Genomic DNA, 121,896 nt, shown 5'->3' on the forward strand with positions numbered 1-121,896 from the left:
ACCCAGGCGCCCCTGTGGCTAGGCACTGTTAAGTGTTTTATGTGTCTTATTGAAACTTCACACAACACTTAAGAGAATTTTTAAAACATTCTAAGGTCTTTATGCTAATACTCATAACCTTCTTAACATCAGGTCATTTATTCATTCAACATGTTTTACTGAGTGCCCACCATATTAGGTTGGGATTAAAGAAGGAGAGCAAGATAAGAAGGTTCCAGGTCTCCTGGAGCCTACATTCTAGTGGGAAGAGACAGACAAGAAAAAAACAACTAAGTAGATTAGCCTGGGAACAAGTGCTATATTATATATAGTGCTCGGGGATGGCCTTCTTGAGAAGATGCTATTTGAACTGCCAAGGATAGGAAAATCTGGGAAGGTGGGGTGGAGAGTTCCAGATCAGGCGAGAATGCTAAGCACAAAGGCGTGAATGGGGGTAGGAGTATGGGTACAGAGAAAACAAGCTGAAATGGCTAGAGCTTTGTAAGTCAGGGAAAAACTATTAGGAGCTGAGATTGCAGATGTAAGCAGACTTGGATTATGGAGCCAGGGGTTTGGATTTTATATGTTGGGAAGCTATTTGGAGGTTTTAAGTAAGAAAGAAATAAGATCTGATTTGTGTTTTAAACAGGTCATTCTGGCTACAGTGTAGAAAACTGGAGTTAGGTGGGAGGGGAAACTGAGATGAAAAAGGGAAGTGGAGAGAACAGTTAGGAGATTGCAAAAGTTCACACAAACATGGCTTGGACTAGAGCAAGGGTCAACAAACTTTCTGTGAAGGGTCAGAGAATATGTCAGGCTTTGTGGGTTATATATGTTCTCTGTCACATATTTTTAGTCTTTTTTTTTAACCCCTTAAAAAGGTAAAGCTATTTTTAACTAGACTGCAGGCACAGTCTGCTTGTACCTGGACTAGAATGATAACTGTAGGGGAAGAAAAATTTTTCCTTTACCCTTCTAGATTCTTTTGGCTGGCCTATTAATTAACATAAGAGAGATTAACAAGAGAAAAACAAACTTAATTACATATGTACGGAAGCCCCATAAGAATATGAGCTCCACAGGGGGCAGGGCGCTGGCTGGCTCAGTTAGTAGAGCATGCACTCTTGATCTCAGGGTCATGAGTTCAAACCACCACATTGGGCACAGAACCAATTAAAAAAAAAAATTAGACCCACAATCAGGCAATTCAGGCTTATATGCCATCCTGAACTAAGGAGAAGACACCTCACCAGTGCTGATCAGGTGATTCTGATGGACTGGTTAAAGGGTCACATTCCTGGGAAAGGCTGAAATTGCAATTAGTTTAGATAGTAAGTCTTGGTTTGCTGGGGTCTGGGACTTTTTTTTTTTTTTAAGATTTTATTTATTTATTTCAGAGAGAGAGAGTGAGCACAAGTAGGGGGAGGAGCAGGCAGAGGGAGAGGGAGAAGCAGGCTCCCTGCTGAGTGGGGAGCCTGATGCGGGGCTCAATGCAGGGCTCGATCCCAGGACCCTGGGATCATGACCTGAGCCGAAGGCAGATGCTTAACGACTGAGCCACCCAGATGCCCGGGTCTGGGACTTCTAAGGGGAGGAAGACAATTTATGGGAAAATGGGTACAGCAAATATTTGTTTACAACAAATATTTGCCATGCTTTGTAGAGACAGTGGGATGCAGAGGAATTTGATCTCCAGGCCCTGCCAGCTTCCCCCCCCCCCCCCAGTTTACCATGCCTACCCCATATTCTTTGTAGTTATCTCTGGTGATAGTCCTCTTCCTGAACCACGCCCTCTATCTGAATTATTTCAGGCAGTTATGGGAGAGGTAAAAAGCTCTTCTTGAGTCTTTTGGGCCTTGATTGACTTCAGCCCAAAGTAATCTACATGCTAAAGTGGCACATTTTGGGGAAGCTTATTCTGAACCTCTTCAGAGCACTGGAGTTATGTGGTCAGATTTGTAATTTATTTTGAAGATTGAGCCATGTTATTCCATTTACCAAAGAAGAAAGTGAAACTCAGAAAAATCAATATTATGCAGTCAGTAAATAAGAGAGATAAAATGTAAACTCCGGAAAAGATTTGAACACAGACTTCTGTGGTTAATGGGAATCCTGGTGATAGAAAAGTATTTAGGACACAAAATGGGATGAGGTTTTAATAGAGGCATTTGCATATGCCCAAAGTCAAGGACAAACCCTGGAATGGGGACTGAGGTTGCTGAATTTAGTCCTTTTTTTTTTTTTTTTATTTGTCAGAGAGAGAGAGAGAGAACACAAGCGGGGGGTGGGGGGGTGGCAGGCAGAGGGAGAAGCAGGCTCCCTGCTGAGCAAGGAGCCTGACGCAGGACTTCATCCCAGGACCCTGGGATCATGACCTCAACCTAAGGCAGATGCTTAACTGACTGGACCACCTGGGTGTCCCTGAATTTAGTTCTAAAATTCTATAACAAGCATTTTTGAAAAAACAAAATTTAACTTAGTAAATTTAAAGACCAAATTGGCTTTATTCATGACTGATGAATCAGGCAGCATCCCATCTAGCAAACAGAATGGAGCTCTGAGGAGCTGAACAAAATGGAAGGCTTTTATGAGCAAAAGGGAATAGAAAAAAGTAAGTTTCTAGAAAAGAGGGGGTTGTTTCAGGCAAGGTCATCTTCCTTTGCAGGAAGAGCAGGGATCTGTTATGTAGATGACCTCACCAGTGCTGATCAGGTAATTCTGATGGACTGGTTAAAGGGTCACATTCCTGGGAAAGGCTGAAATTGCAATTAGTTTAGATAGTAAGTCTTGGTTTGCTGATATGGGGCTTAGCACAAGCAACTCCATTTTTGGTCTGTTGTCTCTTTTTTTTAACACAGCAGTGGAGACAATAGAAGCCAACACCAGTTCACTGGGTGGTAGAATCAACACTCTGATTCAGGCCTATTGATATGAGGTCCAGTGTTCTTCTCCCCTGGCATGCTATAGGCCAAATCTGTAGTTGTGTATGTGGTATTCTAACATGAATTTTCCTCAAAGCATTAGAACTGTATATTTAAATAAACTATATGCGTTACTTTCTTTGGTCTTTTAATTCAGACACTTTAGTTGGGTAGAGAGATTACTTAAATTAATAAATAAACTTAAAAAAAAAAAAAAAGAACATATGGTGATGGTGATTGCAGCATTATTTGTATTAGCAGAAGTGCCTGGCTGGCTGAGTTAGAAGAGCAGGCAACTGTTGATCTCGGGGTCAGGAGTTTGAGCCCCATGTTGGGGGTAGAAATTACTTAATAAATAAACTTAAAAAATAAATAAAAAAAGTAATCTAAGTGCTATTAGTATAGCACTCATCAAATAAATTAAATAAATAAATTGTTCAGCCATACAACAGAAAACCAAGAAGCTATTAAAAGGATGAAGGCTATATCTGTATGTGAACTGAGAAGGAAAAGAGTCAAGATATATTGCCACAGGAGAAGCAAGATAAGTTTGTATAGTATCCTATTTGTGTAGGAGAAGAAATCTTGCGTACAGTATTTTCATACATGTGTCTTCGCAAAGGTACACTCTTTGGTAAGAGTGGCTGCCTCTAGAGAGGTGTTAGGGTGTGAGAGTGATCATCTTTTCACTGTTTTCCCCTTCATATATTTAATTTGGTGCCATTTGCATGTATTAATCCCCCCAAAATAATGAGGCAATTATTCAACCTTCTATTTTATTTTTTATTCTTTTAAATATTTTTTTCTATTTATTTGAGAGAGAGAGAGCACGAGAGCACCAGAGCACGAGCAAGGGGGAGGGTCTGAGGGAGAGGGAGAAGCAGACTCCCCGCTGAGCAGGGAGCCCAACTCAGGGCTCCATCCCAGGACCCTGGGATCATGACCTGAGCCAAAGGCAGATGCTTAACCAACTGGGCCACCCAGGCACCCCTAAACCTTTTATTAAAGACAATTTCAGGGTGTCTGGGTGGCTCAGTTGGTTAAGTGTCCAACTCTTGATTTTGGCGCAGGTCATGATCTCAGAGTCATGAGATCAAGCCCTGTGTCGGGCTTTGAGCTCAGTATGGAGTCTGCTTGGGATTCTGTCTCTCCCTCTCCCTCTGCCCCTCTCTTCCCCACCCCAGCTCACGTGCTCTCTCTAAATAAATAAAATCTTTCTAAAAACAGGAATAAAGAAAATTTCAAATACACACAAAAATAGAATAGCATAATGAATTCTCATTACCTGTCACCTTGCGAAGTTGTGTCATCTATCTCCGTCTTTCCTCCCTTTCCCCCTTAAGGATATTCAGCCATTAAAAAAAAAAAAAGCATTCCTCAGATTGTTGCAAACCCTTAGTTAATTTCCCCAATTCTGAAAAACTGCAAGGTTGATTTTGAGAAATTTTTGCCAATGTGTTGTTTTACGGAGGAGAGTCTTTTTGGATGTTCCTACTAACCATTTCTGCTGATATCCTTAGAATGTTTTAAAGCAAATACCATCATATCGTTTTATATATTGTTTAACTTACAAATACTTCAGAATGTAACTAATAGGAAAATATTTTTAAAAATTTAATCAGGGGGACTTGGGTGGCTCAGTTAAGTGTCTGACTCTTGATTTTGGCTTGGGTCATGATGTCAGGGTCAAGAGATCGAGCCCTGAGTTGATCCTGCTTAAGATTCTCTCTTTCTCCCTCTCCCTCTGCCCCTCCCACCCTGCTCACACATGCTCTCTCTCTCAAAAAATTAATAAAAAATGTAATCAAATATCATTGTTACATGTAAAAAACTGAACAGTTCTTTTTTTTTAAGTATTTTTTTATTTATTCATTTGAGAGAGAGACACACACAGAGAGGCAGACTCTGCTGAGCTGGGAGCCCGATGTGGGGCTTGATCCCAGGACCTGGAGATCACAACCCGAAGGCACTTAACCATCTGAGCCACCCAGGTGCCCCAAAAAATTGAACAAATTTTTAATGTCATGTAATATCCACCCAATCCATGTTCAAATGTCCTCATTTTATCAAAAATTTCTTTTTTCTTTTTCTTTTTTTCCTGAAGTCAGTTTGTTCAATTCAGGTTCCAAACAAGAGCACACATTGCATTTGGGTGGTATGTCTCTGGTTAAAAAGAAAATCACAGGGGCACCTGGGTGGCTCAGTCGGTTAAGCATCTGCCTTCAGCTCAGGTCATGATCCCAGGGTCCTGGGTTCGAGCCCCGCATCGAGCTCCCTGCTCAGCGGGGAGCCTGCTTCTCCCTCTCCCTCTGTCTGCCACTCTGCCTACTTGTGCTCTCTATCTCTCTGTCAAATAAATAAATAAAATCTTAAAAAAAAAAAAAAAAAAAGAAAATCATAGGCCCCAAATGGAGTCACTTATGCTAGACCACATCACCAATCTGGGGTTTAATCCCTAACCTAATTGCAGTTTCAACTTCCTTCAAATGTAGTCTTAACTGGTCAGTCAGGGATTTTTTGGTCAGTACCAGTGAGGTAATCTGTTGGGGGGCCAAAGTTAAGCCAACCCAAAATGTGCTTTCTTTTTTTTTTGGCCACAATATCACCATTTGTCACACTGAGTCTGAAATGCAATTCATGACATAATGACAAGTTTTTCACAAGTACTGGCTGAAAGGATGGTGGGTATATTAAGAGAGATCAAATAAATTGACAATCATATGGAACTTTTTAGATAAAATGGAGTTGTTCTGAAATGTAGATATTTTTTATTCTCTAACAAGACCTTATTTTGTCTTTTTAAAATAAATCAGGTTATCTTCTTGTTCCCCAGAGATGATGTCCTTTGTATCCTACCAGATGATCCAAATCTTCTTTAAATGGATTGTAGCCTTGTTCCTTTAAACAAGGCAGAGCCCAGAAAAGCTGGTCCAGAGGAGGAAATTCTTCCCAGGGAATCCACTCCCAACTTTCATTTTTTTCAGGCTCTGCATTCTTTGGTTCCGGGTCATGAGTCACATTCACCTCTCCTTTCATTAGTATGGTCACATAATGGTAATTTTCTTTCTCAACAGAGGAATTCACAACTAAGGCAAAGTGAATATTTTTCAGGTGAAGAGCTGCTTCTTCCCAGGTTTCCCTTTGGGCACATTCTTCCCACATTTCACTGAACACCAAATGGCCCCCAGGAAGTTGAAAACTGCTGGCTCCAACTGACCCTTTCCTCTTGCCCAGGAGGACACAACGAGGATGCCGGCTGCTAGTCACCATTACTCCTACCGTGATTCCAGGATGCCACCTGGGAGGCTCCATGGAGGCCATCATAGCTCAGGAGGACCTGGCAGAGGCCAGCCAAAATGCGCTACTTTGGCATACTGTTTATTTATTTTTAATATTTTATTTATTTATTTATTTATTTATTTATTTATTTGAGTGAGCGAGCAGGGGAAGGGGCAGAGGGAGAAGGAGAGAGAGAATCCCAAGTAGACTCTGTGCTGAGTGCAGAGCACAGTGCATGGCTCAATCTCACAACCCTGAGATCATGACCTGAGCCCAAATGAAGAGTTGGACACTTAACCTATTGAGCCACCCAGGCCCCCTATTTACTTATTTTTAGATTTTATTTATGTATGCATTGGGGTGGGGAGGAGCAGAGGGAGAGGGACAAGCAGACTCCCAGCTGAGCGCGGAGCCCGATGTGGGGCTCCATATCATGACCCTGAGATCGTGACCTGAGCCAAAATCAAGAGTCGGATGCTTAACTGACTGGGCCATCCAGATGCCCCTACTTATTTTTTAAGTAGGCTTCATGCCCGGAGTGGAGTCCAAGGTGGGGCGTGAACTCACTACCCTCAGATCAAGACCTGAGCTGAGATCAAGAGTCAGATGCTTAATGCACTGAGCCACCCAGGTGCCCTGGTATACTGATTATTTTAAATAAAAGTTACTTAAACAGCCAATGCAAAAAGAACTCTGATGCCCCTCTGTCTCCAGGAAACAGGAAATAAATCTCCCATGTGAAAGGCATCCTCTCTATACCAGGAGGTAAATATACATCCTTATTTCCAGAGATATGGCATTTAGACCTGAGAAGGCTATATAAATAATGCTATTACTTTTTACTAATTTACTACCCCAACATTAATTGTTTAAAATTCCTTGCTAATTGAAGCTCATGAACATGAATTTTCTTTGTCCTGTTAATTCCTCATAGATTTATTGTCTCTTTGTCTAAAAACTATAAAAACTGCCTGCCCTGGTCATTTCTTTGGGTCTGAATTTTGTTATTGGGCTTCCCTGCACATGTAATTAACTTGGCTTTTTTCTCCTGTTAATCTGTCTCATGTCAAATTTATTCTTAGACTAGCTTAGAAGAATCTTAAATGGTATAGGAAATTTTTCCTCCCCAACACTGTCACATGGGCCCTCTCCATTCTCCAAAGGAAGTTGAGGTATTCCACCTAATAAGATTGCCCTCCCCCCTCAGGGAAGGTGACCTTACCTGAAACAATCCTTACTTTTCTTTTGTTAATTGTCCCACCCCATTTCTGTTTATAAAACTCTTCTTTTTGTGTAGCTCCTTGGAGATTCTTTCTTTTTGCTGGATGGGATGCTGCAGGATTTATGAATCACGTAACAAAGCCAATTAGATCTTTAATTTTGCTCAGTTGATTTTTTTCCCCTAAGTTTCTAATCCATAATAGTTAGTCTATAACAGCTTTATGCCTCCTTTTTTTTTTTTTTTTTAAGATTTTATTTATTGGGGCGCCTGGATGGGTCAGTCGGTTAAGTGTCTGCCTTCCACTCAGGTCATGATCCCAGGGTCCTGGGATGGAGCCATGTCTTGGGCTCCCTGCTCAGCGGGGAGTCACTTCTCCCTCTCCCTCTTGTCTGCCGTTCCCCCTGCTTGTACTCTCTCTGTCAAATAAATAAATGAATGAAACTTAAAAAAAAAAAGGGGGGGTGCCTGGATGGCTCAGTCGGTTAAGTGGTTAAGCATCTGCCTTCCACTCAGGTCATAATCCCAGGGTCCTAGTATCAGGCTCCTCATCGGGCTCCCTGCTCAACGAGAAGCCTGCTTCTCTCTCTGCCTGCTGCTCCCCCTACTTGTGCTCTCTCTCTTTCTGTCAAATAAATAAATAAAATTAAAATAAATAAATAAAAAGTAAATAATTAAAAAATATATTATTTATTTATTTGAGAGAGAGAGAGAACATGAGCAGGGAGAGGGGTAGAGTGAGAAGCAGGCTCCCCACTGAGCAGGGAGCCTGATGCAGATGAATTGATCCCAGGACTCTGGGATCATGACCGGAGCTGAATGCAGCCACTTAACCGACTGAGCCACCCGCCCCCCTCCCCCCTTTTTAAAGTAAGCTCTATTCCTAATGTGGAGCTCCAACTCACAACCCCTAGATCAAGAGTTGTGTGTTCTACCGACAGAGCTAGCCAAGTGCCTTGAATAGAGATTCCTTAACTTTTTTTGGAGACAGAAGGTCACTTGTATAGAATTCTATAGAATACAGAATATAACTGTTTGCATACTTGTAGTCTATCTCCTAGTCAATTTAAAAAAACAATTTTCCCAGCAGGACTTGCAAGATTAGAGGTATGAATAGCTTTTACTTATTATTACTTTGATCCTCTAATGTAGCACATCTTGAGAATATTCAAGGATCAGGACACTTTAATATGCTTGAATGCCTTCCCTACCACTTGTTGCTGTAGTATCTAGGAATGGACCACTTGCTTGTCACTTTTCTTTTCTACCTTTAGAACCCTACTTAAGGGTGGACTCCTTAGGGTCACTTTCCTGACTCCATTCTCCCACTTCAGCCTGTGAGAATCCCACTTTCCTTCAGAGTTCCTGCCATCATATCCTACACTTAACCACATGAAACTGGAATTGTCTGTCTCTTACACTGTAAGGAACCCTTTGAGAACTGGTTTATTCTGTGCCTGGAAGTTAGAGGGAATGGAGGGCAGCACTGTTTAATACTTAAATAGTGGTCTGTTGATTGAGTTGAGTTCCTCCATACCACCCATCCCTGCTCCTCCCACTCCCACCTCTACATATTCGTTTAGAGGTATATATACCCCCACATATCCTAGTGTTAAAAACAAGACCACCATAAAATGGAGCCACTTATGTTTAGCCCCACATCACCGAAACAAGACTTAACATAACTATAGTTTGGGCTCTCCCAGAAATGGGATCTTAAGCCAGTCAATCAGTGAATCACCTAATCAGCACTAGTTAGGTAATTTGCCTGATAGACCCCTGCCATCCTCTAAAGCAAGGTGACTTTGCCATAACAATCTACCTTTTTGTCTAGTATAACTTCCTTATTCTCACTCCCATTTGCCTATAATAGTCTTTCATTTTGAAACTTTATTTTTTAAGTCATCTCTCTGCCCAACCTGGGGCTCAAACTCATGACCCAGAGATCAAGAGTTGCATGCTCTACCAACTGAGCCTGCCAGGAGACCCAATATTTTAAAATTCTTGATTCATATTGCCATATTATTTCCCAAAAGTTAGAAGACAACTTGTTTGGAAGTTGTATTCTGAAGCTCATATAAATGGAATCATTCAGGGATGCCTGGATGGCTCAGTCGCTTAAGCGTCTGCCTTCGGTTGGGTTCTGGGATTGAGTCTGTGGGCTCCGTGCTCAGCGGGGAGCCTGCTTCTCCCTCTGTCTGCTCAGCCTGCCGCTCCCCCTGCTTGTGCTCTCTGACAAATAAATAAAATCTTTAAAAAATTAAAAAAAAAAAAAAAGGAATCATTCAGTGTCTCTTTTGAGCTGACTTAACAGTGCCTGTGATATGCTTTCAAGTTGTTGTGTTTATCAGTAATTATTTCCCCTGGCTGGGCAGTAGTTCACTGTAGAACCACAATACAATTCATTTAGGGGCACAACTACCGATGGATATTTGTGTTACCAGTGGTTGATTACTCCGATCAAAGCTGCTATGAACACTCTTGTACAAGCCACAGGTAGATGTATGCACTCATTCCAATTGGAGTGGAACTGCTGGGTCGCAGGGTGACTATAAACTTAGCTCTAACAGACACTGTTCAAACAGTTTTCCAAAGTGGTTGTACCATAGGGCTGTTTTTACAACTTGGTCTGACTGTGAGGAAGAGAGATAACCTACAGGAACGATTTGCATCGGGTAATGTAAACTCCAACTTCGTGCTTGACTAAGCTAGATACTTTCATTTAAATGCTCAAAACACGGTCAGGCAGGAGCCCCAATTTCACCCATGCATAGACTTGGTAAGGCCAAGTGCCTTGCCCCCAGTTTCACTGTGGGTGGGCTTGGCCACACACTGTAACTGCCACACCGCCCCCGAACAAATTTCTTATTCAAATTTTGGAAAAACGGGGTGTTTTTGAGAGCATTAAGTTTAGCTCACAGTATGAAGAAAGTACGGCAAATCGCACGGGCCTCAACCCTCCTCCGGAGGCAGCGTCGACTTCCTCTCAGCGGGAACAAAGCAAGCACTCACTGAAGCCGCGTGAGGATCTGGTCGGGTCCCGCCCCTCACCTAGGCACCTGCGCACATTGAGGCCGACGGAGCTAGGCGCCCCAGGCGCGCGTGACGTAGAAACGCTCGACGGTGCGTGATGACGCCAGGGCGTGCGCTCGGTGGCTCGTAGGGGAAGATGGCGGCTGCTCCTTTGGAGGAGAGGGATTGAGAGGGGTGGAAGGAAGAGGCCGGGCGGGAGAGACATTCCCGACAGTGAAGACGAACCCTTCGCTCACCATTCCTTAGGAGCTCTGCTCAGCGCTGGAGGGTGAGTGCAGCGGCGGCACGGGACCCCTCGCCTGCAGCAGGCGGCGGCACTTTCCGCCATTTTCAAGCTCGGCCGTTGCGTGCTTTGGGGGCCTGGAGGGGCGCCTGAGGACAGGTTGGGAGAGCAGTGAGGATCGTTGTCGGGAGGGCACTTTGAGGCTAGTTCGAGCTTTAGGGGAGGGAGCTAAAGGCTTGAGGCAGACTGGGGAAGGAGGGCATGGTAGGACTCCCTCCTGACTGGGAACCGGTGGCGACAAGAAGACGTAGGTAGGGTAGGCCACGAATAAGACGTGAAGTTTAGAGAAGGGAAACGCATTAAACTGAGATTTGGGGCGGGAGTGGAAGGGGTTGAGCCGAGAGTTGAATGGAATGTGGCTTTGAGTGGTTGGTTCAAGGGGTCTCGGGAAGTTAATGCGAAACCTGTAAAACAGTGGCAGGCTTCGCCTCGATATTATCGTGTCTTGAAATTGGTGTTTCTAACAGGGATAAATCCACAGTTTGACAAGCAAAAACCCTCCTCCTTTGGAAAAGTTACATTCCTATTTTGTTTGCTTTAGATCATGCTACCTGCCAGTGTCCCTTCAATAACTCCCTCCACAGCTCCGGTTTTAAGTTGCTTTCTGACAACCAGATATTTTAGGATCTTAGAAAACTTTATTTTTTAGAAAAGAAAATAAATACTGATACTAGGTTGTTGTAACCCTTGTGGTTAGTGGCCCTTCCGTTGAAAGAGGAAGGTGGGTCGATAGGGAATTCCGTAATTGGATCTGTTTAAATCAGATCAGAAAAGTTACTTGTAGAAAGCCTGTCAATATTTTTTTTTTTTTTTAAGATTTTTCATTTATTTATTTGACAGAGAGACACAGCGAGAGAGGGAACACAGGCAGGGGGAGTGGGAGAGGGAGAAGCAGGCTTCCCGCTGAGCAGGGAGCCCGATGCGGGGCTCGATCCCAGGACCCCGGGATCATGACCCGAGCCGAAGGCAGACGCCTAACGACTGAGCCACCCAGGCGCCCCGAAAGCCTGTCAATATTTTGAAGTAATTTCTGCACAGATGACATTAAGTTCACTGTTCAGGAACTTTGGAAGACATTCGAGTATGAACAAAAAAGCCAGTGTTAAAGGAATACCTCTTGGGAGCGCTGAGTTGACTTTTAAGTACACTCTGGAGATCTAGTGCACGCAGTATTTTTTGCCTGTGAACGTGAAGCAGTGGTAGATCTATTTAATTCAAACAAAACTTTTAGAGACTGTTAGTTAAAAGAAAGCATGTTACTTGTTCCCATGGTGGCATTTTTCTTTTCCTAATCTTAATTGCATTTGACACCCATTTTTAATCACCATAAGATACTTTTGCACTTTTTAATTGGTCTTCCTGCCTAGAAGATAAAATACTGTAAAGATCTGAGTTTGTGCAGAGGCTTGAAGTTACATATTTAGCCTATTTTATTGAAATTTACAGAAAAATTTTATCTTTCTATTCTCGTGTTAAGAGTATTGGTAGAAAGTTGGCCTTGTATCACAATGATTTAGTTACAAATTCTTATCTATGATGTTGATGACTTAACTTGCGTTCTTTGGTTGGTGAAAAATACTAAAAGGTCAGATTTTGCCATCACAGTTGTATCTTGATCTATGGCTTTAGTTACACTTTTACTAGCCACTTAAGGTGCTTATATAGTTCTCTCTGCTAAGTAGTAAGTCCATATTTTTCACATTACTTTGGGAAAAACATGTTATTTATTGCCCAAGTTCAGACTGTTTCATATTTCTGAATAAGGAAGTAAGGTCATAGTAAAGCTTGTTTTCTTTCATTCTGAAGATTTTATTTGAGAGAGAGAGCATGAGGTCGTGGGTGGGAGGGAGAGGGAGAGGGAGAAGCAGACTCCCAGCTGAGCTGAGAGCAGAAGGCAGATGCTTAACTGACTGAGCCACCCAGGCACCCCCATATTAAAGCTTTAAAACTACAGCAAATACATTGACAGAAATACTAGTGAAAGTCTTTCACTCACAGGCATACATATGGAATCCTTTTGAGAGTGCTTAGCAAAAAATTAGGACCTTTATGACTGTTTTTAGATAAAAGTGGTATTTGTAGTCTGCAGATTAGAAATCTTCATCATCAAAGTATATTTACTTAAATGTCAAACTTAACACTTGTTTAAGCATTGCAGATTTGTTGTTTTAAGATTCCAGATTTTCCTACTTTTCTGTCCAAATTATTCCAAGATTTCATTTGTGTTGAAACTTTTGCTTGTAAGAGGTGTTATATCTGGATATATATATATATATATATATATATATATGGTGGAATGGTGAAAGTTTCTCTGTTGCTGTAATGTGTTGTGTGATGAGTAAGTTGCCAGACCATAGTTTTAATGCTGAAAGATATTTGATCTTTGTCTTTTACATTGACGTAGGTTAAAAACTTTTCTCCTTGAACTCACTCTGTGGTTGATGTCATTTCTGTCCCCATTGCAAAGGACTTATATTATTCCTAGGCACAGAAGCTCTTAAGTATGTTGGAAAATCTTACCCACATTACTCTCCTCCTTTCTGGTCCTTGAACATTTTATGTAGTATTTTCTGGTGGAGGACTGACTTCATAATGTTTGTATTGTACCTTATATTCATAATTTGAGTGCTTATAAATTCTCAGAGCTGGTTAGTATTGGAAAGGGCATGGCTTTCAGCAGCAGACAGACCTAGGTTTGAATGACAGGCTCACCACTAGCCAGCTTTTTTTTTTTTTTTTTTTTATTTGACAGAGAGAAAGAGCCCATGTGAGCACAAGCAGGGGGAGCAGCAGAGGGAGAGGGAGAAGCAGGCTCCCCACTGAGCAGGGAGCCCGACATGGGGCTCGGTCCCAGGACCCTGGGATTATGACCTGAGCCGAAGGCAGCCGCTTAACTGAGCCACCCAGGCGCCCCTAGCCAGCATTTTTATATTGGGTCAGTTAATTAAACTCTGAACGTCAGTTTTCTTACATATAAAAATGTTAATTATTGTAGTAGTTATTTCAGAGGTGAAAGAAAGTGATACGTAGTAAGCATTTAGTAAATTTTGGCATTTTTCTTTCTGTGACTTGAATTTAATTGGCTGTCATTTTCAGGGTTTTTTTTTTTTGAGGTATAATTGACATGTAACATGATATTAGTTCGAGGTATACAACATAATGATTTAGTATTTGTATATATTGTAAAATGGTCACTTCAATAAGTGTAGTTAACATCTGTCACCACAGTCACAATTTTTTTTTCTTATGATAACTTTTAAGATCTACTCTTAGCAACTTTCATATATGCAATAAAGTATTATTAACTATAGTCACAATGTTGTATATTACGTCCCCATGACTTACTTATTTTTTAATAACTGGAAGTTTGTACCTTTGACCCCCTTTGCCTATTTTGCCTCCTCTCCCCCTTTTCAGTTTTTAAAGTTTAACTCAAATATCTTTGTTAAAGATTTACAGTCTCATTCTTCTGTTAAACTGTTCCTTTCTCTGTGTTATTAATAGATTTTTATTTTATTTTATTTATTTTTAAAGATTTTCTTTATTTGACAGAGAGAGAGAGCACAAGTAGGCAGAGCGGCAGGCAGAGGGAAAGAGAAACAGGCTCCTTGCTGAGCTGAGAGCCCGATGTGGGGCTTGATCCCAGGATGCTGGGATCATGACCTGAGCTGAAGCCAGATGCTTAACCGACCAAGCCACCCAGGCGCCCCTCTCTGTGTTAGTAAAGCATTTTGTGCATATGTCTACTTAATATATTTTGATTGTGTATCTTCTTCTCTCCTTTGTGAACTCTTTGAAGGCAGATACTTTATTGCCTTATATTTTTGTATTCATAAAGACTAGGCATTATAAAAATTGAGAAATGATAGAGTGAGTTTTCTACAAAAACTTTCCTCGGGGCACCTGGGTGGCTCAGTAGTTTAAGTGTCTGCCTTCGGCTTGGGTCACGATCCCAGTCATGATCCCAAGGTCCTGGGATCAAGCCCCGCGTGTGGCTACCTGCTCCCGTCAGGCTACCTGCTCGGCGGGAAGCCTGCTTCTCCCTCTCCTGCTCACCCTGTTTATGCTCTCTGTCTCTCTCTCTCTCAAATAAATAAATAAAAATCCTTAAAAAAACCAAAATACTTTCCTCATGACTGCTGGGATCCGTTTTCACATAGATCTGGTTTATTTCTGCTCCTTACCTTTACTTAAGACCTCTTTGCCTGCCTCCCTCCTCTCAGACCATTCATGTCCTATCCATTCCTCAAAATCCAGTTAAATCTCATCCCATTAATGAGGTCTTTAGTGACTTTATTTATAACTCCTCTCTCCAGTTAGCCTAGGGTCTGTGTGACTGCCTTTTGTTACTTTGTGTCCTGTAGTACTTGGCACTATGCCTTACCCATTTTGAATAGGTCCTTGGATGATAAGTGCAAGACTGTGCTGAGGCCGAGTTTGTTATAGGCACCTGCTGTATTCACTGTCGCACTTAGTAAGATACTTTTAAGGAACAATTTGCCCTTTTTTGTATGTGGAATATTCTGGTAACTTTTCCCCCATCTTTATATGTTATGAGAAATTGCAAACATCCAGAAGAGTTGAAAGAATGAACACCTATTGGGGCGCCTGGGTGGCTCAGTCATTAAGCGTCTGCCTTTGGCTCAGGTCATGATCCCAGGGTCCTGGGATTGAGCCCTGCATCGGGCTCCTGCTCTGCGGGAAGCCTGCTTCTCCCTCTCCCACTCCCCCTGCTTGTGTTTCCTCTCTCACTGTGTCTCTCTCTGTCAAAAAATAAATAAAATCTTAAAAAAAAAAAAAGAACTCCTGTTACCTTCCATTTAGATTTACCTGTTACTAACATTTAACCATTTGCTTTAGCCCTCTACCTCCCTGTTCAACAATCAATTGAAATTAAATTGCGTATATCATGCTGTTTGTCCCCTAAATACCTCAGGATGCATCTCTTTAAAATAATGTCATTCTTCCACACTACACATTTTTATTTCAAACCGGACTGTACCTAAGGCAATATTAAAAACACAGTACCATTATTATGCCTAACGCAATTAGCATTAAGTCTCTGGCATTCACTTTTAATTTTTTAATTTTAGTTTTTATTATTTTTTTAAGATGATTTTATTTATTTGGAGAGAGAGAGAGAGCGCGAGAGAGAGCACAAGCCGGGGGAGAGGGTGAAGCAGGCTCCCCTCCCTGCTGAGCAGGAAGCCTGAGGCGGGGCTCAATCCCAGGACCATGGGATCATGACCTGAGCCGAATGCAGATACTTAAACCGACTAAGCCACCCAGGCGTCCCCATAACTGACATTTTTTAAGAGTAGAGGCTTTTGTTTTGTTTTCTTTTATTTTGGGGGATATTATTACATACTCAACAGATTTTAATTTTTTTAGTATGTTAGTCAATTAGAGTCATTAGTGGACAAAGCTAGGAAATGTTCGTTTTCAAAAATCATCAGTTTATATTGGTATTTTATTTTAATTTAATTTAACTTATTTTTAAAAAAGATTTATTGAACGATTGATTTATTGAGAGAGAAAGAGCCTGTGCGAGGTGGGGAGGAGGAGAGGGAGAGAGAGAAACTTAAGCAGACTCCATGCTTTGCATGGAGCCCAATATGGGGCTTGATCCCATGACTCTGATGAGATCACAATCTGAGCTGAAACCAAGAGTTGGACGCTTAACCAACTGCACCACACAGGCACCCCTTTTTTTATTTTTATTTTTTTAAGATTTTAGTTTTAAGTAATTTCTTTTTATTTTTTTTTTATTTTTTTTTTAAAGATTTTATTTATTTATTTGACAGAGAGAGCGAGAGAGCACAAGCAGGGAGAACAGTAGAGGGAGAGGGAGAAGCAGGCTCCCCGCCAAGCAGGGAGCCCGATGTGGGGCTCGATCCCAGGATCCTGAGATCATGACCTGAGCCGAAGGCAGACGCTTAACCATCTGAGCCACCCAGGCGCCCCAGTTTTAAGTAATTTCTACACCTAATGTGGGGCTTGAGCTTACAACCTGGAAATTAAGAATCGCACGCACCATTGACTGAGCCAGTCCGGTGCCCCTATATTGGTATTTTATTTTTATTTTTCTTATTTAAGAGAGAGGGAGGGGGGAGAGAGAGCGCACACGTGCGTGCATGCACGGGAGCAAGGGGCAGAGGGAGAGAGAGGGAATCTTTTTCTTTTTTTTAAGATTTTTTATTTATTAGAGAGAGCGCTTGCATGTGTGCAGAGGGAGAGGGAGCAGAGAGTTCTCTGCTGAGCAGAGAGCCCAAAGTGGGGCTGGATCCCAGGACTTTGAGATCACAACCTGAGCCGAAGGCAGACACTTAACCAACCGACTGAGCCACCCAGGCACGCTGAGAGAATCTTAAGCTGGGTGTGGAGTGCAATGTGGGCCTTGATCTCATTACCCTGAGATCATGACCTGAGCTGAAATCAACACCTAGAGGCTTAACTGACTGAGCCACCCAGGTGCACCCCCCCCCCCCCCCGCCAATATTGGTATTTTTTTCCATCTTGGTATTTTAAATTCAAATCACAGTTAACATTATTATTGGGATTTCCAACAAAAAAAGAGTCAAATTTACAGTGCCAGTATTACTAACAATCCTACTGAGTATGGGTGATTTCAATCCTTATTTTCCTTAGAATGTATCCCACTGAAGATGAACAGTTAGAGAACTGTGTTCAGAGTTACTTGAAATAACACTTTTTAAAAAAGATTATTTATTTATTTATTTATTTGAGAGAGTGAGCGAGAGAGAGAGAGAGAGAGAGAGAGAGAGCAGGAGCAGGGGGAGGGGTAGAGGAAAAGGGAGGAGCAGACTCCCTTCTGAGCAGGGAGCCCGATGTGGGATTCTGGGATCTTAACCAGCTGAGGCACCCAGGCGCCATATAACACTTTTTTTTCCTACTTGGTTGGTTTGATTAGTTTTTCTTTTTTTTAGAGATTTTATTTATTCATTTGACAGAGAGAGAAGAAGCAGGGGGAGCAGGAGAGGGAGAAGCAGGCTCTCCGCTGAGCAGGGAGTCTGATGTGGGGCTCTATCCCAGGACCCCGGGATCATGACCCGAGCTAAAGGCAGACACTTAACTGACTGAGCCACTCAGGCGCCCCTAGTTTTTTTTTTTTTTTTAATATTTTATTTTTTTGAGAGGGAGAGCACATGAGCGGGGGTGGGGGGGGCAGAGGGAGAGGGACAAGCACACTCTCCGCTGAGTGCAGAGCCCTATGTAGGGCTCAATCCCAGGATCCTGAGATCATGACCTCAGCTGAAGTCAGATGCTTAAATCACTAAGCCACCAGGCGCCCCCAGTTTGATTAGTTTTGATTAATTTGACTTTGCATTCATTATTGGGGTGTCTTTATTCTTCTTGATTTAATTTTTAATTTATATGTATTTTTTGAAAGATTTTATTTATTTGAGAGAGAGAGTGAGTGAGAGAAGGAGCAAGGGGAGGGGCAGAGGGAGAGGGAGACGCAGACTCCCCGCTGAGCAGGAATCCTGAGGTGGGGACGTGGGGCTTGATCCCAGGACTCCGGGATCATGACCTGAGGCGAAGGCAGATGCTTAACTGACTAAGCCACCCAGGCTTGATTTAATTTTTTATATATCAGATATTTACATGGTTTAAAATATAAGACTGTATTGAAAGAATATTCAGTCTGTAGGCCTTCCACCCCCATTCTCACTCACCCATTGTATGTATGTGTGTATTCTTATTTTTCCTTTGTAAAAACTTGTGACCTTTTTCTTAATTGTAAAAAAATTTATCATCTTTGGGCGCCTGGGTGGCTCAGTCGTTAAGCGTCTGCCTTCGGCTCAGGTCATGATCCCAGGGTCCTGGGATCGAGCCCTGCATCGGGCTCCCTGCTCCGCGGGAAGCCTGCTTCTCCCTCTCCCACTCCCCCTGCTTGTGTTCCCTCTTTCACTGTGTCTCTGTCAAATAAATAAATAAAATCTTTAAAAAAAAAATTTATCATCTTAACCATTTTTTAAGTGTACAGTTCAGTAGTGTTAAGTACATTCACTTGTGCCACAGATTGAGAATTTTTTTATCTTGCAAAACTGAAACTCTGTACTCATGGAACAACTCCGCATTTCTGCCCCCTCCAGCTCCTCGCAGTCACTGTTCTACTTTGTTTCTATAAACATAAACATATATACATATAAACATACCTCATATGATTGAAATCATGCATTATTTCTTTTAGTGGCAGGCTTATTGCACTTACCATAACGTCCGCAAGGTTCATCCATGTTGTAGCATGTGACAGGATTTCCTTCCTTTGACAGCTGAACAATAATCCATTGTATGTATATGCCACATTATGTGTATCCATTCATCCATGGGGCATCCATGGCTATTGTGAATAGTGCTGCTGTGAGCATGGGTGTCCAATCTGTTCAAGATCCTGTTTTCAGTTCTTTTGGATATATACTAAGAAGTTGGATTGCTGGATCATATGGTAGTCTGTTTTTAATTTTTTGAGGAGCCTCCATCCTGTTTTCCATAGTGATAATACCATTTTACAATCCTACTAATAGTATAAAAGGGTTCCAATTTCTCCACATTCTCACCAACACTTATTTCCTGTTTCTTTCATAGTAGTCATTCAAATAGGTGTGAGGTGATACCTCATTCTGTGTTTTTCTTTTTAAAGATTTTACTTGAGAGAGAGTGCGAGCGCATGAGCAGGGGGAGGGGCGGAGGGAGAAGCAGCAGACTCCCTGCTGAGCAGGGAGCCCATGTGGGGATCAATCCTAGGACCCTGATATAATAACCTGAGCTGAGGGGCATCTGGGTGGCTCAGTTGGTTAAGCGTCTGCCTTCAGCTCAGGTCATGTTCCTGGGGTCCTGGGATTGAGCCCCGCATTGGGCTCCCTACTCCGCGGGGTGTCTGCTTCTCCCTTTCCCTCTGCTCTTCTCTGCTTGTGCTGGTGCAGGCAAGCTCTCTCTCTCTCTCTCTCAAATAAATAAAATCTTTATTTTTTTATTTTTTTAAAGATTTTATTTATTTGACAGAGACAGTGAGAGAGGGAACACAAGCAGGGGGAGTGGGAGAGGGAGAAGCAGGCTTCCCACGGAGCAGGGAGCCCAATGCGGGGCTCAATCCCAGGACCCTGAGATCATGACCTGAGCCGAAGGCAGTCGCTTAACCAACTGAGCCACCCAGGCGCCCCGGGTTGTCTTTTTTATTATTGAGTTGTAAGAGTTCTCTGTATATTCTAAATGCTACAAGTCCCTTATCAGATTTATGATTTGCAGAAATTTTCTCTCATTCCGTGAATTGTCTTTTCACTTTCTTTCTTTTTTTTTTAAAAATCTTTGCATTCCTACCCACTTTGAGAAACAACATCTAGACCAGGGGTAGGCAGATTTTTTTTTTTTTAAGATTTTATTTATTCATTTGACAGAGACAGAGCGAGAGAGGGAACACAAGCAGGGGGAGTGGGAAAGGAAGAAGCAGGCTTTCCTCAGAGCAGAGAGCCTGATGTGGGGCTCAATCCCAGGACCCTGGGATCATGACCTGAGCCGAAGGCAGATGCTTAACAACTGAGCCACCCAGGCCTCCCGTCTTTCACTTTCTTGATGGTGTTATTGAAGCACAAAAGTAATTTTACAAGACAGGAGCTTTAACCAGCTAAGCCATGGAGCCCACTCACAAAAGTAATTTTGATGATGTCCACTTTATCTATTTTTTCTTCTGTTGGTTGTGCTTTTGGTGTCCTTTTTTTTTTTTTTTTTTTTAAGATTTTATTTTTAAGTAATCTACACCGAACGTGGGGCTTGAACTCACAACCTGGAGATCAAGAGTTGCACGCTCCGCCGACTGGAGCCAGCCAGGCACCCTTTGGTGTCATATCTAAAGAAGGCTTTGTCTAACCCATAGTCATGAATATATATATTTGCTGTATTTAATGCAATTAGCAATTGGTCAAGCTTTCGATTTACCCAACCAAGAATGTGGATTGTTGTCCATGGTTGTAAATATGAATATGACTTTGACTTTTTGGTTAGAAAGTTATAGAGAGTTTTACTTTTGTGGTTAGAAATCTATAAGCTTTCGGGGCACCTGGGTGGCTCAGTCGGTTAAGCATTTGCCGTAGGCTCAGGTCATGATCCCAAGGTCCTGGGATTGAGCCCCACATTGGGCTCCCGGCTCAGCAGGGAGCCTGCTTCTCCCTCTCCTGTCCACTCCTGCTCTCTCTTGCTAGTGCGCTCTCTCTCTAAAATAAATCTTATAAAAAAAAAAACAGAAAAATCTATAAGCTTTAGTTTTGGTTCTAATAAAAGTAGTTTTACATAACTATTGAACCTTCAATTTTATTTATTTATTTATTTAAGATTTTATTTATTTGACACAGAGAGACACAGTGAGAGAGGGAACACAAGCAGGGGGAGTGGGAGAGAGAGAAGCAGGCTTCCCACGGAGCAGGGACCCTGATGCGGGGCTCGATCCCAGGACGCTGGGATCATGACCTGAGCCGAAGGCAGATGCTTAACGACTGAGCCACCCAGGCACCCCTATTTTATTTATTTTTTATTATTTATTTATTTATTTTTAATTTTTTTTAAAGATTTTATTTATTTATTTGACAGAGAGAGACACAGTGAGAGAGGGAACACAAACAGAGGGAGTGGGAGATGGAGAAGCAGGCTTCCCGTGGAGCAGGGAGCCCGATGCGGGGCTTGATCCCAGGACCCTGGGATCATGACCCGAGCCAAAGGCAGACGCTTAACGACTGAGCCACCCAGGCACCCCTTTTATTTATTTTTTAAAGATTTTATTTATTTATTTGAGAGAGAGAGATCATGGGCAGGGGGGATGGGCAGAAGGAGAAACAGGCTCCCCACTGAACAGGAGCCCAATGTGGAGGACTCGATCCCAGGACCCTGGGATCATGACCTGAGCCAAAGGCAGACGCTTAACTGACTGAGCCACCCAGGTACCCTGAACCTTTATTTCATAAAGGAGAGGTTCATGTCAAATAATGAAGGACATATATTTTATTGGTGAAATTTTTTTAACTTCATTTTTAATATTTGATTAAGTCTCAGTTTATTGTATCCTTAATAACCACTGTATTTTTGACATCCAGACTGGTTTGGAGGGAAATACCAAATTACGACGGTGTGTGTCATAGGGTAATTGAAGACACTGCATATGCTAAATACTGAGGAACTTGTTAGGCTTTAGGCCAATATGGGTAATAGAACTAGAAACTGAGAACTACTGTTCCCCAATCAAGAGGCACTCAAAGCCTTAAGCTTGTCATTTCATCTTGCTATTGACAAACTTGAAATATACAGGACCATCTCTTTAGGATGGTTGCTTTGGGAATAATTTTGTGTGTTCTGTTAAGTGCTTTTACCTTCAATTTAGGTGTTTGTTTTTAACCTTCAGTTTAGTTGTTAAACTAGGTTAAAAATGAGCTAAAAGAAACTTTGGAAAATTCTTACCTGCTCCCTGTGTAATCTTGAAATTATAGGATTATTTTATTACTGTAGGTCATCACATCTAGACCTTTTAATTTGAATATAAACAGGATTGAAGAGATTAAATATGTTTGTAGTCACATGGTGATAGAATCCAGGGTATCTGAATACCAGTTTAGTGTTCTTTTTTCCACCTTTACAAAAAAACCCAGAGCATTTCGTGGTATAACTTGTAAGGGCTTTTTGGTTCATTGTCTTTGGGAGAGAGCTAAAGTTACAACAGTTACATACCTAGAAGAGCCTAAAATAGGAAGATCTTCCATCAGGAATTAAGAGATTACAGAATTGCTTACCAGTAAGGACTTTGGTGTACTTTTGTTTTAGTAATGCAGTGATTTTTAGCTTTTAAATCTGCATTTAGCAGACTATTTCTTGGTAGATTTTATAAACACACCCACCCACCAACCCACCCACACATCCCAAATGTGTTGCTCAGTGCCTCCTTCATGTTTCATGTACTCAAATTATAGTTGATATTAATAAAGAGTATTTTTTACCCACATTTTCTACCCACTGTGCTCATTTCCAGTTATATTTTTTACATCAGTTTTGTGCCCCAGAGTAGACATTTCCAGTTTCGTGTCTGACCATGTTCCTAACACTATAGTTAGGTAGCATTACTTTTATAAGTTATTTTGTTTTTATGCATTCACTGTTCATTTACATACTATATGCATGTGTTAAAGTAAAAGGTACAAGAAGATGTACAGTGATCTGTCTTCTTCCTGCAGTTGTCTTCTCCTTTTATCTATCTAGTAGCTATCCCTGTTAACAGTTTGTTACAAAATCTTCCAAAGTAATTTTGAGGTATATGTAGCAAGTTTATATACGGTAGATGTGCATATGTTCCTATTTTTGTTACTTTTCACATACACAGTAATATTTTACACATTGTTTTGTACTTTGCTTTTTTTGACTTGACAATGTATCTTGGAGATCCTAAATAATAGTTGCATAATACGCATTGTATGTATATTTCATGGTTTACTTTAACTAGTCCTCTACTTAATAGATGTGTGGTTTCCAGATTTTGTCTATTGCAAAAGGTGCTTCATTGAATAACCTTATGCACATGTGTTCACATATGTGTAGGGATAAATTCATGGAAGTGGAATTGCTTGGTCAAAGTATGTGCACTATTACTGTATGAATATGGTTGTTTTACTCACATCAACACTTGTATTATGGTTTTTGCTTTTGTTTTTAAGATTTTATTTTTTAGAGAGAGTGAGTGCACAAGTGGGGGTGGGGCATGGGGAGAGGGACAAGCAGACTCCTTGTGGTGTGGGGAGCCCAATGAGGGGCTCCATCCCAGGACCCTGAGATCATGACCTGAGACGAAGTCACACACACAACTGAGTGAGCCACCCAGGCACCCCTGCCTTTTTTTTTTTTTTAAAGATTTTATTTTAAGTAATCTCTATACCCAACTTTGGGCTTGAACTAACAACCTAAGAGATCAAGAGTCGCTTCTCCACTGACTGAGCCAGCCAGGTGCCCCTGGATTCTGCTTTTTTTTTTTTTTTTAAGATTTTATTTATTTATTTGAAAGAGAGAGCACGAGAGGGAAGAGGGTCAGAGGGAGAAGCAGACTCCCTGCTGAGCAGGGAGCCCGATGTGGGACTTGATCCCGGGACTCCAGGATCATGACCTGAGCCGAAGGCAGTCGCTTAACCAACTGAGTCACCCAGGTGCCCTGGATTTTGCTTTTTTGAGTGATGTTGCTTCTCAGTAAGTGGTGAGGAGTCATTCTGGTTTTTTTTTTTTTTAGGATTTTATTTATTTATTTTAGAGAGAGAATGAGAGCTCATGGGGGAAGGGCAGAGGGAGAGAGAGAGGGAGAGAGGGACAAGCAGACTCCATGCTGAGTGTGCAGCCGGGTGTGGGGCTTGATCCTAGGACCCTGAGACCATGATCTGAGCTGAAACCAAGAGTCAGATGCTCAACTGACTGAGCCACCCAGGCACTTAGAGGAGTCATTCTTCAGCATGAGTAATGAGGGGAATTTAAAATCACTAATTTGTCCCTTTTTGATAATTTTTATGGGATATATTTTTGCAGAGTAAAATGTTATGCAGCTCATTGAATACCTTATGTAAGGTAGATCCTGAAAGGCAGTTCATTAGAATCTTGTTTTGTATAGGTAAAAAATTCAGGTTTTAGTAAAAATTTATGAAGAATGTAAAAAATTTAGCAAAAGATTTTAGTAAAAACATATACTCATTTTCCCCTGGATTATTATAGTTGATTAAATTGTTTTCTGGCCTCTTATCCCTGTGTTACCTTTCATAGGATAATTTATTTTTCTAAAATTCAGACTTCCTTACTTACATTTCTGGGATGATTCATCATTGTCTCCAATGCTAGTGTTATACTTTTTGGACCCCATGGCGTATCTGATGAAAGTTGTATACTCTTTTCCCAGAAAAAAATGTAAATATTCATATTAGAATTCTTGCAACTTGAGGTAGGGGGTGTCATTGAAATCCCTTTGCCTGTTTACGTATCCATAGACCCCAGGTAAGTCTCACTGCATTATTTGATAGATTTAGCATGTCTTTAGCATGTCTAGGTTGGCATAACATGAATTTCAGAATCTATCTCCACTATATGAACTTAGGTTTTCAGCTTTTTCCTCTGCTGCTCCCTCTTAACACTTACCCTGTCCATGAACCACTTTTAAAAACTCAAGTGCACCTAAAACGAATACAGTGTTATATGTCCGTCGTGTCTCAATTAATACAAAAACCTTTTACTCTTATTGCTGTTTCCTTTGCTTGGAATCCCTCTTCTTCCCCTTTTCCAGTTGGTATATTCCTTCTTTTATCACTGCATAAATTAATTTACCTGAAACTTTTCTGTTTTACATCTGTGCTTCCCCATTCATTAATTCTTGTTTCTTCCCATAGCATTCCCTCATAGCATTTTAAAAATAATCCTTCAGTATGCATTTAATAAGGCCACTAGATTATCACATACTTACTGAGTACCTACTGGGTTCCAGGTCTAGTTTTGTTTGTTTGTTTTGGTGTTAAAATATGCTTAACATAAAATTGACCATTTTAACTTTTTTTTTCTTCCAGTGTAGTTAACATTTTTAAGTATACACTTGTTTGATATTAAATACATTAACAGTGTTGTAGAACCATCTATCTCCAGAACCCTTTCAGCTTTTCTAACTGAAACTCTGTACCCATTAAACACTAACTCCCTATTCTTCCCTCACCCTGTGACAAGCACCATTCTACTTTCTGTCTCTATGAATTTGACTACTCTAGAAACCTCATATAGCAAATATTTCCTAATCCATTCTGTGAAGCCAGCATTACCCTAATACCCAAACCACATAAAGATCATAAGGAGGAATACTGTGGATCAGTATTTTTCATGAATCTAAATGCAGACATTGTCAACAGAATAGTCAGTTGAATCTAATGGTGAATAAAAAGAATTATATACATTATGACAAAGTGGGGTTTATTCCAGGTATGCAAGCCTGGTTTATTACTCAAAAATGAACTAATGTACTTCATTACATCATATGAGTTTATGAAGAAAATTTATGTTAATGGATTAATAAATCATGCATTATATTAATACATGCAGGAAAGCATCTGACAACATTCAATATCTATTCATGATAAAAATGTTCAACAAAGCAGACATAGAGGGGGACTTCCTCAGGTTGATATGGCACATCTACAAAACCCCCACACTCACTTAATAGTGAGAAATTATGGGGTGCCTGGGTGGCTCAGTCGGTTAAGCGTCTGACTGTGGCTCAGGTCATGATCTTGGAGTCCTGGGATCAAGCCCTGTGTCTGGCTCCCTGCTCAGCGGGCAGTCTGCTTGTCCCTCTCTCTCTGCCCCTCCATCTGCTCATGCTCACTCCCTTTCTTGCTCTCTCAAATAAATAAATAAAATTTTAAAAAACATAGTGAGAAATTAGACCCTAATATCTGGAACAAGGCAAAGATGTCCACGCTTGCCACTTCCTTTTCAGCATTGTCCTGGAAGTCCTAGAGAATGCAGTAATACAAGAAAAGGAAATAAAAGATATACAGATTGGGAAGGAAGAACTAAAATTGTTTTTGTTCATAGATGATGTGATTGTCTATGTAGAAAATTTCATGAATCAACAAAAATCTTCTGTAACTAATAAGTGATTATAGCAGGGTTTCAGAATACAAGGTAAATATACAAAAGCCAGTTGCTTTCTTATATACCAGCAGTGAACAGTTCAAATCTGGAATTAAAGCAGTACCATCTATATTAGCACCCCCCCCCCCCAAAAAAAAAACACAACGACTTAGGTTTCATCCAAAAAAAGTACAAGATCTACATGAGGAAAACTCTTTGGAGTTTCCTGTAAAACTCTTTGAAGGAAATCAGAGAATACCTAAATAAATGGAAAAATATCTCCATGTGCATGGACAGGAAGATTCAATATTGTCAAGATGTCAGTTCTTTTCAATTTGATTTGTAGATTCAGTGTGAGCCCAGTCAAAATCCCAGCAAGTTATTTTATGAATATTGATAAAGTTCCTTTTACTCAGGTAAATATTATCAGTGGCTACTAAAGGGTTGATTGCTGGAAAACAGAATATTCACACATTTCTAAGGCATTACCTAAGGTATTAAACATTTTAGATATACACAAAAGTTGAAAGAAGTTAATAAATACCATATACTTGCCTCTTAGATTCAACATTTGTTACAATTTTACGGTATTTTGTTTTTCTATTAGTTTGCTAGGGCTGCCATAACACAACTGAGTGGCTTAAACAGTAGTCACTTACTGTCTTACAGTTCTAAAGATTAGGTGACTGAGATCAAGGTGTCAGTAGGGCCTTGTTCCCTCTGATGGTGTTAGGGAAGGATCTGTTCCAGACCTCTCTCCTAGTTTCTGGTAGTTCCTTAGCTTGTGCCAATGTAACTCCATTCTTTATGTGTGTCCAAATTTCTCATTTTTGTGAGGGGACACCAATCCTATTGAATTATAGACTCATCCTATTCCATATGACTTCATCTTAACTAACGACATCTGCAATGTCCCTATTCCCCAATAAGGTACTGAGGGTTAGGACTTCAGCATAGGGATTTTGAGGAGGGGAGGTAATTAAACCCGTAACATTGTGTCTCTGCGTTCATACATACGTATATACATATTTTTTAACTATTTGAGAGTAATTGCAGGCATCATTACATCATACTTCATTCAGCATGCAGTAGTAACATGCAGTATCACATCTAAGAAAATTTGCCGTAATTCCCTGTTATTACATAATAGCTGGTCTACATTCAAATGGTCTTTGATAGATTTTGTTTTCAAACCCCAGGACCTAATAATAAAGGTTTATGTGTTCCATTTGGTTGTTTCCTTGATCTTGTTTATTTAGAGCAGTCATCCTGCTTTTTAATTTTTCATACACACACTTTTTATTTTTTATTTATAAAATAAAATTGCTTTTTTAAAGATTTTTTTTTTAAAGATTTTATTTATTTATTTAACAGAGAGATCGAAAGAGAGTACAAGTAGGCAGAGTAGCAGGGAGAGGGAGAAGCAGGCTCTCCGCCGAGCAAGGAGCCTGAGGTGGGGCTCGATCATGACCCGAGCCGAAGGCAGCGGCTTAACCGACTGAGCCACCCAGGCGCCCCAAGATTTCTTTTTTTTTTATTTATTTGAGAGGGAGAGAGAGTGCACAAGCAGGGGGAAGGGGCAGAAGGAGAAGCAGACTCCCTGCTGAGCAGGGAGCCCTAAGTCAGGCTGGATCCGATGCCAGGCTGGATCCGAGGACCCTGGGATCATGACCAGAGCCGAAAGCAGACGCTTAACTGAGTCACCCAGGAGCCCCTCTTTTTTTTCTTTTTTTAAGATTTATTTATTTGAGAGAGAGACTCGCGCGAGAGAGACTCACGACTCGTGCGTGTTGCGTGTGCACGCGCACACGTGTGTTAATGGGGGGAGGGGCAGAGAGAGAGGGAGACAAGCAGACTCCCTGCCCAATACAGAGTCTAGCACTGGGGCTTCATCTCACAACTCTGAGATCATGACCTGAGCCAAAATCAAGAGTCGGAAGTTTAACGGACAGAGCCCCCCAGGTATCCTCATACACTCTTTTTAAGACGTTCTCAGAGAAGTATTTCGATAGCAGATCAAGTCTCTATGCTCTGCCAACCTGTTGAGCGGTAGTTGAAACCACCATTTGCTTTCTCTGTCCAAGAGTCTTAACAAAGAAGACATTTCTCTTGATGATAGTTAAGAGGGCTATTAACATTAATTAATTGTCTCTGTTACAGTTATTCCGGCAAGTGAACTTTATCTCTTTGTGTATCTCAAGGATTGTCTTCCCCACCCCCCCAAAAGGTTTATTTTGTATGTGCAACAGGTATTCTGTATTTTAAGTTTAGACTATCTGGAACATACCCTTTCTTTCTTCTTCTTCTTCTTTTTTTTTAAGATTTTTATTTTTATTTATTTATTTTTTAAAGATTCTATTTATTTATTTGACGAGAGAGACAGCGAGAGAGGGAACACAAGCAGGGAGAGTGGGAGAGGGAGAAGCAGGCTTCCCGCCGAGCAGGGAGCCCGATGCGGGGCTTGATCCCAGGACGGTGGGATCATGACCTGAGCCAAAGGCAGACGCTTAACGACTGAGCCATCCAGGCCCCCCTGGAACATACCCTTTCAATTTGGTGAAAATTCTCTTAGCTCATTCCTTGTAATATACAAACAGAAAAATTAATGTTCTGTGAGCAAATACTTTGCTGATCCTCCGTACTGCATAGTTAATGTTTTTTCCTTTGTAACTAATAAGTATCTTGGAGGTGATACTTTGAAATTATGTAAACATACTGCTTTCAAACTTTTGTCCACTAATTTTAGCATCCATTGGTGGAACCTGTATACAGCAAATATTATTGGGTGTTCCAATGGTGATTTTCTGTTAGTATATATTTTAATGTATATCTTTGACAATTTTTATATGTGCCAGGCGGCATGCAGGACATTGGAAATTCAGAGATTAAAAACATTCAGTCCTGCGGCGCCAGGTGGCTCAGTTAAGCATCTTCCTTTGGCTCTGGTCCTGATCCCAGCGGGGAGCCTGGTTCTCCCTTTCCCCCTGCCCCTCCCCCACTGCGCACGTGTGTGCCCGCGCGCATGCGCGCACGCTCGGGCATGCATGCTCTCTTTCAAATAAAATCTTGAAGAAAAAATAAAAACATTCAGTCCTTGCTTACATGGAAACTGTGATTTAGGCAGAAAGATAGACATGTGGCTTTTTACCAGTGAGATACATGTTTTCTAGGATTATGCATAGTATATTTTGGGAGTGCAAAGACTGCTGAATAAATTGAGCATAATAAATAAGCATAAATTAACAAAAATAATTTAGAACATCAGTATAGGACTCTACTAATAATGGTTGTGAGAGTATCTGGCAAAGTTGGAGATTTCAGAAGAGTATTTTAAAAAGAAAAACATCAGGGGCGCCTGGGTGGCTCAGTCGTTGAGCGTCTGCTTTCAGCTCAGGTCATGATCCCAGGGTCCTGGGATCGAGCCCCACATCGGGCTCCCTGCTCCACGGGAAGCCTGCTTCTCCCTCTCCCACTCCCCCTGCTTGTGTTCCCTCTCTCGCTGTCTCTCTCTGTCAAATAAATAAATAAATAAAATAAAATACCTGAAAGAACAAAAAAAAAAAAAAAGAAAGAAAAACATCACTCCTACCTTCTTATAAAAGTAATCCATATCTGTCGTGGATAGCTTGGAAAAGCTGAAGGTATAAGGAAGACAGCCAAATATTACTGTAACTCCCATGCTTTGTTACTTTTTTTTTAATGTTCCTTTCCATTTTGGGGAGCTTTTTTTGTTGTTTTGTGGAACGTTTCATGAATTTGCATGTCATCCTTGTGCAGGGACCATGCCAATCTTCTCTGTATTGTTCCAGTTTTAGTATATGTACTGCTGAAGCAAGCACCTATTTTTTGGCTTTTGCACAAAAGTATACGGTTCTTTTAAAGTAACTAATTGTTTACAATCTGATTTTTCCACTTAACATTGGATCATGTAGTTTAAAATATTTCAAGATTTTTAGTGATTATATAAAATTTCATGTTATAGATAGGCAGAAGTTATTAGTTATTTCTCTCTGGTTGCTTATGCCTGTGAACTTGACTGAAAGACTTTTTGCAAAACAAAACATTTTATTTGTTTATATTGATCTCTCTTAAATCATAGAATGGTTTTCTGAAATTTATTTATTTTTTAAAAAGATTTATTTATCTGAGAGAGAGCGCACAAGCAGTGGGGAGGGGCAGAGGGAGAGGGAGAAGCAGCCTCCCTATTAAGCAGGGAGCTCGATGTGGGTTTGATCCCAGGACCCCGAGATCATGACTCAGTCAAAGGCAGACGCTTAACCGACTGAGCCACCCAGGCACCCTTAGTGGTCCTTAATCTTATTCCTTCCTTTAGAGATCAAAGTGTCAAAAATTTCTCCAGCATAGGCAAGGAAGTTATCAGAGCCTTAAATAGAGGCCAACTTAGCTTTCCTAGTTTCTTGTTCTTTGTGCTCTAGTGATACCATATCCCCTACCCCCAAGATTTAGGTGTTCTGTGGAGGCATTGCAAATAGGTGTTACAAATAGTATTAGAGTGGTGCAACTTTGCTGTATATCTTTTTTCCCCCCAAAGATTTTTTAAATTTATTTCAGAGAGAGAGAGCGCGAGCATAAGCAGGGGGAGTGGCAGAGGGAGAGGTAGAAGTAGGCTCCCCACTGAGCAGGTAGCCCGACTCTATCCCAGGACCCTGGGATCATGACCTGAGCCGAAGGCAGATGCTTAACCGACTGAGCCACCCAGGTGCCCCCAGTATTTAACCTTTTATTAATAATCAAGAAAACTAAAATAGAGCCTAGAAGAAGTGTTTTTTTTTTCCCCCTAAGGCAGCAAAGATTCTTTTTACTTAAAGCTTTATGTACAATGATGATCAGTGTGATTTGAGTTTTAGTAGGATATGTTTTAAAACACTTCAAATATATGGGGCACCTGGGTGGCTCAGTCGGTTAAGCATCTGTCTTCGGCTCAGGTCATGATCCCAGGGTCCTGGGATAGAGCCCCGTCGTATCGGGGCTCTCTGCTCAGCAGGGAGTCTGCTTCTCCCCCTCCCTCTGCCCTTCCCCCCTGCTTGTGTGCTTGCTCTTTCTTTCAAATTAAATAAATAAAATCTTAAAAAAAAAACCAACAATCAAAAAAACCAATTCAGATATCCAGCAACGAGACATGTTTTAAAGGTAAACCGTCCAAGCAGTTTTTATTCATTAATATTCATAAATACACACAGCAGCTTCGTTAGAGATTTCAGTTCCTCTTCAGTTCTAGAAGGGAGGGGGGTGGGGGATGGGGTAACTGGGTGATGGGTATTAAGGAGGGCATGTGTTGTGATGAGCACTGGGTGTTAATATGCAACTAATGAATCATTGAACACTACATCAAAAACTAATGATGTACTATGTGTTGGCTAATTGAACATAATAATAAAAAAATAAAAATAAAAACCTCAGTGTTCATCATCAGTAGGAATAAAGAAATTTTCTCTACCATAGTAGCAATAAGAAAGTAAAATTAGCAATAATTACCTAATATTAATTCTTATTCTGTTTATCTGACATAGGTAAATTCTATTTACCTAATTTTTTTTTAAAAGATTTTATTTATTTATGACACAGAGAGATAGCGAGAGAGGGAACACAAGCAGGGGGAGCGGGAGAGGGAGAAGCAGGTTTCCTGCCGAGCAGGGAGCCCGATGCCAGGACCCTGGGATCGTGACCTGAGCTGAAGGCAGACGCTTAATGACTGAGCCACCCAGGCGCCCCTATTTACCTAATTTTATTTACCCAGTTTACCAAATTGAACTGTATAAATTCAGTAAATTATTTTGTATAACTTTTTTTGCACTATATTTTTAAAATTGAGGTATAGTTGACATAATGTATCATTTTCATGTGTACAACATAATGGTTTGATATTTGTATATATTGCAAAATGATCACCACAAATTTAGTTAACAGCCATCACCTTACATAGTCACAAAGTTTTTTTTCTTGTGATGAGAACTTTTAATATCTGCTCTCTTAGCTACTTTCAGATGTGCACTACAGTATTATTATTATTTTTTAAAGATTTTATTTATTTATTTGACAGAGAGCACGAGCAGGGGTAGGAGCAGGGGGAGTGGTAGGCAGAGGGAGAGGGAGAAGCAGACTCCCTGCTGAGCAGAGAGCCTAACCTGGGGCAGACACTTAACCCATTGAGCCACCCAGGCGCCCTGCAGTACAGATTTATTAATTAGAGTCACCACAGTGTCCATTACATCCCCATGACTTATTTATTTTATAACTAGAAATTTGTACCTCTTGATCCCCTTCCCCCATGTCTCCCACCTCCATCCCCCCCCTCTGGCAACCACCAATCTGTTTTCTTAAATTTATGCGTGTGGCTATTTTTGTTTGTTTTTAGACTCCACATATAAGTTTCACCTATACAGTATTTGTTTTTCTCTGTCTGACTTATTTCACTTAGCATAATGCCCTCAAGGTTGTCAAAAATGGCAAAATTTCATTCTTTTTTATGGCCAGATAATACTGCAGTGCTTAATTCACACATGCACACTTTCTTTATCCATTTATCTGTTGATGGACACGTGGGAGGTTGTAAACATGGGGTGCATATCTTTTTGAATTAGTAGTTTTGTTTTTTTCAGAGAAATACTCAGAAGTAGAATTGCTGGATCATAGAGTAGTTACTGTTTTTAATATTTTGAGGAACTCTATACTGTTTTCCATAGTGGCTTCACCAATTTACATTCACACCAACAGTGCACAAGGTATCCCTTTTCTCCACATCCTTGCTGACACTTGTTTAAAAAAAAATTTTTTTTTTTTTAAATCAGGGTTCCAGGGCGCCTGGGTCGCTCAGTTGGTTAAGTGTCTGCCTTCAGCTCAGGTCATGATCCCAGAGTACTAGGATCAAGCCCCGAGGTTGGGCTCCCTGCTTAGCGGGGAGCCTGCTTCTCCCTCTCCCGCTCCCCCTGCTTGTGCTCTCTCTCTCTCTCTGTCAAATAAATAAAATATTAAAAAAAAAAATCAGGGTTCCATCAAGGTTAGTTATGTCTCTTTAGTCTCATAATCTAGACTAAGTATCCCTTTCCTCTTTTCCTCTCAGTATTGCATAAGCACATGTGAAAGGACACCTGTTTTTTTTGACAGTCGTATTTTCCATTTAAAATTAATTTTGGGGGTGTGGTGGGAGGCTCAGTCAGTTGAGTGTCCAACTCTTGATTTCAGCTCAGGTCATGATCTCAGGGTCCTGGGATCAAGCCCTGTGTCAGGCTCCCTGCTTTGCAGGGAGTCTGTCTCCTGCTCCCTCTGCCCCTCCCCCCACTTGCACTCCAGCACTCGCTTACTCTCAAAGAAATAAATCTTAAAAAAAGTAAAATTAATTTTGGTTAAAAGTATTGAAAGAAAAAAGTGTTCCAAATAGATTAGATGTTAGGCTTTTGCCTTGTTTGTGTATTTGAAATAATGTAATGGTGAAGCTGTCAGTTCTCTAAACATACTATATTGGACTGAATGCTCCATTTGGAGAGACCTATCATATGGATAGCACGCATGTTGTTTTTCAGTCTTACAGAGCTTCCAGTTAAAACTATCCCAGGTTTTTGGTGAAATCTTAATCCAACATAGAATAAGCAACTGAATTTATATTTTTGTCATTTATAAATGAATAATATCTGGTCATTAAAAGAGATCGTATTATTGCTTTAGAGAGGTTATACATGTATGCTGGAATAGAAAAATATATTCTTAAAAACAAAACTGAATTTTGGCTTCTGTTTTCCAAGTTGAGTAAGAGGGTGAAATTTTACAGTGTTTTGTTTTTTTATTTTTTTTAAAAGATTTTATTTATTTATTTGACAGAGACACAGTGAGAGCAGGAACACAAGCAGGGGGAGTGGGAGAGGGAGAAGCAGTCTTCCTGCAGACTAGGGAGCCCAATGTGGGTCTCGATCCCAGGACTCCGGGATCATGACCTGAGCCGAAGGCAGACGCTTCACTGGCTGAACCACCCAGGTGCCCCTACAGTGTTTTAAATTGAGTTTTTAATGTACCCCAAAACATTAACTATTACCAGGGAAACAAACTTCATTTATTTTGGGGGGGTAATACATTTAAGAGATGGTCTGACATTCAAAAGTGTTGACTAAATTTCTTCTCAACCTTACATTAAGTCATCTAGTTCCCTTCCTGAGATACAATCACTGGTAGTGTTTCTGGTATATTTTTCTGTAAGTGTATAAGCATATACAAACATGAGTGTGTTTGTAGCACCACTGTCCTGCTTTATTCATTCGTTTGTTTCATCACAACCAGGATAGCCAACCAAGATAGTTTTATTTATTCTTTTTTAGATTCTGTAGATTTTCCCATTTCCTTCTAAGGTTTATATTTATAAGTTGAAAGCAAAGCTTTTGTCATTTTCATAAGTGAATTTGGAAAGTTTAGGAATGGGTCAAGTTTTCAGTATTGGTTATAGCTCTTTTGAATAATTTGTAATAATACCTTAAATTGCTAGTATACTTCGTAGTTTGTGAAAATTTTTTCTGTGCTAGTTATTTGAATTTAACTCTGTATGGCAGTGATGAGTTTTAAAACTTAGGTCAGAACTACTTTCTTTCTTTCTTTCTTTCTTTTTTAACGATTTTATTTATTTGAGAGAGAGAATGAGATAGAGAGAGCGAGCACGAGAGGGGGGAGGGTCAGAGGGAGAAGCAGACTCCCCGCTGAGCAGGGAGCCCGATGCGGAACTCAATCCCGGGACTCCAGGATCATGACCTGAGCCGAAGGCAGTCGCTTAACCAACTGAGCCACCCAGGCGCCCCATCTTTTTTTTTTTTTAAGATTTTTATTTGAGAGAGTGTATGAGTGGTGGGGGTGGGGGTGGGCAGAGGGAGAGGGACAAGCAGACTCTCGCTGAGCTTGGAGCCTGACTCAGGGCTTGATTCCAGGACCCCGAGATCATGACCTGAGGTGCTTAACTGACTGAGCCACCCAGACACCCCTCAGAACTACTTTCATAATTATACTAAGATATTATTAGGCCTTTTACTGTGTTAACATTTGTACTTATGGTGTGAAAGTAGTAATGGATAAAACTCCTGGCTCTTTAGCATGGTTCAGGGCAGTGGTACCAAACTGTACTAATAGTCATTGTATGTTTACTACCACCTCACACTGGTGGTTGAGAAGAAAAAAGCCAGTTTCTCTTGAAATGTCATTGGTGAAGCATTAAAAATAATTATATGTCAACCCTTGAGTATATGTTTTATTTTATTTTAGTTCTAGTATAGTTAACGTACAGTGTTATATTAGTTTCAGCTACTCCATACATCACCCAGTGCTCATCATGACAGGTGTACTCCTTAAACCCCATCACTTAAGTCACCCATCCTCCCACCTCCCTTGAGCATGTGTTTTTTTTTAAATATAGCATCCTGTGGACTGAATCATGTCTTTGTAAAATTCGTATGTTGAAACCCTAACCACCAATACGATGGGATTTGGAGTTTGGCCTTTGGGAGATAATTAGGTTTAAATGAGGGAATGAAGATAGGGGCCTCCTGATGCGCCCTTAAAAGAAGAGACACCAGAGAACGTGTTGTCTCTTTCTGCCATATGAGGACATACCAAGAAGGTGGCTATCTGTAAGCCAGGAACCTGGCACCCTGGTCTCAAATTTTCAGTCTCCAGAACTGTGAGAAAATAAGTGTTTGTTTAAGTCTCTCAGTCTGTGCTAGTGTATTATGGCAAGCCAAGCAGACTAATGCATAGTGTGTGATGAAGTGGGAAGTGTGGATAAAGCACTTTTGCGACTTACAGAAGTATTACAGTTCCATTGAGGAAATTTTGTAATGTTAATATTCACTTTTTCCGTGGAACCTATTTTTTTACTTGGAAGGATGAAAGACTGTTCAAAAAGAGGTGGGGCATGGATACGGAGGAGCCCAAGTTAATATCAGGACTGAAAGAGGGGCTATCACTACAGATCTTACAGATGTTAAAATAATAGTAGGAGAATACATGAACAACTCTATGCGCTAAAATGTGGCAACTTTAGTGAAATTGATCAGTTCCTTCAAAGAACAAACTACCAAAACTCATTCAAGAAGAAACAGATAACCAGAATAGTCTTCTTTTAAAGAAACTGAATTCATAGTTAAAAACCTTCCGTTAGAGGAAAGTTGAGGTCCGTTCAGATTGTTTCACAGGTGAATTCTACCAAACATTTAAGGAGGAAATAATACCAATTCTGTACAATCTCTTTCAGGAAATATTAGAAGGAATACTTACCAACTCATTATATAGGGTTTGATAGAGAACTAGATTAAGATATTACAAGAAAAGAAAGCTACACCAGTATCCTTCATGAACATAGATGTAAAAGTCACAACAAAATGTTAGTAATTAAAATTCAACAATATATAAAAAGGATGATACATCATGACCAAATGGGATTTATTTGGGGAATGCAGGGTGTTCTACATTTGAAAGTCAGGCTGATATACAATATTAATAGACTAAGAAAAGCCATATTATCATCTATGTGGACGAATAAGCATTTGGCAAAAATTCTTTTTTAAATATTTATTTGAGAGAGACAGAGATAGATGGCGAGAGAGCACGAGTGGGGAGGAGAGCGAGAAGCAGGCTCCCTGCTGAGCAGGGAGTGTGATGTGGGGCTGGATCCTGGACCCGTGCGATTCTGGGATCCCCAGAATCATGACCTGAGCCAAAGGCAGGCACTTAACTGACTGAACCACCCAGGTGCCCCTGACAAAATTCTTTTTTTTTTTTTTTAAAGATTTTATTTATTTATTTGACAGAGAGAGACACACAGCGAGAGAGGGAACACAAGCAGGGGGAGTAGGAAAGGGAGAAGTAGGCTTCCTGTGGAGCACGGAGCCCGATGCGGGGCTCGATCCCAGGACCTGGGATCATGACCTGAGGCGAAGGCAGACGCTCAACGACTGAGCCACCCAGGTGCCCCGCCCCTGACAAAATTCTTTTTTTTTTTTATTGAAGATTTTATTTATTAATTTGACAGAGAGATACACAGCGAGAGAGGGAACACAAGCAGGGGGCGTGGGAGAGGGAGAAGCAGGCTTCCCACTGAGCAGGGAGCCCGATGTGGGGCTCAATCCCAGGACCCTGGGATCGTGACCTGAGCCGACGGCGTGAGCCACCCAGGCGCCCCAATTCTTAATTTTCTTTTTCTTTTTCTTTCTTTCTTTTCTTCTCTGTCTCTTTCTTTCTTTAAGATTTTATTTATTTATTTGAGAGAGAGAGAGAGAGACTGAGAGCATGATGGGGGGGGGCAGGCAGAGGGAATGGGAAAAGCAGACTCCCCACTGAGCCAGGAGCCTGACATCAGGCTTGATCCTAGGACTCTGGGATCCCGACCTGAGCTGAAGGCAGATGCTTAACTGACTGAGCCACCCAGGCACCCCTCTTAATACTTACTTGATAAAAATTCTTATAGACTAGGAATAGAAGGGTTTTTCTTTTTTTTTTTTTTTTTTTTTTAAAGATTTTATTTATTTATTTGAGAGAGAGAGAGAGCGAGAGAGAGCACATGAGAGGGGGGAGGGTCAGAGGGAGAAGCAGGCTCCCTGCTGAGCAGGGAGCCCGATGCGGGACTCGATCCGGGGACTCCAGGATCATGACCTGAGCCGAAGGCAGTCGCTTAACCAACTGAGCCACCCAGGCGCCCAGAAGGGTTTTTCTTTCACACGATGAAGGGCATCTACAAAAATCTATAGCTAATGTCATACTTAATAGAGAATACTTAATAGTGAAAGACTGAATGCTTTCTCCTTTAAGACTGAGAACAGTGCAATAAGGCAAGAAAAAGAAATAAAGCTTTTGGAACAGAAAGAAGTAAATTGCCCCTATTTGCAGATGACATGATTGCCTATGCAGAAAACTCCAAGGAATCTATAAGAAAGCTTCTAGGACCAACATGTGAATTTAGCAAGGTTGCAGAATAAATGGACAGTGTATAAAAATTAATTGTATTTCTTTATACTAGCAGTGAACAATGTGAATGGAAATAAGTAAAATACAGTTCCATTTATTTTATTTTATTTTTTTAAAGATTTTATTGATTTATTTGACAGAGAGAGAGACAGCGAGAGCAGGAACACAAGCAGGGGGAGTGGGAGAGGGAGAAGCAGGCTTCCCGCGGAGCAGGGAGCCCGATGTGGGACTCGATCCCAGGACCCTGGGATCATGACCTGAGCCGAAGGCAGACGCTTAACGACTGAGCCACCCAGGCGCCCTACAGTTCCATTTAAATAGCAGCAGAAACAGGTATAAATCTGACAAAGCACGTATAGAATCTGTGTGCCTGAAACTACAAAACATGGATGAAGCAAATCAAAGAAGGCCTAAATAATTGTAGAGAATTACCTGTTTGTGGTTTGAAGATGGAGTATTGTTAAAATGTAATTTCTCCGCAGATTGGTCCATACAGATCAAAATCTCAGCAACATTTTTATAGGTAATAAGCTGCTTTAAAAAATTATAAAATGGCAAAAGAATACAAATTACTAGATCACTTTTGATAAAGAACAACAGAGTTGGAGAATCTGATCTGAAATCTAGCTGATTTCAAGGCATTCTGTAAAGTTACAGTAATCAAGATATTGAGGGTAGATGCACATAAAATAGTTGATTTCAGCAAAGGTGTAAAAGCAATTCAGTAGAAAAAAGGTTGTTTTTTTTTAAGATTTTATTTATTTATTTGACAGAGCGAGGGAGCACAAGCACGGGGGACAGTAGAGGGAGAGGAAGAAGCAGGCTTCCCGCCAAGCAGGGAGCCTGATGCAGGGCTCGATCCCGGGACCCTGGGATCATGACCTGAGCCGAAGGCAGATGCTTAACCATCTGAGCCATCCAGGCGCCCTGAAAAAAGATAGTCTTTTTCAGCATATGCAGTTGGAACAATTGGACACCATATGAGAAAAAAGGATTTCAAACCATCCCTTATACCTGATATGGAAATGAACTCAAATAGATCAGAGATCTAAATGTAAAATGTAAAATAATACAATTGGCAGAAGAGAACAAAGGAGAAAAATCTTTGTAATCTTTCTAGGGGTACCTGGGTGGCTCAGTCAGTTAAACTTCTGACTTCGGCTCAGGTCGTGATCTCAAGGTCCTGGGATTGAGCCCCATGTCAGGCTCCCTGCTCACTGGGGAGTTCGCTTCTCCCTCTCACTCTGCCTCGGCTGCTCCCCCTACTTGTGCTCTCTCTCCCCCTCCCTCTCTCTGTCAAATAAATAAAAAATAAAATCTTAAAAAAGAAAAAAACCCTCTACAATAAGAAAACAACCCAATTAAAGAATGGGCAAAAGATTTGAACAGAAACTTTGCTGGATAAGATATATGGGTGGTAAGGACCAAAAAAATGCTCTGTATCATTAGTCTTGAGGGAAATGCAAATTAAAACCACAATGAAATACTACTATATATCTGTTAGGATGACTAAGAAACAAACAACCCTTCTCTCCCTAGCTGACAATATCAAGTATTAATGAAGATGTAGAGCAACTGGAACTTTCATTACATTGCTAGTGGGAATGCAGAATGATACAGCCACTTCGGGAAATCTTTTGGCAGTTTCCCATAAAGTTAAATATAAACTTACATGACCCCACAGTTTCAATCCTAGATATTTACCCAAGAAAAATGAACACTTAACATTCACACAAAAACTACACGTGACTGTCAATAGTAATTTTGTTCAAATTGCCATAGGCAATTAAAGTGTCCCTGAATTGGTGAATGGATAAGCAAACTGGTATATCCATAGAATTCAACAAGAAAAAAGGAATTATTGGTACTTGGAACAACATTGGTGAATCTCATATGCTAAATGAAAAATGCCATACTCAAAAGCGTACGCAATGTGTGATTCTGTTTATATGACATTCTACAAAAGTACAGTGATGGGAAACAGAAACAACATGGTTGCCAGGGACTAGGAGTAGTGGTAGGAAATTGATAACAGGGTTCTGCATCTTGATTGTGGTTATTCTGTGATTCTGTGCATTTGTCAAAACTTAGAAATGTTCTAAGTTCTAAAGTTCACTTTTTGGTGAATGTAATTTTAAAACCAAGTTAACCAAGAGTATGAGAAGACAGGCCAGAAACTGGGAGATAATACTTGTAGAAGATATATCTGATAAAGGATTGTTATCCAAAATATACAAAGAGCTCTTAAAACAGGGAGCCTGGTTGGCTCATTCGGTTAAGTGTCTGCCTTTGGCTCCGGTCATGATCCTAGGGTCCTGGGATGGAGCCCTGCATCAGGCTCCCTGCTTGGCAGGGAGCCTGCTTCTCCCTCTCCCTGTGCTGCTCCGCCTGCTTGTGCGCTCTCTCTCTCTCAAATAAATAAATAAAATCTTTAAAAAAAGAAAAGCACTCTTAAAACTTAACTGAGAAAATGGACACTTTGATTAAAAAGTGGGCAAGGGGCACTTGATTAAAAAATGGGCTGGCTCAGTTGGTAGAGCATGTTGCTCTCTCTCTCTCTCTTTTACTATTTTATTTATTTATTTGACAGAGCACAAGAAGGGGGACCAGCAGGCAGAGGGAGAGGGAGAAGCAGACTCCCTACTGAGCAGGGAGCCCGATGCTGGGCTTGATCCCACGACCCTGGGATCATGACCTGAGCTGAAGGCAGACACTTAACTGAGTCACCCAGGTGCCCCTCTTTTTTCTTTTTTTTTGAAGATTTATTTTATTTAAGGGAGAGCGTGCGAGCAGGAGGGGTGGGGCAGAGAAAGTCTTAAACAGACTCCATACTGAGCATGAAGCCTGATGTGGGGCTCGATCCTAAGACCCTGAGATCATGACCAAGCAAAAACCAAGAGTTGGATGCTTAACCGACTGTGCCACCTAAGGTGTCCCAAGCATGTGGCTCTTGATCTTGGGGTCGTGAGATGATCCCCATGTTGGGTGTAGAGTTTACATTGACAAAAAAAAAAGAGAAAAAAGAAAAAAATGGGCAAAATATCTAAACAGACACCTCACCAAAGAAAATATACAGATGGTCAAATAAGCATATGGAAAGATGCCTAACATTACACATCATCAGGGAACTGTCAGTTAAAACAACGATATACCACTACACACTTACTGGAATGTCTCAAATCCAAAACACTGATAGTAGTAAATGCTGGTGGGAATATGGAGCAATAAGAACTCTCATTCATTACTGGTGGGAATGCGATATGGTGTAGCCACTTTGGATAGTTTGTCCGTTTCTTACAAAACTAAGTGTACTCTTACCAGAGGATCCAGCAATCCTCTTCCTCCTTTGTATTTACCCAGATGAGTTGAAAATATGACTGTACAAAAACTTGCACATGAATATTTTTAGGAGCTTTATTTATAATTGCCAAAATTTAGAAGCAACCAAGATGTCCTTCAGTGATAAAGTGGTACATGCAGACAATGGGATATTAGTGCTAAAAAGAAATGAGCTATCAACTCATGGAAAAGACATGGCGAACCTCAAATACATACTGCTAAGTGAAAGAAGCCATACTGCTTTAAAAAAATATTTCCATCACAATTTTTAAAATGAATTTATTTATTTATAAAAAGAATTTATTTATTTGACAGAGAGACAGCGAGAGAGGGAACACAGCAGAGGGAGTGGGAGAGGGAGAAGCAGGCTTCCTGCTGAGCAGGGAGCCCGATGTGGGGCTCGATCCCAGGACCCTGGGATCATGACCCGAGCCGAAGGCAGATGCTTAATGACTGAGCCACCTAGGCGCCCCAGTATTAAATGAATTTAAAAGAAAAGAATGATAAGCTATGGCATTCAAATGAGTATATGGCAGGTATTTTTCTTGAAGGGGAATGTAGGTAGACTGTGCTTCAAGGGAAACAATTGTCAGTATTTGTTAGTGATCAAAATTGATTTGTAAGGAGATACAAGTTTTGAACACTTGTATCTGCCTTGTGAGATTGAGTTTCCCAGTAATTAATAGTTCTTACTTTTTTTAATTATTATTTTTTTAAGGACGGGTCTATTTCTCATATGCTTCCACATATACGTCTACGAACATTTGTGTCTTAATGAAAGAAGATGTTGCTTGAAAGAAGGTTTTCACACAGTTTAGGTTCAGTGAGATAAACATATGGCTGTTCTCACATGCTTCTACATGTAAGTTTACATACACTTATATTTTAATAAATGAAAATGTTTCTTGAAAGACACTATATGCAGTGTAGTTTCAAAGAGGTAAGCACAGGACCATTTCCATATGCTTCTACACATACATTTACAAATACATATATATTAATGAAAGAAGATGTTACTTGAAAGATGGTTTATACACAGTCTGGTTTCAGTGAGTTAAGCGTATGGCTGTTCCCTTATGTATCTACACATACGTTTACAAACTGGTGCCATAATAAAAGAAGGATGCATTAAACACAGTGTGGTTCAAATGAGTTAAGCATACTGCTGTTCCCATACGCCTCTACATGTGTTTACAAACACACGTATGTATTAATGAAAGAAGATGTTACTTAAACAATGGTTAATAAAGACTCTGTTTTGGGGCACCTGGGTGGCTCAGTTAAGCGTCTGCCTTCGGCTCAGGTCATGATCTCAGGGTCCTGGGATAGAGCCCCACGTCAGGCTCCCTGCTCCGCAGGGGGTCTGCTGCTCCCTCCCCCTCTGCCCCTGCCCGTTTTCATGCTCTCTCTCTCTCTGTCTCTCTCTCTCTGTCGAATAAATAAAATCTTAAAAAAAAAAAATACTCTGGTTTCAGTGAGTTAAGTAAACGGCTATTCCCATATGCTTCTACACATACTTTTTTTTTTTTTTTTTTAAAGATTTTATTTATTTATTCATGAGAGACAGAGAGAGAGAGATGCAGAGGGAGAAGCAGGCTCCCAAGGAGCAGAGAGCCCGATGCGGGACTCGATCCCAGGACCCTGGGATCATGACCTGAGCCGAAGGCAGACGCTCAACCATCTGAGCCACCCAGGCGCCCTGCTTCTACACATACTTTAACAAACACTTCTATCTTAATTAAAGAAGATGTTAGTTGAAGACCAATGGTGATTTTAATAAAAATGATTATTTTGTTTTATAAGAAATGTGAGTTAGATGGTATGTATAGTTCTGTGAAACCAGTGTTTTCTAAATGATCAGTGCATAATGTAAAGTCATGTTTGGTTAAAAGTTCCAAAGTGCAAAATAAACAAATGCACTTTAGTGTAACAGAGTACTAAAAGCTTATTGATGTGATTTATTTTTATTTTTATATTTTAATGATTTCATTTATTTAAGAAAGCGAGAGAGCACGAGCCGGGGGTGGGGGGTGAGAAGCAAACTCCCCGCTGAGTGGGGAGCCTGATGTGGGGCTCGATCCCAGGACACCTGGGATCATGACCTGAGCTTACGGCAGATGCTTAACGACTGAGCAACCCAGGCGCCCCTTATTGATGTGATTTTAGATGCCACATTGTCAAATTTTGTTGGAATATTAATATTCACAATTTTCTGAGAAGGATATTAAAATACATTTCCTTTTTACAAATAAATATGTATCTGTGTAAGTCCATATATTTATACTTCAACCCAGATAACATACTGCAACAGGTTGAATGCAGCAGACATGAGAATCTAGTCATTTCAATTAAATTAAGCTAGACATTAAAGAGATATGAAAAAAATGTAAGAAAAAATGTCACTGTACTAGTTTTTGGGGAAGGGGAAATAATGATTGTAATGGGTTTATCATTTTTTATTTTTATTTTTTTATGGTGAAAATTGTATATTTAGATTTAGCCAGCTGGACTCAGTTTAGATGGTCTAAATTTTTTTTTTTTTCTTTACAATCCCAGTTTTGTTGGTAACATCCAAAGCATCATAGTCAGGAGCCAATCCAGCATACGCTTTCTCTCCATTGGGTCTGATCAGGGTGTTGACCTTGGCCACGTCCGTGTCAGAGCTTCTTCACAGACTGTTTGATCTGGTGCTTGTTGGTCTTAACATCCACAATGAACACAAGTGTGTTGTCTTCATGGCTGACTCGGTCAGGGGTAACCTAAGGATGGCATAGTGGTCAAGCCTGTTTCTCCTGGGGGTGCTCTTTCGAGGATATTTGGGCTGCCTTTGGAGACGTAGTGTCTTGGGATGTCAGAATGTTGCTGATACCCGGATCTTTTTTTGTGACTGGACGCCTTTCAGCTCTGCTTTCTTGGCCTTCAAAGCCTTGGCTTTGGCTTTGGAAGAGGCAGGGGCTTCCTTCTTTGTCTTTGGCGTCATGTTCGTGAAAGGAGGGTTTATCATTGTCTTAAATACATATTAAATATTTTGAAGTTTTCTGTTTTAATTTCTAAATAAATGTCTATAAATATCACAATAAACAAAAATTTGGGGGAATCCTCAATTTTTTTAAAGATATTATTTATTTCTTTGTGAGAGAGAGACAGCACAAGCAGAGGGAGTTGCAGGTAGAGGGAGAAGCAGGCTCCCTGCCAAGCAAGGAGCTTGATGTGGGACTCCATCCCATGACCTGAGCTTACGGCAGATGCTTAACCTACTGAGCCACCCAGGTGCCCTGGAATCCTCAATTTTTTTTTTTTTTTTAAGATTTTATTTATTTGTCGAAGAGAGAGAGCTCAAGCACAGGCAGGGGGGAGCGGCAGGCAGAGGGAGAAGCAGTCTCCCTGCTGAGCAGGTAGCCTGATCCCAGGAGCCGAAGGCAGACGCTTAACCAACTGAGCCACCCAGGCATCCGGAATGCTCAATTTTTAAAGTAAAGGTGTCCTGAAATAAAAAGTTTAGGACCTTGCTGCTCTAAGGAAACTGTTTCAGAAGTAAGCTATCCAAGTTACTTGGATGTCTGGTGTTTCCCAATTTTTTTTTTAAATAAAAAAATTGTATTTACTTAGAAGCATTCAGAATGTCAACAAAACAGCTGCAACTTTTTTTTTTTTTTTGCAATTACAGAGTGGTATTCAGTTAACAGAACAACAATTATTTCGTAGAAGCTGCATCAGAGACAACTGAAGAACTACCATCCCCATATATAACTAATTTGTGCTGTGCACCAACAAGAACCTGCTTTAAATTTCCATGCCAATTTACAACCCCCATACTGTGTCAGGCATAGTGGCTGTTGAAAATACCACCAGGACAGGGCTATCTAAAGATACATTTGGTGTAGTGTGTTAACTATACAAAAAAAGACACTGTACAGTTTAAAAACAAATCTTGTACAGCCTTACATTTCGGTTTTTTTCTTTAAAAGGAGTGAGTGGGGCACCTGGGTGGCTCAGTTGGTTAAGCAACTGCCTTCGGCTCGGGTCATGATCCTGGAGTCTTGGGATCGAGTCCTGCATCGGGCTCCCTGCTCAGCGAGGAGCCTGCTTCTCCCTCTGACCCTCCCCCCTCTCATGTGCTCTCTCTCAGTCTCGCTCTCTCATATAAATAAATAAATCTTTAAAAAAAAAAAGAGTGAGTGTGTGCAGGGGGGTTAAATGCTTTATAGACAAGAAAAAAAACTGCTAGAACCAACTTATTCTTCATCATCATCTTCTTCATCTTCATCTTCCTCCTCCTCCTCTTCATCTTCCTCATCTTCCTCCTCTTCCTTCTTTTTCTTGCTCTTTTCAGCCTTGACAACTCCCTTTTTTGCCGCAACAGGCTTTCCTTCAGCTCGGTATGCAGCAATATCCTTTTCATATTTTTCCTTCAGCTTAGCAGCCTTCTTTTCATAAGGCTGCTTGTCATCTGCAGCAGTGTTATTCCACATCTCTCCCAGTTTCTTTGCAGCATCACCAATGGATAGGCCGGGATGTTCTCCTTTGATTTTTGGGCGATACTCAGAACAAAACAAGGAAAAGGCCGAAGGAGGCCTCTTGGGTGCATTGGGATCCTTGAACTTCTTTTTTGTTTCCCCTTTAGGGGGGATATAAGTTTTCATTTCTCTTTCATAACGGGCCTTGTCCACCTTTGCCATGTCTTCAAATTTTCCTTTCTCTTTAGCAGACATGGTCTTCCACCTTTCTGAGCACTTCTTAGAAAACTCTGAGAAGTTGACTGAAGCATCTGGGTGCTGCTGCTTGTGCTCCTCTCGGCAAGTTTGCACAAAGAATGCATATGATGACATTTTGCCTCTCGGCTTCTTAGGATCTCCTTTGCCCATGTTTAATTATTTTCCTCAGCGAGGTACAGAGTCGCCCAGTGCCCGTCTGGCTCTCACTTGCCCCGGCACTGTCTCTGTGGAGCTCTGTTTCCCAAATTTTTGCTGCACTTTAGTATCATCTGGGAGCTTTTAAAAATCTCTGCTTCCCAATTCATATCCCATACAATTAAGTCAGAATGAAGATGAGAGCCTTAAAGCCTGGCTTTGGGAAAGCTGGTTTCAACTCAGGATTAAATCTTTGAATTCCTTATTCCTAGTTTAAGAGGTCACTTTACTTTATCTAGAAAATGCTGTATTGTTTTGGTTAATTTTTGCAAAGATGAATTCAGTAATCCAGTAAGAATTAGTTTGTTCAGTTTTTATTGGTTTAAATACTTGATAAGTTAATATAATCCATTTTAAAAAACAGCATAAAAATGGAAAAGCTCTCTTGCTCTGTATGCTAATGACAAGGATAAAAACCACACTCAGTAACCACTGACTTTATCTCCATTGAAAACAGTTGATGGTACAGGTTTCTTTATCTCAGAATCATACTTTTGAAATACTGAATTTTTACTTTCTTTTTTTTTTTTTTTAAAGATTTTATTTATTTATTTGACAGAGAGAGACACAGCCAGAGAGGGAACACAAGCAGAAGGAGTGGGAGAGGGAGAAGCAGGCTTCCCGCGGAGCAGGGAACCCGATGCGGGGCTCGATCCCAGGACCCCGGGATCATGACCTGAGCCGAAGGCAGACGCTTAACGACTGAGCCACCCAGGCGCCCCTTGAATTGTTAGTTTCTAACTAAGTTGATAGCCAGAACTGTGGTCATATATGGATTATATGTAAAAGTTAGCTTTTAGTTTTTGGCACAGAAAATTAAATCAGAATGAAGATGAGAGCCTTAAAATATCTAAAAGTCCAGGTACAGTATCAAGTAACATGCATTAAACTGGTCCGGTGCAGTATCCACTAAAATGTTTCAGTAAGTTTTTCAGCTTAAGTATGCAGTGGAGGCTGCTTAAGAATTACGCAGTTAAATCTTTGGCTGAAAGCTATAAAAATTGGGCAACTCCTACACTGAGAGTTAATTAAAATTGATCTTTGGGTGCCTGGGTGGCCCAGTTGGTTAAGTGACCGACTCCTGATTTGGACTCTGGTCATGGTCTCAGGGTGGTAAGGTTGAGCCCCGCGTCGGGCTTCCGACTCAGCAGGGAGTCTGCTTGTCCCTTTCTCTCCTCTCCCCACTCAAATAAAAAAAAAAAAAGATCTTTAATGTCCAATTTAGTTATCAACAAATTTATGGTAGCAGTCTTAAAATGCTTATTTTTTTTAAAATAAGATTTTATTTATTTGACAGAGAATAAGCAGGGGGCGTGGCAGGCAGAGGGAGAGGGAGAAGCAGACTCCCTGCTAGCCTAATGTGGAGCTCAATCCCATCATGACCTGAGCCGAAGGCAGATGCTTAATCCACTGAGCCACCCAGGCGCCCCTTAAAATGCTTATCTTTTTAGTTGACTATTTCATATGTGTATTCTCAGCATGGGTGGTTGGTTTTTACCAACTAGTGAATTGCTCATGTTAACTTTTTTTTTCTTATGTTAACTTTTTAAATTGATTTTTTGTTGAGATAATTTATATATTCAGTGCATTTGTGAGAAATAATACAGAATGATCTGTGTACCTTACCTAATTTCTTCCAGTGGTAACAACTTGGAAAACTGTAGTACAGTATCACAAGTTGAATATTGACATTGACTTAGTCTCTAGATCTTACACAGATTTCCTGAGTTTTACTTGTTCTTTTGTGTATGAGTTCTCTGCAGTTTCGTTACATGTATATATTTGTGTATCTACCACCATTGTCGAGATACAGTTCATCACTACAGTAGTTCCCCTTTCATAGTCACACCTCTCCCCCACCCCTAACTCCTGGCAATCACTGATCTGTTCTCCGTCTTTGTCATCTTGTTATTTCAAGAAAGTCACATAAAGTATACAGCACATGACCTTTTGGATAGGTTTGTGTATCTACTACCACAGTCAAGATACAGAATCATGTAAACTTTCATTTTTTATTTATTTATTTTTAAAAGATTTTATTTATTTGTCAGAGAGAGAGAGAGAGCGTGCGTGCATGCATAAGCAGGGGGAGCCACAGGCAGAGGGAGAAGCAGTCTCCCCATTGAGCAAGGAGCTCGATGTGGGAATCGACCATGAATCATGTGAACTTTTAAAAACTACTTATTTTTTTTATTTATTCAATTGACAGATACAGCGAGAGAGGGAACACAAGCAGGGGGAGTGGGAGAGGGAGAAGCAGGCTTCCCGTGGAGCGGGGAGCCCAATGCAGGGCTTGATCCCAGGACCCTGGGACCACAACCTGAGCCGAAGGCAGACGCTTAATGACTGAGCCACCCAGGCGCCCCTAAAAACTACTTTTTTAAACAGCTATCTTCTTGTTTATTCTTTAAATAGCTGAATGGTCCCAGTATAATTGCTCCTGATTTGTTCAGGATTCATATTATTAAAGATTGGGCTGTGAAGAAAAAGAGACCATGATCATTTTTGTTATTGGTCTTGTTTACCACTCATGTAAGTCCCCTGAAAGTTCTGTGACATATTACATATCAGATCTTTTTTAGGGTAGATTATTCATCCCAGGACCTACTTACTGGTCTGGAGATAGATAATCTTAAAATAGAGGTTCCCAGGCTGGGTTTCTGACAATGGAGTTCAGGTTTATGTTAATGAGAGTGGGATCTCAGAACCTTTTATTATTTTTAAAAGTTGTACAGTAATTGTACTTGCTATCCTAGGTATTTAATGCATCAATAATTTACTCTTGGTTAGAATTATTTCATCTCAGTTTGGGAAAACAGGCTTGCTTGTGCTAATCAGAAACTCTGATTAGTGGTTGACATGGTAAGAATTATTTGATTTGATAACTGGACCAGATTCTGGTGCCATAGCTACTACCACTTAGGGCGGTTGCTACATATGAACTTCTTTGTCTATGAATACACAGTGGTAGCAGAAATTAAGTGATCAAAAGAGGAAGATGCATAGATAGGAGATCCACAGGAAGAAGATACTTTTTTTACTTGTGACTCAATATACACACATGTACAACTGAAACAGAAGTTTCACAAAAGCAGTTCTTTCCTGTAAAATGTGCAGTTCAATATTATGTGTTCTATTTTTTTTTATTATTAAGTACTGTTGGTTGTTAACCAAATTGATTTCAGGAACCACCAATACAATGTGACTTTAAAGAAAAAATACTGCTTTAGACCAGTTCATGACACTTCAGGTCATGGAGGGTTCTTTTTTTTTTCTTTAAAGTAAACTCTATGCCCAACGTGGAGCTTGAACTCATGACCCCAAGATCAAGAGTTGCATGCTCTACTGACTGAGCCAGCCAGGTGCCCCAAGTTTTTGTTTTTGTTTTTTTTTTTTTTGATTCAGAGCCTCAGTTCTACCCTCTTGAACAGTAGTTTAAAGATCGTTGGGGTTCCTGGGTGGCTCAGTCGGTTAAGTGTCTGACTCTTGGTTTTGGGTCCAGTCGTGATCTCAGGGTCGTGAGGTTGAGCCTGGCATCGGGCTCTGCACTTAGCATGGACTCTGCTTGAGATTCTCTGTCTCCCTTTGCTCCTCCCCCCTCTCATGCTTGAGAGTGCATTCTCTCTCTTAAATAAAATCTTTAAAAAAAAAAGATCTTTTTATTCAGTTGTGTGGAACATTTAGTAAATCCATTTTGGATTGAACTTGTGGAATTAGTTAAGTTTTAGCAAGGTTATTTTCCTATAAATATATACATATATAAATATATATATTTTCCCCTGTTTTATGTTGGGTATCAGCTGTGATGGTGAAATTTTCCTAATGGAGTCAGAAATGTTTGATTGTGGCTGATTATTTTGGATTATGTTTGGTTGGGGAAAAGACTATGCTGACCCTGGTGTGCTGAGTGAATGAGAGAGAGCATTACTTAATTTGTTTCTTTTCACCATGTCTTTTCCTCCTACTTAGCCCTAGCCCACCCCAAATTTAAACTTTAGACTGGCTTGTGCTGTAAGTATCGTTCTATTCCTATTGTCTATGATAGATCATTCCTGGCAAACAAGCATAGTAGATTCTCAGTGTAGTAGTAGATCTTACATTGCTTTCTTTTTGAGCTCTTCTGTTTTTATAAACTGTCAATCTTTTTTTTTTTTTTTTTTAAAGATTTTATTTATTTATTCATGAGAGACAGAGAGAGAGAGGCAGAGGGAGAAGCAGGCTCCCAGGGAGCAGGGAGCCCGATGCGGGACTCGATCCCAGGACCCTGAGATCATGACCTGAGCCGAAGGCAGACGCTTAACCATCTGAGCCACCCAGGCGCCCTAAACTGTCAATCTTTTTGAGAGCAGACTGTGTGTGTGTCTGGGTGTCCGTCTTTAGTGCCTGTCAAGTAGTTAGCGCTCACTAATAAGTTATTGAAATGAATTGCATTTCTCATTATGCTTCCCTGTGTCACAGGGATTTTTCATGTGTTTCAGAATTTCTAAGTGTGAGTGTATTCATGGCTAGGAACTACCTCTGATTTTGGTGATGCCTGCTTATTACCCAAATTAATTTTTCTATATAATTTCCAGTTTAAGTCTTAACCTTTTTTTTTTTATAAAGGTTTTCATTTATTTATTTGACAGAGCAAGCAAGAGAGGGAACACAAACAGAGGGAATGGGAGAGGGAGAAGCAGACTCCCCGCTGAGCAGGGAGCCCAACATAGGGCTCAATCCCAGGACCCTGGGATCATGACCTGAGCTGAAGGCAGATGCTCATCCGAGTGAGCCACCCAGGCACCTCTCTTTTTTTTTTTTTTAAGATTTATTTATTTTAGAGAGCATGAGTGGGAGGGGCAGAAGGAGAGAGAATCTCAGACCCCGTGGTGAACACAGAGCCTGATGTGGGCCTTGATCCCATGGCTCTGAGACCATGACTTGAGCCAAACCAGGAGTTGGACGCTTAACTGAATGTGCCACCCAGGCACCGCATAGCACAGTTCTACAGTGTAAAATTTGTAATGACTTTTCTTGAAGAAAAGTATTTATGGTTTTTTTCTATCCACTTTTCTGTATTTAGTTATAATTTTGGTAATGTCACGTCACTAAGCTTATAAAACATGTTTTCTGCATTTGGTTATATATATATAGAGAGAGAGAGAGAGAGTTCCTTGAAATGTAGTCCTGAGTGAAGCCTAAAGGATAGTTTTAATGACTTGAGTGATAGTTCTTTCTGTCTGGGTCACTTATTTTTCAACCTCGTGTATGGAGTTTTCTGCTGTCTCTGTTAGAGAAAGCTGTTTTATTGTTGCTGGAATCTTTCGGCAACCCATATTGGTGAGCCAGGAGGGCCAGGTATTTAGCTCTGTCACTGTATTTGTCTGCTAGGCTTGTCATAACAAAGTACCACAGACTTGGTGGCTTAAACAACAAGAATGTGTTTTTTCACAGTTTTGGAAGTTAGAGGTCCAAGATTAAGATTTGAGCGGGGTTGGGGCGCCTGGGTGGCTCAGTTGTTGGGCATCTGCCTTCGGCTCAGGTCATGATCCCAGGGTCCTGGGATCGAGCCCCGCATCAGGCTCCCTGCTCAGTAGGAGGCCTGCTTTTCCCTCTCCCACTCCCCCTGCTTGTGTCCCCTCTCTCACTGCCTCTCTGTCAAATGAATAAATACAATCTTTAAAAAAAAAAAAGAAGATTTGAGCAGGGTTGTTTTCTTCTGAGGCCTTTCTCCTTGACATGTAGATGATTCTCTTCTCCCTGTAATTTCATATGGCTTTCCTTCTGTGTATGTTTGTGTCCTAATCTCCTCTTACAAGGACACTAGTCATATTAGGGCTCTATCTCCAAATATAGTCACATTCTGAGGTATTGGAGGTTAGGACTTCAACATACGAATTTGTGCGGGGACACAATTCAGCCCATAACAGCTACTAAAAGGCTCTGTTTTGACTTTGGTAAGTGACAACGGTTTATAGGAAGTGAAGCTGAAGTGTGTAGGTTTAATGTGAAGATTGGTCACTGTATTTTGAGGGGGTTTGTTTCTGTTTTATTTTAGGGCTAGATCTTAATGTAAAATATAATTGTACTTTCCCCCTCTTTTTCTTCATGCTGGACCTTTATTTTTAGAACACTAGTACTTGACCATTCACGAAAAGTTAAAGTTGTTTTTTTTTTAGAATACAAATTTGTAAATGGAAAGGTATTTTCTCCCATCCTCTATATAAGGTCTTAAGTGAAGGAGTAATATCTTTCTTCAGCTTTAACATGTGAATTATTCAGGAGTGTTAGTAATAGCATAGTGATTGTTTCATATTTGACTTCAGTTATTTTCCTCCTGTTTGTACAGTAGATCCTTGATTTGGCTCTTGGTTAATGCTTTGTTTCCATGTACCTATCATCCATCTTCAACACTGTCAATTTTCTGTTAATGTTTCATCTACCTCCATCTAAAATTTTTTCCAGGGCGCCTGGGTGGCTCAGTTGGTTAAGCGACTACCTTCGGCTCAGGTCATGATCCTGGAGTCCCTGGATCGAGTCCCGCATCGGGCTCCCTGCTTGGCAGGGAGTCTGCTTCTCCCTCTGACCCTAACCCCTCTCATGTGCTCTCTCTCATTCTCTCTCTCTCAAATAAATAAATAAAATCTTTTAAAAAAAATAATAAAATAAAATTTCTTCCAGTGGATTAAATCCCCCATTTTTTAACTGAGATAAAAGTCACATAACAGGGACGCCTGGGTGGCTCAGTCGTTCAGCGTCTGCCTTCTGCTCAGGTCATGATCCCAGGGTCCTGGGATCGAGTCCCACATCGGGCTCCTTGCTCAGTGAGGAGGCTGCTTCTCCCTCTCCCTCTGCTGCTCCCCCTGCTTGTGCTCTCTCTCTCTCTGACAAATAAATAAATAAATAATCTTTAAAAAAAAAAAAAGTCACATAACATAAAATTCACTGTTTTAACCATTTTATTTTTATTTATTTATTTTTAAAGATTTTATTTGAGAGAGAGTGAGGGAGAGCACAAGCAGGGGGAGCAGCAGAGGGAGAGGGAGAAGCAGGCTTTCCGCAGAGCAGGGAGCCCGATGCGGGGCTAGATCCCAGGATCCTGGGATCATGACCTGAGCCAAAGGCAGATGCTTAACTGACTGATCCACCCAGGCGCCCCTGTTTTAACCATTTTAAAGTGCCCATTTCAGTATCACTTAGTACATTCACAACGTTGTGCAGCTGCTACCTCTGTCTAGTTCCAAACATTTTCCTCATCCCTAAAGGAAATCCCATAAAGCATTCACTTCCTATTCCTCCCTTCCCCAGCCCCTGGCAACCACTAATCTGTTTTCTGTCTTTGTCTGTGTTCATCTGTTCTGGATTTTTCATATAAATGGAATTATACAATATGTGACCTTTTATGTCTGGCTTTTTTCATTTAACATAATGTATTTAAGGAGTTTTTTGTTTTTTTTTTAAAGATTTTATTTATTTTGGGGGGGAAAGAAGGGGCAGAGGGAGAGGGAAAGAATCTCAGGCCAACTCCCTGCAGAGCACGGAACCCTGCATGGGGCTCAATTTCATGACCCTGAGCCGAATCTAAGAGTGGACACTCAACTGACTGAACCACACAGATGCCCCCTTAACATAATGTATTTAAGATTCATTCGTGTTGTAGCGTGTATCAGTGCTATATTCCCTTTTTTGGGGGGCTGAATACTTTTTTTTTTAAAGATTTTATTTATTTGGAAGAGAGAGAGAGCGAGAGAGAGCATGAGCTGGGAGGAGAGGGAGAAGCAAGCTCTCCACTGAGCAGGGATCCCAATGTGGGGCTCAATCCCAGGACCCTGGGATCATGACCTGAGCCAAAAGCAGATGCTTAACCTACTGAGCCACCCAGGCACCCCTGGATGTGTAAAAATGTGGGGTTTTTTTTGTTGTTGTTGTTGTTGTTGTTTGTTTGTTTGTTTTTTAACTAGACTCCATGCCCAACGTGGGGCTTGAACTTAAGACCCTGAGATCATGAGTCAGATACTCTACTGACTAACCCCTAAAATGTTATTTTTGTAACATCGTTGATTAACCATACTTCAGTAAAAAAACTTAATTCTCATTTGATATCAATCATACTAGAAAGTAGATTATTAGAATGATTTTATTCTCATAAAATTAGAAATTTATTGTAAAGTGAAAAAATAGTAATTTTAGGATATACTTTTCAAGCTATGTCTTTTTATTTTTATATTTATTTATTTATTTATTTTAAAAAGATTTTATTTATTTATTTGACAGAGAGAGCGAGAGCAGGAACACAAGCAGGGGGAGTTGGAGAGGGAGAAACAGGCTTCCCACTGAGCAGGGAGCCCGATGCAGGGCTCGATCCCAGGACCCTGGGATCATGACCTGAGCCGAAGGCAGATGCTTAACCCACTGAGCCACCCAGGTGCCCCTTATTTATTTATTTTTTAAAGTTTTATTTAAGTAATCTGTACACCCAACCTGGGGGTCTAACTCATGACCCTGAGATCAAGAGTTGGATGCTCTTCCACTGAGCCAGCCAGGAGCCCCAAAGCTGCATCCTTTTGGAATTACTGGCCTAGATATCTGAATTGAAGCCATTAGTTGAAATCTGGATGCTGAAACTTACTTGGATTCATGGGATAGCTGAATAAACAGATTCCTTCACCAATATTATTGAGTCAAATGCTTAGTGCAATTTGTGCATCCTGATTTAATTCACACATAGCCCTAAGAGAAAGACAGAATGTTTATCTCATTATAAATTAACATTTGTGAGAAACCTTCTGGGATTGCTCCAGAGTAGTGGAAATAATATGTATTAAATGTATATTTTATCACACTACTTATTTTTGTTATTTTTTGTTCCTCCTGTCATCCCCCCCTTCCATTATCATTATTAAGTGGTTTCAGTAGAGACTAAAGTGACAGAATAAGGTAATAGTACTATGAATATTTTCATCCAAAGGAAATCATAAATTTTGTTCAGGTCTTTGTTTAGTGTCTTGAATGAGGAAAGGCAAATATAAGACTATAGAAAAATAATGCAGAGTACAATCTCTCCTGCTATCAAAACAAAAATAATTGTGGAAGTTGCTTTTAACTAACACCTTTTTTTTTTTTTTTGTAAGATTTTATTTATTTATTTGACAGAGAGACACAGCGAGAGAGGGAACACAAGCAGGGGGAGTGGGAGAGGGAGAAGCAGGCTTCCCGTTGAGCAGGGAGCCCAATGGAGGGCTCAGTCCCAGGACCCTGGGATCATGACCTGAGCCGAAGGCAGATGCTTGACGACTGAGCTACCCAGGCGCCCCTTAACTAACACCCTTTATAAAGGTGTTTTTCATAGTCTGGTTTTTAAAATGTGCTTAAAAATGTGTTTTTATATCATGCATATTTATATTATTGGAATGTAAATTTAATTGGAGAGCCTTAAAGTTGGAAAACTTTTAAGCTCTTAATATTTTTTCCGTTGAGATGTTAGCTTAATGTTGCCTGTATAAATATATAAATACACATATTGAGAAATACAGTTCTGTGGTACTTTGATTCTGAAATTAGATCTATATACTTTTATTTAAAAAAATTTTTTTTTCTTTTTAAAGATTTTGTTTAGAGAGAGCATGTGAGTGTGAGTGGGAGGAGGGGCAGAGGGAGAGTGACAGTCTCAAGCGGACTCTGCGCTGAGCACAGAGCCAGATGTGTGGTTGGATCTCACGACCCTGAGATCATGACCTGAGCCGAAATCAAGAGTGGGACGCTTAACTGATTGTACCACCCAGGAGCCCCTAGATACACATACTTCTAGCATTCATATGAAATAGGATAGTTTATTCCTTTTTCTGCACTATTCCTAGGAAAGTTAAAAGGACAAAAAAAGTCAGATTTAAAAATTTTGTAGTGACTCTTGCATAAATGAAATGGGGTCTTATGATAAGCTTAAAATGATTTGTTTTACCATCAAACATCTAATGAAAACTTCGTTTTAAAAATGTGAACAGTTCTCAGTGATTCTACTCTCCTCCCCTACCTCACACAGACACAGTACACAGCACATTGACCCCATGCTGTTCACCAGGCTGAATTTTACAACAAATGCTCATTAGCACTTATTCTGTGAATTGGCCTTTTTCAAATGTATAACTGGTTTCTGCCATTAAATCTGATAGTTCATTTTGTAATTAGGTTGACTAAAAGCTAGAAATGATATCTATTAGAAAATGGAAGAGAAGTATGAAAAATGTTCATTTTAAAATGTTTTCAAGTAATGGTGCAGTGCTGATATTTGTAGTGAAAATACTTTTTCCCTACCCTAGTGTCCTAGAACGAATACATCACCATGGCTACAGAAATTGGTTCTCCTCCTCGTTTTTTCCATATGCCAAGGTTCCAACACCAAGCACCTCGACAACTATTTTATAAGCGACCTGATTTTGCACAGCAGCAAGCAATGCAGCAGCTTACCTTTGATGGAAAACGGATGAGAAAAGCAGTAAACCGAAAAACCATAGACTATAATCCGTCTGTAATTAAGTATTTGGAGGTAAGTCTAGTTAATGTGCTTCTGATGACCAAACTTTGGCTTTTTAAAAAGAAGAAAGTTTTTAGAATGCAGGGTAATAAGTATAACTGTGTTTCTTGAATTAGTGGGATGAAGTGGAATTTCAAATGAGGCCAATCACTAGTACTTTTTTACTTTCTGCATGCATGAATCATCTTCTCAAAAATTGTAAAATTTAAACTGTGATTTATAGTTTAAACTTCTTTTTTTAAAAAGATTATTTATTTGTTGGAGAGAGTGAGTGAGCATGAGAGCACAAGCAGGGGGAGTGGCAGGCAGAGGGAAAAGCAGGCTCCCCGTGGAGCAAGGAGCCAGACACCGGACTCGATCCCAGGACCCTGGGATCATGACCCGAGCCGAAGGCAGACGCTTAACCAACTGAGCCACCCAGGCGTCCCATAGTTTAAACTTTTAGAACAAAGTTCACAGCAAATCTCAGAAAATGGTACTTTAATCCCAAAGCCAGCCTTAAAACACTTGTTAAACCCGTGTATTTGAAATGTCAAGAGACTACCAACATAAGAATATTTTTGTGGGAACGCACGTTCGGAACAGCAATTTTGCATGGCTGTAGGAACACTGATTTTCCAAGTCCCTGGTGGTGGACAGCTCTTATTGTCGGAGAAAAGGGCTCCACTTTCTTGACAGTCAAGCACTGTAGGGTGAAAGCAACCCTGACAAGGTAACTAAAGGCAGAGTAGGCATCTGCCTAAATCTCTGCTTGATATTTCTCCCTTTTGAGTTCTTTATTTACTTGTCTTCACCTAGAAATTAGTCTCTGAGATTTGCTTTTCATTACTAACGCTATTACTTTAATCAGGTTTTGATCTGCTCTGGCCTCCTATGAAGAAAATTTGTTTGCTTTTTCTTACCTGAGACTGTTGTTAAAGACCTGTTTGCATATTGGATAATTAATATATTGCAGACACATAAGAGAAAAAGATTCATTCAGAGATGAAGACAGATTTATGTTTTTTCAGGTTATTCAGTTGGAAAACTAGTCTAGGAGAGGTTGAGAGGAATTAAGAAAACCAAGGGCAAGATACCAGGAATTGTTTTGTGCTGAGGATTTTGAAGGAATTGGAGACATATTCCTATCCCTTATCCTTTTTCCTTTTATTAAAGCATGGCCAGTGAGAATGTATTGGGGTCAGCAGTATCTTGGATGATTGGTTGGGGATGAGGTGAGTAAAGAGAGGAGGGAAATTCTAAACAATGTCAGTAGGATAAGGTCTCTTTAGGATACCCACTGTTATCTTTGTTTTAGAACGTAATGAAAAAGTTTTAATCTGTTTTTTCCCCATTTGGTAGCGGCTTATATTTTGTTTCAAACTGAGTATAATTGGACCTTATATTAAGTAATTAATTTGTTTGTTTTTAAACAGAATAGAATATGGCAAAGAGACCAGAGAGATATGCGGGCAATTCAGCCTGATGCAGGTTATTATAATGATGTAAGTATTAAGATATGTTATACTAGCTTAGTAAAACCTCTTTGCTTGGACATTTGGACGTAAAACCATGTGATCATTTGAACGTAAAACCATGTGATCTCAAGTGCAAACATGGACTTTTCTTTTTTATGTTTTTATAATTTAAATAAAACATTCCTACAGAGATAATATAACATATCTCTGTACTCCATGGGTTATATTTTTTTTTATTCAATTAAAATTTTTCTTTTACTTTAACGGTATATGAACTTTTGATTTGGGGCTTAAAGAAATGTCCAGCAAAAGATTGTACTGCTTCAGAGTCTGTGGAATAGGAAAGTTAATTTTAAATTTGGTTTATTGTGAATATGTGTTTATTGTGTTGACCTTGAGAAGTAATTGGGGAAATCGCATACTTGATTTTGTTGTTTGTTTAATAATGGCATTTAACTGTCCTATATCTCAGTTTTCTTCATTTAATTAATACAGACTGATTATAATAATAGTCTTTTAAAGTGCTGTATAGTCCTGAATTTGTCTGTAAATGTTGAAATAATTACCCTGGTTTATGCCTTGTGTGTAATCAGGAGCCCTTAAAACCCAATTTTTTCTTTTTGTAGTTGGTCCCACCTATAGGGATGTTGAATAATCCTATGAATGCAGTAACAACAAAATTTGTTCGAACATCAACAAATAAAGTAAAGTGTCCAGTATTTGTTGTTAGGGTAAGTATTGTGTTGGGTACTTTTTTTTTTTTTTGAAAAATTAATCCTGAGTTAGTCTGTACATATATTTAACAGGACAAAATTAAATTATTTTAAACTTATATCTGGGATAAAAATTGTTACGTTGCTAATAATTTTATTTTGGAATACCCAATCATTTATCCACTGTATTCACATTTAGTAAGGTATTGCATTTGGATTGTTCTTCATGTTGCAATTTCCATAGAATTCTCTGAGCAGGCCATGGATCTATATTGTAGCAGGTCTCAGACTTGCTCTTGAATAGTAGGGTGGCTTTTGCTGCTGTTTAGAAAGCAACATCTCAAAGTTAATGAAAACTGTTGGGTGTCATTAGTAAGGAAAACACCTGAAAAGAGCTAAAGGCCAGTGGTTGACCATAATTGTTAGCTTCAAAAAGGTACATAGTAGGTTCTAAATACATATGCATGAAATTTAAGTATAATTTTTAAATAAGTAGTAGATTGGCATCGTTGAAAATTTGAAAATTTGAAGAGGTTTGCAATAAAAGGGCTTCCCATCTTCGTCTCCCAGGCATCCAGTTAATATTACCATTTGTGATAGTATAATCATTTTCTTTGTGGTTTGCTAAGTAAGAATGTACTTGTTGGTTAGCAGTATATCAAGTCTAGAAATGTAGGATAGAGTTAATAGAGTTAAGCAAGTAAGAATTGAAAAAAAAAAAAAGGGACAGAGAAGCCATAATAATGGCAAACATTGTGGCAAATGAGCAAAATAAGCAAGTCCTCTGAGACTAGAGAGGTATGGTAGAGAGCAGGGAGAACCAAAGGTCTGAGGGAAATATTGCAGTCAGTCTTAGGTCTCGTATTTGCTTCAGAGGTCTAAAGCAGTAGAAACATCAGTTAAAAAAAAAAAAACCCACTTATTTTATTGGCTTTTTTGTTGGTAGAACCAACCATTATGTAGTATGATTTTGTTTGCCAGGGAATTTGATAAAAGGGGTTGGTGTGCAGCTAATTTTTGTATCTTCTTAGCATAATAGAGAAAATTGTTTTGAAATGAGTAAAATCTGAGCATTTGGTATCACAGTACAGAAGGATAAAATTGTATTTGTTACAGTTTGTTAGGTAAATTTCTCATTTGGGGATCAAACTGTAAGGTCTCAGGAGACATTTACACATAGTGGAGTACACAGTCCAAATTACGAGGTATTAAGACATAAAGACAAGGTATTGTGCCTATAGCTCTGTTGCCTGTATTATTTACTTGGTTGGGATCCATAGTAGATAACAGAAACTAGGAAAGTAGGAGGATTTTATTCATAATCAAAGTAAGCAAAATCCTGATGTGCAGGTAAGCAATAAAAAGCCAGGTTTACCAAATAGTCTTCATTTTAAATATCTCATCCTGCTATTCCTATAAGCACACTTGTATTTTTCAACTGTGTGTCATAATTTTTAGTTAAATACATTTAGTGGCCAGGAAAAGTTTAATATCCTTGATGTCCTTAAATTGGTACTTTTTTTCATAAAACACCAGTAACTTTCTGCCTTAATTGGTCCACTAGCAGGTGTAATCCTTCTTTGAGTTATTTTGGTGACTGACCATTTTATTTATGTTAGCCTGCCATGTATCCTAGGAAAATGTGGTCTTTGCATATTTTGCTTTTAAAGGTTCTTTAAAGGGTGTAGATGTGTGTAACTTAACCAGGTACTTTTAATGCATTTACTATTTTTTTTTTTTTAATATTCATTTATTTTGAGAGAGAGAGAGAACACATGCGGGCGGCGAGGGGAGGGGCAAAGGGAGAGGGAGAGAGAGAATCTTAAGCAGACTCCATGCTGAGCACAGAGCCTGACAATGGGGCTCGATCTCACGACCCTGAGAGATCAGGACCTGAGCTGAAAGCAAGAGTTGGATGCTTAAACGACTGTGTCATCCAGGTGCCATGTGCATTTACTATTTTTAATTTAGTTAATGAGCTAAAGTGCTAGAGCTTTTCCTGCACTGTGTTAATACAAGTTCTTCTCTGACAAAGTACTTGCTTATAAATCTGAACTATGCTTAAGTGAAAGTCAGTATTGTCTATTTAATGTTGATTATTGGATATTTTGTAAATACTTTCTAAGTGTTTTAAAAATTAGCTAAGATTCTTTTTTTTCTTCCCTAGTGGACTCCAGAAGGAAGACGGTTGGTCACCGGAGCTTCTAGTGGAGAGTTCACCTTGTGGAATGGACTCACCTTCAATTTTGAAACAATATTACAGGTAACAGTAATCGTCAGATGGTAGCATTCTTCTGTGGTACTGTAAAGAACTGGAGATACAGTTACTTTATTGGCATTTTAAACTTAAAATTGGACAAATAATTCTTGTGAGTTAATATAAGCTCCTGTAAAGCCTTCTGTCATATATTCTTTTACATAATGTTTACAAATGTTCTGTGTTTTCACAGGCTCATGATAGCCCAGTGAGGGCCATGACTTGGTCACATAATGACATGTGGATGTTGACAGCAGACCATGGAGGATATGTGAAATATTGGCAGTCGAACATGAACAACGTCAAGATGTTCCAGGCACATAAGGAGGCGATTAGAGAGGCCAGGTTTATACACAATATACCATTTTCTGTAGTCCCTATTGTCATGGTTAAATTATTCTCTAAGTGTATTCTGGGTGCAGAGATGCATGGGCTCTGTCAGATTCTGGGATACTTTCTGCACCCTATAAACACAATATTTTTCTTTGTTTTCACACACTCACCATTTCGCTGGCACTTTTCTGAAGTAGTGTTGTCCCGGTATCAGCCTTTGCAATATGTTAGAGATGTATTGTCTGCCGCATTTTGCACTGGTTTTCTCTCTTCATTTATGGTTAATAATGTGTATACGTTATTCCTTTTTATTACCTACTGTGTAAGACAAGAATCTTTCATTCCGAATAAAGAATTCAGTCTTTAATTATACAACTGAATAAAATCTAAAGCCTACAGAAAACACCTTCAGAGTTCACACAAAATACAAGAAAAAAAGGCTTAAGTGAAGACCTGGTTGGCTTGGTTATGCCACGACTTCAAAAGGAAAGTATAGTAGGACTAAAAACTCACAAGTAACTCTGGATGTGGCAAACATTAATGGAGTAATGAATGGGTTCTTCAAGCTTTGAAACTGTAAGCAAACCATTGTCAAGAGGACTTTAGGACTTTTTCTTCTGATTCACTGTTGAGAACATCAGTTATGCAAATGTATAATAAGTGGAGTTTAAAATATTTTCAGTGAGTTGTATATTTTTACATATCAATGAGATATGTATAGTAAAACCGGAAAAAAAAAATCTCGAAAGCAAGCCTGAAGAATTGCTGCAGCCTCAGAATAAAGCTAAGCAGCATTCTTTACCGGTGTACCGCCCATGTGTGGGAGGAGGTTGACATCTTTATAGAAAACATCATCCACTGCAGTCACTTGTTTCTACTTTCAGAATCTTAACAAAAATTGTTGGATAAACATGCTTCTGCAAAAACTGCTTTAGTGTCCTGCCCATACATTGAGTTTCACAGTTGGTTCTTTGTTAGTTATAGGACTCAAAAGTTCAAGAGAGTTCTTAGACATAGATGAGAAACTTGATGGTTTTTCATGCCAGGGAGGGAAAGATGGCAGAATCCTTTGCAGTAGATTATCTTTGGCTTCAAACACAGTCTGAATGTCTCTGTGTTCGTTTTCCCTAAAAGGTGCAACATTCATGGAATAGCTTGTCAGGGAGAAGGTGTGAGAATTTCCCACAGACCGTTCAAATAAATGAGAAACATCGTATGTAGGGGTGTTTAGCAACTAGTCTTTAAATAGCCTGTCCACAATTTTTTAGCTTATCGTTTCATGAAGCGTCTGAGGCAGAAACTGATGCTAATTTTTTGAGCGGTATTCCTATGTGATTTAAAAGAGTGTTGAAGGAATATTGCAAAAGTAAAATTCACTTAGTTTCTACACTTAAATCGGCTCCACATTTTCTATTGGTAAGACAGGAAATACTACTGTGGGGAGTGTGGGAAGCATTAGTACTAATACACCTGTAAAGTTCTCGGACTATTGTTGATTGAAAACTAAGAAGCAACTACTCTGTTGAATTCTTCTTTTGATGAGATGCGTTTGTTAGCTGACAACATTCTCTTTAAGGGCTTCTTCACTGTTGGAATACTTCCCACTCCTGTTTATAACGCAGCACAGTGTTTTTATTTTTCCCTGTCTGAGAAGCACAGATAATCTGTTAAATGCTGACTTCTTTCCCCTGCTGTGTGTCTTCATGTAACAGTTTCTCACCCACGGATAATAAATTTGCTACATGCTCTGATGACGGCACTGTTAGAATCTGGGACTTTCTTCGTTGCCATGAGGAAAGAATTCTCCGAGGTACGTGTACTAACAGTACTGATTGGAATATTTAAATAGGGAAGGCATTTGTGGTTAAATCATCACAATACCACAATACCAGCTTACATCTCCATTCAGTTTATTTACATATACACCGTCTCAGTCAGGCTCTTTAAAGAAACCTGAACACTCTCTCTGGTTCACAGTCATTTTGTAGATTTTTACTACTAGTAATATCTTTGAATTCTTTGAGTTGAGTTGTAAATTACATACAAGTGTTCCTCTTCTGTCATCCCGCCACCCCTGCAAATTACTTGCTTATCTGTATTCATCTGTTAGGGCTATATTCCTTTTCCTGTCTTATAGCCAGCATAGCTTTCTCCAACATAATGGCACTATAATTCTATTTAGATGCATTCTCCTGGCAGTTCTTTTAAAATATGATTAACTGTGGTATCAATAGCTACACTTTTCATTATTGCTATTTCTGAGAGCAGGTGTTGTGTTTTTGTTTTTGTTTTTTTTTTAAACAGTATACCACATTTGCGTACTACATGGCCCACTTGTTACTAAATTTTTTCTTGTTTAATTTTATTGATTTCTTAATTATAAACTAATGTCTATGAATTACTCCCTCCTACAAAAGAAATCCATATTTTTACTTGGATTAACTTAGTTTTAGACTTCATTAAGTGGGGCTGTTGAAATACAGTTTATCTCTACCATTTTTGCGAATTCAGTGGGTGCTAGAGTTAGGGAATTAAATGTTTATATATGTAATACAAATATTGAAACAAACATTTGATTAATAAAAACATTTAATCTCATTAGTTCATTGTTAACTAGGAAGGTAGTGTTTTTCAGGTGCTTAATTTGAACTTGTACTAATTTAACAAAGAATGCATTCCACTCCATACTCTTGATTCCAGTATCCTGTAAAAGTAACATCTTCCTCTGACATATAAATGCTGGGTAGGCACATGGGTGCCGCAGTCACTGGGTGTCAAGAAATTACTATTTAGAGATTTTCCTTTCTGTTCAAGAGTCTTGGTTGAATTTTTACAACATTCCAGAGCTTAATTTATAGCCTATAGTGTTGATGCTTTCTAGATAAGAAAATAAATGCCCTTGATATTTAACCCATATTTCAAGCCAGTTTTTTTCTTTTAAATCATGTTTGTTTACATGTTTCTGGCTTTGCACATTTTGTGTGAGTTCATCCACAGTGCTGTATGGTGATAGGATATAGTACCTATCATTGAAGGAGTATACTCACTGTGAATGTTATAATATTGTACAACTTCAGAACTAGATGGAGTCTTTGGAATCATTTAGCTGGAGTTATTTTATGGATGAGCATCATGACCCAGCAGGCTTAAGTGACATGTTCAAGGTAAAATAAGTTCAGATCCAGGACTAGAATCTAGCTTAACGCTACACTAATGTTGCAGCTTTTCTCACTCTTAATGGAAGTCTTAGCTGTTAAACAGAAGTAAGACAGATAACTTTTTTCTAGGCTTTTAAAATCCTAATATAGAGGAAACAATAATTGTTACCAAAGCAATTCTAAAGTATCAATACAATTATTTTTACAGTGGACTAGGGAGGACTATAATAACTATGAAGTCTTATATAAAACTACTAGCATCTTGGATTCAATAAAAGAAAACCTGCTATGTGGCAACATTTTTCACTTCAGTGTTCAATGAAATGTTACTCAATTTTGGTAATGAAACTGTTTCTAAATAGTACTTAACTTTTCCTCTGAAACTTAGAGTGTATGTGTGAGATACTCTAGCAGTTAAATACTTTCAGATTTGAGTTGAGGCAAATTTGCATAAGATTAAATGGATGCTGAATTATTATTTGTTCTTCCTATGGCTTAAAAAATACACCAGCATCCTGCCTATATTATTTGAGCATTGAATTTTATTTTTTATGTGAGGGCTCTTTTTATTTTAATTTTTGCTATGGAAATTTCAAGCATGTACAAAAGTATAATGAATCTCCATGTACTTTTAGGATGTATGTTCTAGCTTAGCTTACTCATGATTTTTGCTCCCTTTTAAAAACATTTTTCTTATTACCTCAATGAGTATATGGGACCAATATGAATATATTAAACCAAGTTAGTTATACCACCCAAATAGTAGTTCTAATAACAGGTCTGGTATAGTAGATGAGTTATTAGATTCCAATTATCCATTTTCTGTCATTCCTCATTTTTCTAAATTCTCTGAATTTTAGTGATGATTATAAAACAGTGAAACCAGTTACAATTTTCCTGTCCTTCACTTGTGAATTCCAGTTGTCTCAAGGCTGATCTGAAATTCTTCACATAAAATTTCAAGTGAATTTAATTTAGCTTTATACATAGAAAATTGGGTCACAAAGTCAAACAAATAGGGATAGGACCTTCCAATATCTAAAATGTCAGTTGGTCTCTACAAAGGGATGATGTTCAAGTAGCCTACACAGACTCTGAACCATTGGGCAGGTAAGCATAGTCCTGCACAATGTTAGTGTTGTACATTAGACCAAAACTTGGGTTTAGGTATTTTTAAAAAGATTTTTATTTATTTATTTGACAGAGAGAGAGAGGGAGAACAAGCAGGGGGAGCAGCAGAGGGACAGGGAGAAGCAGGCTACCCCCTGAGCAAGGAGCCCGACCGGGGCTTGATCCCAGCAGCCTGGGATCACGACCTGAGCTGAAGGCAGACCCTTAACTGACTGAGCTGCCCAAGCGCCCCGGGCGTCTTGGGTTTAATAAGAACATTTTAAATGAAGGGGATGTTTATGATCATGTAGTTCAACTCTTTATCAAATACTTACCTTTTCTATATCATTCCTAAAACCCAGTCTTCTCATAAACATTTTTAGTGTTACAGTATTCATTACCTCAAGTGATTATTTTTTGCAATTTTAGGTAACTTAATTTTCAGAAAGTTCTTTCATTATATCAGAAATCTGCTTCTGTATGACTTGTCCTACCTCGGGAACACAAAAAATTAAGTTTATACTTTCTTCATGGCAGCCCTTTAAATATTTGATGATAGCTATCATGTCTTCTTTTTTTAGTATGTTAGTATACTGAAGCAAGCACTCTATCATGTCTTCTTAATGTAGACCATCAGCTATAAGCATACAGGATCCCTGTGCATGGTGGAAGCCATCATTACCATACTGTTGACTGCAGAATTTATAGTTGCTTTTTAGTGTCCTTTCTGAGATTGTTCTCATGCTTTTTGGAAAAGGAAGAAGTTACACAAGAGAAAGTAATCAGTATTTTTTAAGGTTCAAATGAGCACAGATCTGTTGTTAGGAGATTTGCTATTCAAAAGATCATGATTGGTCCATAGGTATGAAATTGAACATACTGAAAAATTGAGAGGTATCGTGTACCATTCATTAGTAAAACATATGCAAGTCAGCATGATTTATACACAATTATCCTTTTCCATTATTACTTAGAGCACTTAATTTGTGGGCTGGGATTAAAAGAACATTTAAGCACCAGAAGTACATGAATCTAAATGAGCCTTTAGTTTACTGATATTTATGCATTTGACTCCCATTGAAATAGAGCCATTAAAATCCATTTAATTAATGACCATATGCTATATGTATGCTACCACTGGTAGAAGAATCTTTTCCCAAGGTATGACACTGCCCCTCGTGCTTCTTAAATTTTAGTGGGATATTTTCACACACTTAAGATGGTGGAGAATATGAGAAGAGTCTTGATAGTGTTAGAAAGGTAGTTTTATCTGTATAGAGTTAGAAGCAGATCACTTAAGACTAGCTAAAATGTACACAAGAAAGGTTGAAAACGCAGAATCAATAAGAAAACTGAAGTAAACTTCAGTGAGAAGCATAATACTCTTCAAAAGAACCCAGTTTACAAAGTTTCAGCATGCTTTCATTTTGTTTACCTTCTTGGTTTTAATAATAGCTGATACATTACACTTACTATATATCGGGCATGTTCTAAGAACTTTATTTTTTTTTTTTTTAAGATTTTATTTATTTATTTGACAGAGACAAGACAAGAGAAGGAACACAAGCAGGGGGAGTGGGAGAGGGATCATGACCTGAGCCGAAGGCAGACGCTTAACGAGGCGCCTTCTCCCCCCGCCCCCCCTTTTTAAGAGAGAGTGTAAGCTAAGGTGGGAGGGTGAAGGGAGGGGCAGAGGGAGAAGGAAAGAGAGAATCTTAAGCAAGCTCCATGCTCAGCATGGAGCCCAGCATGGAGCCCAGCATGGGACTTGATCTCACAACCCTGAGATCATGACCTGAGCCAAAATCAAGAGTCGGATGCTTAACCGGCTGAGCCACCCAGGCGGCCCTGTTGTGATAACTTCATTTAATCTTCCTGGTAACCCTATGAGCTAAATACTGTTTGTTCCACATTTTACAAATGGGTAACCAAGGTACGATAAAGTTAAGTAAACCTTCTTAAGGTCAGGTAGCTTGTAAGAGGTGGGGGTAGGATTTGAACCCAGGTTTTTAGGGCCAGAGTTCACACTCAACCACTATGTTAAACTGCCTCTTTTCTGTTTTAAAAGTAATATCAACATGGATGTAATGATGTCTTCCTGAGCTGTGATGACAGAATTACAGAGTTTTTCGGGGAGAGGAGAAGGGTGTAGGTAGAGGGAACTAATTGAGGTACTCAAGTTCATTTTACCATTTGTCTTTAAAACTGTCCATGTAGGTGGGACACCTGGGTGGCTCAGTTGGTTAAGCGTGTGACTCTTGATTTTGGCTCAGGTCATGATCCCAGGGTCCTGGGATCGAGTCCTGCATCAGGGTCCTTGTTCACTGGGGAGCCTGCTTCTCCCTCTGTCTGCCACTCTGCCTGCTTGTGCTCTCTCTCTTTCTTTCTGATAAATAAATAGATAAATCTTAAAAAAACCCAACACTGTCCATGTAGATTATGGGATTTTATTTTATTTTTTTAAAGATTTTATTTATTTATTTGACAGAGAAAGACACAGTGAGAGAGGGAACACAAGCAGGGGGAGTGGGAGAGGGAGAAGCAGGCTTCCAGCTGAGCAGGGAGCCCGATGCGGGGCTCAATCCCAGGACCTGGGCCTCAATCATGACCTGGGCCGAAGGCAGACGCTTAATGACTGAGCCACCCAGGCGCCCCTAGATTATGGGATTTTAATGTAGGATATATTTAACAACACAAAAATTAAACTACAATGAATGGTTCAAACTAAATGAGTTATAAGATACTAGTTTATGTAAATAGAACATGGACATAAGGGTTATACTGAGACTTATTCAGGAGGTAATATCTGTTTTCAGATACAGCACTCATGGAGAGGAAATGAACTGCTGAGTACGCACAACTTAATATTATTAGTACTTTTGCTAAGCCTCTCTGTATCCCTTCCTTATTGCATTGACTGTGGTCTTTAATAAATGAGATCAACCCCTCTGCAAAGATCTTTTGGTTTAGCAGTGTGTTTTTAACTGTGTGAAGACATGTTTATGAAGTCTGAGTGTGCCAAAAATCTTTGATGCTTTTTACTGGAAATAATTTTACTTATTGAAGTAGAATTGGCAAGCCACATAGTTTATGATTAACAGACCTACTTTACTTATGCAGTGTTTACAAAACATCCCACAAGATCCTGTCCTCCCCAAGAAAAAAACAGAAACACCCAGCTTCCTTTAAAATAGCCTATATTAGAGTAACTTCTTCCACCAACATAGCATATATTAATATTAAAAGCTCTTCAGGCGCTTCTTACTTAATCATCCAAACAGCTATGTAAACCCATTTTACACATGGATGCTGATTTTCTGTCTGTGTTACCTTATTTTGAGGAAGAGTTTATTTTTAGGCTCTTTTCCCTCTGCTTTCCTGAAGAGACTGGATTATGGTAGGTTCTCCCACGTAAAGAATCATCTGAGTATATTATGAGAAGAAAAAAGACTTAATAAGTCTTAATAAGACTCTGAAGCACATTATTTGAAGAAATTAGTGTAGTAGGGTTCTGAAGTATTCATTTTATATGGTACATTCACATTTTTGCAGGAATTGTTTTAGATTTTTATATTGGGCTTTGTTCTTTCTAAATGTTGCACATAATATGGCAAAAACTTGTTGAAAATAGATTTGTGGCTTTCTTGGGATGTCACATCTGCACACTGTTGCTGTCATAGTGTTTTTTGAGTCAAGAGCAATTCCCAGACCCTCTTGTATATAAAGATTCTGGTTTTTTGACAGTGATGAAATCACTGTGATTAATAATTCAGGCAGTTGATTTTCAGAAAGAGTCTGCGTCTTTGCATTAATTATAATTATCTGCTTCAGTTTATTTTGAGTGAGGCCGAAATTTCCATTTGCTGATGAATTAGTTACCTGGTTATATTTTAGAACTTCCAGCTAACTAGGTCTTTAGTAGTTTGTCTTGTCTTTTTCTTTTCTTCTCTTTTCCTTCTTTCTTTCTTTCTTTCTTTCTTTTCTTTCTTTTTCTTTCTTTCTTTCTTTCTCTCTTTCTCCCCCCCCCTTCCTTTTTTTTTTTTTTTTAATATTTTATTTATTTGACAGAGCACAAGCAGGGGGAGCTGCAGGGGAAGGGGGAGAAGCAGGCTCCCGGCTGAGTAGGGAGCCCAGTGTGGGGCTCGATCCCAGGACCCTGGGATCACGACCTGAGCCGAAGGCAGTTGCTTAACTGACTGAACCACCCGGGCACCCCTCTTTGGTAGTTTTTAAAGTTAAAATTCAGAGCTTTGGAAAGAGTGATAAAATTAGATAAATATGTAATATGCTTTTGGCTTTTTCATTTTTAGTAGGTAGATCCTTATATGATTAAAGTATGGTATCATCAAAAATAGTTACTTGTCAATGAGGGCAGTTAAGTACCAAAACAAATAACTTTTTTTTTTTAAGTCAGTTTTTCCCTTTACTTTACTGATATACTAGAAAACCATCTTAAAGTTTTATTTAAGGGGTGTCTGGGTGGCTCAGTCAGTTGGATGTCTGCCTTTGGCTCAGGTCATGGTCTCGGGGTCCTGGGATCGAGCCCCATGTCAGGCTCCCCACTTGGTGGGGAACCTGCTTCTCACTCTCCCATCTGCCTGCTTCTCCCTCTACTTGTGCGCTCTGTCAAATAAATAAAATCTTTAAAAAAAAAAAAAAAAGTTTGATTTAAGTCCTATCTCAGGAATTTGTAAGAAGGACCTACAGTGCTGAGCTCTTTAGTTATAGAGACCAGAATAAGAATTTCTATTTAAAAAAAGAAATGGGGGCACCGGGGTGGCTTGGTCGGTTAAGCATCTGCCTTTGGCTCAGGTCATGATCCCGGGGTCCTGGGATCGAGCCCCACATCGGGCTCCCTGCTTGGCGGGGAGTCTGCTTCTCCCTCTCCCTCTGTCTGCCACTCCCCCTGCTTGTGCGAGCTTACGTGCGTGAGCGTGCTGTCTCTCTCTGTCAAATAAAATCTTAAAAAAAAAAAAGTAATTTTTAGGTGATTTATCCCTTTTTTCATTTGTCCTTTTTTATGGATTGTTTCATAAACTAGTCTTAATTTCTCCAAAATGCACTAATCAGTTTCTCAAAGCCAATCTGCTGAAGGCTCTTTCTGTTTTTTTCCCTTTGAAGGTATTTTAATATCATTCTCTTTGAGAGAACATTACCCTTATTAGCATGGTTTTAGAATATCACGTTACTTGGATTATTAGCCCATTGAATTGTATATGCTTTAACTTGCTGATATTTTTAAATATTGTATTGGTCCCTAGGGAACATCAGGAATGTACAGCCACCACAGGGGGCCTGTGGTGCCTTTGAATAGGGGCAGGTAGAGTTTCTCCTGCTCAGAACCATCCATCTGAAAAGGGAATGCCTTCTGTAATCTTTCTGACAGCTGGCAAGCTAAACCTCCCAATTTGAGCCAAGGAAAGCTTAAGAGCTCATTAACAGCTCTTTCTCTTTTCTTTCTGTAGGAAAAAATTTCCATAATTAAATCCAAATATGATGTCTTAATATCTTCCCCACACCCTATATTCTAGATCTGTATACAATAAATCGAACCCTACTGTCATACATAATCCTTTAAATATTTGAAAATGACAGAATTTCTCTTAAGTCTCTCTTACCCAAGTTGAATACTACATTTCCCTTTACTCTTTCTCATGACTTCTGGATCCTTCCCCATTCTGAGCATCTCTCGTCAAGAATTAAGATTCACCATTCAGAATATCCATTCTTACTAAATGGCAGAGGGCACGACACCACACGAATTCACACTAATCATCAAAAACCTACATTTGTTTTTATATAAACTCATAAACCATTCTAGTAGACTATAGAATTGAGGTTGAAAACCTAAATACTGGACTTTACATTTATCTCTATTTAAAATTTTACGTATTAAATTTCTACTCATTAAATTTAACATCACAATATCTTCTTGAATCCTAACCTCTAGAGAACTCCCGGTTTTGGATCACCTGTAAATTTGCAAAGCAGACCATCTACATTAATAAAAAAATGTTAAATAGGGCAGAGGCCAAGCAAAGAACCTTGCAGCCCTCTGCAGACTTGCCTCACTGGTAACAAACATCCAATGGAAACTTAGGTTGGAAATGTTCTCTCCATCATGTAGTTAAAAAGCCACGATCCTCTGCCATGATCTTAAGACTAGTTCAAAAGTTTGCCTGTGGTTTGGCTATAATTTCCTTGACCACCCCTCCAGTAATTCTTTACAAAAAAAAAAGTTGTTTTAGCATGACTTACTCCAAATCACTGATTTTCAGTGGAGGCAATAATACCCTATAACGAGCATTTTGTAAAGAGTTTTCTCTCAGAGTGTGCACTGGTGCCTTTTTAAAAAAGCTTTATGCATAGTGGTCATTATTAGTGAAGATATAGAATGTTTACAGCACTCTAAAGATTCCTTTGTACCTTTTCCCCACCCAAGCTTTTTATTAGGTAATGTAGACATTCAAAGATATTTTCATTAATTTCCCTTTTCTCTACTGTTTTTCAAATTTTCTTTTTTGTCTTTTTGTGGTTTCTTTCATCTCCCTTTCCCTTACGTACAGCTGTCTTAATTTCCTCGACCTGCCTCTGTGTTTTTTTTTAATTAAACATTAGGTTTTTATAATTTAAAAAATTTATTTATTTATTTAAGGAAACTCTCCTCCCAATTTGGGGCTGTACCTCATGACCCCAAGATCAAGAGTCACATGCTCTATCAACTAAGCAAGCCAGGTGCCCTGCCTCTCTGTTCTTTTGAAAACAATGTTTTATTATTTTTTCAGATTAACTTCATTTACAGGTTTCCTGCTACTGAAAGCAATACAACAAAAGTTAGTATATAAAGAGATAGTGTTGTGTATTATTACAATCACAGGCTCTGGAACCTGGATGTTAAGTCACAATTTAGCCTTTAGCAGCCATGGGATATTGGGGCAAGTCACATTACTGTGTCTGTGTTTTCATCTGTATAATGGGGATTAGTAATAGTACTGACCTTTCTGAGTAGTTGTGAGAATTAAATAGGTTAATTCATGAGAAGCATTTACTGCCATAAACAGTATTCAATTAATTTTGAGCTATTACCTCATTTCCAAAGCTAATTTCAGAGCCTGCTTCCATCTCTCTGCCCATTTAAGGATAAAAGTGATTACTTCAGAAGGGTATTTTACTTTTCTCCTCTAAATGTTTTTCAGCCATTATCATTAGTTAGTGCAGTTGTACAGGTTTCTATTTTCAGGTAGTCCATAAATATGACCACTTGTTTGAACAAGTGGTCATGATTTTTTATGTTTTCAGGTGTAAAAAAATTCAACACTTAGAATTGGCTTTTTTTAATTATTTTTAATTTTATTTATTTTTTATTTTTTAAAGATTTTTTTAATTTATTTGACAGAGAGAGAGACAGCAAGAGAGGGAACACAAGCAAGGGGAGTGGGAGAGGGCGAAGCAGGCTTCCCGCAGAGCAGGGAGCCCGATGCGGGGCTCGATCCCAGGACCCTGGGATCATGACCTGAGCCGAAGGCAGATGCTTAACGACTTGAGCCACCCATGCGCCCCTTAGAATTGGCTTTTTTAAAAAAGATCTCATATGGAAGCACTTAAAGATTCTATTTGAATTGTTAGATGAATCAAATATTTAATGATTACTGTGGACAATAAAAATTCTCAAGACATGGCCTTGTCCCTTAAGCAGCATTTCCAACATTTCCCTAGTTCTTTCATTGCTTCAAATATGGTTTGTGAATTGGGCAAGCACCATGGTGAAGGGAATGCTGAATACACTGTAAATCAAGTCTTCACAGATCATACTGCTGCAGACTGTGGTCATTGGTGTCTAGACTGTTTCATTGGGACAGCATTTATTTTTCTCTGGGGGAAGAAAAGGTTTTTTTCCTATTGACCAAATCTTATCACAGTAATTAATTTCTAAATCCATTTAGTAGTAAAGTTGGATGAGCTAGTGATAACTCTGGTAGAATATCATTTCTGTTTGTCATCCTCGATGAGTAAGGGATTGGTGGTAAGTTAGGAGACATGGGGAAACTGTAATTCTATGTATTTTCTGTCCTAGTGGATGAGACTTAAATACAGAAGTCTAATGTCATCTGTTTGGGCCTCCTGATCCACCCCCTCTGCCCCATCTCATCAAACTTCCCAGCTGACAGCATACTAGCTGGGGTGTAAATTGTTCTGCCCAGAAGTCTTTGGTGGAGTTTATTGGAGGGTGTGAGCTAAATCCTCACCTAGGATGTAGCAGATACTGGCCCAACTGATAAAGTGATTCTGAGAGCAAATAGGATGATATTAAAGGAGACATTAGGAATGAAGGAGCGCTGTAAGTTTAGTGATACCTGAACTTAAATTCTGCTTTTTTGAGATCATATAGTACAGTGCCCAGTTTTAATGTTCTCTCTGTAGGCCTGAATGTTAAATACTGTAGAAGTTGGGTGTTATTAATATTTTATATGTTTTTGGAATGGTGAAATCATTTTCTAGAAATTTATGGAAACTAGTTCCATTTATATTTTTTAAAAGTGTATTATCTGATTTTTGAGAATATTTTTAATTTTATAGATTTAATGTTTTAACATGTACAAATGTAAATTATTACCAAGGGTCTTCCGGGTAAAAATAAAATGTTTATTAAAACAAAAATTCTTCAAGAGAATTTGCTAGGCATTTTTAATTTGGTTTATTCTAGCAGAGAAATTATTATCATTATTATTTTTAAAGATTTTATTTATTCATTTGAGACACAGATAGAGAGAGCATGAGCAGGGGGAGAGGCAGAGGGAGAGGGAGAAGCAGGCTCCCTGCTGAGCCAGGAGCTAGATGTGGGGCTCAATCCCAGGACCCTGGGATCATGACCTGAGCCAAAGGCAGATGCTTAACCATCTGAGCCACTCAGGCACCCCTAGCAGAGAAATTATTAAATCAGTTTTATAAAGTACTTTCAGTCTTTGAATGAACTGTTTTAAATTTAGTGTTGTTGTTTTTTTTTAATATTGTGGACTTCTTTTGAAGATTTTATTTATTTATTCGAGATCGCGAGCACGCGATGGGGGGCAGGAACAGAGGGGGAAGGAGAGGGACAAGCAGACTTTGTGTGGAACGTGGAGCCCAGTGCGGGGCTTGATCCCAGGATCCTGAGATCCTGACCTGAGCCAAAACCACCAAGAGTCGTCAGTTGCCTAACCAACTGAGTGACTCAGGCGCCCTATGGACTTTTTTTTTTTTTTAAATAAAAGATATCGGGCTTGTGAGTTGGGGGGTGGGGGAGAGGCAGAAGGAGAGAAAGAATCTTAAGCAGGCTCCACACCCAGTGCAGAGCCCCTCCATCTCATGACCCTGAGATCATGACCTGAAACTGAAATCAAGTCAGATGCTTAACCGACTGAGCGCCCCCCCAGGTGCCCCTGGATTTTTTTTTTTTTTTAAACTTTTGTTTATGAGAGCGAGAGCATGACCTGGGGGTGGCAGGGAGAGGGAGAAGCAGAGACTCCCTACTGAGCAGGGAGCCTGACTTGGGGCTCGATCCCAGGACCCCGGGATCATGACCTGAGGTGAAGGCAGACTCTCAGCCTACTGAACCATCCAGGTGCCCCACCCCTGGACCTTTGTTTAAGGGATGAAAAAGCAACTGCTGTCCTCCCATAGTGAGGAAGTAAGATGATGACACAGTTCTGATTTAGGAACTAGATATTAGATATTAAGGCTTATGAGATGGAAGGTATTTGAAAGAGGAAAGTTTCAGTCCTGGAGGAGGCACACCATGGACTGTGATCGTCATAAAGGATAAAACTTGGCACTGTTAGGTTTACACTGTAAAGAGAGGGTAGTCAACATTTTGGTGTTTTTTATTATTGTTGTAGAATCACATTTGAATTAAATGTGCTAAAATTTACTGGGCCATAAAGCTCCTCTTCTAAAAAATAATTGTAGAAGAGATTTACAGAGGAGGTTGGAGTTAATAGAAAGGTCATCCTTCTTAATTGGATTACTTCTAATACCCAAATACAAATAAAGGTGAAAGGAATATACCTACTATAAAATGTAACTTAGAATATTTAGTCCATTGTTCTCTGAAAGATCAAATACCTCTTTAACCACATGGATTCAAGGAGACCACAAACTTCCTTTTCCTACTGTAAGTTACACAGGTATTACTTGGTATAATACGTATTATCTTTGAATAGGCTTTTACATAATTTTTTTAAAAACTGGTTCTCATTATTATATTGAAGTCATAGTTTTGAACTGCATGATGGCATGCCAAGATGAGTTTAAATCATTGCTCCTTCTACTTGTTGAGTAACAAGGTTTTCATGATCCATAAAAATTAAGTGGTAATCCCTATCTAACAGATCAGGTTGTAATATATATAACACTTTAAGTGCTACACAGATAGAGGGCAGTGGTGATGAAAATATTTTCTCTCTCAAGCAGAACTCCCACACAGTGCAGGTTCTAAGAAATTAAGTACCTTTGAAGACAGTGACTTTTATGTGACGCTCCAAACTTACATCTTCCAGATCCAGGAAGGACACAATAGGTACTTGGGGAAGTGGCATATATACCCCATGTCCCCACCCCCAGCCATGAAAATCTTTCAGTTTTATCGGAAAGGTAGGTAATAGGTGCTTTATTTTCATAGGTTTTTGAAAAGCTGATTATACAGTTGACAGTTAAAAAGGTGTTTTCTGTCTCATCTTTAGGGATGGGTTTTAAAAAAATTATTATTCCCCTCAAGTTCTTCAAGACTTCTAATTTTTAACTCCTTTGTTAAACATAGAGTTATGAATAGCTTAGCTTTAAAATACTGGTTTTGGGTTTTTTTTTTTACAAAATGCTCATACTGGTGTCTATAGTAGATTTATTTTGTGTTGTAAAAACTTGTTTGTTCTAAGTTGGCATTCTTGGTTTTTATACCTCTGATGTGATTCATACTTAAAAATAACGTCAGCTGCAAAGTGGGAGATTTTGCATCTTAAAAAAGTCTTCAGTGAAAGAATATATACTAAAATCTTGCTTTCTTCTCACAGCTAGCCTGTTATCCAGATTTTTCAATAATTATGGTGAACACTATTTAAAGAAAAAGTTACCCTCTTCCACCTTTTCCTTATAGCTTTGTCTTTATTGGGTATTTTCCTGGAGTCCTTGTTTTAAAATACTTCTGCATCTGGGTATAGCCCATATACTTGAGCATGCTTCCCATTGAAATGACTCTTGGTGAACTCCTGCTCATTCTCCTAATTAACATTGCTTAGATGGGCTTTTCCTGTATGCCTTAACAATTGTCAATGTGATTGTCATTAATGCTTTTTATTTTATCTGAACTTCTCAACACATTTTAGCATGGTCTTGACATTAAAAGCAAAATGGAAGAAGTCTTGTACCAAAGTTATCCAAAGCTGCCCTCTCTGAATTGTGAGATGTGTATTAGTAAGCCATATTTTAGAGTCATTTTGTAACCCTAGAGCGTGTAGTCTATTTTCATTCCACCATTAGTATTTACAAATGTCAGTACCTTTCATTCAGAGACCACCAGGAACACACTTGTAATTGAACCAATTGGACTTATCACTCTCTGCAGCGAAGAATACAGACCATGGAGAACTGTGGGGTGTCTCAATAAGAGGGTGTTACAAAGATTATATTATAGGATTTGGGCTTTGGAAATGTCGGGGAGGGTTCAAGGAAGTGAGGGCTGTCACTCATTTAACATAAGAGAGATGTTTGGTATTTTGTGCGTTGTATAGTGACCTTGTTTTTGTTTGACTTCATCCTAGTCTCAGACAGAGTTGTCTAGTGGGATCAGAAGAACAAAATGGTTTAACTGTAAATGTCAGATCAGTCTGTAATAACATTGAGACTTAACTGTGAGTATCAGGTTAGTTCGTAGCAGTCAGGGACTGCTCCTTTTTTTTTTTTTTTTTTTTTTACTTTCTTAAAAGCATTTAAATCCAAACTGGGAACCAGTTGGGCGGGGGGTGGGGAGGTGGGAGCTGGTGTTAGGTCAGGATTCAATAGCAATGACATTGGGCATGTCACTGGAACAAGCTGCAGTGATACCAATAGTTACGTTTTTACAAAACAGCAATTGGGAAGCATATCCTGCATACCAGTTTCAGCTGGCTAGAATTGGTTAGTGGGTAAAATATGAACATATTCTTTTTAATAAAAGAAATAAGATGTATGAGTTTCTGCATTAGTCTCTCTGGGGGATCTTAGGGTTTATCCCACTAAATTTAGTGTCCAGGGATTGGTTTGTAGTGCTTCAGGAGTTGTTTCTTTCCATCTGGGGAGAGTCAACTATTCATTTTTTATATTGTCTATGTTAATACAAAGCAGTAAATACCAAAGGGATTTTAAAGGTTTTAAGACTTAAGAACTCTATCAAATACTTTACAATTGAATATTATAATAATTGTAACAATTCCTTATGAATTGTCAGATTGACTTAAGGCAAACAGTGGACCATGTTTTCACAGCTTTACTGTCCATTTTTGTCATGTTCATCAAAGAACATTAAGGGGAAATTTATATTAATTCATTTATTCAAACAGTTGCTGTTTACTAGGTGCCAGGGCCTGGGTATGGTGGAAGGGGTCAAATAGCCATTCCTGTCTTCATGAACAGTACTACTGATTGCTGATTTTTGTTTTAAAAGCATCACTTTTTTCATTTCATATATATTCTAGAATAAGCACTGCATTATTAATGGTACACAGAAGACTATCCCTATGATTAATAAGGTAGTTGTACAGTTTTTGTAACTTTAAAAGTGGTAGCTTTTTAAAATCAGATATTTATGGAGCATCTGCTCAGACAAGTCCAGAGATGCCTCCAAATGTGGAGGTCTTCAGAACAAAATTTCTATCCTAGTAAACTGCAAGATAGGCTTCTTTTGTATCTTCATTTTGAATAATAAGTTGAGGGTATTCTCCTTAATATTGAATCTTTATCATTTGGTAAAAACTGAGTAAGTTTTAGAACTAGAAAAGCTGTATTTGTAGTTAAGACTTAACTATGAGTACTTATTAGAATTCTAGAGCACATTTGGTTAGAGTCAGAGATGAGAGAATGCAAAATGTTTAGTTCCATTAGACAAAATACATTATAGGCAAACCAGTCTTCTCCATGTGATACTACTAGATCTGCGTTGGTCTGTGGTATTTTCCTATTGAAATAAATAAAGAACATAATCATATTTGGTCTTTGAAATCTTCATAGCTATATGATAGCTTTGAATGTTTATGAGATACTGAAAAACCTTTAAGAAAGGATTTAGATTGCAAAACTTTTTACATCGTGGTGCTTTTGGTAGAGCAAAGTAGCATTAGAGTGTGGTTGATTCGGACACAATTAAAAGCGGTAACCTTTCAAAATAAGGTTTTTCTCCTATAGACCATTCCACACAGGGAAATGTGTACATTTTAGGTTTTAAACACACTATATTGGACTATCATTTAGGTCTTATTTACCAAGTATAGTACATATTTTTGCATAGGAAAAGGGATTCCAGAGTTCCCACAGATTTCAAGATAAGTAGGGAACTTACCACATAACCATTTTTATCAGTGTCTAAATTATATGTAGATGCCAGGACATGTCTTCATATAATTTAGGCATGTAGGTTTGTGGTACATTCTCTTGGTTAAAGTTTCCTAGATAAGGTTTTGTATTTTGAAAGTAAATCTGTGTAGCCTCCCGCCTTCATGATCCCCACAGAATTCACTCTGATAAAATTTATAATAACCAGTAGATTTGCATTTATATCTTCTTTATAAGTATCCATTTACCAGGAGGATTGATGTAGATTAGTACCAGCTTACTATGTCTTTTCATAATTAATGATGACTGCCAGTCTATTTGCAGTATGCCATTTTTTCCCTATAAAATGGGAGGGGTAAATTTTATTTTGTGTATTGTTACCTTCAAAATTTAATGATAGGAGAACATAGTGTAATTGATGTTTACAGTGGTAAGTGACAAGGAAGAAGAAACTTTTACCGAAGCTCTTCTCCAGCTGCTCCAAAATTCTAGGTACAGTCACAGTTTTTACTTGGGGCAGTCATAACTCATCTGAGAGTCAGCAGTTCTGGCTTTGAGTCCCAGCTCTGCCACTGGGCAAGTCAGTCTCTGAGTTTGTGTTTCTCCCTCTGTCAAGTGGGGCTAATGATACCTACCTCACAGGGTTGTTGTGAGGGTCCCAGAAGTACACAGAAGACGCCACTGCTCACGTGGCAGGCATGAAGTAAATGTGTGTTGCTTAAGTTGCATATGTGCAAAGAAAGCTGGCGTAAAGAAAGTGACATATTGAAGCGAATTTGACTTAAAAGGAGTTTGGAACTGATTAGGAAAGGCATTATAAAGGGTTTAAGAGGAGATGACTAGATCAAGAGTTGGTATGGGATATTCTACACGGTCATTCTATTTTCAGTAAGGGTGCTTAGGATTAGAAGTGTCACTGATAAAATTAATTGTATTGTAAGCACATTTAAATAAATAACATTGAAATGGAACTATGACTTATTTTTTAAAGCTTTATTTGTACAAGTCCTCATACTTTACTTCCACTGTCATCTCAGAACCCCCGTATTCCCTTAAGGCAACACTTCACTCCCACCATTCCTCTTGCACTGTTCCCCAAATTCTGTTCTTTTCCTTTGTTCGTTGCTTGCTCGTTTGCTTTTTAAATCAAGATAACAATTTGAGTCTTCCTGAGAACCACTAGCTGTTTTTTGAGTTCTAGTTAGGTCTAGTTAGGTCAATTGATACTTAATGAGCATAAGATATACTGAGTTGTTCTATAGATTTATAGCAGAATATTCTTTTCATTGCTGCTTTTTACTAGGTTTACAGTATCCTGAAAAAATATAAAGGCCAAAAAAAGATACATTTTTGTGGTGTGAGTTGTTTATTTGGGCATTTTTAATAGACATTTTAAATTTCGATCAGAATCCAGTATTCCATTGTTAGAGATATTTGTATAACTAGCACTGTGGTCGCATGTTAAGTCCTCATTTATTCTATTCTTCAGTCTTTTTCTCCTTTTATTGTTGCCTTCTCTAAAAACGAGTAGTGAAAGAAAAATCATTCTTCAAGCACAGTTAAGGTTGCAAAGCCTTTACTCTGCCACATGACTGAGTTTTTATTTGGTGTGATGGCTGAAGATGGGAATTAAAGAACAGAAACTGTGAACTTCATGGTCCCATACACCCCAACATCACACTACTACCGCCGAGCACAGACAGGCAGTGTTGGCTGCAGATACTTGGCTAACCAGCGTTCTCTCTGTGGGAAACATTGATGACACAATTCAGTGACTATGTGCGGTTGACTGGCAAAGAACTGTGTAAACTGTGGTCATACATATGCGCACATGTGTTCTTCAGAATACAACCATGAGACTGAAGCCCACTATCAGTGTGTTCCCACTAGTTAAAATGGATTTACTTTGTTCTTTCCACATCTCGTCCTGTCCCCAGGAAGATGACAGATGATAAAAAAACAAAAGCAGACTGACCGCGTAACAGTTAATTGACCTATGTGGGGTTATCACTTGCAACCTTGGCTTTATTAGCAATGCCATTCTGTAACCAACCAAGCTGAAGACTAAATGCAACATTAAGATGCATTTTTTTTTCATCAGTCATGTATGGCAACAAGTATATTCTGTGTATCACATGGAAGTAAGATTCGGAGAGTACTGTAAGGTCTGGATTCACACATTCCCACCATGTTCCATATGGAAGGCTGAGATCTGTGGTGCAACAGTGTTGGGGGAATGGAGGGGTGGAAAGGTAAGGAAAGAACTGGGTGGGATTAATGTGGAAGTTATCTTCTTGAGAATTTTCTGCCTTTACAAAGGTAATTAATAAACATTCATAAAAAGTCACACAAATAGAAGTAAAAAGTCAGTGATTCTCTACCCTTTTCCAATCTCACATCCAGACATGTTCATCACTATTCTGTTAATAGTTGGTGTGTATGTTTCCACAATTCTTACACATACACAAGAAGATATTAAAAAAAAAAAAACTACTTGAAATGGGATTATACCACATACATATATTCTTTGCTGTTTGCTTTTCTCACAATATATCATGGTCATCTTTCGTATCATTACTACCCCAGTCTTATTTTGGTAACTATAACATTCCATAGCATGTATCTACCATAACTTATTTAATCATTCTCATTGACAGACGTTTAGGATTTCCAAGGTTTTTACTAGGAGTTGCATACTAAGCTTCCTATACCTTTATATTTGCTGCCACTCATATAAATTTGCCTTTAGGATAGACAGCTATGAACCTGATGGATCAAAGAGTATGAACCTGCAAGCTTTTGGGAGATACTTTTTAGTTGTCCTCACGTTCCTGGAGTCATTAATGATAAAGCTTAAGGATGTTGTGGTCTAGCCAAAAACTAAAGATAACATAGGATTTTTCCACCATTTAAGAATATAATCTTAATTTTAGTAATTTTTAATTATTATTTATTTATTTTTAAAGTTACTTAATTTTTAATAATCTGCTCACATGGTAAATTCTTTTCTCCAACATCCTAGCCGGACAGAATTTGGAATGTGAAAATCTCCCAATCCTTTACCACTCCCCAGAGATAAAGTTTTTAAACTAATTTGTTTTTATTCCTGTGGTTACCATCAGAATTTAAAATAATATATTTCTTGGTATATTTGTCTGACATGGTGTTTCTTTACTTCCTGTCATGAAAGATGAGTTTTGTGTACTTATACCACCAACTGTGCCTTCTGCCTCCTGGGTTTTCTTATTACGAATTGTGGTTGTTTTGATCATTTCCTATAGCTTTTAATGTTCTTAGTTCGTTAGTTTTTTGGGCCACCAACTTGAGGCAGCCTCCCTTGACTCACCATTATGGTAATGAGGAAGTCCATGGCCCTCAGTGTCTTTCTACTTCTTTCTCCTCTCCCTTTACTGTTAGACGTTGTCAAGAATTTTAGTTTGCTTTAGTTTTCCTTGCAGTGTCTAATTACTTCCTCTTTTATTGTAATGTCACTGAAAACTTTTATCATGGCATTAAAAAAGCATTTAATTTTGCAATTATAGTACATGGATTTTTTTTTTTTTTAAATTTTTGAAGACATTCTTTAGCGGGTTCTCTGACTTCCTGCTCTGCTTCGCACTGTTTTCTGTGCCAGTGACGGCAGTCATACTGGACATAAAAAAAATTTGTTTTTCAGAAACAGTGCTTGGAAGTAAATTTCAAAATTCTTACGTCTGGAGAGGTCTTTAATTTGCCATCATACTTGACTCTTAGTTTGTTTGGGTTGTGAATTCTTGGTTCTAAATCCTTCTACCTCAAAATTGTGAGGGCCTCCATTATCTATTAATATCAGGTGCTATTCTGATTCTCATTATTTTGTATATAATCCGGCTTTCCTCTCTGAATGTTTTTGAAATGATCTTTCTCTCTCCTCTCTGTGAACTTCTGTTTTTACTGTACCCACACTGAGGTGTAAGTATTTTAAATATCCATCTTATCCAGCTTGCTTTAATCCGTAATTCCAAATCTTTATTTCATTCAAAGCGTTTTTCTTCTTTCTTTGATTATCATTTTCTATTGTCTCTGTCTTAGGGAACTCTTAATGTATTAATGTTGGGACTCTTGGAGCTATCTGCCTTGTATTACGGTTTCTTTCATATTTTCTGTTTCTTTCCTTTCCTCTTAAGATTTGGAAGATTTCTGTTTTCCAGAATGCTATCTTCAGTCATGCCTAGTCTGTTATCTAGCCGTTCTAATGAAATTTTATTTATTTAGTGTTTAATTTCCAAGATCTCCTAGTGGTTCTCTGGTATTTACATTTTTCATAGTGACCTGTTTTGTTGTTTGTTTCAGATGAATATACCCCTTCAAACTTTCAGTGTAGTAATTAATCAAGGTATTTGTGTGTTTGGTTTGGTTTGGTCTTGTCCGATTTGTTTTCCCTTAATCTTTTTCCTGGTCTTTCTCTTCCTGTTTGACTTTTCTCAAATGTCGAGTGATCCCTGGTTGGTTAAATTTGCATGAAGATTTGTATTGGTTAGCATAAGTAGCTGTCTTTCATTTCTTTTACAGTTGAGTAAGCTCACTTACCCAAAAGCCTCCTCCCCTGGATAGTAGCCCTCACCATGGACTCTGTGTGTGTGTGTGTATGTGTGTGTGTGTGTGTGTTTAGTGAGCTGGGTGAGGAGTAAGTGGCAACTGCCACAAGCCACAGTTAAATGGATTGTATTGTGAGGTGGAATGCTTGGTTTACTTCACTCTCTGATGGGATGCCTTTCTCTCTCTCCCTTCCTCATCCTCCTCTCTCCTGTCTTTTCTCTTCTCTTCTCTTTTCTTCTCTTTTCTTCCTCTTCCTCTTCCTCTTCCTCTTCCCTTCTGTCCTTCCTTCAGGTTATAGTGTAGTATTGCCCACAAGCTTTGTGCTGCTTTCTTCTCCGGTCTTAAAACCTATTCTTGGGTTTCTTCCTTACTTTTGCTTTGTTTAGAAAGCACTTGTCTGGCTTTAGCTGAGGGTAGCTGTTCTATATAAATGAGAAGTCAGCAGAGGCCTGGACAAGTTGCTTTATGGAGGGTTCTGTAATTACCCTCATTACAACATCACAGCCTTTGTCACTGAGCTGTCATGGAGCTTAGAGCTCCCCACCACCCAAGTTTATCCCTTGTGGGATTTGAACCCACGATCCTGAGATCAAGAGTCACATGCTTTTCTGACTGAGCCAACCAGGTGTTCCTGTCTTTTTAAGGCCCCTAACAGCCTCCTGTGTGTTTTGGGTTTTATTTTTTTCCACTCTGGTTTATTCATCAGTAATAAGCCCATTTATTTTTGGAGAATGCTTACATTTGGGTTGAATATTTTTTGAAATTTTAATAAAATTAGTGGGCAGTATCAGTCTTGGGAAATAAGTGCATCCACTGTAAACCTTTGGAAGTAATTTAGGAAGGGGCTTGCATACATCATTTCATTTAGTACTAAAATCATGATTTATTCCAAGACATAATTTCTTTCTCACATTAATGACCTTGAAACAGTTTCTGTTACTTCCCTCCTGGTATTCTTCCTACTTACATCATTTCTCCATTTCTTAAGAAATGGTATGTATTTAAGTTTTTAATCATGTATTTGAAGCTTAAGAAAATCCATGGCAATGGGTGATTTAGAGGTAAGTGATTAATTAAAGTCACTGAAAGACACTTGAGTTAAACCTAGTATTTTTCCTGTAGGTTTCTTTCTCCTTAGAAAGGAGTTAATATTCTTTAAAAATAGAAAAAATATAGAGAGAATCATCAAACATTTATTCCATAAATATAAAAGTAATTCTCTGTGTTGGAGACTGCATTTTAGTCTAGTGGAATCCATAGTTACCTCAAAAATATTACTCATCTTTCTTAGTTACTTAAACCATAGACAAAGTAGTAAAGGCAATGGTGACCCCCATTTTAGATTTTCCAGTTCTGAGAGAGAAATGGCATTAGGTCAAGTCTAATACTTGGGTTGGATGTTGGTAATTAGAGCTCAGTGTTCTTTTCTCAGAGGTCATTTGAAAACTGAAATTTAGCAAAGTCCTAAGAAGTATTACTTTGTGGGAGTATTTTTAAATCGAGCCAATTCCTGCTTTCCTATCCTCTGGTCATAGTAGGAACAGCTCTTGCTGGATAACTATGGAAATATCTGTTCCCATGGCGAAATTTTTCAAGGCAGAGATTGGATCAAAATAAGAGCTTTTATTTATTGTCTGTTCAAAATGGGTGCCACTCATGATGCTGAGTTATTTACATATCTCATTTAATTTCTGAAACAACCTGTTAATTGAGTAATCTTCATTTTACACTTGAAAATGTTAAGATGTGGCAAGGGTTAAATAAATTACATAAGCCCATAACTGGTGAGTGACATCTGATGTTTAAATAGGTCAGGTTTACTCCCAGTTTTTTACTGTCAGCCGTTGTATAGCATATGAGCACTAAACAACATACCAGTATGAATTAAAAAGTATATTGAACATATCCTTTCTTTGATTTCCAGTAATACTCTTTTGACACTGTACCTGTGCTCCTATTGGACAAAGCTAATTTAATCTCTTGGTTTTTTCTTCCTACAAGAGGGAAGTATAGTAGATTGTATGTGGAAATGAGAATATTTGTGATTCAGTCTTGATGCTGCTCGAGAGGAGGGCAGAATTAAACATTGATTTCTTTTCCCTAAGAATACAGCTTTGGTTTTTAATACGATGTGCATAGATGCATTTTTTGCTCTCTTGGCTTTTCATCATTCATTCATTCAATAAAGTACAAGAAGATGGCAGATTTTAATCACCTCCACAAGGAAATGCTGGTATTCTTTATAATATGTCAAGTTTAACTTAAAGTGGCCTGGATTTTCACATTTCCTAGTAAGTATTACTTGGTTTCCACATTTCTAGAATGGTAGTTTTTTTTTTTTTTCCTTAGATCTATGGGAAAAATTTAAAAAAAATTGTGTGTCTTCATTTCATGCTTATGTTTATAATGTATCATTGGCTGGGTAGTGAATTGTAGATTCAGTTTCCCCCCACTTTAACACTGTCAAGATCTTGTTCCAGTCTTCTTGGAGCCAGTGTTTTGATGAGAAATTTTATGGTAGTTTGTAGAACGTCACCCAATTGGGATTTATCTGATGCGTTTCTCATGATTGGTTTTGGTTTTATGGGATTTGGGGAAGAAGATCACAGAGATAAAGTGCCATTTTCATCACATCACAGCAAGGATGTATACTATCAACATGATCTGATGTTGACCTTGATCACGAGGTTGAGGCAGTGTTGGAGTTCTCCGGTGTAAGACTACTTACTCTTTACCCCCCTTTCCATACTGTACTCTTTTTTTTTTTTTTTTTTAAGATTTTATTTATTTATTTGACAGACAGCAAGAGAGGGAACACAAGCAGGGGGAGTGGGAGAGGAAGAAGCAGGCCTCCCACCGAGCAGGGAGCCCGATGTGGGGCCCAATCCCAGCACCCTGGGATCATGACCCGAGCCGAAGGCAGACGCTTAACGACTAAGCCACCCAGGCACTCCCCATACTGTACTCTTTGGAAGGAAGTCATGAAGCACAGCCCACACTTAAGGGGTGGGGAATTATGCTCCACATCCTCGAGTGTGGAGTAACTACATAACTTATTTAGAATTTTCATGCACGAGAGACTCCGCTCTTTTCCTCCCTCTTACTTACTTTTATTCAATTATTTATATCATTGTGGACTAATGGGTATTTATTTATTGTTTTTACTATGATGGAAGCTAATATAACCAGCTCCCAGTTACCTTATTTCTGCTTTGGAACAGAAAAGGAAATAATTGTCAAGATCCAAATGGAGTATAATGCCATCTCAGATTACTTATTTATAGAAAAAGTTCTTAGTAATAGCTTGAAATTACAGTCTTCTGGGAATCATGTGATAGACCCTGCCTCTAGCAGTTATTTAGGGGGTTCATGTAACCTTCTTGTTCTGATACAGATAACTTTCTTTAACTTAACCACTGTTACCTTCCTTAGTAGTAGATGAATAGGATTATATAGGGAGCCACATTTCCCAAAAATGTGCAAATATACCCAAGTACATTCTGGCAAAACTCAGATTCAAAGTACAGTTGTGCATGGCTATGATTACCACAGGGGTTAATTAATTACTTCTAGTTTGGCCAGGATTCTGTGTTGCTTTTATGTATCTAAACCTCCAACTTTATTATTATTATTTTTTAAAAGATTTTTTTTTATTTGACGGAGAGAGACACAGCGAGAGAGGGAACACAAGCAGGGGGAGTGGGAGAGGGAGAAGCAGGCTTCCTGCGGAGCAGGGAGCCCGATGCGGGGCTTGATCCCAGTACCCTGGGATCATGACCTGAACCGAAGGCACACACTTAACGACTGAGCCACCCAGGTGCCCCTAAACCTCCAACTTAAAACACAGTGTCCTTAATCTGGCCAGCTGAGGGTGATGAATCAGTTTACTGTTTTAATATATTTTTTGGAAGGAAGGCTTTCCCTAGAAGTGCCCTAAAGTACCATTTAAAATTTCTTGTTTTCCTTTTTGATACTGCTTTTTCTTCTTTATTAGGGCTTTCAGTCATGGCTTCTTTTCATTCTTGGCCAGGGAATCTGCTGGCACTAATGACTCTGTTGTTAATGTAGCATAGGTACTGCTCCTTTTGGTAGTCTTGGTATTGCCAGACCTTCCCATCATTCTTTTAAAGTTTTTTTTTTTTTTTTTTTTTTTTTACAGTTTCTAATTTTTCAAGTGATGACTATATGCTTCTTTTCTTGACTCTTTAAGACTATTATACCATGTGTATTACTATTGAATTATGAACGTGTGCAGAAATGTTTGCTAGAGAACCTTGACTGACTGATTACATACACACACACAACACACACACACACACACACACACACACACCAGTGCACAGTTTTGTATAAAGGACTTTGTAGCTGGTTTCTGCCTTGTGTGTGGGAAACCAGGTATCTCCCACCTCAGCCTAATGGCTGATGTGCTTTGTGATACTGGTTGTTAATATTTGGGACAGTACAATAACAATGAGATTGAAAGACTGTTCGGTTGTTGCATTCCTTCCCTTTAAGCTTCTTTGATGAATATTCTCCAAACTAGGTTTTTTTGGGGATCCTTTTAATTAAAAACAAACAAAAAGGGCCAATAAAGGGGAATTTGCTGTTGGGCAGGAAACATGCTGCAGAGCTACTTCTTTCTGGTTATTATAACAGAAGAATATAGAGGATCAACACTCATACAATTTCAGGCAGTGATTTGGGAAACAAATGTAGATTTTCCTGTTATATCAATCGTCTCCTGATTGTTTTTCTCCCTTTCATAGTTCTCAAGATTTTTCTAAATACAATCTTTAAAATCGACTCAAATGGAAATTGTGCTTTTCTCTGTTACATCCTTTCTCCACATTATTGTATAAGTTTAATAGCAGTCTGACACGTAAGTTTCAGTAAAACTTATGCCTGTATATGTTTTTATTGGACTCAGAAATTATTTATATGTCATATATTCATAAAAAATTTTCACTTTGATGCCAGAAGTAGTTACATGGCCTTAATCTTATGAGATGTATGCTTAATTTCAGTTTTTAAAAAAGATTTATTTAGAGAGAGAGCAGGGGGAGGGGAGGGGCAGAGGGAGAGGGGAGAGAGAATCCCAAGCAGACTCCACCCTGGGCACAGAGCCCCAAGCGGCGCTTGATCGCAGGACCCTGAGATCACGACCTGAGCCAAAACCAAGAGTTAGATGCTTAAGTGACCCCGGCGCCCCTTAATTTCAGTTTTTAACCTACTTGACAAGTTTTAGGTCAACCTTTGTCAGTCTTCCATGTAAATACATAGTACAGATAAATAGAAACCATTTACTTGCATATGCAAATTACATGTGTGACTTAAGTAGGAGATTGGCAAATTTATTATATATCTACCTCCTTGTTTCATTTGAGTTTTTATGTTTGTATATTAGATACTCTTCTGACACCATACATTTCACAACTTTTTATAACCTGATTAACACTTTTGTGTTACCATTCAGCTGTGTCAAATCCTTACATTTTGCCATGCTTATTTCTGAATTTTTTAGAAGGACACATTACAGATATGGTTAAAAGTCCCTTTATGTGCCCCTCCTCAGTGCCCTTCCTCTTTTTCCCTAGAGGTGTCCACTCTCCAGGATTTAGGTTCTTCATTGCCAGATGACAAAATAAGCTAGCATTTCAAAATTTCCCAGATTCATCTTCTGAGGGACTTGGAAGTGCTTTGAGGAAAAAAGACTGATGCTCACATTCTCACCTGCAGATTTGTAATCTATATTGAAAGCACTGAAGGCTCTCAGACATGGAAAAAAATAACCTAATTTTTAAAATTCAGCATTGCCTAACTCTTTTGACCACAGAACCCCTTCATCCAAGATTCTGTGCTCCGTTGTGGCTTGGAACATGCTTCTTGAAAAACACTGCCTAGAGGTATACTGTTTCCATGATTGACTTTCCATTTAATTTTATAGATTTTTACTAATGTTACTTTCTAGATTTGGATGACAGAAATACTAATAGTATCACTTTCAGTTGATAATGACTGTTGGATCAAGTTTAAAATCATTTTGCAAAAAAGGGAGGTAAAACGTTAATAAATTGCATATTCATTGGCCAGGATACAAGTTACTTATGCTGTTTCATTTTTTAAATTCTTGAGTCCGCTAATCTATTGAATACTGAAATGTCTGGCTGTGGACCATGGCAACAAATACCCTTTGCCTTAAACTGATCTGTTACATTTTATGTTCCTGTGGCTGGAAGTAGACTGAGTGTGTTGTTAATGTTTGACACATTTTCTTGAATAACAGTTCTTCAACTGTTAATGTACAAGATGGTACTTGAATTCTTTGTTTGCTTTTTTCTTCCTGTATTAGAAAACCTTGGTGCTTTTTGTAAGTTATGTATAAAAGAAATTTTTCTTAAGATTTGTTCTTATACCGGTCTGATCCAGGAAAAATAAAATGGGAAAATGGACACTATTTTTGACCTTCAAATAAAACTATATATTGGTTTTCAGAGTGTTCACCGAGCCCTGGGGTCATATACATTGTCTTAAGGCAGGACATTTACCTGTGTGGGTTGACAGGTCTCCTAGGATCTGGTGAGAATGTGGAGGAGAGATGAGGCTCTTGAAAAATACACAGAGGCACACAGTTTACATATAATATTGCAGAAGCCAGGGAATCTTTTCCTATAAAGGAAGAGTCCCAAAACAGACCTCATTCTCTTACTGGCTTGTAGCTTGTCACTGCACTATACCTTATGGTTCTGAGATAGGAAATGATAAACAGGAAGCCTCCACTTTCTACAAAAATACATCTGGAACTGTTCAAATATCTAAAGACTAAACCATCTGCCCTGTTATTAGAATTTTAGGGTTTATTAAGGAGTCTCTGCATTTTATTTCTAGGATCTCCCTTAAAACACACACACACACACACACACACACACGTTATCAAGCAGTTTTTCATTAGGAGAAATCGTTTTGCGTTCTGCACCTTGCTATTTTAGGCGTAGTTGTGTAACATTATTTATTTTTTTAAAAGATTTTATTTATTTATTTAGAGAGAGAGAGCACAAGTTGGTGGAGGGGAAGAGGGAGAGGGAGAAACAGACTCCCTGCTGAGCAGGGAGCCCGATGTGGGGCTCGATCCCAGGACCCTGAGATCATGACCTGAGCCGAAGGCATGCTTAACCCACTGAGCCACCCAGGCACCCCTGTGTAACATTTTTTAAAAGAGATTTTCCTGTTTTCATTTGTAGAGAAAAGTCTCTAAAGAACCTGCACTAGTTGTTTTGTTAGCTTAATTCAGTCTTTATTCTGAAGACATTTTTATTCTAAGTATTAACTTTCTTGAAAGTTATTGTACCTGGACTGTATGATTCTACAACTATTTCTGCAGTGTTCAGTCCTCATTTTGTTTGGTGATCACATATTTTAGAGATCAAGCATCCAAAATAGGAGCCCAATAAATGTTGCTGTTATGCATACTTATTTTGAATTAATGAGCCCGCGAAAGAGCACATAAATGAGCGTGTGAAAGAATGATCAAGTGGAATAAGTAAAATCGTTTTCCTCCCATTTGGTATAAATTCTAATGTACAGTTAATGGGGTTTTTTGCAGTTAATTATTTTGAAGTAGTAAGTTGAACCACTCTGGTGTGTCAGACACAGTCCACAAACCAGTGCCACCGGTCTCCCAAAAGATGCTAATTCTGTAACTATTCATTTAGCTAGGATCGAAGAGAGTGTTAGCTAGCTAAGAAATATGCAAAATTCACTCCCTCCAAAACTTAATCTCTAAAAGTAACGGAGTATGGTGAGATTAATTTGTAATTTCTTTAGGTGGAGTTAGGGCATAGTCGCCACATTCCTTTCTTCTTCTTCCCCCCTGCCCCCAACATTCCTTTATTCTTAACAAGACCCTGCTCTTCAGAATCAATCTGACTACTTCTCAGAAAGGTAAAAGAAGTAACTCTTATTTATGTATTTATTTTTAAATTTTACCCCTAAATTCTTTTCTCACGTAGTTCTGAGACTTGGTAAGGTGTACAGAAGTTTGTCTACTACAACCTTCTCAGTTACATTTGATTGATAAGTGAAACAAAAGGAACTACAGTTGACCCTTGCACAACAGGGGGTTAGGGGTGCTGATCCCTCCACTGCAGTCTAAAATCCTTGTATAAGTTTTAACTCCCTAAAATAAAAACTACTGATAACCTACTGTTGACTGGAAAGCCTTACCGATGACATAAACAGTTGATAAACACATATTTTGTATGTAGTATATTATATGCTGTATTCTTACAATAAAGTAAGCTACAGAAAAAAAATGTTACCAAGAAAATCATAAAGAATAGAAAATACATTTATAGTACTGTACTGTATATTGAAAAATATTTGCATATAAGTGGCCCTGCACAGTTCAAACCCCTATTCAAGGGTTAACTGTATTTTGCAACTTCATTTGGATATTATATTTAGTGAGGTGGAGGGAAGAAAGCAATGGGAAGAAAATTCGAGCCACTTCTGGTCACTGGCTTAGCCCTTTTAGGCCTCAGTTTTCTCTTATGTAACAATTTGCAGGTCTTACCCAGCTCTAGTAACAATTGAAGATACTTTTTGTTGTTGTTCATTAAGTAACAGAGAATGAATAAAAATAATACAATCATGGGAATGTAAGTAGAAACTTTCTTTAAAATGGCTAATTATAGTTTAAATCATTGTTGTCCAATAGGACTTTTTGTGATGATGGAACTATTCTAGATCTGTGTTATCCAGTATGCTAGCCAATAGTCACATGTGGCCATTGAGCACTTGAAATGTTGCTAGTGTGACTGAGGAACCTAAATTTTAACTTGGAGTAAGACAAATTTAAGTAGTCACATGTAGCTGATAAGTTACTGTATTGGACAGTGCAGGTTAAATTCTTAAGTATTTGTAAATATTTAAAGGGAATTCCACACAGATTTATTATGACAGTCTTGATCTTTAATGATTTGTACCTGGAATCTCTTAATTTTAGAATTTGGCAGTTGCACCTCCAACTTTCAATATTTAAATCTTTCTTACAGCATATCCTCCCTTTCTAATTGCAATCAAGTATGGATAGGTACTATGACCTTTCCCAGGGATCCTGGAGTCTTGGTAACCATGCACCTGGATCGCTGGATTTTTAAAGCTGTTATCCTACTAAGAGTTTATGGGTTTACCACAGTCTCCCTGTAGACTCCTGTCAGTTCCCTGCAAGGCTACACCTTATCCTGTAGTATCTGGCTTTGTAGTATCTGGAGCGGGTTTGATGTTGAGAATTTTATCTTATATTGTCTTACAGGCTTGCTTCTGAAATGTTTTAATTAAGGGCCACTTTACAAAATGCTGGGTCTTCCATTGGCAAGAAGTTTTTAGTCCTAAAATCTTGAGTCATTAGCAAGATGTTGTTAGTACTAAAATATCTAGGTCACTGGGCCATAAATTCACTTGAATGAATTTTCCAGTAAGTCTGTGCTAATTGCTTCAGTATTCCAAACACTAACTACATTCTTGAAATTTCCATATTTGGGGATCACAGAGAATTTTGAATGGTTCTATCCTGAAATTCTGGACCTTTGAAATGATAAAAATTAGTATAGAGACATTCTTTTGGGTTAATGGTTAAATTGATACGCTGTGTGTTTGGGACTCATTTTTCTGTGAGAGGATAATTTTTTTTTTTTTAAAAGATTTTATTTATTTATCTGAGAGAGAGAATGGGAGTCAGAGAGCATGAGAGGAGGAGGATCAGAGGGAGAAGCAGACTCCCCGCTGAGCAGGGAGCCCGATGTGGGACTCGATCCCGGGACTCCAGGATCATGACCTGAGCCGAAGGCAGTTGCTTAACCAACTGAGCCACCCAGGTGCCCTGTGAGAGGATAATTTATATAAAATTAAGTTTTTATATCTGGCACTCAGCTCACAAAACCCATAATGTTCTTGAAACTTAGTTTAGTCATACTGAGTCTGAGAGCTGTCTGAAAAAGTGCATCCCCACTGAGGCTTTGAAGCACATCTTTCTGGGACCACAAGCACTGGTTCTGCATTGCCAAACAAAGGCACTAATTAGTATCCGTCATTCTTGAGCTTTGAACAGACGGAAACCAAAGGTAGTTGCCATTAAATAAAGTAATAAAAGAACATGTTAAAAACTTCAAGCAGTCCAAGAGTAAATGCCTTCTTATTCCCATAGCATTTCTTCTCCCTAAAAAACCATTACCAGCTTAATTTTTCTTTTTTACAAATTGGACTAAATTACACCTTGCTTTTCTGCTTGTATTTTTTAAAAGGCTTATTGAGGTATAAGTTACATATGGTAACATTCACCCTTTTTTTAGATACACAGTTCTATGAATTTTGACAAATACGTATACTATAATGAAGGTATGTATTTCCGTCCCTTCAAAAAGTTCTTTTCTCTGCTTCATTTTTGTAACCACCACCGTAATCAATATATAGAACATTTCCATCACCCCCAAAAAGTTCCCTCTTCCTGCCTCAAGTTTTAACAGCTGTACTGTATTCAGTTATATGGATTTACCTTAATTTTCTTAAATAACCCCTCATTGATTTTTAGGTGTTTCCATTCTTGGAATTCAAACAAGGTGCAACAAATATCTTTGTAAAATTTTGGTGCGATTTTACAGCTACAGACATAGGGTAAATTCCTAGCAGAATTAAGGGCTATAACATTTTGATAGAGCCAAATGGCCTTCCTCCAAAATTGTACCAATTTACTTTCCAACCAGTTATGGCTGACAATGCCTGTTTCTCTCTTACTATCACTGTGTCACCAGATTTAATTTTTGCTACTTTGACAGAGGAAATATTACCTAGCAAAGTAACTTGCATTCAGTGGTGGGTTTTTTTTTCTCATTTTAAAAACATCAGAAAGTTTACACACACACACAAATCTAACCTGTGTTATTTGTGGTTATAACTACAATATCACATTAGAGAAAATGTGAAAACTTCACCTTTGTTTCTGCTATTTCAGTATACTTTTCATTTGCTACTTTTCACATCTACATTTTGTACCTATACATTTTATAATCACCCCCATGGCATATGCACAGTTTATGCATGTATTATTTTGTTTGCTATTTTATTATTTATTTATTTTTAAGGTTTTATTTTTTTAATTAATTTATTTTTAAAGATTTATTTATTTTAGAGAAAGGGAGAGAGTACACGAGCAGAGGGAGGGGAGGGCAGAGGGAAAGAGAATCCTGAAGCAGACACCCCACTGATTGTTGAGCCCTGGGCCCCATGCAGGGCTGGATCCCAGGACCCTGAGATCATGACCTGAGCCAAAATCAAGAGTCGAACATTTAACTGACTGAGTCACCCAGGCGCCCCTAAGATTTTATTTTTGAGTAATCTCTACACCCAGCGTGGGGCTTCAACTCAGAACCCCGGGATCAAGATTCGCATGTCCCACTGACTGAGCCAGCTGGGCACCCCTTGTTTGCTGTTTTAAAATTCACTTTATTTCATGAGCATTTTCTTTTGTTCCTAGAATCCTCATTTTAATAGTTGTATGTTCTTTTTCTTTTGGCCATGACACAGTTCATTTAATTATCCCACTTCTAAAATTTGTTTACACTTTTTCACTATTTTGAACAAAGTTTCAAATGCCATCTTTTAAATATAAATGTTAAAAAAATCCTTTATGTTATTTTCTTAGGATAAATTTTTATTAGTCTCATTGTTCTGGATCTAAATGTGTTAACATTGACATGAGAGGATACAGTTTTATCATTTGAAATAGTTTTTGTCACTTCACTGGGACTTCAGTAACATCTTTTACTAAAGAAGAGAGCAGTTGCAAATCAGTGTGCTTCTATGCCAGATTAAGCTATTTATTTTTCCTCCTTTTCATTAGAAAAAATATAAAAATGATACGTGCTACTTGTAATGATTTCATATCCACTTTCCAGAGGTAATCAGTCCACTACTGTTTAGTAAATTAAAATTTTTTAGTTGAATTTTTCCCCCCAATACATCATTCATGTGTTTCAGTATTTAAAAATTACCAAACAATATACAATGAAGTCTCCTTACCCAGTTCCCTCTCTTGGGGGCAATTAATGTGATGATTCTCGTGTTTTCTTTCAGACACGTTTTATGCATTTTTGAGCAAGTGTATATATGCGCTTTGTGTATGTGTGTCTCTTTTTAAGCCATAAATGTTAGCATGGTGCACATATTTTTTTGTACATACTTTCTTAGATAAGTCTTTTATTTGTATTTAATTTTACAAAAGTAGATGACACATGCATATGGTTCAGAAATAAAATAATGTAAAGACTTGAATAGCTGCCCTCCCATCTGTTCCCTGTCTGCTGTCTTTCAGTGAGTCTTTGTGCATATAGAAGCAAATAGGAAGAGACATATTTTCTTTTCTTTTCCTCCTGTAACTCTTAGACTAACCTTTCCACATCTAAGGAGGCAGAATAGAATAGGCATTAAGAGCTATGGATTGGGAGCCAGCTCCCTGCATTCAAGATGTCCGCTCTGCCACTTATCAGCTATGTGATCATGGGCAAGTTGTTTAACCTATCTGTACCTTGTAATTTTCATATGTAAAGTATTAGTCAGTATACATACTTTGCTTAGAATAGTACCATACATATAAGAAGAATGTGTACTTGCTAGTAGTACTAGCATTTTTATTATTAAGGACAGTAACCAATAAAATAATACCCAAGAATCAGTACCAATCAGTTGGATTTATATTTAGTGATATGTATGGATTTGGGTAAATTCATTTAGCCGAAAAGGATAGATGGGATTCCTCACTTGCTTGGGTTCTACTTAAATACATTTTATTTTATTCAAAAATTTTTTAAAAGTTCATTTATTAGAACGAGAGTGGGGGGGGCAGAGGAAGAGGGAGAGAGAAACTTAAGTAGTTCTCCGCCCTGAGCTTGGAGCCTGACACAGGGTTCAGTCTCATGACCCTGAGATCACGACCTGAGCTGAAACCAAGAGTCAGACATTTAACCAACTGTGCCACCCAGGCGCCCCTCAAATACATTTTAGAAAATGTCAGAGAACAAATTCAAAGCAGCTAAAATATATTTTGTTGTTCCTTTTTTTATGGGTTGATGGGTTTCTTATTTTTTTTGCGTACACTTGTTTAAACATACTTTTATAACAAAAGTGTCTCAGAAAAGGTGAGGGTAGAGGTGGCTGCTAAGAGTATGAACTTTTTTTTGCACAGTGCATCACATTTTAAAAGTGTTTTCTCATGTATTTTCCAAATTTGGTTAAAATACACACGTATCTATACATAATATTTAATTTTGGGTGATAGTGACCCATAAAGCTTTTTTAATTCCCTGCCCATATTTAGGATCAAATTGTTAATGACATTAAAAGTTCTTTGGGTGCCTGGTTGGCTATGTCAGGAGAGGATATGACTCTTGATCTTGGGGTTGTGAGTTCAAGCCCCACACTGGGTGTTGAGATTACTTAAATAAATAATAATAATAAAAAAACCAACCAAACAACAACCCTGAAAATAAAAAGTTCTTAAACCAAACAAGGGACTGGAAGACTGAATTGTTTTTCTAGTCAATTTTTCCATCTTCAGTTCTTTTTCTTAATAAAATCAAAGTAACAACAAAACCTCTTTTCCCCTTTCCCACCTTTAGATCCCAGTTACAAAATTATATATGTTCATTGTAGAAAATATAAAAACAAACAAAAAAAACCCAAAAGAAAACATAAAAACAAAACACAGGGAAATAAGAATCACCTTAATACCTCTACTCAGCTTAATATTCTTTCTGTTTAACAGTTTGGTGTCTAGACTTCTTGCATTTTTCTCTAGATAGGTGTACACACACATTCATGGTACTAATCTGTCTTTTACAATGGTGGCATCAGGAATGTTGCACACACTGGTGTTTTTCTTTTTTTCGATAGTATCATGAACATTTTAATTACATCATTAAATTACTATAGTTTCATTTATAACAGGTGCATCATATTCTATTGAGCACATATGCCATACTGAAATATATTTTGTAATATATTTCCTATTCAAGGGCATTTAAAAATAAGCTCTCAGTAAACATTCTTGTAGGCAAATCTTTTTGGACAGCGATTATTTCCTTAGGGTAAATTCTGAGGCATGAGCTTCTCAGGTTGTAGGATATGCATGTTTTTCATGCTTTGGTACACATTGCCAAACTGTTGTCCAGGCAGTTGGTATCTCCCTACATATTTGCCAGCATAGGGTCTTGTCTTTAGATAAGTCCATGCCTATTTGAGACGCAAATCACTCCTCTTCTGAATTGGTGCAGATTCACTTTCCATTGCCCCTAGAATCATCTTTTCCTTCTTCCCTTCTTCCCTCTCTTGCTATTCTTCCATATCCTTCCTCCTTCCCACCTCAGACTTCATAGAAGCTGGATTTAGTCCTGGTTGGAGAGGGACCTGTTTCAGATACTCTTCACCTTACTCTTACCTGCTTTGTAGTGCATTTGCTGTATAAAATGTTCCTGAGGCTTTTTCTGGACAGCACTGATTTTTCAAAAATCTTTTTTTTGTTTTTAAAGATTTTATTTATTTGGCAGAGAGAGACCCAGCAAGAGAGGGAACACAAGCAGGGGGAGTGGGAGAGGGAGAAGCAGGCTTCCCGCTGAGCAGGGAGCCCGATGCGGGGCTCGATCCCAGGACCCTAGGATCACGACCTGAGCCAAAGGCAGACGCTTAATGACTGAGCCACCCAGGCACCCCGATTTTTCAAAAATTTTACTAATTTCTTTCAGTTATATAAGTTCTGATTTTCACTTTTGTGATTTTTAGTATCAGTTAATGTGTTCCATTTATGAAGTGACCTCATGCTCTAGCACAGTGATTGAGAGAACTATTTCTGGAATCCTGTAGACCAGGTTCAGATTCCAGCTCCTGTCCTTGTTGACAGGCTTTGGAAACTAGGATGTCTTATTTAACCCCTCCAGTCCTTCTGTTTCTTTTCTTCACTTGTAAAATGGTTATAATGGTAATACCTTCCTCAGGATTTTGTGAGGATTTAAAGAGGTGATGCTTTTAATTGTTCTGTCACGCCCTAACATGTAGTAAGCACTCAACAGAGTACTCTGCTCTTAACATCATCTCATCTGGCATGTGTGTGAATAAAACAGGGATTGTTTTTCTCATTTTGCATTTCAGTAAATGGAATTCCATCAGAATATTTTTCCTACTGCCACATCTAGAAAACGCTGGCATGTGAACCTGAATTTAGGACTTTTGATCTATAAGGACTACTGCAAAGTGGGAAAACTAGAGTGAATGACAAGAATTGTGATCATCCAGGAAAAGCATGAAAAGCTTTAAATATGGGGCTTGAGTGACACAGCTTCCAAAAATCTTTGGCCTACCAGAAGTAGGCAAGAAGATGAGCTTAGCTGCAGGAGAAGAGAAACTGTTCCTGTGCATCTCGGCCTCAAAAGAGATTGCTCTATTCAGAAGTCTTCCCCACACAAAGACAAAAGAGTCTTTCAAAAGGGTTAAGATGACTGAGTATTAGGATCAAAACAGTTAATAAGTTTGTCTGCTTTCGTTTAAATTAGAATGGAGTGCTGCTTTAAATATATGACTGATTAGGTATTATTTTAACTTGTTCCAACAGGGCATGGTGCAGATGTGAAATGTGTAGACTGGCATCCAACAAAAGGGTTAGTTGTTTCAGGAAGTAAAGATAGTCAACAGCCAATCAAGTTCTGGGATCCCAAGACTGGGCAGAGTCTTGCAACACTGTAAGTGATAGGAACCCCACCTTGGTCCCTAAACAAAAGGGAACAAGGCTGCCTGTATTCTTTAACTTTGAGCCTTCTCTCCTCCTGTGTATTCGCCAAAAACTAGGGTAGACAACAGATGAACTTGTACCTAGGGTCTTCTTATTAATTAAATATGATTTTTGTTCTGCTGTATGTATCTACATTTAATTTGGGTATCCCTAAGGGGGGGGCAGGGAGGAAGATGAGGAGAAGGTGGTTCTTACTATCCTAGGTTGCAGTCTCTGCTCATGATAACATTTTGGCACTGTATGGAGCTGACGTGGCAGCCACTTATTAGACACAGCCCAGCCCTCTCCATCTCACCACATATATTTGTAGAGAAGTTTTCTCCCCAGTTTTGAATCCGTTCTCATTTTTTGTTTGAGGTGCTTGCTTATGATGCAACCTCATAATAAGGTTTTGTCCTTTTAAAATTATTTTTATGATTGTATTTTATATATATTATATTTTATATCATATTTTATATTACTATTTTTTATTATTATCTGTCAACATTCATAGTTAACATGTTACTAGCATGTTTTTTTGACCACACCCCTGTATCCTGGTCTTTCTGACTGGAAAGTGAGCTAAATCCAGAGTGAGCTGGCTGGAGCAAGGCTGCCTTATTGCCTAACTCCAGTGGCCACAACCAAATAGAGCACCTTGTGACTGATGCTTCTTGGAGATGTGTATTTTGCAGGCCTTGACTTGTAGTGGTTTTAGTTCAAATTAACCCTCAAACTATCCTATGCCCTTTTTTAATGCTTTGTCTTAATGAGAGGCGCTTCATTGAATTTTAAAAATTTAATGAGCTTTATTGAATATTAATTTATGTGTTCAAGTGCTTCCCCTGCTTCACAGATAAGGTTTTTTTTATACAGTTGAAGCTCTGCTGCTATTTTAATTGGTTAATGAAAACTGTACTTAAATAATGGACATTAAGAAGTAATAAAACATGTAACATCACAAGACCACAGTTAAAAGTACACTTGAAGTAATGTCTAAACCTCTTGCCAAGAGGCCATACCTCTTGCGTCTTGACCCATGTGCTTTTTAACAAAAATGGCCATTGTATCGATTTATCCTTGTTTTGAATTCTGACAGATTATTTTCTTGGTACTTTGTTTCTAGTCATGCCCATAAAAACACAGTAATGGAAGTGAAATTAAATCTCAACGGCAATTGGCTACTCACTGCATCACGTGATCACCTCTGTAAACTTTTCGATATCCGAAACCTGAAAGAAGAGCTTCAGGTCTTCCGAGGTCATAAGAAAGAAGCCACAGGTCAGTGGTTGTGGCATGCTTCTCATTCTCACTATTAGCTGTAGTGTGTTGAAATCCTAATAATTTGCCTTTGCCCACGTTTTTGTTTTACAGCTGTGGCCTGGCATCCTGTTCATGAAGGACTTTTTGCCAGTGGAGGGTCCGATGGCTCTTTGTTATTCTGGCATGTTGGGTATGTAATGCTTATTATGTAAAGAAGTTGTATATTTTATGAAGAGAGCACTCAAAAGTGTAAAACATGATGTCTTGTGTTTTTCCTGAGTGTTCATATGTCCTATATCAGAGACTTCCTGCAGTTTTCAATTCTATAAACCCAGCTTGGAATAGAAAACTTAGCACCTCTATTTTTGGATGTGGAAGTCATTAAAGGAGAGTAAAGCAGATTTCCTTGTTTCTTATTGGTGAATTAATTCTCGAAGCATTTTCCCCTCTGAAGTACTCCTCAAATAAAATAATACGTTGCTGATGACAAATGAATACCCCTGAAACATGTGGAACTGACCAGATTTAAAGTAACAGGCTTTGGTAGCTTTGTGTTACAGTAAAAAAAAAAGTCTTTTTTTTTTTTTTTGGTAACTTTTGTGAAAAGACTTCTTTCTGTGGTGCTGTTACAGGGTAGAGAAGGAAGTGGGTGGGATGGAGATGGCCCATGAAGGAATGATCTGGAGTCTGGCTTGGCATCCTCTTGGACATATTCTCTGCTCAGGTTCAAATGACCATACTAGGTAAGCTTTATATCAAAAATGACAAGGAATTACTGTGTTCATGGAGCAGCAGAAAATAAAGATTTATATTTATTTTTGTTGATAGATTAATGTATTTGTAGTCCAACTTCTTAGGAACATTTTTGTAGCTGTTTATAAATAAGTATGTAATAATAAGAAGGAGATAGAATATTGAGTATGACTTTGTTATTCAAATTTTGCTTTGCCTTCTTATTAAAAAATATTTTGACATTTTAAATTTTTAGAAGAAAGGCATTGTAAAACTTTGTTATGTTTACCAGGGGGCTTGGTACTCTTAAGTGCCCAGAAACACACTGAAACCATCCTCCTCCCCTTACCCCTTCCATCACTTTTATTTTGACAGCAAATTCTGGACCCGAAACCGACCGGGTGATAAAATGCGAGATCGATATAATCTCAACCTATTGCCTGGAATGTCTGAAGATGGAGTAGAATATGGTGAGACTCTTACACATTTATCCTTCTGTGAAATCTGATATTCTCTTATTAAAGTGTTAGTTATGGAAAAGATTATATACAACTAAATTTAGTTTTATAGTTTACTGATTGATAAGTTTCATTTTTATAAAGTGTTCATTTTATTGGGCCACTATGTTTATAAAATCTCTGTTGACAATAAATGTATTCGTATTTATAGATGACCTTGAACCTAACAGCCTGGCAGTAATTCCAGGAATGGGAATACCAGAACAACTAAAATTAGCTATGGAACAAGAGCAGATGGGTAAGAGACATTGTACCTGTATGTTTTATCTTTATAAAATTTTTTTTTTTAAAGATTTTATTTATTTATCTGACAGACAGCGAGAGAGGGAACACAAGCAGGGGGAGTGGGAGAGGGAGAAGCAGACTTCCCGCTGAGCCGGGAGCCCGATGTGGGGCTCGATCCCAGGACCCTGGGATCATGACCTGAGCCGAAGGCAGACGCTTAACGACTGAGCCACCCAGGCACCCCTCTTTATAAAATTTTTGTAGACCTGTTTCTTACCTTCATGATACTAAATTATTTTGAAAATGCCAAAATGATTTGAGACATGTTGATAAAAGTGATGTAAACTGCATATTATTTAAAATCTCTTCTTTTAAAAATGTGTTTATTGATGACATGGCCATTTGCGCTCATTTCCTTGGCTAACTGCTTCTTTTTGTGGTTACAGGGAAAGATGAATCAAATGAAATTGAAATGACAATTCCAGGTTTGGACTGGGGAATGGAGGAGGTGATGCAAAAGGATCAGAAAAAAGTTCCTCAGAAGAAAGTTCCTTATGCAAAACCTATTCCTGCTCAGTTCCAGCAGGTGAGTAACTAGCAGCAGCCCCACCTTGTCCACGCACTGGGAGGTCCTGCTTGGTGAGTCTGTCTTGCACTGTCTCATCTGTGGAAAGTGTTTCTGTACTACAGACTTCTTTGGAGTGTTCTTCGACCAAGACCCCATCTGCTGCTCTGCAGTTAGTGCTGAGTTTGTCATGACTCTTGTAGCTCTTCTTTTATTCTCACCTACTTCTTACTGTCAACGCTATCAGAGGAAGGAGAAGAAAGAAGCATGGAGCAGAGAGAGTACGTTGACTCTCCTCTACTTTGTCTGTCTTCTGCTTTATTTGTCCCTTCAACACAAAGTGCATGTGCCCTCTAGAAGAGGCGGGCAGGCTTTTCATTTTCAATAACATGTAAGATCTTACAGTGTTTATCAGGTTAGTAGTTTCTGCCCGGTATTGTGCTTGCCTGACTCCATTCTCATCACAAGAAGGAGCATTAGAATAAAGGCAGTATACCAGGCTGGCTGGCTTGTATTCGGCCGGTTGGAAGGAGCCAGTGACTACAGAATGTTTTTCTCATTTTCTCATTGTAATATACACACTTAGGGTATATTTAATATTCTCTTCTTTCCCAAGGCTTGGATGCAAAATAAAGTTCCAATCCCTGCCCCAAATGAGGTACTGAACGACAGAAAAGAGGATATTAAATTGGAAGAGAAGAAGAAAACTCAAGCAGAAATTGAACAAGAAATGGCCACATTACAGTATACTAACCCACAGCTTCTGGAGGTGTGTGACACTTTTTAGGGGGGTTCAAGATGATCTAAGAAAATAGTGATAACATTTTTTATTGATACACTCTTATGGAGAAGGGAAGGGCTTCTCAGATGGGTCTGATGAATGCCACCATTTCTTTCTGTTTTTCTAATTTTTTAATTGAAGTATAATTGACATACAGTGTCATAATAGTTTCAGGTGTGAAAGAATTCTGTTTCTAAGACTTTTAAAACAAGATGAGTCAAGCAGTGAGCAGACCTAAGTTAAATATACATTTTTAAAAAAGATTTATTTATTTATTTTAGAGAAAGAGAGAGAGAGAGAGAGAGAGCAGGGGGAGGGGCAGAAGGCGAGGGAAAGCGAGAATCTGGAGCAGACTCCCCGCAAGCGCAGAGCCCGATGGCGGGGCTTGATCCCACAACCCTGAGGTCATGATCTGAGCCAAAATCAAGAAGTGGATACTTAACCAACTGAGCCACCCAGGCGCCCCTACATATACATTTTTTAATAGGAAAGATAAAGCCAACATAGTTTTAACTTGGATCATTTATTTATCCACAGATAAAATAATTTTTCTGTCAGTTCTAGAGCAGGTGGTTTGCTCTTATTTTTTTGCACCTTTGACAGTTAACCAAAAATGATAAAGCATTAGTAAATTATTTAATATAATAAGGATGGATGTAAATAATCCTGACTGCTGTTTCTCAGTATTTAAAAAGAAGGACTAGAGTGAGTCTGGAAGCTTGTGTGCTCTCAGAATATCTGAATGTTATACAGATTCTAGTTACTGTGGAGTGTTGAGAGGTCAATGCCTTATGTTTGTCTTGAGGCTCCCCCAATGAAATAAGTGATAGCAGTATTGTCATCTTCAAGGGCTCTGGTGTATTTATCAGTATGCTTTTTTTCCTTTCTTTCCAGCAACTTAAAATTGAAAGACTTGCACAGAAACAGGCTGAGCAAATTCAGCCTCCTCCTTCATCTGGCACCCCTCTCCTCGGACCCCAGCCCTTTCCAGGACAAGGTCCAATGTCTCAGATTCCTCAAGGTTTTCAGCAGCCCCATCCATCTCAGCAGATGCCAATGAACATGGCTCAAATGGGGCCTCCGGGTCCACAGGGACAGTTTAGACCCCCTGGACCCCAGGGACAAATGGGACCACAAGGTCCTCCACTGCATCAGGGAGGTGGGGGGCCACAAGGATTCATGGGACCACAAGGGCCCCAGGGCCCGCCCCAGGGGTTGCCGAGGCCTCAGGACATGCATGGGCCCCAAGGAATGCAGAGGCATCCTGGACCTCATGGCCCTTTGGGACCTCAAGGACCACCTGGACCACAGGGTAATTCTGGTCCTCAAGGTCATATGGGTCCTCAGGGTCCACCTGGCCCACAAGGTCACATAGGCCCTCAAGGCCCACCTGGTCCCCAGGGTCACTTGGGCCCTCAGGGGCCTCCTGGTACTCAAGGTATGCAGGGACCACCTGGTCCCAGAGGAATGCAAGGACCTCCTCATCCTCATGGGATACAAGGTGGGCCAGGGTCTCAAGGGATCCAAGGTCCTGTGTCTCAGGGACCTCTGATGGGATTGAATCCAAGAGGAATGCAGGGTCCTCCAGGCCCCCGAGAAAATCAGGGTCCTGCTCCCCAAGGGATGATGATGGGCCATCCGCCTCAAGAGATGAGAGGACCTCACCCTCCAAGTGGACTGCTGGGACATGGCCCTCAGGAGATGCGAGGCCCTCAGGAGATGCGAGGCATGCAGGGGCCTCCAGCCCAAGGGTCCATGCTGGGCCCCCCCCAGGAATTGCGAGGGCCTCCAGGCTCACAAGGTCAGCAGGGGCCGCCCCAGGGCTCTTTGGGGCCGCCACCCCAGGGTGGCATGCAAGGGCCCCCTGGACCTCAGGGACAGCAGAACCCGGCAAGAGGGCCACATCCATCTCAAGGGCCAATACCATTCCAGCAGCAGAAAACAGCTCTGCTAGGTGATGGGCCCCGGGCCCCCTTCAATCAGGTATTATTTATTTCTAACTTATAGGCATTGCACATTGGGAAAATACGCTCTGCACGGAGGCGGCACTTCCAAATGCTGTGGAAGCAGTCACAGCTTGTATCAGTGTCTCTCAAGTAGTGATGGTGGCTTGAGAGTAGCATCATGGCTGAAGAAGGAAATGAGAGTAAACAAGACCATTAAATATATTGTAATATGAGTCTTTTTAATAGAAGTCATTCCAGAAAAGATCAACTCTCAGTTGAATACCGTTCATAATTGTCCCTGGGCTCTAAAAGAGCTGTGGCCCTGAGGAGGAAGCAGGGGTGGCCCTGAGCCTATCAGGTCCCCCTTTTCTGGGCTCTTTAGTTTGTAGCCCGGTGTTTCGTGGGCTGATCTGCCTGCCAGCTCTACTCTTTAAGATAGTATGAAGTATTTAACTCACAAGTGTATGGGAGACTCTGATCTCACTATTTTCATTTCAGTGAATGCTTTTAGAGATCTCTGAGTCCAGAATTATGCATTCTCAAATGGTGATCCTTTGGACAAAATGTTGTTCAAGTTGTTTTCCACTCACATGTAAATTTATTTACTGGAGGGAGTAATTCTGTAGACATTGTCTTGGCCCATTTTTGAGGATTCTGTTTTTGTCAGCAAAGTTTTATTACCCATTTGCTGGGCTTGTGCTTGAGAAGTGGTGTGAGGAGGGTTCAGGTTTTGTGGGGGAATTACGGAAGGACTGCATGAGCATGAATGGATTTAGCACTGTTTGGCTCTGTGGTTTTTATGTTTTTCTCAGTTTCATAGTCTGGAAGCATTATTTAGGTATGAACTACTGCGTTTGTGTCCCTGAAGTTAGTTGTGGACCAAAAGTGAGTGAGCGAGTGAGCTAATGTTGACTCCTCGGGTCTTTACTGAGAGGCACTCGGTCCACTTAGAGAGGATGTGCTGCAGGTGCTGCATGTGAAAAACACAGTCTGTTTTGCTTTTTCAAACACCTCTGAGAATCTGTCATGTGAAGATGACCATTAGGTTAACGAATTAAAATAACCAGCTGAATAAGTAGGTTAAGCATTACTTTTCCATAGGTCTTCCAGGACTTACAAGTGTCACAGCAGTGAAGAGTAGTTGAGTTTATTTCCAGAATCTGTTGGGCACTTTTTAGAATTTAGGATGAGTGGAATAAATCTAGGTTTATTGTCCTGAACTGCTGTAAAATTTGCAGTATTGTATGTTTTATTAACACACAGAGCATTTGTATGTGTTTATAGTATCAGTTCCCTAACCTTATGGTAATGAATTAACAGCTTTCATTTGGGAGGACAAAAACAGTGATGAACTTTAGCTACCGCATTATGACTGAAATTAAAAACGTGTCAGATTCAAGAGGATAGGCCTGAGTTTCTGGGACAGTTCAGCAAGAGTTTTTATTAAGTAGTAAAAGATTTTATACATGAAAAGCATAATGGCTCTAAAGATTTAGTTGACCTATAGAATGAGTATGAAGGTTTGATGCATTATAGGACGTTTCAGATCTCAAGAGTTGCCTGATGAAAATTTTTGCCCCTATTTTTTATGTGCTGAAATCTGACTTTCTTCACTTCGATGAGGCTCATTATTTAAATCAGTTGTTTCAGTTGGTTTAATTTAGTGGAATTGCTTTCTGGTGTTAAAGTAATAGCATGAAAGGTGTTGATAAGAGCAGTCCTTGGGTGAAGGAGACAGGAAACAAAGGAGGACAGAAATTATAGGTATTGAGTTAATGATAGTCATTTGTAGCTACAATGCTGGATGGCCTATCAAGGTTGCTCTTTCATGTAGCTAGTTTAGAATGTGCAAGCAATTTTGCTATGGATGGTTTTGAAATTCTGCTATTTTCATAGCAGAGTAGGTCCAGTTCACCAAATGCATTTTTTTTTTTTTAAATAAAGAAATGTGTTTGTTTGTTAAGAGACCTAATCCAAGGTCACTGGACAGTGTGGAGACTCAGAATTTAGACATGGCTAGGTAAAAAGACATAATCTTAGGGACAAGCTGGGGTGAGCTCTGGGGTTCCAGAGCATGGAGACAAGCTCAGAGCAGCAGGTTTGTATCTTCAGGGACCCAAGGAATCCAACAGGATCCCAGGCGACTCAGCTGGGAATGAGCCATAGGGTGCTGAGGATGGGGAAATGCTGAGGTAGAGAAGAGGCAGTTGATAGGAGAAAGCCAATGTGAATATCTCATCACGAACCCCTTTCGTATTCTTCCACCTCTTCAAACCCAGCCCTAGCCGCTTGAGAGGAGTGGTTATTTTTTGTAGCTGGAAAAGAGTCCCGAGTGTGAGAGCAGAGTTTACCTGTCCTGGCAGATTTCCAGATCTTTACTTTTGCCGGAAGTTCCTCCTTTGTGCAGAGTGTTATGTTACGATTTCTGACTTTCCATTGAGGTTCTTGGCATCACAGGTAAAGATCTAGCTTTAAATAAAACCTATCAGCAGGTTTAAAATATAAGTGTTTCCTTTTATTATGGTAAGAGAAGTATCTCCTTCCCCCAATTTAAGGACAATTTTGCTATAATGTCACTAGCTGTATATTTACTGCTGGAGGCTTTGGGGCAACCTAGTGTTTTTATCTTGTCACATTTTGATAAAATTGCTATTTATGAAGCACAATCCTATGATTTCACACCCCCGCTTTAAAAACATCTTTTCAGGAAGGACAGAACGCAGGCCCCCCACCCCTGATACCAGGCCTAGGGCAGCAGGGAGCACAAGGTCGCATCCCCCCTCTTAACCCTGGACAAGGACCTGGCCCTAACAAAGGTAAATATCTGCTCGGTTGAATAAGAGATTGTATTCTACCACCTCTGGGTAAATCTTACAAAAAAAATAGTTTATTGGTAAGTAATTGATAGAATGGTCATTTGAACCCTATAGGAAAAATAGGAGCAGTCATTTCAGGTAAAGGCTTTGTCCTAATGTTTTCATAGACTCGCTTTAGTTAGCTAAAAATGCTGTCCTGAGGAAATAAGCTCCTCACTTACCAGAAGCTGACAGTGGAAGTGCTGGGACAACCCCTCGTAACAGGGCCTGGAGCTGGGCCTGGGCCGGCCTTGTCCACGTCTTGGGAATGGGAGTGGTTCCTGTGTGCACTGAATGCAAGTGCATGTCGTTCGCTTCCTGGAAAGCCGAACTGCTTCCACTTACAGTGTTTGATGAGATAAAGAATTTAGAGATTTTAATAGTGTTTTTAATATTCCCCCCTTCCCCCCCCCCAAATTGTGCCATGTATTGAATTCTTTAGCTGGTTATATTGTTTTGCACGATTTGATAAGAAGAAAGCCATGTACTGATGTATCGGGTTCTTGATACTATGGAAAGCACAGAGATAAGACCTGCCAGTATTTAGATGTGAGGCTGTTTGGAAGTTGAGTTAATGCCAGGAGTTGAAAGTGCTGAGGCAGCCCCTTGTGCTGAGGTGTTCTGCTGTCACAAGGGCAGGGCAGGGCCGGAGCAGGAGTGAGGGGGCGGTAGGCCACTAGCTGGAGAGGGTGAGGGCAGGACTGAGTGGTGTGGATGGAGGGAAGGTCGGAGACAGAGGTGTTCAAGTCAGTGCACTGTCTCACAGGGAGGACACAGGCCAGAGAACCAGGAGTATTGTGGAGGTTGCACTTCAAAGAACTTCACTCCTTTTAATTTTTAATTAGCTGAGCCCACAGCACTCTGTGGCGCATGTTACATTTCTTGCCCTCATTTTATCAGATTAAGAAAAGTCCTCATTAGCATTTTGCAGCCCTAGGACTTTGGGAGAAGCAGGACATCCTAGGAAAGGGAACAGTAAAGGAAGTAGGAGAATCGTTATTATAGTCTCATTGCATGGAAGTGGTGGCCAGCAGGGAAAAAGAGAAAGCAAGAACCCATCTTTGGAATTTGGGGACCCTAAGAAAAGAAGAGTCTGTTACCCACAGGGTACAGCTGTCAACAAACTGAGAGCCTGCCTCTCTTCCTCTCCCCTACCTTGTGTCTGTCTCCACCTATTTCCCTCTCCTCCTTGCTCTTCCCCTTTTCTCTTTACCTCTCTCTCTCTCTCTTCCTCCTCTCTTTCTCCTCCCAGGGACCAAAGGGAGAAGGGAGAGCCGAGAAAGTGGCCCTGCCATCCCCTACTGGATTAACCAACGCCGCCGCCCCATCACCGGTGGCCACATCCCTTCTAATTTGTAGTGGTGGGTTTCTTTCCTTGGAGGAGCCAGGGTACTTTTAAACAGATAGAGGTAATGGGAGGATTATTATTCATAGGTAAGTCCAAATGGAATGTGTTCAGCTTCCTCAGGTCAAAGTCTGCTGTGTCTGAGATCACACCAAGTTCAAGCAACATAAAGTCAGAGAAGAAGCCGTTAGATGCAGGAACCCACTGAGAAGTGAGGGGGCCTCTTTACCACAAGGAAAGGGACCTGGGATATTTGCAAACTGACTGAACAGAGATGCAAGTTAGAAGGTGCTTTCCTCAGCTGGGAGAGGACTGGTTTAATGAAGGAAAGACCAGGAGGCAGAAGGCACAGGAAGAGCTTAAGAGAAGAGAGAACCCTTCTAATGGTGTTTTTTTATACTGACATTTCCAAGTTTTTTATACATGTCGAATGGTGAGGTGGGATTGAAATGGCCAAAAGAAAGGAACAAAAAAGGAAGAGGAAGGGCATCGGGAGGGGAGGAATCCTGGCTGGCTGTGACGCTAGGGAGGGCAGGTCGTCTTTATTGCCAGGGAGAAGGAGGGAAAGGTATGAGTGGGGCGGTGGGGGAATTTCATCTTAAAAATGTAGTTGTTTTAGAGCAAGAGGGTCCCTTTGCTACCTACTTTTAAAAAATGCTTGATTTGGATTGTATGTTGACAGAAAATAGCTGCACATTAACAATGGCTGCACAGTAGCCAGGAGAACAAATCCCTTCAAGGTTCAGAAGTAAGCTAACCATCACAACTTTAATTCTATTTTTATTCAGGACTTTGAATATATTACACACATTAAAATGTTTTTAAAACAATCTTTAGTGGGTTTCCCAACGCTGTGTGCAAAGAATGGTGATAGTTATTATAGATGAGGGATCTATATCATTCATTCATGCAAAGGGACGGAAAATATGCCCATATGACCCCGAAACTGAAGTATGAGCAAGGGCTGATGGGTCACCAGGCAGTTATTAGCGAGGCTCGTGGTTCCACGCGCCTTACAGAGGATTTTGTTAAGAATCAAAATGTGCTTTGTTACGGACCCAAGCTGTCTATTTCTCTGATGGGTTTGAATAAAGTATTCCCTGTCTTAAAAAAAAAGTAAGAAGAGAAGGGAAGTGTGAGTTAAGGAAGCAGGTTGAATGAACTAGGGGCTAAAGGGGCACCAGCAGGGATGACGGCAGGGTAGCTGCTGCACCCTCTGAGGGCTCCGCGGCCCTCTCAGGTGCCCAGCTGGATTCCCTGTGCCTGGCTTCCTGGCCTGCAGCATGAATTCTCTCTGTCCTCCCTGGGTGTGGAGCAGGCAGGCCTAGGGAAGTCCCTGGAAGAATGGGAGCAGGGAAGGCATGCTCATTCTTATGCCCATGAGACTGTCGCATGCTTTCTGAGTTAATCCTCACAGCAGCAAGTAGTTGCTAATCTCATTTGAGAGTAGTAATTTACCTGAGGTGGAGGTGCTTAGCTAGTGAGTGATAAAGTTGAAATCTGCACCCCAAAACCTGTGTTCTTCCGTTAGATAGTGCCTTAGGGATTTGTCTCCTAAGTATGCTGAGAACTATGGAGGGAAAACATTCTAAATACAAGAATGCATTCTGAGACTTTAAGATGCTGAAAATCAGACCTGTGCTGGTAGGATTCCTGGAAGACAAGGTAAAAATCAGCTTTGTTTCCTTTAGGTGACTCACGCGGCCCTCCCAACCATCACATGGGCCCCATGTCAGAGAGGCGGCATGAGCAGAGCAGCGGCCCTGAGCACGGGCCCGAGAGGGGGCCTTTCCGGGGCGGCCAGGACTGCAGGGGTCCCCCTGATAGGCGCGGCCCTCACCCCGACTTCCCTGATGACTTCAGCAGACCAGATGACTTCCACCCGGACAAGCGCTTTGGCCACCGATTACGTGAATTTGAGGGGCGAGGAGGACCTTTACCACAAGAAGAGAAGTGGAGGCGTGGGGGCCCCGGGCCTCCGTTTCCGCCTGATCACAGGGAATTCAGCGAGGGGGATGGCCGGGGAGCAGCCCGGGGCCCTCCAGGGGCTTGGGAAGGCCGCAGACCTGGAGATGAACGATTCCCCCGGGATCCTGAGGACCCACGTTTTCGAGGGCGCAGAGAAGAAAGGTGGGACAGATGCTTTGTGGGTCTAGTTCTTCCCTGGAGCTCTTGACCTGTTCTGCAAAAGTCTCTTTCTTCTTTTGCTTGGGCAGAGGGCACTATATTGATTACTAGTTCTACCCTCTCTAGGTTTTGCATTTAGACTTTAAGCAAGTAATTATGCTTTTTTAACCTTTTATGCTTCTTTTTTATCTTTATAATTTAGAGATCTTTTTATTTTTGCTTATTCTTTGGTCCTTTTAAAAGAGATGTGAGGATGAGTATAGTATGAAGTTTCTGGAACTTGATTAGAAGTCGCCAGATTCTCTTGGTTAGAATGATGTACATATCTAGATTGATATTGAGAATAAGTTTTTGTGAGATAGTTTTTCTGTAATTGCCTAAAGATCTTAACACAGTCAAGTCAAACTGAAAATTAATCTTGCTGTTCAATTAGGTCAAGGTCAGGCTTGAACTCTCAGCTTGCTGGGGGTAAAAAAGGCATAGAAGAAATAAGGAGGGAAAAAACAAGCATTAGTGAATCTCAGAGGAGACTGAGAATCGTCTGTGGTGGTGATGCTTGAGTATTTCTTTGTGCTGGTGAATTGCAAGACCGGTGTTCTTGTCAGCAGTTTGCAGATGAGGGTCTGTGCTGAGGATCAGAGCATTTGACTCTCTGCCAGGTGGAGGTGTGGGAGCGGCTTCAGGCCAGGCTGGCCGACTGCAGTGCCCATGCCATGGGGCACTCCTGCTGTCACGGTCGCAGCTCTGCCTATCCCATTTCTCTTGACTGTCGCTAGTGGGGGACTGAGTTCAGGGTTGACATTCCCCCATCCTCACGGGATGTGTTAGAAAAGAAGGGCTGATAACATGGCCAGGGGCGGTGAAATCAAGGGGTTCAGGAAAGCAGCTTTCAGAAGGGGGTTTTTAAAAAAGATTTAAGGGTTCCTAGTTTTCTCAAGGGCCTCTCTTAGTGGTATCCAAGGATTCACTCTTTGAAATGGCTTTATATTAGTCTGCAAGAGCCTCATTTCCAGTGACGTTGGCATCAATGTAACTTTCATCGATTTCTTGAACCTTTGCATCTTGTGCAGTTTCAGATTTTACTGTGCCTCAGTTTTATTGTATTGCATCTGTCAGTGACAGAGCCATAGCCCAGACTCTTGTGCTGTTGACAGCTTTCCATTGCTCTTCAGATATGCCCAACGTGCTCCTGCCCTGTAGTGCTTGCTGTTTCCTCTGCCTGGAACAGTCTCCCAGACATTTGTGGCTCAGTCCGGTTAGATCCCTCCTCCTGTTATCCCAGTTCCTTTACCCTGCTTCCTGTTTCTTCATAGCACTTAGCACTGCTTGACATTAAGTGATGTGTTTATTTCTTTATTACGTATATCTGCCAGGAACATGATGGCTTCCCCAGGGCAGGGGCTTTGTTACTTTACCTCTGTGTCCCCAGGACCCAGAGCAGTAGTGGTGACACGGTGTAGGTGCTCAGTAACTGGTGAATAAATGAGTGTTAAATGGGGAGGGGGGTCAGTTCATCAGGAGATGTACTAGTCAGCTTGGGCTGCCATAACAAGATACCATGGGCTGGGAAGCTCAAACAACATGAATCTATTTTCTCGAAGTTCTGGAGACTCGAAGTTGTGGATCATGGTCCAGCAGGTGGGTTTTTGGTGAGACTTCTCTTCCTGGCTTGTAGGCAGCCAGCCACCTTCACCCTGTGTCCTGGACTGGTGGAGAGAGAGAGTCTCTTCCTATCAGGGTACTGATCCCATCACAAGGCCCCCACCCTCATGATCTCCTCTAAGTTTTTTCCCCTAAGATTTTCTTTACTTATTTGAGAGAGAGGAGCATGCACATGCACACACATGGGGTGGGGTGGTGGGGCAGAGGGCCAGAGGGAGAAGGAGAAGCAGACTCCCCACTGAGCAGGGAGCCTGATGGCGGGGCTTGATCCTGGGCCCCTGAGATCATGACCTGAGCTAAAGGCAGACGCTTAACTGACTGAGCCACCCAGGCGCGCCATGACCTCCTCTAACCTTAATTACCCCTCAAAGGCCCATATCCAGATACCATCCCATTGGGTATTAGGGCTTCAACATACGAGTTTAGTGGGGGACACAGACATTTAGTCCTTAATAGGAGTCAGTTTCTAATGAGGGCACATTAGATTCTCTTTACTTTCGTGACTAGGACGGTCATGTAATGGATGCCTTGACAAACGAGTCCTGTTGGTGTTTGGTGTGGGGGGGTTCTCCCCGACTCTGTCCCAGGGACACAGCGCCCTCTGCTGTACTCTTCCTGCTCCACTCCTCTCCTTTCAGCCAGTTCCACCTTTATCTTAGGGGGTTCTTTCAGCCAGTGTCCTGGGCACGTGTTCTTTGCGTGCAGGAGCAGGGGTCATCAAGGTACCTCAGGACCAAGAAAGTTTTAAGAAGTTAGCTGGAGTGGTGTATTGGGAAAGGGAAAATGCTTTTTACAGTAAAATACCAAGTAATCAGTGTAGGAGGAGGGATAGACTTAGAAAGTCACTTCCTTTATAAGCAGTGTCCTAATTGATTCAGCCCAGGATCATCAGTGGGTGCTAAAACATGGGATATTCTCACTGTGTGGGAACATCACCCACAGACTACTTAATTGCAAAGGAAACAAAAGTGTACCTTTGCAACAGTGAAATTTGGTCCCCACATCACTTTTACATCATGAACAGGGAGACAAACTGGCATCTGTGAGAAGGTATAAGCAGTTTTTGCCAAAAAGGTTTAACCTGAGTCTAATCATAAGGAAATAATCAGATAAATTCAAATTGGGGTACATACTATAAAATACCTGCATGGATCCTTCAAAAATGTCTAACATGAAAGATAAACTATAGAAGGGTTCTAGATAAACTAGACAAAGAGACATGGCCATTAATAACAGTATATGAGGGGCGCCTGGGTGGCTCAGTTGGTTAAGCGACTGCCTTCGGCTCAGGTCATGATCCTGGAGTCCCTGGATCGAGTCCCACATCGGGCTCCCTGCTCAGCGAGGAGCCTGCTTCTCCCTCTAACCCTCCCCCCGTCATGTACTCTCTCTCTCTCATTCTCGCTCTCTCAAATAAATAAATAAACCTTTAAAAAAAAAAAATAACAGTATATGATCAGGATTGAAATCTGTATTTAAAAACAACTGTAAAGGACATTTTGAGGACAATTGGAGAAATTTGAATTGGATTATATTATATAATATCATATGTTACTCGAGTGATAATAGTAGTATTATGTAGGAATGTAGGAGAAAATCCTTGTTCTTAGAAGAAACATACTGAGGTATTATGGATGAGGTTCATGTTGTTGGCAGCTGATTTTGAAATGGTTTAGAAAAGTGGATTTGTTAAATAGATGGAGAGAGAAGATAAAGCACATGTGGCAGTATCTTAAGAACTGATTAAACAAACAAAAAAAACCAGGTGAAGGACACACAGATGTTTGTTATTCTGTTCTTTCAACTTTGCTATAAGTTTGAAATTTTGCAAAGTGAAACGTTGGAGTCAAAGATACCTGAATGGAGACTCAAGAAAAAGCGGAAGGCCTGGCCACTCATGCAGATTGGCCCCATGCCCTTGCTCCTTCTGATCCTTTCTCCAGCCCTGAGGCCTTTCTCCTTGTGCTCATGCACCTTTCCTACTTGGAGGCCCCCTTTTTGCTTCCCCACAGGCCTCCTCCAGCTCAGGTGCTCCCTCCTCATAATGGCTGGGCTTTGGCAGTACTCCTGGCCAACTCGGCCTCCAGTCTAGATCCTGAGGGACAGTGAACCTGTCCATCAGCCAGGGCCCCAGGCTGCCAGCTAGCCAATGGGGGGACTGCCCATAAATCAAGTGCCCGCCTGTATAGCCGTCAGCTGTGGAGGCGTGGGTGAAGTTCATGGCCAGCCCTGTGTAGAGGCTGTGGGCTGGGGCAGATGGGAGAGCAGGTGTTCTCAAAGGATTCTGGTACAGTTGGCAGGCATGAATCTGTACCCCACTTTTTCTGATTATATAAATAATAAATGTTCATTATAAAAATGTAAATGATAGTGAAAAATATTTGGGAGGCAGTGGCAAAGAGCCTGGGCTGGAGTCAAGACTGGCTGAGTTCAAATCCCAACACTTACTGTGTGTCCTTAAATAAATGACATTACCTCTCTATGCCTCAGTGTACTCATGGGTAGAATGGAGAATGGTGTGGTGGTGAGGATAAAATGAAATAATATGTGTAAAGCACTTGGCATGATTATCAGCACTTAAAACTTATTCACTGCTATTGTTATTCCTAAAAGCTTTAGGAGGAAATGAGCACGACCCTACATTTACCTTCTTGCCTGTTTTTGCCTGTAATATTGGGGTTATAAAATGTGTACTTAAAAAAATACATAATTTTATTTTGTTTTTCTCCCATTTAACATTAATGTCGTGTTTTCATATACCATTATGCTGCTTTGAAACATGAACTCAGAGCTGTATTCCATTAGGTGGATATTTTGCTGTTTTTTCCCTGACAGCTTTAGAAGAGGAGCACCCCCAAGACATGAGGGCCGTGCCCCCCCCAGAGGAAGGGACAGTTTTCCTGGTCCTGAAGACTTTGGTCCTGAGGAGAATTTTGATCCTTCTGATGAAGCAGCCCGAGGAAGAGATCTCAGAGGTCGAGGTCGGGGTACCCCACGAGGTGAGTGTGTGCTGAGGACACTGAGTCTGGCAAGGGACGGGGTGGAGAGTTAGGTTATTGGGGACACACCTGAAACAGTCTGTGAGTGTGGTGTTATGTTGTTCTGTTGTGTAGGAGGAAGGAAGGGTTTACTCCCCACTCCTGATGAATTCCCTCGCTTTGAAGGAGGACGGAAACCAGACTCCTGGGATGGAAATAGAGAGCCAGGTAAGGAAGAACAACTGCTGTGGCTTCTAGTGACTTAAGCCCAGTGGCTCAGAGTGTGGTCCAAGGACCCCTGGGGGTGGGTGTCCACCAGGTCCTCTGTTTTCTAACTCACATCTCTGTGGGATGCTGAACTGTCTGCAAATCCTTCAGTCAGCAGCAGTTTATTGCAGTAGACTGAATGCAGAAACAGCTGGGAGAGTCCAACTTTCTTCTACTGAGACAGACGTCAGAGGGATTTGCCTAGAATAGAAAACAGTACTGCTCTTTTCACTAAATTGTTTTGTTTTTGGAAAATATAGTTAAATGAATTAAAGTTTTCTCAGTTTTAATTGCTAATATGGCAAATATTATTAGATATAAGTCTCAAATTAAATTAAATCTCAGTAATTTTTAAGAGTGTAAAGACATCCTGAGACTAAAAAATCTGAGAACTACTTTTCTGGACCTTACCTGTCTCTTATTTTAAGAGGTATGTTGATTTCTAATCTTGACCTTTTTCATGTACTCACGATGTGACTTAACCTGGCCTACGGTGGGTATTCACATGTTTCTTGCATGAATGAATATTGGTTCTCAAGTTGCTACTTACTTTTACTTAATAATATTATTATTTTTTAAGCTTTTATTTATTTTAGAGAGAGAGAGAAAGTATGAGCAGGAGGGGCAGAGGGAGAGGGAAAATCGCAAGCAGACTCCAAGCTGAGTGCAGAGCCCTATGCTGGGCTCAATCTCACAATGCTGAGGTCATGACCTGAGCCAAAACCAAGAGTCAGACACTCAAGTGACTGAGCCACCCAGCCACCCCAAGTTGCTACTTATTCTTAACAGTATAATTTCCATCTGCTTTTAGTCACACTGTATTTGGGGTCACCTGGGTGGCTCAGTCGTTAAGTGTCTGCCTTCGGCTCAGGTCATGATCCCAGGTCCTGGGATCGAGCCCCGCATCGGGCTCCCTGCTCCGCGGGAAGCCTGCTTTCTCCCTCTCCCACTTCCCCTGCTTGTGTTCCCCCTCTCGCTGTGTCTCTCTGTCAAATAAATAAATAAAATCTTTAACAAAAAAAAAAAAAAGAAATAGTCACACTGTACTTGAATATGAGATTGCAGATTCTTAGCCTTGCAAAACCTGTGTTTCCTATTTCAGGGCCAGGTCATGAACATTTCCGTGATGCTCCTCGCCCTGATCATCCCCCTCACGATGGTCATTCCCCAGCTAGCAGAGAACGTTCCTCTTCTCTCCAGGGCATGGACATGGCATCCCTGCCACCCCGAAAGCGTCCCTGGCATGATGGGCCAGGGACCTCGGAGCACAGAGAAATGGAAGCCCCAGGGGGTCCTTCTGAGGATCGAGGAGGCAAAGGTAAGTGGAGGCCAGTGATACTGTTCCAGGAGAAAGCTGCCAAGAAAGCTGCGGGGACCACGGGAGGCCTCATTACCAGGACAGCCCCTCCCTCTTTTCCTGTTCCATCTGTTCCTGACGGGAAACCCAGGGTCCTTTCTCCATTCTACCCTCTAGGGCTTAGGCTGTGCAAAGGCACGTGTTCCCAAGTATGGTACAAATGCAGCTTGTTTGGACTCACACCATAGCCAGTCAGACCCCTTACTCGGGTGATTGCAAGCTCAGCCTCTGCATAAATCTCCTCCAGGTGCTTCCAAGAATTCCCTTCCCCAGTTCATTCAAGTGTTCCCCTCCAGCTCTTTGTCAAGGTGCCCCAGAGCAGGAGAGAGACTCCTACTCTCATTGGCAAACATGTTCTCCACCACTGGCTGCTCTTTGCCCTCAAGGGTGTCCTTAGTGACAGGAAGAATTGTCTTCCCGGGTTCCATGTTTTGTTTTAGCCTGGGTACGGAAGGAACTGCTAATGCCTAGAGTCACAAGCACTTTGAGGAATATGGTCTGGAAGGGGTTGTTTTCAGAGGGGGGCAGTAGACTATTTCTATGACTTGAAACTTTGGATCGTTATTTTAGAGGTAGCACTAACTTTAAGCCAGGCGCAGGAGCCACCATGTGGTCTCAGGTTAGGCTGGGCCACGGCCTCTGTGGTAGTTAGTTTGGAGGCTGCTAGGAAGCAGGCCTAATTAACCTGCCTCATGTTTATAGTCTCATTACAAAGTTTTGCTTTTTGTGTTTTTTTTAGATTTTATTTATTTGACAGAGACACAGTGAGAGAGGGAACACAAGCAGGGGGAGTGGGAGAAGGAGAAGCAGGCTTCCCGCGGAGCAGGGAGCCCGATGCGGGGCTCGATCCCAGGACCCTGGGATCATGACCTGAGCCGAAGGCAGACGCTTGACTGAGCCACCCAGGCGCCCCATGCTTTTTGTTTTTAATGGTGGTTTGGTTCTTCTCAAAGCAAAACCCTCAGAAACTACCTCATGTCACCAGTAGATCTCCCTACCTAAGCACACATTTTGTCACTTGTCAGTATGGGCACTCAGGACACCTGTGTAGGTACCTAGCCACAGCCACATGGCTGGTGTGGAAATGGCTTCCTAGCTGACATCTTCTCTGCCCAGGTACCTTCAGAGGGGCCTAGCCTGTGCTTTGTAGGAAAAGCAGCCAATATTTTTCCTTTGGCTAGCTTTCCGTTAACTGCCTTGTTTTACCTAGATTCAAATTCCACTCAAAAAGTTAAGACAAAATAGGGGTGCCTGGGTGGCTCAGTTGGTTAAGCGGCTGCCTTCGGCTCAGGTCATGATCCTGGAGTCCCTGGATCGAGTCCCGCATCGGGCTCCCTGCTTGGCAGGGAGTCTGCTTCTCTCTCTGACCCTCCCCCCTCTCATGTACTCGCTCTCTCTCATTCTCTCTCTCTCAAAAAAAAAAAAAAAAAAAAAGTTAAGACAAAATAAAGTTGGCAACAGTTTTCTGATACTGCATTATGGGAGATATGGCCAAATCCTGTCAGCCCATGAGAAGAAAAATTTAAGTCAGAATTCTAATGTACTTAAAAGGTTTGTGTGTCCAAGTCTGGAACAAAAAAAAAACTGTCCCTGGGAGAAAAAATTCTAAAAGCTAGGTGGTTGGTTGGTTGTTTTTAATGCTTTTGTTTTAAAAGAAATACTTTGTTTCACTATTTGAAAGGAAAACAAAAGTGCCACATAGTTGTGGGATAATGATAGTAAAACCCATTGTAATTAACATCCACAGTTTGTATTTCTTAGTTGCTTCCAAAGTCTGTGCTTTTCAAGTCTTCCCCCCCACAATAGAATAACAACCCCCCATGCCCCCACTCCCCCTCCCCCCCACCAATGGCATAGGAGGGTGAAGATGCACTTGCTAGAGTTAGAGACATGGCCCAGTGTGGTCTGTGACTCCCAGAGGTGCTCCAAGTTCACTTCTGGGTTTCCCATCATTTCCATCACACACCCTGGGGAACACGTCTGGTTGTTGCTGAGGGGCAGGACCACAGCCTGGGTGGGAATGAGATAGTGGTTGACTAGAGGGTAGAGGCACAGCTTCTAATGCTCTGAATGACACTGCTGATGTCCTCAGAACTCTGTTTTTAAGACCCAGAGGGTTCCACTGTCGTCATTGAGTTTGTGCCGGGAGTTACTGATTAATAGTTTCTGATAGAAAAAAAAGTAACGTGGAATTATTTTGATTCATTTCAGGCCGAGGGGGCCCAGGACCTTCCCAGAGAGTGCCAAAATCTGGGCGCTCCAGCTCCTTGGATGGAGATCACCATGATGGCTACCACAGAGACGAACCTTTTGGAGGCCCTCCAGGCAGCGGTACTCCTTCCAGAGGGGGCCGGAGTGGCAGTAACTGGGGGAGAGGGAGTAACATGAACTCTGGCCCGCCAAGGCGAGGAGCTTCAAGGGGTGGTGGAAGGGGTCGGTAGAAGCTGATTCCCCTGAGGCCTCTCTGGACAGTATTTAAGAACTTCTTTTGGACTTACCAAGACAAACAAAAGGAAACCTGCACCATGTAGCCCTGAACTTTTTCTGGGGCAGCTGAACCCTAGGAGCCCCTAATGAGGTCTTCAAGATGAAGAGACTGCTGCTGGTTACCCAGAGTAGCTGGCCTTGTTCTGTCCTGTCCACCCTCACTGCCCTAACTCCCATTGTTTTGTGAAGATAAAAGCTGGAATCTTTTTTTTTTTTTTTAATTGTCACAAGACATGGAGCACCTCCACAAATTTAAGTTCATGTCCAATTGGAAATTTGTTTCTATATGTACAGTTTGTCAGAGGAAAAACATTAAGTTGTTTTTGTATGAATACAGAATGTGATTTACGCAAGAATTAACAGAAAACTAGTTGTGAAATGCTTGCCTTAAGGAAACCCTGTTTCCATTGCATCCAGTCAGCTGAGGGGGTACAATTATTGCTTCTATTTGTGAGCACACTTGATGGGTACCTCTGAGCCACTGAAGTTAATTTCATCCATGAACTTTCTGTCTTAAATTCTCATCTACCCATTCTGTCACACTTATTTTTGTAATAGAGTGAGACACTTTGAAACTATAACACAGTTTGAAAGTAGATTCAAAGCCTTAGTTACCACCTGCTGTGGCAGGTGGAAAATTATACTCTGAAGAAAAACATCTTCTGGCTGTCCAAGTAGGGGTTCTCCCTTGGGTGCATCTCCTGGTAATCATGCCTTAGACTTGAATTCCCTTGTTTCTGATGAGAGGAA

At 39.9% G+C, this 121,896-nt stretch overlaps 1 protein-coding gene, 1 non-coding gene and 2 pseudogenes across 8 annotated transcripts; 1 reads left to right on the plus strand and 3 right to left on the minus strand.

Moving 5' to 3' along the window:
* Positions 1-5,683: 5,683 nt before the first annotated feature.
* LOC118545233 (nucleotide triphosphate diphosphatase NUDT15 pseudogene) lies at positions 5,684-6,598 on the minus strand (annotated as a pseudogene).
* Positions 6,599-10,514: 3,916 nt separating this feature from the next.
* WDR33 (WD repeat domain 33) lies at positions 10,515-121,513 on the plus strand. Of its 7 annotated transcripts, XM_078070638.1 has the most exons (23): positions 10,516-10,699; positions 56,853-57,079; positions 58,483-58,551; positions 59,151-59,255; positions 61,405-61,500; positions 61,688-61,839; positions 63,540-63,637; positions 76,545-76,724; positions 99,883-100,009; positions 101,165-101,319; positions 101,413-101,491; positions 101,934-102,044; positions 102,409-102,503; positions 102,703-102,789; positions 103,223-103,362; positions 103,958-104,110; positions 105,017-106,105; positions 108,776-108,884; positions 111,960-112,398; positions 116,893-117,056; positions 117,171-117,263; positions 118,405-118,620; positions 120,871-121,513. In XM_078070638.1, exons 2-23 carry the CDS (start codon positions 56,876-56,878, stop codon positions 121,098-121,100), a joined length of 4,191 nt encoding a protein of 1,396 aa, XP_077926764.1. In that variant the 5' UTR covers positions 10,516-10,699; positions 56,853-56,875; the 3' UTR covers positions 121,101-121,513. The 7 variants fall into 7 exon arrangements, with proteins under 7 accessions (XP_077926767.1, XP_077926764.1, XP_077926765.1 ...); XM_078070639.1 differs by lacking the exon at positions 108,776-108,884; XM_078070640.1 differs by lacking the exon at positions 76,545-76,724 and having other exon boundaries at positions 10,517-10,699.
* LOC118540701 (U6 spliceosomal RNA) lies at positions 30,089-30,195 on the minus strand. The gene has a single exon (XR_004919772.1). It is a non-coding gene; the product is annotated as a U6 spliceosomal RNA (small nuclear RNA).
* Positions 45,868-46,591, minus strand: LOC118540700 (high mobility group protein B1 pseudogene; annotated as a pseudogene).
* Positions 121,514-121,896: the final 383 nt, after the last annotated feature.

The sequence above is a fragment of the Halichoerus grypus genome, chromosome 4 (genome assembly GCF_964656455.1).
Source record: "Halichoerus grypus chromosome 4, mHalGry1.hap1.1, whole genome shotgun sequence".
NCBI lineage: Eukaryota > Metazoa > Chordata > Mammalia > Carnivora > Phocidae > Halichoerus > Halichoerus grypus.

What these genes read in the sequence shown, in the direction of transcription:
- WDR33 (XM_078070638.1), top strand. Translation starts at nt 56,876, where the DNA reads ATGGCTACAGAAATTGGTTCTCCTCCTCGTTTTTTCCATATGCCAAGG. An exon ending in GTCCAGTATTTGTTGTTAGG is followed by an intron (nt 59,256 to 61,404) that starts GTAAGTATTGTG and finishes TTTCTTCCCTAG; the next exon opens with TGGACTCCAGAAGGAAGACG. An exon ending in TCATAAGAAAGAAGCCACAG is followed by an intron (nt 101,320 to 101,412) that starts GTCAGTGGTTGT and finishes TTTGTTTTACAG; the next exon opens with CTGTGGCCTGGCATCCTGTT.